The 111,150-nt window shown below is 34.6% G+C and overlaps 5 protein-coding genes and 1 long non-coding RNA gene across 58 annotated transcripts; 5 read left to right on the top strand and 1 right to left on the bottom strand.

The window, feature by feature from the left end:
• The first annotated feature begins 3,597 nt into the window (after positions 1–3,597).
• Positions 3,598–23,662, top strand: LOC145803797 (uncharacterized). Its single transcript, XM_082897147.1, has 4 exons — positions 3,598–4,260; positions 4,343–4,717; positions 20,170–20,250; positions 23,282–23,662. The coding sequence occupies exons 1-4, from the start codon at positions 3,781–3,783 to the stop codon at positions 23,660–23,662; spliced, it is 1,317 nt and encodes a 438-aa protein (XP_082753273.1). The 5' UTR covers positions 3,598–3,780.
• Positions 23,663–32,500: 8,838 nt separating this feature from the next.
• LOC114304708 (protein TIFY 4B) lies at positions 32,501–40,891 on the top strand. Of its 4 annotated transcripts, none has more exons than XR_014347011.1 (9): positions 32,501–32,955; positions 33,060–33,202; positions 33,406–33,545; positions 37,340–37,430; positions 37,515–37,671; positions 38,038–38,103; positions 39,436–39,496; positions 39,600–39,820; positions 40,654–40,891. XR_014347011.1 is itself a non-coding variant. In XM_028249848.2 (9 exons), the coding sequence occupies exons 1-9, from the start codon at positions 32,838–32,840 to the stop codon at positions 40,665–40,667; spliced, it is 1,005 nt and encodes a 334-aa protein (XP_028105649.1). In that variant the 5' UTR covers positions 32,501–32,837; the 3' UTR covers positions 40,668–40,891. The 4 variants fall into 4 exon arrangements, 2 of the variants coding, with proteins under 2 accessions (XP_028105649.1, XP_028105648.1); XR_014347010.1 differs by having other exon boundaries at positions 39,433–39,496; XM_028249848.2 differs by having other exon boundaries at positions 39,606–39,820.
• A 3,878-nt stretch (positions 40,892–44,769) lies between these two features.
• LOC114304714 (ETO1-like protein 1) lies at positions 44,770–51,352 on the top strand. The gene is made up of 6 exons (XM_082899534.1): positions 44,770–45,026; positions 45,465–45,756; positions 45,859–47,571; positions 48,713–49,004; positions 49,987–50,296; positions 51,001–51,352. The coding sequence occupies exons 2-6, from the start codon at positions 45,626–45,628 to the stop codon at positions 51,207–51,209; spliced, it is 2,655 nt and encodes an 884-aa protein (XP_082755660.1). The 5' UTR covers positions 44,770–45,026; positions 45,465–45,625; the 3' UTR covers positions 51,210–51,352.
• A 2,662-nt stretch (positions 51,353–54,014) lies between these two features.
• On the bottom strand, positions 54,015–89,623 carry LOC114304710 (putative protein phosphatase 2C 51). 50 transcript variants are annotated; one of them, XR_014346996.1, is made up of 23 exons: positions 89,090–89,623; positions 87,724–87,982; positions 86,618–86,723; positions 86,368–86,509; positions 85,891–86,155; positions 85,326–85,690; positions 83,489–83,535; positions 80,684–80,834; positions 80,237–80,423; positions 76,247–76,481; positions 73,775–74,030; positions 73,524–73,696; positions 72,774–72,831; positions 71,962–72,230; positions 67,916–67,990; positions 63,315–63,398; positions 62,889–63,077; positions 60,692–60,773; positions 59,861–59,943; positions 59,712–59,766; positions 54,597–54,725; positions 54,490–54,519; positions 54,015–54,367 (listed from the first exon to the last, which is right to left on the bottom strand). XR_014346996.1 is itself a non-coding variant. In XM_082899530.1 (23 exons), the coding sequence occupies exons 1-21, from the start codon at positions 89,361–89,363 to the stop codon at positions 54,660–54,662; spliced, it is 3,195 nt and encodes a 1,064-aa protein (XP_082755656.1). In that variant the 5' UTR covers positions 89,364–89,623; the 3' UTR covers positions 54,015–54,367; positions 54,490–54,519; positions 54,648–54,659. The 50 variants fall into 50 exon arrangements, 10 of the variants coding, with proteins under 10 accessions (XP_082755656.1, XP_028105656.2, XP_082755655.1 ...); XR_014346977.1 differs by having other exon boundaries at positions 62,934–63,077; positions 72,143–72,230; XM_082899530.1 differs by having other exon boundaries at positions 54,648–54,725; positions 62,934–63,077; positions 72,143–72,230.
• A 12,418-nt stretch (positions 89,624–102,041) lies between these two features.
• LOC145804238 (uncharacterized) lies at positions 102,042–103,276 on the top strand. The gene is made up of 3 exons (XR_014345868.1): positions 102,042–102,213; positions 102,303–102,392; positions 103,219–103,276. It is a non-coding gene; the product is annotated as an uncharacterized LOC145804238 (long non-coding RNA).
• A 1,251-nt stretch (positions 103,277–104,527) lies between these two features.
• LOC145803796 (uncharacterized) lies at positions 104,528–110,875 on the top strand. The gene is made up of 10 exons (XM_082897146.1): positions 104,528–104,595; positions 104,684–105,151; positions 105,221–105,564; positions 105,682–105,865; positions 106,871–107,019; positions 107,389–108,000; positions 108,749–108,981; positions 109,115–109,186; positions 109,273–109,332; positions 110,765–110,875. Exons 1-10 carry the CDS (start codon positions 104,528–104,530, stop codon positions 110,873–110,875), a joined length of 2,301 nt encoding a protein of 766 aa, XP_082753272.1.
• Positions 110,876–111,150: the final 275 nt, after the last annotated feature.

The following is a 111,150-nucleotide window of genomic DNA, read 5'->3' as shown; positions in this document are numbered from 1 at the left end:
GTAAAAAAAAATAAAATTTATACTCTTTTTGCTTTCAAATATTAATTTGCCTTAAAATATTAATTTTTTATTACCTTTAGAATATTAGTTTCTGTTCAAAAATTAAGTATAAAAATAATATAAATTAATTATTTTATCATTTTTTAAAATTTATAAAAAATATAAAAAGTACAATTATGACATTGATATTCTTCAAAAAAAAATATTATCAAAGGATAATTTTAGAAAATTAATTTTTTTAAAGTACAATAATTATACTATAAAAAAAAAGTTAGATTTCACAAAAGAAATTATTATTTTGGGACAGAGAGAGTAAATTTATTTTAAATTATTAAAAATATGATGAATTGTAATTGATGAAAAATATGATTATATGATACCTTGGATCAATTAATAATTTATTAAGAATCCAACATACTTCATCACTATTTACCACCAAAAATATATATATATATATATATATATTATAAAGCCTACATAATTTAAAGGATAAATTACAAATATATTTTCTAATATTTACTTAAAATATAAATTACTTCATATAATTTTAAAAATTACAAATCTCTTTATCAAAAAAATTTATTTAGTGAAATTAACTAAAAAAATTATATTCATAATTGTTCTCCTATACAATAATAAAATTACATAAATTATTAATTGAAACATACTTCTAACATCATTAAAAATTATTAAGACTTAATGATTTATTAATAAAAATAACGATTTATTATGAAATTAGAAATCTCAAGGAGTGAAATGTAATTTCCAAAACTATAGACAAACGATTCATATTTTAATCAAACCTCAAGGGATGTATTTATAATTTACTCTAATTTAAACAATAAGACTATAAATATAAAAATAAACATGAAATAAATTACATAACATAATTCTGATCACACATATATTCATCGTAAATGATTGTTCCATTGATATTATTCTATCCCGACTTATTAAAATTTAAGGGATAAATTACATTTAACCCTTTTTTTTATTTTTTTATGTTTGATTATTTTCTCACTTTAACTCTTAAAAAAAAATTCACTTTAGTCTGTTATGTTTCAAGTTTTTTTTTTAATTTTTTTTAAGTTAACTTATATTTAAAATTAGACAAAAAAAAAACACATTAACAATCATATAACATAAAAATATTTTATTATATATAACTCATTCAAACCTACATCTTAATATAATAATATATTTATTATGTCATAATGTAATATTTTTGTCTAATTTTGAACGTAAATTAATTTTAGAATTAAATTTTAAAAAAAATTAAAGTATAAAAGGCTAAAGTGAAAAGAAACAAAAAAGTGAGAAAATGACCAAATATAAAAATAAAAATAAAAATTTATCCAAATTTAAGATATATTACTTGTGTGGGTGAAAATATGACCACACTGCCCGTTTAGTGATCAACTGGAGAGCACAAGCAGAATAGATGGCTTAAGCAACCTGAAACAGAAAGAAAAAAGCTCCGGCGGTGGTTCTTCCACCCGGGGGCACTCCGACGATCAAGTCAGTATATCTCTCAAAGATAATCAAGTACTAAATTGAATACTCAAAGTATGAATTGCATACCTTAGACCCATGGGGGTGCCTCTCTTTTATAATATACTCAATCCAAGTCCCACTAGAAGTATGACTTCTATGAATTCTAATTCACTATTTACTCTGGACTCTTTTAAGTGATAAAGATAACTCCTTGAGAGTTTTTATCCTTATCTTGATTCAGTCCCCTTTGTGCCTTAGGACTCTTGCCCCTTATCTCGGATTCCGATATCTTCGGAGATGACCTCGGCTTCTCCGAGATTACCTCGGCTTAACTACCAGGGCACGTGGCACCTCGGCTGACACGTCGGCGTCACCATGCCACGTGTTGGTATTCAGAAAATATATCCCCACAACTGCCCCCTAGGTTCTATTACCTCGGCATTCTGAGGTGATGGAACCTATTCCGAAATTTTGTCACTTCTTTTCTGAGTAATGGCTCAAAAACTATTTAGCCAAGATTATCTACTTTCAGCCGACGTGCTCTCTTCGGAGAACAAGGCTTCGGTTGTACTCCCCCATGCGCATAAGCTGTCACGCATATCTAACTGTTTCTTTTACGTGTTTCGTCTTTATTGGAGCGTGTCAGTGACGCGCCTGAAGCTGTCTGTTCATTTCGTCTGCGCCGTCTGACGCGTGCGTTACCCTAGGCATAATGATTGCCCTAATTTTGCCGCCGTTTCACATTTTTGACAAAACTTTTCTTTTGCCTCTATCTTTTCTTCACTTTTTCATTCCGTCTTCTTGCTCTTTCTCCCTCTGAAAGCTCATTCTTCTTCGAATCTGCCATTGCTCCATTCTTTCTTCTGCAACTGCTTTTAATCCCTCATTCTTGCAAAAGCCCTCTTTGCTGTTGCAATCAATTTCTGGGTTCGGCGAGTACTGCCTCGGCTTCATTTGTCCTGGTAAGACCCTTTCCTTTAATTCTTTCATTCGTTTTATGTGCTTTTGTCTGTCTGTTGCCATTACTAATCTTGTTCGAGGTCTTGGTTTTATTTGTATCTTGAATTTGTGGCTATGCCTCGAACTTCTATGTTTTTTCATCATTCTCTTTGCCGCTGTTCTTGATTTATTTCTGTATCTCTATTGTTTCTGAGAACTATACCTCTGTTCTTGAATCTGAAACTTCGTCTTTGTTTTCTCTTTTTTGTGTCTGCCCCAGATTTGTGCCCTCGATTTTTATCTTCACACTTCATAGATTTGGGATTTGTCTGTAGAACCCTTAATCTTTAGGGAAACCTGAAAAACGCCCATTTCCTGAAACATATTCCTCTTAGTTTAAACCGATATAATGGGTATGTGGAGGCATAGGGTAAATACCCCAACAAAACTTGAATACTTTAGGCAAGAATTCTCTATCCCAGCCGACGTTCACCTTAAGCTGGCTGGGGATAATGATACCATCGTGCCTACAGACCATACAATGCCTTTTCCAATAGTTGCTTTTACCGAGTGTGGACTTCGGCTTCCACTTGATCCCCTTTTCGTCAAGTTCTCCATTTCTATAAACTGAACCCCATGCAACTTACTATCAATTCCTATAGGGTAATTAACGGTATTATTGCCTTAGCTAGGCAAGAAAACCTTAGAATCACCCTAGCCGACCTTCAATATTGTTATACCATGTGCCCTCTTGATCTGAAGGATAGGGGTTTTGTCTATTACCTTAAGCCGAGATCCACTCAGTACAAAATTATAGCCGACCTCCCAGACTCCAACAAGGGGGCTGGAGATGATTTTCTCATTGCTTCTGGAAATTGGGAATTTGGCCCAGATGAAGATGTCCACCTCTACCCTCTTCCTCGAACAATTACAGAGGGCAAGAGTAAGAGCCCTGAGTCAATACTTTAGTTGTTTTTATTTAAGACTTTAATACTTTGTGTTTCTGACGTCTGTTTCTTTGCAGATCTTCATCAGCCACCGAAAAACTTTCGTCAATCCTTCTTCCCAGGAACAGATCTGAAAACACTTATTGGCCTCCCAATCCATAAACGAAAAGCCCCAGTATTACTAAACTTCATCCCTACATACAAATCCACGTTACCCGACGTCCCAAGAAAAAGGAAGAAGAGTCTTTCTCCACCCACAGCCACAACCTTAACTGCTTCTACATCCCGAACAGATCAAGAGTCCACATCTGACCCAGCCGATCTTCCATCAACTTCAGCCCCCTACTTAATACCAATTCCTGAACGTAAACGCCGACGAAAGCTGGTAAAGACTGCCGAAATGGTTCGTCCAAGGCCTGTCGTCCAAGACCTTCTTGTCGATCTCCCAACTGACGCCGAAGCCGCACCAACGCAATCAATGCTCCCACCCAAACCAAAGAGAGTTAAAAAGGTTCAGCCTAAGGCCAAGGCTACAGATGCCGAGGCTAAGGATGCTTTGCCGATTTCGAAGCTAGCTGAAAGCAAAAAATCAGCCTCTACTTCAACAAAGAGATCTGCTGAGGGCCAACCCTCAGGGTCTACACAATCAAAGCGGCCAAGGTCATCGTCTGCGACGACCTCAGCTTCGAAGAAGCCCGACGTCCCCTGGGCCCCTGATCTATCCCTGGAGGATAGGCCTATTATGGCTAGTGAAAGTGCTGACGATATCAACGTTGCTGTCGCCCTTAGCACTGCTCTTCTTCTACCAAATGACTTGGAGCGAAATGCCAAGCTTAGTGAGTATGAAAATTACGCTCTTATGCTCCAACACTCTGCTCAAGTAAGTATTTCTGTTTGTACTTGTGATTTTTTCTTCCGTTCTTTACTGAGAGTACTGTCTCACATTTCTGTTCTTTTTGCAGGCCATTCAGCATGCCCACTCATTTTCCATGCAATCCTTTGAAAATCGTCAAAGGTTGGTTGATATGAAAAGGGAAGCATCTTCAATGAAGAGAGAGATACGGGCCCTTGAAGCAAAAATGAAAAAATTGGAGGATCAGGCCGAGGCTGCAACGAAGGTTCAAACTTTAGCTCTTGAGAAGGCCGAAGCTGCTGAGGCCGTTAGAAAGGTTGCTGAGGCCGAGAAGAGAGAGGCCGAGGTTCAGAAGGCCCAAGCGGAGAAAGAACTCCAGCAAGCTCTGGCCACTAAAGAGGCCGAAATCAAAGAGACCGACGTAAAGGCCTATGCTCAAGGTATGGCCGACGTCGCAGAAGACTACAAGCTTCAAGTCAGGCAGGCATGCAACAGGGGATTTTCCCTTGGTTGGATGTCCTTGATAAAAAAGCTTGATCTTCCTGCTGACTCGCCATTGCGCCAGGCCGACGCTATTCCTTTACCATTTCCTCCACCTCCTCCTGAAGGTGGATCAGAGTCTGAGGCCGAGGCCGTGGATGATGATGAAGAAAAAGATGATGGTGAGGCCTTGGTGAGAAAACCCAAGAATGCTGCCGAAGCCAAGTCCCCTCCTCCTGCTGAGCAGGTTATGGACTTAACTCAAGATGAGGGGGGTGATGATGCTGAGGAAGTGCCCAGGGAGTCTGTTCAAGGGTATCTATCATCTGACCTTCTTCTGACTGAAAGAAGTCTTGACACAACATTGGCAGAGATAGATGCCGAAATACAAGCGGAGAAAGTGGCCGAGGAGATTCCACCTGAATCGTCCGAGGTCCCCGTTCCTGCAGTGGCTGATACTAAAGAATCTTGAAAATGTTTTTTTTTTTTTTCCTTGTACTTTGTACTTCTTTACTTTCTGGGTAATGCAAAAACTCTTTCTTTTGGCCGACGTGGTTTCTTCAATATGTAACTGCAACAGTTCTTTCTCTGGATGTTTTGATCTTGTGATATTCTGTTGACTGCTTCTGCATAGTCTTGTACTTAGAAAAAAAAATCCTTTGCATGTTGCTTCCTTTGTGCAATCTTCTCGGGGTTATATACCTCGGGTTTAACCATAAAACTTTTACTTCGGCAAGATACTGTCCTGCAATCTTTTCATAAATTTCAACAAGTATAGAACATATATTTCGGAATGTAAACTTTTGCAAGCTCCTTCTTAAGTTTCAACAAGTTTTAGACGGTTATCTTAATCTTACCTACTTGTAAATTGCTACAAATTTCAACAAGTAATGAACAATATACTTAGCCTTTATTTTAACCTGTAACTTTCTGTGTACCTCAGCGGGTGATCGTATGTCGGCTTAACATAAACTTGTAAATTGCTACAAATTTCAACAAGTGTTAAGCATCTTCCCTTGGGTTTAAACAACCCACATATTGCTATGAGAACTTAAGCAATAACCTCGGCCTATCTTCAACTTGTAAATTGCTACAAATTTCAACAAGTGAAGATAAGGAATCAGCTTAATTCCAACTTGTAAATTGCTACAAATTTCAACAAGTGGATTAAGGAATAACATCGGCTTAACTTCAACTTGTAAATTGCTACAAATTTCAACAAGTGAAGATAAGGAATCAGCTTAATTCCAACTTGTAAATTGCTACAAATTTCAACAAGTGGATTAAGGAATAACATCGGCTTAACTTCAACTTGTAAATTGCTACAAATTTCAACAAGTGAAGATAAGGAATCAGCTTAATTCCAACTTGTAAATTGCTACAAATTTCAACAAGTGGATTAAGGAATAACATCGGCTTAGCTTTGCCTGAGTTTGATATGTCTTCAAAAACATCCATGCATAACTTTATCAATCGATCATGTTGAAAGGATTCTGAAAAGACTTTATTGATAATATCGGCCAAACAATGATGTTTATCTAATGATAGAAAAATTTCAAATTACAAGTATTCCAAGGTCTGGGCAATGCTTTGCCCTCATTGTCCTCAAGCCGATATGCTCCATTGCCTAATACTGAAGTGACTCTGTAGGGTCCTTCCCAGTTTGGGCCAAGCTTGCCTTCCTTGGGATCCTTCTTGTTCCCGACGACTTTTCTTAGGACTAGGTCGCCAACTTGAAAATCTCTTGGATTAACCTTCTTGTTGTAAGCTCTGGCAAGCTGTTGCTGGTATACTGCGAGCTGAATTGCAGCTTTCTCTCTTCGTTCTTCCAATAAATCCAGGTCTCGGGCTAAGAGTATGTCGTTGGTGCCATTCTCTACTCCCTGGGTTCTGATCCCTGGGATGCCGATCTCTAATGGGATGACTGCTTCTGTGCCATAGGCCATGGCAAATGGGGATTCTCCTGTTGATCTTCTCGGCGTAGTCCGATACGCCCAAAGTATGTTGGGCAATTCGTCCACCCACTTTCCTTTTGCTGCCTGCAGCCTCTTCTTTATTCCATCCAGGATTACTTTGTTGGATGCTTCTGCTTGCCCATTGCTTTGAGGAAAACTTGGTGTTGAGAAATAATTCTTGATCTTGAATTTTGCACAAAAGCTTTTGATGAGTTTGCTGTCGAACTGTGTCCCGTTGTCGGCAACAATTGCTCTTGGAATCCCAAATCTGGTGATTATGTTTCTCCAAATAAAATTCTTAACATCCACATCTCGGATTTTGGCAAGAGGTTCTGCCTCTATCCATTTTGTGAAGTAGTCTGTTGCTACCAGCAAGTATTTTCTTTGCCCAGTTGCTTGGGGAAGTTGTCCAACCAGATCCATGCCCCATTGGGCAAACGGCCAAGGGCTGGATACTGGGTTTAGGTCGGCAGCTGGTTGATGTATCAAAGGTGCAAACCTTTGACATTGTTCACACTTCTTTACATAGGCTTCGGCGTCCTTCTGCATGTAGGGCCACCAATACCCCTGGGTAATGGCCCTGTGGGCTAACGATCTGCCCCCTGCATGGCTTCCACAAATTCCTTCATGAATCTCGTAAAGGAAATCTTCAACCTGCAAAGGATGTACGCACCTTAAAAGTGGTCTAGTGAAGGACCTCCTGTAGAGATGGCCTTCCGCTGTTAGACTGAATCTGGCCGATTTCAGCCTAATTTTATGTGCTTCTTTATGGTCTTCTGGCAGCTTCCCCTCTTTTAGGAATGCAATGATTGCATCCATCCAACTTGGTCCAAGGCCCACACACATTGCTTCTTGTTCAATGCTCTGTTTATCTATGCTCGGGGCCGACATGTAGTCGATCATAATTGTCCTTGTTTTTCCAGTTTGAATTGAGCTGGCCAAGTTGGCTAACGCGTCGGCGTGGGTGTTGTCATCTCGGCTTACTTGGAGTAATCTGCAGTTCTGGAATAGGGCTGCCAGTCGGATGACTTCCTTTGCATATGCCGACATTCTTTCGTCTCTGGCTGCAAATTCTCCTGTTGACTGGTTAACAATCAATTGTGAATCACAAAAAACAATTACCTCGTCTGCCTCTGCTACTGCTGCTAGCTTTAGCCCTGCAATTAATGCTTCATATTCTGCTTCATTATTGGAGGCTTTGAACCCCAGACGGATGGACTGTTCTACAATTTCTCCATCTGGAGATATCAGCAGTACTCCTGCTCCTGCTCCCTGGCGGTTTGAACTTCCATCGACGAATAGTCTGAATGAATCGCCGATGTAGATGCTGCATGGTCTGAGCTTTTCTTTTTCTTGCTTTTTTGTCTTTGACTGGGATTCTTTTTGCTTGTCGGGGCAGTGTTCCTCTTGGCTCGACGGAGCCCGAGGTGTGATGGCTTCAGGTGTGAGTTCTGCGACGAAGTCGGCCAAAACTTGGCCCTTTATTGCTGTTCTTGGCCTAAATTCTAGGTCAAACTGGCCTAGTGTTACTGCCCATTTTGCTATTCTTCCTGTTAGGTCTCCTTGATGTAATAAGGACTTCAGTGGGTGCTCTGTTAGAACCACAATCTTGTGTGCCTGAAAGTAATGGCTCAATTTCTTTGAGGCCATTACCAAGGCTAGCATTAATTTTTCCAGTGGTAGGTACCTTGTTTCCGCGTTAGCCAGAGTCTTGCTTACATAATAGACAGCCTTCTGCTCCCCTTTTTCCTCTCGGATTAGCACTGCACTGACTGCGTGTTCAGAGACTGCTAAGTACAAAAACAATTCCTCCCCTGGGATTGGGTTAGAAAGGACCGGGGTTGTGGTCAAGTACTTTTTTAGGTCGGCTAAGGCAGCTTCACATTCTTCCGTCCACAGGAAGTCTGTGGCTTTTTTCACCAGGTTAAAAAAGGGTCTGCACTTGTCTGAGCTTCTGCTGATGAATCGGTTTAGGGCTGCGGCCCTTCCAGTGAGCACTTGAACTTGTTTTGCCGATGTTGGACTCTGTAGTTCCAGGATGGCCTTGATTTGGTCTGGGCTGGCTTCAATGCCCTTTCTTGTTACCAGATATCCTAGAAATTTACCTGACCCAACTCCGAAGGCGCACTTTGAGGCGTTAAGTCGGAGCCGATATCTTTTGAGTATGTCAAAGACCTCTTTTAGGTCGGCAAGATGACCTTTTGATTTTTTGGTCTTTACGACCATATCATCGATGTAAACTTCTACCATTTTGCCAATCAGGTGTTTAAACATCTTTGTCACTAACCTCTGATAGGTTGCTCCTGCGTTTTTCAGCCCAAAAGGCATTACCCTGTAACAGTACAGGCCTTTCGGGGTGATGAACGCGGTCTTCTCCTCGTCTGGTGGGTACATAGCAATCTGGTGGTACCCTCTATATGCATCTAGAAAGCTCATCCTTTCATGTCCCGAAGTGCCGTCTACCAGTTGGTCGATTTTGGGCAGGGGAAAGCTGTCTTTGGGGCAAGCTTTGTTGAGGCTGGTAAAGTCTACACAAACCCTCCACTTGCCATTCTTCTTTTTTATTACTACTGTGTTGGACAGCCACGTTGGGTACTGGACTTCTCGGATGGCCCTGGCTTCAAGGAGTCTGTCTACCTCTTCCTCGACTGCTTCGACGTGCATTAACGTCGGCCTTCTGGCTCGTTGAATCACTGGTTTTGCCGATCTGTCGACATTCAGACTGTGGCAAGTGACCTCGGGGTCAATGCCAGGCATTTCATAGGGTGTCCAGGCGAACGCCTCTATGTTTGCCCTTAAAAAATCTTCTAGTTCTTTTTCTTCTTCTCTAGCTAAGCCTGAGCCGAGAAGAAAAAATCGTTCTTCGTCGCCCTCCTGGACGAGGATTTTCTTTAGCACTTCTTCGCTCTTCTCGGCTGGTTCTTTCCCGACGTCTTCTAGGACTTCCATGTTTTCATCTTCAACTTCTGCTGTCTTTGGCTCCCGTATACTACAGGTGGACTTTATTGCTGCCATGGAGCAATTTTTGGCTTGTAGTTGATCCCCTCTGACTTCTTCAATCCCATGCTCTGTTGGGAACCGGAGTAGTTGATGCAACGTCGAGGGAACTGCCCCCATTGCATGCAACCACGGCCTTCCCAAGATGATGTTGTATGGTGAGCGTGTGTCAATTACCAGGAATTCCGTCCTGATCTTCTTAGTGCTGGCTTGTACTTCTAAGCTTGTTGCACCTAGTGGCCATGTCGGTGTTCCATTAAAGCCGACCATCGGGCCGCTTGATTGTTCTAGGTCATCGGGGTGAAGGCCTAGCTCTTTATAACATCTGACATACATGATGTCACAGGAGCTGCCTTGATCTATTAGGATGCGTTTTACTTGGCACTCCCCAACCTGGAGGGATACTACCAAGGCATCATTATGCGGATGTTGGACCAGTTCTAGGTCGGCTTCAGTAAAGGCTATCATCGGCCCTTGGTATTCTTCTGGCCGATGTCTCTTTTCCCCGACTTGATAGATATGCTGTAAATGCCTTACCCTCTGGGTTTCTCCTATGACTTCGTTTTCGTTGACCCTTGAGTGGATCACATTAACCACCCTCGGTTCTCCTGCTTGTGGTAGCTGTGCTGGGGGAGGGGGTGCCGCTGGTGCTTGAGGCAACCTTGCCTGTTCTTCCCTTGTTCTGGCCTCATCGACCAGGTCCCTCAGAAGGCCTTGTCTTACTAGGTCTTCCAAGTGTGCTTTTAAGGCTTTGCAACCTTGAGTTGGATGCCCTTCTTCATTGTGTTAGGCACAACGTCTACCAACGTTCCTTCCCATGAATTCCCCCGGTGCTCTTGCTGGAGCCCTGAAATAAGGTTGATTTCGAATCCGATCTAAGATTTTATGGATTGGGATCCGGAATACCGTTGTTACCGCCTGTTTATTTCTCAATTCTATTTCTTGTTTGGTCGGTCCATTGTTGACTCGGCCTCGCTTTGGCGAGATGCTTCCCTTTTCTTGTTTCACCTCCTTGTTTCCCGATGTATCTTCCTCGGCCCTGGCGTATTTCTCAATTCTTGCCATGAGTTCTTCCATGCTTTTTGGCAATGTTTTTGCCAAAGATTTCCGTAGTGGGCAGTCATCTTTCAGGCCGTTCTTGAAGGATACGACTGCTACTTCCTGGTTGCATTCAGGTATTCGGTTGAACACCTCGTAGTACCTCTTCGCATAGGCCCTGAGGCCTTCTTCTTTGGTGATTCGTAGAGCCATCAAAGCATCAACCCTCAGGGGTTGCAGCTTGTTGGTCACGAATCTGGCCACAAACATCTCGGCCAAGCCTTCCCATGTCTTTACGCTTCCCTTTGGTAACTTATGGAACCAATCAGATGCAATTTCCCCAAAGGATGAGGGGAATACTTTGCAGAGCAACGGCTCGTTCCCGCTATACAACGCCATTGAATTTAGGTATAGCCCAACATGAAAGTTTGGATCTGACTTACCATCATAGATTTGAAACCTCGGCATACTGAATCTTTTGGGCGGTTCGAATTTGTCCAGTTCCACCGAGAAGGCTGTCCTCGGTTTCACTGGGGAATTTACCTCGGCTTCTGCATTCTGCTGCCTCCTCTTGAGGTAGTCCCTTAAGTCTTCTTTGCTCCTCCTTGGAGCTCGGCTGTCTTTGTATTTTAGTCTTTTTGGTACACTGCTTTCGGCCTCGTGGTGGGGTCGTTTGGATCTTTCTTCATGGGTTGTGTCAAAATGGAGTACTTGCCCCTGAACATGTCGATGTTCTTTGGGGTCTGGATTCTTCATGTGGTGTGTCCTTCGGGACTCTTCTTGCCTCGGGTTTTCCCGTCCGACTTCCCTGGAAGGCCGGTGAGAATGCCTTCCGCTTCTGGTATGCTGAGGGACCTCGGGGATTGTTTTCTTCCCTCCTTCTGAGTGTTGTTCGCCGGCATCGGCGTATCTTGCAGCGGGTATGGTGGCTGCATAACATTATTCTGCATCATGAAGTTGACGACTGACTGGAGGTCCGCCAACTTGTTTGCTAGTTCTTTTACTTCCTCATCCCTCCGTAGGCACCTGTTCCTCCATACTTGGAGGTTATCTTCATTGTAGTATTTTCCTTGGTTTGCTCTTTTTGACGTGTCGTCTTCTGAGATGACGTCGTTCTCTCTGTGGCCCTGGTCACGGGCTTCTGCATTGTGGTTATCTCCTTCGATGTCCAGGTCAATTGGTCTGCCACTCCCAGTGGGAGCGTCATCCCCGATATTTTCCTGCTGTCCGTTACTGGCCATCTATTCTTCCTTCGTTCCCACAGACGGCGCCAAATTGTGTGGGTGAAAATATGACCACACTGCCCGTTTAGTGATCAGCTGGAGAGCACAAGCAGAATAGATGGCTTAAGCAACCTGAAACAGAAAGAAAAAAGCTCCGGCGGTGGTTCTTCCACCCGGGGGCACTCCGACGATCAAGTCAGTATATCTCTCAAAGATAATCAAGTACTAAATTGAATACTCAAAGTATGAATTGCATACCTTAGACCCATCTCTTTTATAATATACTCAATCCAAGTCCCACTAGAAGTATGACTTCTATGAATTCTAATTCACTGTTTACTCTGGACTCTTTTAAGTGATAAAGATAACTCCTTGAGAGTTTTTATCCTTATCTTGATTCAGTCCCCTTTGTGCCTTAGGACTCTTGCCCCTTATCTCGGATTCCGATATCTTCGGAGATGACCTCGGCTTCTCCGAGATTACCTCGGCTTAACTACCAGGGCACGTGGCACCTCGGCTGACACGTCGGCGTCACCATGCCACGTGTTGGTATTCAGAAAATATATCCCCACATTACTCAAATTTATTTTATGTTTGCATAATACTAAATTTAAATTTTGCCAAAAAATCTTTAGTAGATAATATTGATACTTTTTTATTAAATATTTCATATATTTTATTATTGTTTCATTTATTAAAAATATCACATAATAATTCATTTATTAATTTTGGAACCGAGAATCACCACCTCGTAATGTTCGAGAGATGTCTCAAGCGTCATCTCTTTCTGTCAACTTTATTTATTATATATATTTTTATTTTTTTTTATGGGGGTTATTAGCTCATATTTACGTGGACAGACAATACTTTGTACAACAATGATTCATCCCACTAAAAATATCACCACTAATAGCACTAATACATTAAAAAAGTAAAAAAAAATAAAATAAAATACAACTCCAAGACTAAAACATCACATCAGTAATGACGGGACCCACTACCACCTAATTAGTGGGAGCACTAATTAGTGCTCCCAAGCATTTTTCTACTTCGTATGAGACAATTACAGAGTGTGATAAAAAAAATCCAGCTCCTGCATCGGGGAAGCTTGACGGTCTCTCGTTACCAATGTGAGGTCAAACTCATCTTGCACTAACCTAAATTATAAATATATTTTTTTGATATTTATTTAAAATATAAATTATTTTTATAATTTAAAAAATTATAAATATTTTTTTATTAAAAAAATTTATTTAATAAAATTAATTAAAAAATAAAATTCATAATTGTTCTCTTATACAATAATAAAATTACTTAAATTATTAATTAAAATATATTTTTAGTATCATTAAAAATTGTTAATTGATTTGATAATTTATTAATAAAATGAACGATTTGTTATGAAATTATAAACTTTAAGGGGTGGAATGTAATTTTCAAAACCATAAAGATAATTCGTATTTTAATCAAATCTCAAAGGGTGTATTTGTAATTTATCCTTTGCATTATGTAAAAGGTGTTTGAAAGCTATTCAACATTTAAAATTAAATTTATTAAATAATAATTAATTAAGTTTGTTGAATAATTAATATTATTAAAAGAATAAATATCTTTTAAAATGTAAGTTAAAATTTGGAAAAAAAATTAGTGGTTTTGAATGATTTAAATAAGTGCACTTTTTAACTTTTTATGAAATATGGGTTAGGTATATGAGTTAAGTTTGAAATGATATGGTAGATAGATGATATGACTTAAATAAGATGATATGATTTAAATAGGATAGTGACTTTTTGATTTTTTGATTTTTTTAAGTTATGACAAATAAGGCCTTATGAAATTTACTTAATTATAATTGAATTTATAAATATTAAACATAATTATCAATATATACTATTATAAACTCACCATCATTCCCACCGCCGCTACCACTACCGCCGTCATGCTACCGCCGCCGCTACTATCACCACATTTATCACCATGGTTATTGTCATCATCATTTACTAACATACCATCGCTATTGTCACAACCACTACCACCACCACAACCACTACCATTAATGCTACCGTTACCAACATGCCACCGCCACCGTCGCCACCACCGTATCATCACCACCACCACTACCACCACCATTATAAATATAAAAATTAAAGGAAAAATTAGTCTGAGTGTCCCTCTTCTATTTTTAGTAATGGAAGAGATCCACAATATTATTTTATAATGTCTAAGGTAGGTGTGCAACTAGGGCGGGCTCAACCCGAGCAACCCGAACCTAGCTCGATTTTTTTTAGGGCTTAGACAAGATATTTTGAAATTCGGTACGGGCTTGGACAAATATTCAGAAGTTTGAATTAAATTTGAACGGGCTTGGGCAAAGATATCAAACAACCCGAGCAACCCGAATCCCGAATTATACATATACTAGTGTATGTCCGTGCCTGAAGGCACGGTGTAAATAATGTTGGGATTAAGATGCAGTTATCATTTCTACGTATAATGTCAATTAATTAATTAATTTAATGCATCCTCAACATTTAATTAATCCTGGGAAATATGAATATATTAGAAACATTGTATTCTGCCACCACACATAAGTCAATCTTGTTTGAATAAAAATTTAGGTATCATTAAATTTTAGAAAAAATTACCACCACAAATTTTAGGTATCATTAAAATTTAGAAAAAATTACCAAAAATAAAAAATAAAACTTAGAATTTAATACTTATAAAAAATAAACTATTGAGTTTTTAATTTTAGAAATTTAAATATTAAATTTATGATTTATTTTTAATCTAAACTATTTGCATGTTTTCAATCTGAACAATCTGAGATCTTTTACGTATTTTACTAAATAATAAATAAACACCATTAACAATCCAAGTAATTTGTCGGTAGAAAAAAGTAGCCATCAGTCTTTTGCAAGGTCTGTCTTTCACATATTTTTTTGCATTCTTATTGAAAAAAAAATATATATATCAACACATTTTGCATTCCTATTGAAAAAAATATATATATCAACACAATTTGAATAGCACATAAAATAAATAAAAATATGATAGTGGCCAAGCATTTGAATGCACAGCACAATTAAGAAAACCGACTACTATCTCTTTCCTTACTCTGTTTCTTTTCAATTTCTTCACCATGTCTTTAACAAATGAAGAAATAGTCCATGAATTATGAATGAAAATTTAAATTGGGTTATAGAAATAAAAAAATAAAAAATAAAACAAAAATAATGACCGTGAGAGACATACGGGTTGAAGAAAAAATAAATAAAAAAGAAAATGTTGAGACCCAAACCAATGTCAACAGCCCCACAAACCAATGTCAAGACCCTCGCCTGACAACACAAATACAAACCCAAATCTTAGAAACACAAACCCAAATTGATGTCTTTTTTGCTTTGATTGAAAAGAAATAGAATGATTTTCAATGCTCTGTTCCAATGCTTTGTGTCTCTTAAGCTTTCTTTCCAACTTTTTTAGTGGTTCCATTGATTGCAAACCTAATCACACAAACCCAAACAGAAATCTTAGAAACACAAACACAAACCGAAACCGAAATCGTAAAAAAACAACCTAATCAACAAAAAAATAAAAAATAAATAAATAACACAAATCCAACACAATGAAACATTGAAAATCATTTGAAAAATCACTTAAGAATGTGTTAAAAACCATTTGAAAACCATTTCATGAGAATCAATTATTATTTCAGACCTAAGGATCAGATTGTATACCATACCACAAAATGAGTCCCAAAAAAAAAAAAAAAAAAAAACTACTCTTTCAACCCACCTAAATATTTCAATAAAGTTGCTCTACTAATTTTTTAGCAACTTCACATCTCCTTTCATTCTTACCTTCGTAACACAAATACAAAGTTGCTCACCAATTTGGAAACACAAACACCAATCCAAATCATACCCAAGCACGTACCTAATCCTATATGTTCATCAACAACATAATCACCAAATCCTATCTGTTCATCATCATAGAAAAAACATCAAAAAATTAAAAACGAAATAGATTTGTATGTGCCTCTTCCAAGTACTTCTTCAACCTCTTTGCTACACTCTTCAACATCTTCATCATGATCATCAATTTGGACAAATCAGAGCCTTTTATATGTACAAATTTTAGCTACAAATATTTACTTTGCATAGATCAAGTCTTATACATATATCTTATCTATTTCATCATCATTCTACATCATCATCATTCACCATCAACAACAACAACAATACGCGTTCACAACACCAACAACAATTAAAAGTTAATCAGCAAGAAGAACACAGATCCAATCCTAAAATCAACAACAACAACAATATGCACTCACAACACCCCAGATCATCACAACACCAACAACAATTAAAAATTAATCTGCAAGAACACAGATCCAATCCTAAAATCACTGCACATACTTCAACCGTTAGATATTGATTAGGAATCATCTCAGCCATTCAAATGAAATGTAAAATTAAAAATAAATTTAAAAAAAAAACCGTTCTCCCGTATTCAAAAGGATAAAATAAAAAATAAAAAAATCTCAGTCATTCAAACGAAATGTAAAATTAAAAATAAAAAACGAATCGTTCTCCCTTATTCAAAAAATATAAAATTAAACAAATAAATAAATAAAATCATAGATGGGTTTAGATGATTTACTGTCTTTGGGTCGATGAAAATCCACATAGAACTTCTCCACCTTATAGTCACTCATCATCCTATTTCACAACAATCAAAACACAACAATTAAAATAATAATAGTAATAATAAATTAAATGGAAGAAAAAAAATGGGCAACCATTCAAATGACATGTAAAATTTAAAAATTAAAAATAAAACAGATTTGTATGTGCCTTTTCCAAGTACTTATTCGACCTCTTTGCCACACTCTTCGACCTCTTCATCATGATCATCAATTTGGACAGATCAGAGCCTTTTATATGTACAAATTTTAGCTACAAAAATTTACTTTGCACAGATCAAGTCTTATACATGTATCTTATCTATTTCATCATCATTCATCATCAACAACAACAATATGCACTCACAACACCCAGATCATCACAACACCAACAATAATTAAAAATTAATCAGCAAGAAGAACACAAATCCAATCCTAAAATCAACAACAACAATATGCACTCACAATACCCAAATCATCACAACACCAACAACAATTAAAAATTAATCTGCAAGAAGAACACAGATCCAATCCTAAAATCATTGCACATACTTCAACCGTTAGATATTGATTAGGAATCATCTCAGCCATTCAAATGAAATGTAAAATTAAAAAAAAGTTCTCCGGTATTCAAAAAATATAAAATAAAAAAAAAAATCTCAGTCATTCAAACGAAATGTAAAATTAAAAATAAAAAAAGAATCGTTCTCCCTTATTCAAAAAATATATAATTAAATAAATAAATAAAATCAGAGATGGGTATTGATGATTTACTGTCTTTGGGTCGATGAAAATCCACATAGAACTTCTCCGCCTTATAGTCACTCATCATCCTATTTCACAACAATCAAAACACAACAATTAAAATAATAATAATAATAAATTAAACGGAAGAAAAAAAAGGGCAACCATTCAAATGAAATGTAAAATTTAAAAATTAAAAATAAAACAGATTGGTATGTGCCTCTGCCAAGTACTTCTTCGACCTCTTTGCCACACTCTTCGACCTCTTCATCATGATCATCAATTTGGACAAATCAAAGCTTTTATATGTACAAATTTTACCTACAAAAATTTACTTTGCCCAAATCAAGTCTTATACATGTATCTTATTTATTTCATCATCAACAACAACAATATGCACTCACAATACCGAGATCGTCACAACACCAACAACAATTAAAAATTAAAGAAGAACACAGATCCAATCCTAAAATCACTGCACATACTTCAACCGTTAGATATTAATTAGGAATCATCTCAGCAATTCAAATGAAATGTAAAATTAAAAATAAATAAAAAAATCGTTCTCCTGTATTCAAAAAATATAAAATAAAAAATAAAAAAATCTCAGCCATTCAAACGAAATGTAAAATTAAAAATAAAAAAAGAATCATTCTCCCTTATTTAAAAAATATAAAATTAAATAAGTAAATAAATAAAATCAGAGATGGGTATAGATAATTTACTGTTTGGGTCAATGAAAATCCACATAGAACTTCTCCATCTTATAGTCACTCATCATCCTATTTTACAACAATCAAAACCTAACAATTAAAATAATAATAATAATAATAATAATAAATTAAATGGAAGAAAAAATGGGTAGCCATTCAAACAAAATGTAAAATTTAAAAATAAATAAATAAAAACTGTTCTCCCTTATTCAAAAAATATATAATAAAAAATAAAAATCAGAGATGGGTATACATGATTTACTGTTTGGGTCAATGAAAATTCACATAGAACTTCTCCACCTTATAGTCACTCATCCTATTTCACAACAATCAAAACCCAACAACAACAACAACAACAACAACAATAATAATAATAATAATAATAATAATAATAATAATAATAATAATAAAAAAATTAAATGGAAGAAAAAATGGGCAGCCATTCAAATGAAATGTAAAATTTAAAATAAATAAATAAATAAAAATTGTTCTCCCTTATTCAAAAAATATATAATAAAAAATAAAAAATAAACATTAGAGATGGGTATAGATAATTTACTGTCTTTGGGTCCATGAAAATCCACATAAAACTCTTGCATACCATCATTGATCGTCTCCACTTTATAGTCACTCACCATCCTATTTCACAACAATCAAAACTCAACAATTCAAAAAAAACATAATAATAAATTAAATGGAAGAAAAAAAAATTAGAGATTTACAATTTCTCTGAGTTTGCTTTGGGAAGGCATGGTGCTGATCGGGTCAGTTCTTCAAGTAATCCGGATTTATACATTCCCCCTAAAATTATGACGCTTGTAAAACAATATTTAAAAACTATGCTTAGCCAAAACAATAATTAATAAAATGAACAGGTATGCATTTCAAGTTGTAGGCATTTTTTACTCAAACCTCAAAAACAGGTTCTAATTAGAAACACAAAGACTTCTCAAGGAGGCTCTTGGAACATTAGATGGACATTAGCATCTGTGAATAATATATGCATATGTTGATGACTGCAACTCCCAAATTCACATAGATGTTACTACTCATGCTGTAAGTTTATTATTGGTTGAAAGCTCTGGATTTAGGATACATTGGAGTTGTAGTTTGGCAAATGACACGCAAAATTAGTGGTGACAATTTCATTTGTAATTCTCAATATTTGCAGAGCTTGTTATGAGCAACTTTAGCCAGACCTCTAATCCTCTACATGGTAAGTGGGATATATACTGCTTAATTCATCTACATTAGTTCTATTGTTTATGTTATCTATCATACACCAAAAGTGTGAGAGGTTTTCTGTAAAGAGCTGAAAGACTCAAGTAGCAAACTATTATCAATCCAATGGAAAAAGGGTTTTTCTAGTTTCTACATTATAAAAAATAAAAAAATAAAAAATAAAAAAAATAAAAAAACACCATTTATATCAAATTAGATCTAATTTGTCTCAGAACCTTGAAGCCACTTAAAAAAAAAAAAAAAAAAAGTGATGCCCATTAACAGAATTTAGAGAAAATGCAAAGAAACTGAAATTGAATCAAATAATTCAAAGAAAATGCAAAGAACTCGTTAAATATCCACAATCAACACAATTCAAAGTAGTGGGAAAAGGGAATGAATACCTTGGAAGAAGGCACAAAGACAGACCCAAAAATTTCAGAAGATGATGAAGATTAACTTGCAAGCCGAGTTCGAGATGCAAAAATCGAGGACTGGAGAACTGGAGAGCAGCATCGGACAAAAACAGATCGATTATCATAACCTTGAAGCCACTAAAACAAAAATCGGATGGCCATTAACAGAATTCAGAGCTTGTTATGTATACAACTAACCAATGATGAACTTGGAATGTGTCCTATGCATTCATAAACACTAGAATGTAGCCCATGCATTAATAGAGAGAGAAGACCAGCTGACCTAATACTAAATAAACTATTAAGTGGCTTGTATAAGGACATGGAAATGAACTCAAAAAAAATAGCAAAAAATGTTGAAAAAGACTTCTTGACCTCCACCTTCTCTTGAATATTCTCTTTTAATTTATTAAGCAAATTTCTTTGTTCACTGATACATTGATGTTAAATTGTTTATAGAAGCTCTGTAAATGGCTTGTTCAATTGCTTATGGCTCTTGACAACTTACATGTGAATCATATTCTTCATCGAGATGTTAAGGTAAGTTGCATTTATCTGCATACCTAAGGATTTATGAATTATTTATAAATCAAAACAAAACACAATTCCAGAGGTCTCTCTCTCTCTCCAACATTTTCTCTCTATTTTGAAACTGTCATTTCCTAATGTATACCCTTCAAAATCAATCAAACAGTAAGTCATTGAAAAAGAAAAGTCTCCTTTAAAAAAAATCATCTCTTCTATCATTACAATCTGTTTCTCCTTAAATTTTCATTGCAAAATCAATAAAACATTGTGATCCATTGACAAACTCTCTCTCACCTTTTTTCTCTATCTATAATTACATTTTGATATTAACAAAACAGAACACATATTTTGAAACTGTCATTTCCTAATGTATACCCTTCAAAATCAATCAAATAGTAAGTCATTGAAAAAGACAACTGTCCTTTAAAAAAATCATCTCTTCTATCATTTCATTGCAAAATCAATAAAACATTGTGATCCATTGACAAAACAGAACACATGAAGCATTTGACCCCCTTGGGGTCATTCAGTATACCCTCATTACCAAAAAGAAATGACAATCTTTGACTTAAAAAACCCTCCTTTCTATTTACATTACATTAACAAAACAATTCACACCTTAATCAAATGTACAAAACAGGAAAAACAGAGAGTAAGCCACTGAAGCATTCAAAATAAATAAAAGAAGGCACGGTATAGTAGATTAAATAAAATGAACCTGAGAGGTTAAATTGGGAAAAGGTAGAGTAGCGTAACACAATGCCAAATGGCAGAGTCGCACTTCTAAGATTTGTGACGACCATCGATTCTCCCCAAAGTGTAACTGATGATCTCTTGGTTGAGTCAAATTTAAACAACCATAAAAGATGCTTGTTACATCCCAAGTAATACATGACAAACAAACCCAACCAAAAACAAATAAAGCCATCAGCCATACAACAGCCAAGTTTGAAGGAGGAGAGGAGAGAATACTGAAATTACCTTGCGAGTGCAAGTTCGACTGAATACAACAGCAACCTAAGGAAATTGAAAAACAGAAACCAAACAGAAATACTTGCAAGTTCCAAGATCTACTGGTCAGTTATCACATCAATTTCAATCTACAGTATGTTTTTGCAACTTTTAAAACCCTAGGCACAAAAGCTTAATTTAAAATTTCATGGATAGCATTGAAAAATTCTCTCTCTCTCTCTCTCTCTCTCTCTCTCTCTCTCTGTCTTTAAGGAATGGGATTGTATACGTGAAATTGAGGAATTAAGAAGAGTTTACAATTCATGGCATAACTAATAAAATTAAAAGAAGGTACAAAATTTGATATGAGCAAAGAGTAAAACAGCTAATTGAGGGATTAAACAGTCTGAGAGTAATAAAAAATGTTCGATTTTTATTTTTTAATACCTTTGTTAGTTGGATCGCTTGATTTCTTTTCAGCAACAAGACCTGAATCCTCTGTTGCAAACCCAAAACAGTTAATTGATTGCAGAGATAGTTTTATAAAATATGATAGAGAGAGAGAGAGAGAGAGAGAGAGAGAGAGGTGTTTTAATTTCTGGTATGGCAAGGGTTTTGGAGAGAGAGAGCTTCTCTCGTCTGGGATTGGGACCAGACTTTTCTCAGATGGTGTGGCCATCGAATTAGCTTCCGATTCACCTTTCATCGGCCACTTGGGACTCTGCTGCTGCTGCTCTCTCTTTCGCCTTTCGTTGAGGAAGAAGAGAGTGGGTGGGATCGTTCTGTTAAAGTAGAAGAACAGAGAGTGGGAGAGAGGTAAAGAGGGAAGGTAGGACAGTCGCGGAGTTGGATCAATGGCGACGATGATGATGAGCAGCGGTGGTGGTGGTGAGCGGGAACAGCGGATCGATGGTGGTGTTTGGTGAAGGATGGAGAAGGGTAAATGTAACAACAAGAGATCAAGCAGAGTAGGGGGAAGAGAGAAGAGAGCGTGAGAGAGAAACGTATAGAGAGGGAGTTGAAGAGATGTGTTTAAACAGACGTGGGGGAGAGAGAGAAGAGAGTGTTTGGGTGGGAATCAAACACATCTCAACCACTGATATTTATTAGAATGGATCTAAACCCTTGATTCAAAATGTATCTCTCATACATTTTAACACATTTTTAAAAAGCCTCTTGCCTTATTATATAGATATAGATATAGATATATAGAAATATTAAATATATATATATATATATAAATTATCAGCCATTATATGATATTAAAGTAATTTAGATTATTAAATCATATTGAATATATATTATATATACAAATAGCATATAATCTTTTTTTTTTTCACTCATAAATTGTAAAGATTACTATAGAGGCATCTCTCTTACATTATATAAATTATTTGTTTTGATGGTATTAATGATTTTCTATTAAAAAAAATTGTAAATAGAGTTAAAGTTTAATAATTTAATAATGTAGCTTTAAAAAAAAAAATTGAAATTGATTTACAATTCGGGCAACTCGTGCAATTTGGGTTTAACTCGAGTCGGGCTTGGATAGGCAACCTCGGGTTATAATTCGGGCTTGGACAGGCCTGGGCAGATCTCAGTACAACTTGGGCTGGGCTTGGACAATCTCCTAACCCGATCGAACCCGCTCGAGTTGCACCCCTAGTCTAAGGTCCCTCAACTCCCACACTCATATATCACAGAGAAATTTATTTTTTTGTTCTAGGGTTTTGATCAATCACAACCATGGGAGGGAACGGAGCCATGAGAGCGGCAGGGAAGATGGCCAGAATCATTGTCGTGAACGGCAATCTTCGCGGCGTCCCGTCGGTATCTTCAGCGGAACATTAGGTCACCTCAGCCACTCACAGAGCCATTCATCCTATCTCATCTATCGTTGCTTCTTCCAAAGAGGTGAATCGGAACATCTTGACAGCTTCGCAGAGGCCATGTTGGGAGCTCGATGACTGGGAGTTAAAAGTTCTGTTGAATCTAAAAATATGTTAACGAAGCATATATTCTAATCTAAATAAATTATTGAGGCCTCCCTTGCTTACTGTTGAGCTTTATTTGATTCAGTTACATTATTTAGGTCGTGTGTACTGAAGGACCTAATAGAATTCAAGAATTGATTGCTATGGGTGCATCATTTGATCATGGGAAAGATGGAAACTTGCATCTTGCAAGAGAAGGGGGTCACTCACATCACATAATAGTTCATGCTGCTAATATGACTGGGAGAAAAATTGAGAAGGCACTTTTGGAAGCAGTTGTCAATGATCCTAATATATTTATGTTTCAACACCATTTTGCAATCAATTTGCTGACTTCTCAGGCTTGCTTTGTAATGTGCTTCCTCTTGTTTGAATATGCTATATTGTTGATATTGATTTCATTGTTTGAATATGCTATATTGTTGACATTGATTCAAAATTTCTACAATTGTTTGGAAAATTTCTATCATTTTCTCTGAATGAATTCAATAAATTTCTGTTGTACTCATCTGCATATTTTCTAGGATATATCTGTCCTTATCTAATTCTAATGGAGAGTGGAAAGTATAAGGAAGGCTAGTGAAAAAAATTTCTCTGGAGAGAAGGGAAATTCTCTGGAAAGAAGGAAATACAAGAAAAATTTACAGTGGGAAGTTTAGGGAAGGTTATAGAAATTTAATTTGGACCAATTTTCTTTGTGGAGTCGAATTTCTATCAATTGTTTGGGAAATTTCTATCATTTTCGCTGAATGAATTCAATAAATTTTTGTTGTACTCATTTGCATATTTTCCAGGGTATATCTGTCTCCAAAATTTCTCTGAAAAGTGGGAAGTATAAGGAAGGCTAGAGAAAAAAAAATTTCTCTAGGGATAAGGGAAATTTCTATGGAGATAAGGGAATGCCAAAGAAATTTACAATGGGAAGTCTAGGGAATCTTAGAAAGTCCAGAGAAATTCTTCCCTAGACCAATTTTCTCTGTGAAGTCGAATTTTCTCTGGATCAATTTGAAAGACCTTAGACATTATTAAAATATTCAATGTCCTGTATGCTATAAAATAATAAATTTCAAATTTGAACTTATACATATTAAGTAATTTATTTTAGTTCAAAACATCAATTTTTATCAAACAATTTTTCAGTTTAAAAAATTCAACATTCAATTTTTAATACTAAATTTTCAATTTTAAGTTTTCAACTTTATCAAACACTACCAAGTCTTACATTGAAAGATGAAAAAAATAAAACAAATAAAGAGAAATTATAAATAAAAATAAATTAAAAGTTTGACCGTTATAATAAAAGAAAAGAAAATTTTAATTTTATTAATTTAAATATTAATATTTTAATTTATTTTTAGTAAAATTATTAGTTCATTTTCATTAAATAAAATCAATGAAAAAATGATATTTTAATCATTAAACTCAATTTAGGTACACATAAAATATCTAAAATACTTTATTTAATGGAAATAGATGAATGGTTTAGATTGAAAATAAATTAAAATTTTAAGATTTAAATTAACAAAATAAAAAATTCATGGTTTATTTTGTTACAATGATCAAATTTTATGGTTTTTTTTTTTTTTGTGTGTAACTTTTTCAAAAAATAATTTTCACCTTGTTTGGTTTTAATTGATTTTCTAAAATTGAGTTTTCTATTTTTTGAGTTTTTTTCTTTTTAGTATTTTTTAAAAAATATTTTAGGTAAATTATTTACTTTCTAGATGCACATTACTTAAATACACTTAAAAAGTAAAATATTTGTAAAAATATATTTTAAAATTTTAATAAATACACAACAATATGAAAATGTATTGAATTTTTATTTATTTTTTTGTATTTAATGAATTTTTAAAATATTTTTTGTAATTATTATATTTTTAAAGTGTATCTAAAAAATAATTTTTTTTAAATATTACAAATTTTGACTAAAAATAAAAAAACACGCAAAAGAAAAAACACAATTTTTTAAAAAGTTAACTCAATTTTCTGAAACCAAATAACGTGTATGGCTTTCAACTTATTGCTTGGATGGATAATAATTAAAAAATTATACATGTGTCTTTTTATTTTATTTGTTTTGCATTTAAAAGGGTAGTTTATATGCTATAATTTTTTTTATAGAGAATAATTATGATTTGTCACCAATTCTTATGACTTTTAGTGAGAAATAAAACTTAAATTTTGAATGATTTGTCCTTCTCATCAATTTTTTTCCCCCTCACAATAACTCATCACATTAATCATTCAGAAATTTTATTTTCTTTAATTTTTTTCCCCAACCATATCGTCATTAAGGTTAAGATTTATTTATTTATTTTTAAGTCAGGGAAGCTTGAAGTTGTGAGTTTTGTGTTTACAAGAGTTGCTTATAGTTTTTATTTTAACTTTAAGAATATATGCTATAACTTAAATAAGTTTAAAAATAAAAGTAAAAATTAAAAATATGAGGAAAAAATGTTTCTAACTCCAGCTTTTTAATTATCAACATTATACTTATAGAAAGTTATATCGGGTAGGTCCATAGTTCGTGAAGTATCATCGAAGAAGAAAACAATTTTATTGTGAGAAACGCGAGAAAATATGAAAAGAGTAATATTATAAAAAAATTATACATAGTTTTTAGGGAATTTTTTTTTTTAAGATCCTTAATATTAAGATTTTATAGCATAAAGAACACCCAATATTTTCATAACATCTAAGGTCCCTCAATATCAATCCAAAAAAAATTCGATCCAGAGAAATTCTCTCCAGACATTTAGAGAAAATTCAGATAGTTCTGAGAAAATTCACACAATCCAAGAAACTCTGCATCATCGTGCATTTTATATGTTCTCTTACAAATATCTTTTCATGGAGGGTTGCCATCAAAATTCTGTTTACTAATCCCAGTGCTCCTTGCAGGTTAAGTCCAACAAGATGAGGTGGTTAAGAGAATAATAAGTCATTGGTCGAGCTTGAATAAGAATTTCTTCAAACACTACAAGTAATAAAACAGATTATTTTTAATTTGTTTTGTTTTTTTAAATACACAAATTTATTGTGTCTTAGAATTCTGCTTAGACTACGGTTCTATAGTGATTAAAATACTTCTGATTGTCCTACTGACTGTAGAATCAAAAGTATTATGCATCGTTCTAGATTTTGGAAAAAAAAAGAGTAATGATTCAGAGAAAATTCACACATCTAGAGAAAATTTACATAGTCCAGAGAAAAATCACATAGTCCAGAGAAAATTCAATCTCATTTCCTTACATACTCGACATGATTTGAATAACATAATTGATATTACTTTCATGTGTGTTCACCTTTCAGTTAAAAAATCTGTAGTATAAATTTGGGATCTTGGATGTCTCATTTTTTTGTCGATAATATGACATTCATCAAAGTAAATAAAGAAATAGAAAGCTATTGGCATGAGAAAGCTTTGTACCTACATGCTATGTATATATTGAGAAAGTTGCTTTTTGTTTTTGCATGATTTGCAGTCCTAGAACCCTAGCTGGACACATATTTCATCTTTAGATTTTGGGAAAAAAAAGAGTAATGATCCAGAGAAAATTCACAGTCTAGAGAAAATTCACACATCTAGAGAAAATTTACACAGTCCAGAGAAAAATCACACAGTCCAGAGAAAATTCAATCTGATTTCCTCACATACTCAACATAATTTGAACTACATAATTGATATTGCCTTCATGTCTGTTCACTTTTCAATTGAAAAATCTGTAATATAAATTTGGGATCTTGGATGCCTTATTTTTTTGTTGATGATATGACATTCATCAAAGTAAATAAAGATACAGAAAGCTATTGGCATGAGAAAGCTTTGTACCTGCATGCTATGTATATATTGAGAAAGTTGCTTTTTGTTTTTGCATGATTTGCAGTCCTAGAACCCCAGCTGGACACATATGTCATATTTAGAGCAAAGAGATCCATAAGCTTCAGAATCAAAAAACTTGTTAGGCCAAGTTCTCGGTGACATTTGAAATTTCAATATTCGAATTCGAAGAAGACACATCCTTGACTTCAATCTTCAGATCTTTGGAAATGTTTGCAAATTCTCCATTGCTCGCGGCTCAGATCGTGGTGGTCCGGCTCAGATCGCGGCATTCCGGCGACGGCGTGGTAAAAACAGAGGCAAAGGTGAAGCTGGCGGCGTCAGAGATAAAGAGCGAGAGAGGAGAAATGAGCAAAGAGAGAGAGGAATGTGCACAAAGAAAAAGGGTTTGGTTTGGATAGAATGAAGATCAGAGAGAGAGAGAGAGAGAGAGAGAGAGAGAGTCATATTTCTTTGATCTGATATACTGGTGTAAGTTTAGGGACCTTAGACATCAAAATATAATATTGTGAATCTCTTCTATTACTAAAAATGGAAAAGAGACCTTAGACTAATTTTTACTAATTTTTATACATAATGATGTGTTTTATTAAGGATCATTCATTTCAAAATAAAACACCATTAAATATAAATTTATTCATAATAATGAAATTGTCACATTATTATTGTAAAATTTTTTGTATAAATTTTATATATGGATAAAATTTCCCATATGAAGAAAATATGGGATGTGAATTATATCATCCGCTATGGAGTTTTTTTAATGTCTAAAATGTTATCCTCCTCTATCTCAATCAATTTTTCATCATTAAATTATACAAGAATTTCAAAATGCATTAATTTTAGAAAAATATATTTTAAAAAAATTCTAGGGCTTGATCTTTGTAATAAAATAAATTATGAAATTTTAATTTTTGGCAATTTAAACTCTATTCTTTTTATTTATTTCAAACTAAACTATCCGCCTATCTTCGTTAGGTAAAAACAGGGCCGGCCCTAGCCTAAGGCCAATAAGGCTTGTGCCTTAGGCCCACAATTTTGGCCTAAAAAAAGGGTCCCAAAATGTTTTATTGGGCCCATGTTTGGTTTAGTCCATATTTAGGTGGTTTTGGCCCACATTTATTAAAATGAAAATATATATAAAAAAAAAAAAACAACAACAAATAAAGTGTTTGGGCCCAACCCAACCCAACCCAACCCATGCATATAATATACAACATTGTTCATTTAATATATGAAAGTAAATTTTAGTTTATAATTTTAATGATTATATGTGCAAGTATACTTAAATAAAAAATTTGTGAATACTTATCATTTTAATCATAAATTTTTTATTAAAAAAAAAATATATTAGAAGGGCCCTATTTTCATAGTTCACCTTAGGCCCTACAAATCTCAGGACCGGCCTTGGGTAAAAATTTTAAAAAATGAATATTTTAGTCATTAAACTCAATAATTTAAATTCTGAACTCTATACTCTAAAATACTAGTAATTGTTTTGTCAGTTTTACTTAACAAAAATAAGAGGATAGTTTAGATTGAAAATAAATAAATTAAAATTAAAATTAAATTGACAAAATTAAAAGTCAAATGTTTATTTTATTATAAAGATCAAACCCCATATATATATATATATATATATATATATTGTTATAATTTTTAGGAAAATTTACCCATAAGTCCTAGTTTTTGAAACGTTGAACCATTTAGTCCTAAAAGTTTTTTTATGCTCCATTTAGTCCCATTTTTACATCAACATTAGGGCTGAGCAAGGAATCCGTGAAATCCGTAATCCGATCCAGTCCAGTCCAATCCGATAGGTTTGGATTGGTTTTTTGAATCCGTGGTTCGGTTCCGGATTGAATAATTAAAAATCCGTAGTTCACGGATTGGTTCCGGATTGAATCCCACGGTTCCGGATTGGAACCGATCCGGACCGTATACAAATAGTCTATATTTTTATTATACATCCTCCCCCATAGTATCTTTTCTTAGTCTATGTAAAATCTAAACTCAAACCTAAAATCGTATAATATCTTCTTTTATTACTTTTGTTTGTTAGTTTTAAGTTTTAATTTGCAATGGTCTAAATACTTATGGTGAAACCAGTTTTCTTATGGTTGTTTAAATTCTAGAACAGTATGTCGTTATTATAGAAAAACATGTTGCTATTATGGAACTAATATAGCGCTATGTTTATATTTTTATGAAATTCAAGTGTTATATATATATTTTTGTTATTTAATTATGTGAATCCGTGGTCCTAAACCGATTCAATCCGTATTTAAATGGATTGGTTCAGATTGGTTCCATGATTTAAACGGATTGGATTGGTTCCAATTTTTTAGGAACCGTAAATAACGGATTGGTCCTGGTTTTATCCCAATCCGGTCCAATCCGGACCATGCTCACACCTAATCAACATGATGTGAATGATGTAAATGATCTGATGTTTCATTCTATAATTTCAAAATTTATTGAAATCTGATGAACATTAGATGTTTTTCATCCTATATTTTCAAACATTATTGAAATTTGATGAACATTAGATGTTTGAAATCCAATGTTTGTAACATGACTCTGATGTTATTAACATTGTATCTGATGTTATTAACATTGTAATGGGACCTTTCAGTCTATAAGAAAACTTTTAGGACTAAACAGTGCATAAGTTATTAATTTGGGATTTATTGGTGCATCTCCCTAATTTTTATTCGAAATTATTAACGAGTGAATAAAAAATTGATTCGAAAAATCACTTATTGAACAGTTGTTGAAGAATAGTAACATGCTTTGTAAATTTGTCTCGCATATTTTGTTTTCTTTTAAGGGTTGGATTTTTCTAAAGTTCACATTTGAATTTAAGAAAACTTAAGGATCTTCCGTTTAAATTATGTGTATCATACATTTTGTAGGCCCTCTATTTTGTATGTATCGTTCAAAAAAAAAAAAAGAGTTAATTTTATAATAGTAACTTTTTCCTTTTATCACGTCTATCTCAAAAAAAAAAAAATAAAATAAAATAGACGATAAGTGTATTTTTTAAAATAGATCATCTATTTTTATTTTATTTTATTTATTTATTTTTTTTTTGTAGACAGACACAATAAAATGAAAGATTACGATTATCATGTCAACTTGTATTTTTTCATAGATAGTATACACAAAAGACCCAACAAATTGAATGATTAAGATTATCAAAATAAGACCCATGGTGAACTCTATAAACCTCTTAAGTTTTTAGAATTTGATAAAAGTTTAACCCTTTGTGAAACTAGTTATCGTCTGGGATGATCTAATTTAGCTTGACTTTTTAATTTTTTAGCTAATTTATACTGGCTAACTTAGTTCTGTTTATGAACTTTTAGTTTTTTTTTTTTTTTATGTGATGGTTATAAGATAAAAAGTGAAATGATTATAATTTAAAAATAACATTTCGTCTTATTGACTTATTTAATTTAATTTATTTTTTTGTATTTATTTAGTCAATTCAACTTTTGTTAAACGAGGCCAATGTGGTGGTGGTTCTTTTAATTGTTGTCTATTATCATTCTTATAGTCTATTAAGTTCCAATTATCATTCTTATTTTCAAAATTGTCAATTTAAGTTAATTTGGTCATAACTCTAGCGTGTATCTACATTGGATTAATGCTTGAGACCCCTAAAACGGGTGACTCTCATGACCCGTAGTTGATTGGTGATTACTCATTATGTATTTTTTTCTTTGCATTTTCTCCCCTCTCTCTCACAGGTGTGGGGAGGTCGTGGGGGTCTGTAGCACTTCTAGTCTACATTGATAGCAGGAACAATACATATAAAACAATTTTAGTCTATAAAATATGTGTTTCTTGTTATTTTAGTTTTTTCAATTTCAATTTTTATCATTTTAATCATTAAAATTGTCAATTTGAATCAATTTAAAGTTTTGTTTTGTTTTTATGCTTTTGTTTTGTTTTGTTTTGTTTTTGTCTAGAAACATGGACTTGTTTGGGAAGAGAGTTTGGTTCAAATAGTCCATTAAAAGATAAAATATGTTAAAATAGTTAATAAGATAAATACCTATTTTAGGAAGTGTTTTTTTTGTTTGCCTTATTGAATTTTTTGAAAAAATGTGCAAAAAAATAGAGAAATGATATGATCTAAATAAGCTAATCTTTCGTTTGGGATGTAGGTTGGCTTTTTGGCTATTTTAATTTGAGGTTAAAAAGTTTCGTTTGGGATGAGTTTTTTGGTTTTTTAACTTTTGTATGAGAAAAAATGAAATGATTATGGTTTGGATGTAAGATTTTGTCTTATTGACTTTTTAGCTTAGTTTGTCATTTTGTGACTAAAATTGCCTCAAAACCACATGCCAAACATAGCCTTAGTCAATAAGTTGACTTTTTTCTAATTGCCAAAATATGTCAAAATGTTACATCTAAACTATAATTTTTTTTTTTTCTCTTACAATTATCAAATTAACTAAACAAAAAAGGACAACAAACTTTTCAAACACAATTATGTTAATCAGAGAGTTTGTTTGGGGTGTGCTATATAAGCACACTTTTTATCTTTTTTGAATCATATCACATTTCTATTTTTTTACACATATTTTCTTAAAAAGTGTAGATCATCTCAAACAATCACAAATAACCAAAAAGTCAATTAAAATAACCAACTAAACAATCATAAAATGTTACATTTAACCCATACTGATTTATTTTTTCCTCTCACGACATCAAATCAACTATAAAAAAAAAACTAATTTTTCTAACATAATTTTTTTAACCAAACTAAGACCCCGTTTGGGATGAATGTTTGTGCTAAAATAGCCATATTGGACAAAATACGATATTTTAACAAAATAGGACAAAATGTTATATCAACCCATAATTATTTCATTTTTTTCTTTCACAAAAGTAAAAACAGCCAAAAAATATATCCCAAATAAAATTTTTAACCCTAGATTAAAATAACCAAAAATTAAAAAATCAACCTACACTATAAACGAATCCTAAATAGTCAAAAAAAAGCAAACTGTGGTTGTTTGGCATGTGCTAAAATAATATATTATCTTATTTAGGCCACAATTATCTTATTTAAATTATATCACGTATCTATCACATCACTTCAAAACCCAACCTATATTTCACGTTTTTTTTTAAAAGTTAAAAAATATATTAATCTAACACTTTTTAAACAACCCATTAGGTTAATCTAAAAAAATAGATACTTTTTTATATACATACACTTATTAAAAGTACATTTATCAACATGTTCGCACCACTTTTCTAACTACTCTCACTGAAATATATTGCGGGATGGTTTGAGATAATCTAAATAAACGTACTTTTTGATTTTTATAAAATGTAAGTTAAGTTTAAAATAATGTGATAAAAAAATAATATGATTTAAATAAGATAATGTCTTTTTGATTTTTTTTTTTTTTTTTTATTATTATTATTATAAAGGAGGACAATCAAGTCCTTATTTACAACATACAGGGCATCGAAATAATCAACTTCTAAACGAGGCCATAATTGGGGGGCAGAATTGTAATAAAGCACTGGCTAATTACGTGGCGTACTGGGGTTGCAGCCCCAATAGATGAAAAAAAAGGGCCAAGAAAACAAAGCGGCGACGCCGCGGCCATAACTCTCTCAGAAACCCATAGAGCCACTCACTCACTCACTCTTCCCTCACTCCAAACTTGTTCAGACATATATTTATTCACCAAAACACAAAATAGATCGAAGCCACCCACCGATCTCTGAAACTCCGTCCAAAACCACTCAGATCTCCGGTCGATTTTGACCGGAATCTGACAACCATGTCACTGGAAGAAACACTTTCCCGGTCACCCCTTGACAAACCTCTCCACCAACTCACTGAAGATGACATTTCTCAACTCACTCGCGAAGATTGCCGACGCTACCTCAAAGACAAAGGTCTCTCTCTCCTCTCTCTCTCACTCCCCCCCTCTCTCTCTCTCTCTACATATATATGGATGTATATATGAATTCAATTTATGCTAATCGGACGGTCCATACAGGGATGAGAAGACCGTCGTGGAACAAATCGCAGGCGATCCAACAGGTGATATCGCTGAAGAAGCTCCTCGAAACGACGTCGGATTCCGACGCCGGAGCTCTGAAGAAGCTCTACATTCCTCGTCCCCCTCAAAATCCACATCGTGTACGTGTTTCAACCATCAACTCTCTCTCTCTCTCTCACTCACTCCCACACACATTCACACACACAAAGGTCAAAGCATGTTGATTTTTTTATTATTATTTTAATTCATTGGTCCACCAGAAAGTCTAATTGTATATTACTAGTCTAACCTATTATTAATTATTATTAAAAAAAAGGTAACTATAACTATATGTTATGTGTAGGTCCCCAAATCATCGAGTGTCGATACGCCAATTTGTGTAGAATCGGTTCCTCACCGGCGAAAAGATCCCGAGGAATCCGATATTTCCGGCGATTTGTCCGGCCGCGCTGTTGTCGCCGGCAATGACTCCATTCCTCCCAGGTTTTAATTTTTAATTTTTTTTTTTAATGCTAGTTATTTCAAAACAGCTGTAATTGTAGTAGTATCCTAGTGTCTTAATTCATGGAGACATGAACATTTGGCAAATAAAATTATTCATGGGGGTGGGTTTGTTAAATTAACAACACAACATGCATGAAATTGAAACACAAAAAAAATGCATAGGAAATGCGTTGTGTGATTTAGATTTATTTTAAGTATGATCTGTGTTGCCATCTTCATGATGAGAATGGTTTTTGAAGACCTTTCACAGGGATCATATGCAAGCATGTATCAACTTATGCCTAGCTTTTAATGGACATGGGATATGCAGTCTTACAAATGTGCAGATTTAAAAAAAAAAAAAAATGTGATCTTGGCGTATGATTGTCTACTTACCAAGCTGTTAACGGATGGGGTGGCATTGGGTTTGTCTTCAGGCTTGTTCGCTTAAGAAATGTGATGAGAACACGTGCTCTTTGACCAAGCTCATAAGACAACAAACAAGTCGAGCTTCAAAATAGTTGAGCTCAACTCATTAAGCTCACAATTTTTATTTATTTATTACAACAGCCAACTTGTTGAATCTCGTGTTCCTTCAACATCATTGAGGCTATGATACTTGCAACTTATCACAGGGTTATTATTCTATGAAACTATGACCTGTGAACCTAGGCACCTAAGCTTGCTATGATTGTTGACATAGTATGTGTAATTGTAGTATTTGTTTCCCCTTATATGTCGGGCCTAGGTCCCCTAATCTGTCACCCTAGGGTGGCTGATCACGTTCCAAAATGAGAATCAACGAATTGAATGTCAATTCTTCCTCAATCCAGTGGATTTACATTTGTAAATTTGCGAATTCACTTCAAAAGCAACGAATCTGGACTTATTTCAGTTAAAATTGCCACAGGTCTCAGCTGTTAAGCCTTTGACTTTAATAAAAGCAATTAAAGTCTATGTTAATGTGTCACAATATTGACCACGTAACAGACAAACTCACCGAGGCAGCGAGCACAGCTGCCAGTGGCTGGAGCTTTTATAAACAAAAGGCTTCAACACTGTTACAACTCACTCAATAGTCTAAATATGCAACAGTTGAGTTTGGGTTTAAAAGGCCGCTGGACGCCTCAAAAGTTTTTTGCTTCCCACCGATGTGGGACTGCACAAATTGAAAATTTTGTGTATGGCTTGTATCAATGTGTATGGCTCATGTCAAGAGCTATCAAGTGATACAAGTCTTTGGTTCATAAATTGAAATTTATCTGAATACCTTACCTTTCTTATCAATGATGAGGGTGTTACAAATTGCACCTGATATCAGTGATCCGCTTATACTGTCTATTGGGTTCCAGTGCATACGTCAACTTTTATTGAATGTTGTCAGACTTATCATATTGAGATGTTATAGTTTTGTACATTTTGTTCGACAACTTTAACGGTGTATAACTTCATACTTCCCATCTTGTTTATTGTTTGCAATAAAGGATTTATTTGCATTTTGTTATTGTGCATTCTTGTCAAGATATGGCAAATGTGATTTGCACTCCCTAATTGCTTACCCCTGATAACAAAAGTGTTTCAACTATTTCAAGGATTAGGAGGATTGATCAATTTCTATACTTTTGTCTACTTGCTTTCAAGAATCAAGAGGCTTGTGGAGGTGTGCATCACCCCGATCTTAAATGAATGAATTCACTCATGGATTTTTTGAGGGAGATAGGGGCCATGATTTCCCTTAAGTTCAAAATCCCCTTCAATCATTTAAGGATTAATCTAATTTGTTTTCAAAATCTCCCCTTCCCCCTCCACGCATGGACCATTAATATACATGTATCAAGTGCAAAAGAATATAGAAAGATAAATCCTCTCAAAATCTTAGCATTAAGTCGCCTCTTAATTAAATCCACAATGACCACAACTAAAAAAGAAGAAAAACAGTTGTTCCACAAAGCTCCTGCTAACCTTACCCTAATTTTTTTTTGGGAATTTTCATATTTTGTTAAATTTACATATCTGAATCTCTAGTTTCTCCTAATATTAGTGAGTCTCAAAGCTAGGATCACTATCTTAACTTGTTTTTCACTCATTAAGACAACTGAAAATACCTTTTATTGGCACTTCTTTTTACTTACAACAAAATATATATGTGACTATCATTAGAACTTCTTTTGAATTCCTTTTCTGCCCAAAAACTGTTCTCATGGAACCTTTCCTATAGTCGTTGATCTTGCTCTAGATTACTTCCTAAAGCTTTAATTTCATGATGTGGACGTATTTAAGAATATTGATATATTAAACAAGCATTATTATGGTACTACTATATATATAAATGTGTTTTTCTTGTATTTTCCTTTTAGGAGTGAGGTGTTGTTAGTATGGAAATTTTGTCTGATACTTTTGGTGCTAAAGATCTTTAATGTCAATTGTCCACAATCTTAATCATTTACTCTGAATTTCTTTTAATATAGTTTCTAATACAACATTCCACTTTTGCTCAAAATTTTTGTTTGAGTCAAGGTGCACTCCTTGAGTTATGCACGATATATGTATACATACTGATTATTTCTATATATGCACTACATTAGATTGATAAACTTTTGAAGTCTTTGGTCCCCACAAGAGAACTTTTAAGGCCTCGCCCCTGAACTATTCAATCTTGAGTCTTGTTTTTGTGCTTGATCTATTATCATTGTTCATCCAGGGCTCCTGACTCGGTGAATTTGATAATCCTTCCTTCCTTGAAATTTTATGTATAATGGCAAAGTGTAGTAGCTTCTTGCTTCTTTAACTCGAGTTTCAGTAGAACATCATTCCTTTTTCCATGGGAACAAATTGATTGCCCAAAGATATTTTAAATTCTGTAAAGCAATTGCCAGGTTTATGATGCTATTGATTTTCAACAAAAGCTAGCCTTCTTTTTGCCACCTGCACTGTAGAATCCAGTTGGTCGATCTTAGTCAATAGAGTTCTTAGGAGACATTATTTGATAGCATGTCTAGTATGTGATTCTGTTTTGCCTACAGTTTATCCATTCATGCGTGCATATGATAGAATGGGCGTGGATGAAAAAGAGAAAAAAATACGTAATATCTTTTGTTAGCTAGGATTTTCTTTGATGGATTTGATAAGTAGGTATCTGTGGAGGACTCAGGAAAAAATTATCCTTGTTAAATGTTACCTTGTACAGATATATTCCTACCACTCAGAAGGTTTGCTGATTTAAAAATATTAGTGAAATGTTAAAGATGGCTATTCGCTATTGGATATACACATAAGCTTATTAAGATAGGTCATTACAAGAGGTAATCTTAATGATATTTGTTGTTTTGTAAGAAGTTAGTAGGTTAATCATCTTCTTGATTGAATGTTTGCTCCACTAATGGGTGAAAAATCTATAGCTTCTGTCAAAGATTTTGGCATTCATAGTTTTTATTTTCTGTATTTTTGGGATTTTGTTGTGATGCTTTCTAAACTGATGATAATTTATTTGCAATTGGACTTCAACTCTTATTATCTATGGTCTTTAGGTCTACTAAAGGTTTTTTCTATCTACATCATGGCATAGCTCCCCCAACCCCAAATTTGGGTACATCTTGTAAATTTTTACTTCTGTGGAAACTACTTACATTTATCTCAGACCACATGGCGGAGTTCCTTAACTTGCAACTGTGCAAGTATATGTATGCCTGTATGGGTGGATAATGCATTGCTTGACAGTTCTTCCAAGGAAGAAATGATAGATATCTTGGTTCTAATTGGTATCAAATACTGAATTTTTTCCCAAATGAACCCAGAATCGCAAGTGAAACAAATGGGCCAGTAGGACAAATGACAATATTCTATTGTGGCAAAGTGAATGTCTATGATGATGTGCCAGCTGAAAAGGTTTTGAAGCTTCACCTTCTGCATATATTCCCGAGATTATTCTGATGGTATTCTCGGCATCTAATGTGACCAGTATGTGTTTAGGCACGAACATTAATGCAACTTGCTGCAAGCCCAGTCCAATTTCCTCTGGAAACCCCATGTGACGAAACTACGACAAGACAATCTTTGCCATGCCATTTACTGGCTGCAAAAGTTGGCCCAGATTCTCCTGGTGTGATCTTGCCAAACTTGCAAACAGGTAAGTTTGTATAATTTATTACGAATCTTCTCCTTTTGTTTTCTTCATAGATTATAGAAATTTCCTGCTTGGAATTTATTTAAAATTTGAATCAATTCCCCATGAGTAACTTGTCTAACGTGCATTCTTGGTACCTGGTGGATGGCAGAGAACTTGGTTGACACAAGAAGTGTCTTGTTTGTTTGCTTTCAGTAAATGACCTGACCTGTAGGTGTATTGTTTGTTTGCTTTCAATAAGTGGCCTGATTTGACTTGTAGGTGATGTTGGCATGGACGCATTTACAAAATATTGAAGTTGTTAAATACCGTGGTTAATAGTTGTGCTTGTACTCTGTATTAACATGTGATCTTGTTTCGGTTTTACAGTGAATATAGCTGACAACTGGCGGCTGCACAGGGAGGAAAGCAGCATATTTCGTGAAGACAACCCTGGTAAATGCTGCTTCTAGTTTACAGTTGCTTCATTGGATTTTACGTAAGTAGGAATAATATATGACTATTTTTGGACTCCTCATAGCAATGATGAGTATGGGAGTTTTTAGTTTTGGTTGTGGTCCAGTAGCCCTCCCCATGCACATAGATCACCCACCAAAGTTAAAGGCACTATTTGATCATAGGCCTCAGGTATCCTGCAAAGAAAAGCAACTAATTAAACCAACTGTCATCAGCTGTTGCGGAGTTTAAGTTTATATTGTAAATTTGTAATGATAACAACTTCAATAGTAATGTGATAGCAGAATTATGCACTGTTTAGATTCAATAAGATGAAGTCCTTTCTCATTTGCATTGTTTAGTTTTTAAGTTAAAGTTCTTGCCATTCAGGATTCTGGGTGCTCTACAATAGCAGGGTAACACCAATCTCATTAATATTTTCCAGTGTGATTTGTGATTTGGTCTTACCCATATTCTAAACCTATATTCTGTTACACAAAACTAGACTTGGGATTCGCCTGTGTTTAGACTTTGGAGACAATTTATTGCAATTATACATGATAAGTCTAGGGTTGGTTGGAGAATCCTTTTTCACAATTTTAGCTCTATCCTGGGTTTGTTTTGTTCCTTGTAGTTTCATAGGCCATCATGCTTCCCTTCGCAGTGTGACTATTTTTATCTGATCTTCATCTTGTCTTTGTAATACCTTTAAATGGACCCACTGCAGCTAAGTGGCCCCTTCCCCGCACTCAGGTTTAGGTAAGAAAAATGTTTAAGAAAGTTTCACAATGTGGATTTGATTAATTGTTCACCTTGCCCTCGGTGCTAGGACTAGCATTAGTGGTATCTAAATGTGAGCATTCTTTGAAATATGACTCTTTAAATAGTAGGTGACATTAATTGATTTGTTCCTCTTTCTGGTTTATGATATATCTGAAGTACAGTATGATATTTTTTTCAATTATAATACAAGGAAAACATGATGTATTGCATTTCCATTCATGGGGTAAAAAAGGAGATATGAAAAGATGGGTTAAGCTGGCAACCTAAATGTTTGAATTGCTTCTCATGTTTCTTGAATTATACTCGTGTACAAACTTCCAATAAAATAAGCATCCATTATACAAAATTGAAAACATTAAAGTGTAATAGGAACGGTAAAAGTATTTTCACTCAATCAGTTGGGTAGATTAATATATGATGAGAAAAATGCTTTAAGCTTTTTATATATAATGACATGTGGGAATCCCTTGATTTTCTTCACCCCATCCCCATCCCCATACCCATCCCCATCCCCCTCTTTATTTTTATTTATTTTTTAAATTTTAGCAGTTGAAGGTTCGGGAAGCAGAAAAGCATCAGTGCAAAGATATCGTCAGAAGCGAAAAGACAGGTATCTCAAATGTCTAAGCTGTTCTTTCTGGCAATCAGATTGAACTACAAAGAGTCCATTTTGCTTCTTTCTTTTCTTTTTTTGTTACTCACATCCCTGTTAGCTGAAGATTCAAGAGCAAGAAAAAGGTGGCAAACCCTTCGTCTGCTAGTTTGGACATTTACTTAAACCATCAGATGGGGAATCAGACCCAGAATGAGCGCTCAAACAGGAGTGATGCATGCTCTCCACCCCAAATCAGACCACCCAACACTCCTACCCGGTGCAGCTCAGTGGATAATATAGTGAAGAATGCCTATCTTTCTGTTGCTCTCAATGACAAAGGTAATGTTTTTTGTTGCTTTTGTTTATTATTATTATTGGGTGATTGTTAAACCCACAACCTTTTGGGCTATCCACAGCCCCTTTATCACTACGTGGGACCCACCCATTTGAAAGAGAAGGCTGTGCATTCCTGTGATCTGGAAGTGTCATTGTTCAAAATGTTCAGATAAATTCATGCATCTGCACTTTGCACATGCTCAAACTGACACGAATTTTTTTTTTTTTCTTTGATAAATCAAACTGACACCAAAATTTCAAATTACAAATTACAAATTACAAATTCATACAGCTCCAGATATTAAATCTACATTTGAACTGACTTGTAAGAAGTATGTCAGTTAAATATTGTTGGAATTATTGATAGAAACAACTCATTCAATTATAATAGCAGAATTGCCCAGAAGCTGAATTTTAGTGACCAGTGGACTGATAATTATACCAAAAGCATACTCAATCACTTGATGCTCCAGTCTCTTTTTTGGGGATGAGTGGTAGAACGGTCTAATGGAAACTAGGACAAATTACAAATAGGCGGAACAATCATAAAATAATTGCACACATATGAGAACATAAGAAAGACTTGCACAAAGCACAGGAATCGACTTGCACCATGCATGCAACACACCTGCACAACCATGAAAATACAATTATTTCTTCACTGCTCAGCTGAAATGCAATTTCCCTTAAAATTACTACTTAAATACGTGCCGACTATTAGGGTGGAGTTGCATATCCGGCTTTTCTTCGAATGTTTGTGTTTTTTTGCTGCTGGGTAGGGTACCAACTTTGAAAAAGTGATAAAGAATCTGTAATGGTCTGTTTCATCATTTCAGATATGCAAGAATGAATTTGGGGAAGATGGTTTTGGTGGGCCATGTCAGTGGTTCATCTTCAAGCCATGTAAGCACTTGTAGGCATAATATCATTCAAGATGGCTAGTGAACATGACAAAAGGATGCCTAAAAATGTAAGCTTCCTTGTAATATCTTCTTTTTGGGATGTAAGATCTACTTTTATGGTTGCTGCCATTTGAGTTAAATGAAGAGAGGAGTCCCATCTCTACTTTGTTTCTTTGTCTTGTATCTCCTTTACAAACCACTTTTAGATATTTCTGGTAAGTGGTTACTCTTGGAACTTTTAGGGCCATACTTTTTTATAAAAAAACAAACAAAACCAATCCAAGTCTCAACTCCCATCAAATGAAGTTAGTTACATAAATTGATTTTGTCCACTCGACTCTATCAACGGCCGTTTGGTTATTCAAATTAAGGAGATTCATATTTCTATTTACTTTTTTATAATAAAAATAAAAATAAAAAATAACTTTTATTCCTTAAATTATGGTCATTTAAAAAAAAAAAATTATATTTCTTTCTTAAACTATTAATTTCAACAATTTAGTCCTTGAAGTTTCTAATTTTAGTTAGTGTGATCCAATTGGAGTTAGTTGTCCTGATCAACAATAGTTAGGGCCAAATTTGATGGATAAAAATGCAATTTTAAAAAACAAACAACTTAAACCATATAACTAAAAACTCACTTTTTTATTTACTATTTTTTAAATCTGGGATGGAGAAGAAGATGAGTGTCGGATTATAGGGTATAAGTCATCTAATACGATGTCAATAAGAAAATTAGTGTTTACTACTACTAGTAGAAACTAATAACTGTAATAAAAGGATTTTATAGTGATTGATCAACAAAATTCATAGAAAGGCTAAGCTATTCTACTATTTCTGTTTATCTATGCAATTTATATTAAGTTGTGGAGCTACCACAACAATCTTGCTGATTAGGGTTTTATAATTCTTTTTGAAAGCCCATTTTGGCAGTGTCTTTTGTAGGGTGAAAATCAAGGAATAGAGTTTTGACATTTGTAAAATGCGAATGTGTATTTGGTAAACAGCAGTGATTTAGACTCCCTCAAATTTCAACTCCCACCACCCCATACACGTGGCGGGTGGTGATTGGAGGAGAAGAAAAAAAAGAAAAAAGAAAAGAAAAGTCACCAATCAAAAAAGAAAGGGGGTCAAAGGGGGTGGGGGGAGAGGGGGTCCCAATCTTTATTCTTTGGCAAACCAATATATAACACAACATACATTAACCTTCTCAATTTGTCTAAATTTTTGACAGACCACCAAATGGCCAAGAATAAAGATGTGCTTACTCTCTCAAGTCTCAACCCAACCCACTAACTAAACAACTTCCCCACTTTTTATTTGAGGTTATATTTAGATTTTAAATTTATGAAGAGAAAAAAAGAAAAAAAGAAAAGAAAAGAAAAGAAAGAAGAATATTACATTTTATTTTACTTACAAATTATTACTATTTTTCTTTCTGTACTTGTATTTTTAAGGCATATGATGTGTATGAATTTGCCCATGCTATGTTCTTCAAATTTGGACAGGAGTTCTATTAAATTATGAGTATTTATGAATACAGAATTGGCCACAAAAAAAAAAAATATAACAATGTATAACTAACTACATGTATTTTTTATGGCTGAAATGGTCTCTATGCAATTACAAAGATAGCTCTCTTGACAATTTTTAACTGAAGTTTTCAGAAGTGCTAGAGCTGGCTCTAAAGTTTTTAGTAAGATTCATTTTCTAAATAGAATAATCTTTTTATTAATTTTTGAAATTAAATTGTTTAGAAATAGCATAATCCTTTTACGCCATATTTGATTGGGGAATTTAGGAAAAGATTTTTAAATAAAAGAAAAAAGATAGGTGAAATATAAATAAAATATGCTTATATTTTACTTAATTTCACACATTTTTTCCTTTTCTCTTTTCAAATCTTTATTCAAATCTTTCAACCAAACACAACGTTAATCAGTATGTTTGGTTTGAGTTTTTTGGATTAAATTTTTTGAAAACTTAGTTTTTTGGTTTTCGTGTTTTTTTTTTTTGTTTTTAGTGAATATTTTTAAAATTTTAAACATTTTTTTTACCTTTTTAGATGCACTTTATTTAGATGTATCTAAAAAGTAAAAAATTTGTAAAAAAATATTTTAAAAATTTAATAAATACATAAAAATATAAAAAATGTACTGAATTTTCATATTTTTTTTTGTATTTTTGATATTTAGTGAATTTTTAAAAAGTTTTTTTCACAAATTTTTTACTTTTTAGGTATATTTATGTTAGGTATATCTAAAAAGAAAAAAAAAATTACTTAAAATATTAAAAAAATTCAATAAAAACAAAAAAAATAGGAAAACACAAGAAAGTAGAGAATTTTTTAAAAAGTATTTTTGGAAAAACACAACTAAGCAAATAATTTTTTAAATTAAAAAGTGTATCCATTTTTACAGATTGCTAAATTTTGATTGATGTTTTGAAGCACGAGTAATGATTCATCCCCCTTTTCCCCCCACCCCCTTTGACCCCCTCTCTCTCTCATTGGTTACCTTTTTTTTTTTTTTTTTTTTTTTCCTGCTCCACCAATCACCTCCTGCCACGTGGCAAAGGGAGGGTGAGGGGGTGACCCCCAAAAGGGGGTCCCAAGTATTATTCTTTGAAGCACAACAGTGATCAGGATTTGAATGTGTGTGTTATAAAAGTATAATTATTAATTTTTTTATAAAAAAAAAAGTATAAAAATATAAAAAAAATAATTTAATAATTTTTCAACTTTTAAATTAAAAATCTGTAATCAAGCCAAGACATCATGTAAATGGTATGGTTTATAAATTATTATTATTTTTATTTATTATGAAAAGATATGTAAAAAAAATAGCGAGATAATACAAGTTAAATAAAATAATAAGTTAATAAATTAGTTTTTAAAATGTTTCCAAAAGTGATTAATTGCTTGTTTTTCACCAAAAAAAAAAAAAAAAAAAAGAAACAGAAAATTCTGGAGAAATGATTAATTTGTTGATATTTCAATTACGTTGTTTGAAATGATCTAAATAAGTGTATTTTTTGTCTTTTTATAAAAAGATGTGTATAAAAGTAGAGAGGTGATGTGATGAAAAAAAGATAAAAAGATAAATTATTTAGGGGATGCCAAACAATAAGCTACGTCAACGATTAATCCATTATCAAAATTATGGTATTTTTTATTTTTAATTAAAATATATATTTATTTTTGTTTATTTCAATTATTTTAGTTTTAATTGATTTAAGGGTGAATTACACTATTAGTCCCTATAGTTTGAGACTTGTGTCACTTTGGTCATTGATTTTTCAATTGTGACACATTTGATCCTAAATTTTGAATCTTGTTCGAAATAAGGACAATTGAAAATATTTTTAGATTTTTTAAGGGTCAAATCGTCAATTTGATAAAATATAAAATAATTTGACAAAAATAAATGTCAAACAAATATTTTTAAATTTTTAAAAATTATTTTTACCCACTAAAAATAAAATTATGTAAAATTGCTAAATCTTTTAGATATTTATTTATTTATTTTACCAAATTAATTTTTATTATGTGTTTGGATGATGATCATGTATAATTAATTTTTAAAAATTAATTATGTAATTTTTATTAATTTTTATCAATTTTACATAACTTTATCATTGGTGGATAAAAATAATTTTAAAAAAATTAAAAATATTTTTTTGATATTTATTTTTATCAAATTAATTTATATTTTATTAAATTGACGATTTTGCTCTAAAAATTATACAATGATATCTTTAATTATTTTTATTTAAAATAAAATTTAAAATTAAATATGTCACAATTAAAAAATTAAAGACTAAAATGACACGAATTCCAACCGACAAGGCTATTAGTGTATTTTGTCCTTGATTTAATCATATTAAAAAAGTGTACTGGTGTAGAATTAATTGTATCTTTTTTAAAAAGGCGAGTGTAATTTATTCAGAACAAAAGGTTAAAACGGCACCGTCCTAGCCAAAATTCCCCTATACGGTGTCGCTTTTCTGCAACATCAAACCCAAATTATTACTTGTAAACTATTTTTCAGTAGATTTTGTACTCCCAACAAACAAAACAATAGTAGCTCCAATCTCCAATCTTTCTGGCCTCCAAAGGAGATGAAAGTGGAAGAAAAGAACAGAGAAAAAGGGCAAAACTTTCCCTTTTACCAAACAAAAGACAGAAAGTGAAAGTCTGAATTTTTTCCCCCATTTGGATTCCTTCACTTTGATCTCTCACGCTCTCTGCAGCTCTGCTCCCCCATTTTTGTTTTTTTCGATTTGGGTTTGTAAAGCCGAGCCAAGAGGTTAGTGGGTTTGTTTGATTTTGGTTACTTTTCTACCAAAAAAAAAAAGAAGGGTTAGTGGGTTTCTCTATCCTCCATATAGTTTTTGGTTTTTTTTGTTATTAGTAGATTCGGTAGAATTGAATGTGGTTCAGGTTGTGTTTCTGGTAGAGATCATACCTAATCATTGGTGGGTCTTTGGCCTCTTCTGGTTTGTTATTGCCTTTTATTTTGAAAACACTATTATATATCTGTTAATTTTTTTGGCAAAAGTTAAAGGATACTAAAGTTTTGTTCCATCATTTCTGTATAATGGAAAGAACAATAGATTTAGATGACTTTGATTGCATATACCCAGAATTTTCTTTTATTTCTTGTACTCTTTTCTGGAAATTTGAGTTGTACTGTTAATATGAGTAAACCTATATTGTGATTTTGAGTTTTTATTTTTTTTTATAGAAGTTCTGTTGCTTTGGTCGGTTGGGAGAGTTTTTGAGTTGAGGGAAGTGTTTGTGAACAAAATGAGGTGTTTTTGTTTCCAATTCTGCTGATTTTTGAGTTTTGAGTGAAACACTTTTGGGTATTGTGGAGATCTGGGACTTGTTTCAACTCTTTGTCCCATGAGGACTTTCTTACCCTCTGAATCTTGTAAAGAAACACAGCTCAATGCTGTCAGTCCACAGTCATGGCTCCAAGTTGAAAGAGGGAAATTTTCCAAATTCTCATCTCAGTCTCAGTCACAGTCTTCCATGTAAGCTCTCCTTCTCAATTCTCTTTCAAAATATCGTAAACTTTCTTCTATTTTCATTCAATTAAGATATGCACTTTTTTTTTTTCCTCCTGTTGTTTGTAGAGAATCTTTTATCAAGGTCCCAGAACCACCGGTTCTTCCATTCTTTAAACCAGTTGATTATGTAGAAATTTTAGCTCAAATTCATGAAGAAATAGAGTCATGCCCTCCACATGGGAGGTCAAATCTCTATTTGTTGCAATATCAGGTCTTTAAGGGTCTCGGGGAATCCAAGCTGATGCGAAGAAGCCTTCGATCAGCTTGGACAAAGGCAAGAACAGTCCATGAGAAAATTGTCTTTGGAGCATGGTTGAAGTATGAGAAGCAAGGTGAAGAGCTCATCACTGACCTAGTTTCCTCTTGTGGTAAATATGTTAAGGAGTTTAGGCAGATAGATATAGCCTCTGAGCTCCCTACTGATACAAAATTGAGCTCCATTGGAGCTATCGCGATGAATGGAAATCGGGTTTCAAGAACTGTCTCTTTCTGGGTTGGAGATGAGAAAATAGAATGCGATAGGCAGAAGATTGCGGGCCTGTCGGATCCATTTAATGCTATGCTTAATGGGGGTTTCACGGAATCACTGTGTGAGGACATAGATTTTTCTAAAAATAATATTTCCCCATCGGGTATGAGGGTGATCAGTGAGTTTAGCATGATGGGAAGTATAAATGAAGTTGCCTCAAAGCTATTATTAGAAATCTTGGTGTTTGCCAACAGATTTTGCTGTGAAAGGCTCAAAGATGCTTGTGATCGGAAGCTTGCTTCTTTGGTTTCCTCCAAACAAGATGCAGTGGAACTAATGGAATGCGCTCTTGACGAGAATTGTCCTGTCCTTGCTGCATCATGTTTGCAAGTGTTTTTGCACGAACTTCCCGTTTCTCTCAATGATAATCAGGTAGTTCAACTACTAGGCAATGCTAACAGGCAACATAGATTAATCATGGTTGGTCTGGCATCATTTTCACTCTACTGTTTGTTAAGTGAAGTTGCCATGAACCTGAATCCTCAGTCAGATAATACAGTTCTGTTCTTGGAAAGACTGATAGAGTGTGCTGAAACTAATCGGCACAGATCGGTGGCATATCATCAATTGGGATGTGTCAGACTCCTGAGGAAAGAATATGATGTCGCTGAAGAGCTCTTTGAGGCAGCTTTAAATGCAGGCCACGTTTATTCTGTTGTTGGTTTGGCCAGACTTGGTTACATTAAGGGCCACAAGATTTGGTCTTGCGAGAAGCTTAGTTCTGTTATTTCCTCCGGTACTCCACTTGGATGGATGTACCAAGAGAGGTCACTATATTGTGAAGGCAATAAGAGGTGGGAAGACCTTGAAAAAGCAACTGAATTGGATCCAACACTTACTTATCCCTATATGTATCGAGCTGCATCGTTGATGAAGAAGCAAAATGATCAAGCTGCCCTAGCGGAAGTCAATCGGGTACTTGGGTTCAAACTAGCATTAGAATGCTTGGAACTCCGATTTTGTTTCTATCTGGCTCTTGAGGACTATGGAGCAGCACTTCGTGACGCTCAGGCTATTCTTACGCTTTCCCCAAATTATAGGATGTTTGAGGGAAGAGTTTCAGCTTCCCAACTCTGTGTTCTTGTGCGTGAACATGTCGAGCATTGGACAACAGCAGATTGTTGGTTACAATTGTATGATAGGTGGTCTTCGGTTGATGATATTGGATCACTATCCATAATTTATCAAATGCTTGAATCTGATGCAGCGAAGGGAGTTCTATACTTCAGACAGTATTTACTTCTCCTCAGGTATGTTCTGGGTATTTAATTTTTTGAACCTCAAAGTTTGCAATTTTTTTTACACTAGTTTGTCAAACCTTTTATTTCCATATCTTCAATAATATGTTGGACTTGTCTGCTGATTAATAGTTCACACTTGGTTAGATGCAGAACCTATTAAATAGTTACTACATTCTCGTTTGATTTGTATTTGTGATTTATTGATTCTCATGGACATGTTATTTTTATCTACCGACCAACATAATTTGGCTTATTAATTTTACTGTCTCAAACACCCCACCCCTTTCTCCTCTTTCCTTCCTACATGCACACATTGAAAGTGCATGAAAGTTCATATTGTCCATTAGTGGAAACCAGTCGTCTATGTACACTCTGTTTTTCATGTCAAAACCCCTTACGCATGCATTTCCTAGTTTGTGAAGATGGCGAAAATATATATAATTCCACTTTCTGGTCAAAACATCCATGGCAAAACCCTATATACATGCAGTTGCTGCAAGTAATGGATATTTTCCACCAAACATCTCATCCACATCTCTGTCACTAAACCTTATTTTAAATTGGAGACATAGACTCTTTCGGTATGATAGACAACTTTTTTATTTCAATCCATGAATACAAGAGAAAGAAATGCCCTCATTTAAAGTTGCTTTTATTAATCCTGACTTACAATTTTCTCAAGCGAACGATGAATCCTGGGTTATTTTTAGCAGCCAATAATCCTTCTATTTTGATTTTTGTTTCTAGGCTCATGTCCCCACAAAGTAAATTTAGATATCATGTAAAAGGTTTTGAAACTAATAAAGAACACTAATATAGTTTCCTATAAATAAAAAAAATTATCCTGATCTGATCCTAAGTTCCTGTTTATTTGATATTAATTTCTCCTTTGATTTTTCAATTGAGAACATTGACTATTTTTTTGTGATTTGTCCAATAAACAGAAGAAAAATACTACTACTCTAGTACATATATTGTTTGTTTATTTTTTTCCTTCATTGGTAACAAATGAAATTTTATTAAAGAAAATAAAGAGAAACCGAAGCCTAAAAAGAGGACATATATCCCATAAAGAATCAATTTCCTCGAACTTATACACTCTAGTACATATATTGTTAAAGGAACTAATCTAATGATTACTCTTGATCAGATTAAATTGTCCAGAAGCAGCCATGCAAAGTTTACAGTTGGCTCGCCAACACGCATCAAGTGAACATGAACGTTTAGTTTATGAGGGATGGATCTTATATGATATGGGTCATTGTGAGGAAGGGCTACGGAAAGCAGAGGACTCTATAAGTCTTATGAGATCTTTCGAGGCCTTCTTTTTGAAAGCCTATGCATTGGCAGATTCTAGCCACGATTCATCTTGTTCTTCTACTGTAATATCAATTCTTCAAGATGCCTTGAAGTGCCCCTCAGATCGGCTTCGAAAGGGTCAGGTATGGTTTTCTCTTACCCTATATTTCATCGAGGCTGCAACTTGCAATACAATTAATCATTATGGAATAGTCATCTAGAATAGTAGTTACGCTCCGTTTGTTTGGGTGGAAAGTATTTTTTGGAAAACTTTTTCCATATTTTCTGGCATTTGTATGATGGAAAATGAAAGCCAACAGAAAACAAACTTTTGAGTGGAAAAATGTTTTCCACTGTTGAAAGGTGGGAAATGTTTTCTAAACTAAAGTCTTACCAATGTCACCACACTACCGCTGCTACCACCTCCACCACAACTGCAACCCCAGCCTCACCACCACCACTATCAACCAGACATTGGAAAATGTTTTCTACAGATTTGAAAAAAAAATTCCACTGAGCTTTAATTGGAAGCATCACAGCAGGAATGAAACTAGAACTCGGTTATGTCGGGGAGAAAGGCAAAACATATATGAAGACACTACAAAATAGATTTTAATCTGTTATTAGATGGAATGGAATAACAGAGTAAGAGTTGAGTGACAGGACTAGGATTTGAGGAAGTCATATGGTAACTGGTAATCAGAATTTAGCCGACGATCAAAAACTAAAGGATTCATCCACTAAAATAGCATAACCAAGGCAACAAGGTAACATTCTTTCAAGAAAAGTTCTGTGAAAAAGGTAATCATTTGTTAGAAAGAGGGGATTATGAGAGATTTTCAACTTTGAGCATGTTCAAAGCAAATTTGAGAAAAAAAATAATTCTAGTCTCATCAAACTTAGATTCAAACTACATAGATTTTGACTATTGACAAATATCTGGATTGATGAAACTTGAGTAAGACTAAAATCCAAGCTGCACAATTATCAACTAACAAGTACATTGCTGATTTAGAGATTTTTTCTTCACTTCAATCTGTCCTGTAGCATAGCATAAAATAAATAAATAAATAAACCAAAATTTCTAATATTGGCTAATCCTTGTCTGATTGTTGAAATTTTCAGGCTCTGAACAATCTTGGAAGTGTTTTTGTTGACTGTGGGAAACTAGACTTGGCAGCTGATTGCTACATCGATGCCCTTAAAATCCAGCACACCCGAGCCCACCAGGGTCTTGCTCGGGTCCACTTTCTCAGAAACAATAAGACCGCTGCATATGAGGAAATGACTAAACTGATTGAGAAGGCTCGGAACAATGTGTCTGCCTATGAGAAGAGGTCAGAATACAGTGAACGTGAACTCACAAAGGCTGATCTAGAGATGGTCACTCATTTAGATCCCCTCCGCGTCTATCCTTACAGATATCGAGCTGCAGGTTAGACATTTTCCTACAGTTTCTTTAGTAAATTTTAATGCTTTCTATATGATGTCGCCATGAAGCAAGCTCAAAAGTACCTGTTAGTTCCTCAACACCGTAGGTTTTAATGTATGTGTGTGTGTGTCTTCTCTCTGCAAGGAAAATGATTTTGGTTGGAATCTGAAGTCATGAATTTTATTCGTTGTATTTCAAATAATTTTGGACCCTTTGATTTGCAGATCACATCCCTCACTTTTTGAGAGCGATCTGATATTTAAAAAAAAAAATGATTCTTCTTTTTCTTTGCCGAAGCTTGGTAGTCCGAATTTTCATAGCCCGAATTGCTCGAATATCTCAAAACGACGTCGTTTTAAAACAACATCGTTTTAGGGATAAAACGATGTCGTTTTGATACATTCGAGTCATTTGGACGACACAAATTCAAGTTACCAAACATTTTTCTTAACATTATTGTCGAGCAAGGATCCTCTACAGATTTTTTTTCTTAAAGTTTCTTAGAGTGGTGCATTGTGTGGTTGAGATTTAATGACAAGTCACATCAATTTTTCAACATTAAATCTCAACTACGCAATACACCACTTTAAGAAACTTTAAGAAAAAAACACTTTAGAGGATCCTTAGTGATTATTGTCATGTAAAGTTGTTTTCATGTTATTTGGTATTGAACCGGATTGTGTTTTTTTGTTTTTGGGTTTGGTTAGTGTTGATGGACAACCACAAGGAAAAAGAAGCGATAGCGGAATTGTCGAGAGCGATTGCATTCAATGCAGACCTCAACCTGCTACACTTGAGGGCAGCATTTCACGAGCATATCGGTGATGTTATGGGTGCCTTGCGAGACTATCGAGTTGCTGTCTCTGTTGACCCAAACCATGAGATGCTGGAACTTCACAGCAGTCGAGAGCCATGAACCCCCAAAACACAAAATAGAAAAAAAAAAAAAAAAAAAATGTGTTTTTTTTTAATGTTTTTTTTAAAATTTTAAATATTGTATCACCATTGTATATTTTGTGAGCATGTGCAATGTAATGTCCAGGTTTATCTTCTTTATAATTTTTTGGTAATCAACATCATGGACTGTCCGCGCCACTGTTTCCTTCATACTTTTCCAAATGGCATGGATTCATCAAGAATCAACACACTTAAACCTACGGTAGAGTGAGTGTTAATTTATTTAGGAATGGATCAACTAAGATCCAAATTCTGTCATGTTATGTCATGTTTGTTTGGGTGGATATGAGATTGGGATTGGACTAATAGTCCAATAAAATTATTAATCCGATATTTGGTTAAATAATTGAAGTACGGATTAATTATTTTAAACTTGACTATTAGTTAAGATAGGATACATAATCCAACAAATTCATAGTCCTAGGACTATTAGTCATGGGAATGTTAATTCAGTCCACTCAAACAAACATGTCCTTAGTGTAGATAATTTAGTTGTAACATTTTAGGAATTAAGGGTATGTTTGATTGACAAGATTAGAGCATGTGATTGGGATTATGTGGATTCAACAATTTTGTGTTTGTTTTAAAATTTTATTTCAGAATTATTAATTTAATGAATAATTAATTTAACAAATTTGTAAGATTATTAGTAATGGGATAAGGGTGAGATTATATATTTTAAGTTGGGAAATAAAATAAAAATATTTTTTTACCCTTGATCAAAAATTAAAATACTTATTATTTTTTATATTTTAGTAGGCTAAAAATAATTTTTAAAAATTTAAAAATAATTTTTGATTATATTTATCAAATTAGTTTATATTTAAAAAAAAATAAAAGTAAAAAATAAACAAAACATGGCCTTTGTATTTTGCTTTTATTTATTTATATTTTTTTTTCAAAACCACGTTTATGAAGAAATTTTGATAAGTAAAGATTGTGAAGAAGCATTGATAGAGAGTAAGATTAGAAAAGAAGATAAATATAGTTGTAATGTTGCATTCATATATTTTCTTGTTCAATACAAATCAAACAATGGATAAGGAGATAATTTATCCTACTATTCTAATTAGATAATGAATAACATACTAATTTAATGAAATTATTAATTCATTCATTATTAATTTTGTAAATCAAACATGACCCAAGAGTACTACTACTAACAAAATAAAGACACGTGCGAGCAAGGTTTATAGTTGCAAAAGATTGAGAGTGAGAATGACCAAGAAGGGACCGTTGGAATTAGGGGTGCAACTCGGGTGGGTTCGGTCGGGTTGAGAGGTTGTCCAAGCCCAGCCCAAGTTGTGCTGAGACCTGTCCAAGCCCGCCCAAGCCCGAATTGTAATCCGAGGATATCTGCACAAGCCCGACCCGAGTTAACCCCGAATTACCCGATTTGCCCGAATTGTAAATGAATTTTAGTTTTAGTTTTTTTTTTTTTTTTTTGTGTGTGTGTGTGTGTGCAGCTACATTATTAAATTATTAAAATTTGACTCTATTTACATTTTATTTTTTATTTTTTTATAGAAAATCATTAATACCATCAAAACAAATAATTTATATAATATGAGAGATATGCTATTATAATGCCTGTTTGGTGCAGCTTAAAAGCTGCTTATTTCAGCTTTTCGCTTAATTTAAGCTATTTTGATGTGTTTGGTTTAGCTTATAGCTTACAGCTTATAGTTTTTTGGAAGTCAGAAATCAGTTTATTCTTTGAGTAGGGCAGGAGATGCTTAATTTATAAGTCAGAAATCAACTTATGTTCATAGTTATAAGCTATAAGCTGTTTAGGCATAAGCGATAAGAACTTTCTCACAGTTCTACCAAACAGGGCCATAGTAGTCCTTACAACTTATGAGTGAAAATAAAAAGAAAAAAAAGTAAGATTTTATGTTATTTGTATATATAATATACATTCAATATGATTTAATAATTAAATTACTTTAATATCATGTAATGGCTAACAATTTATATGTATATTTATATTTTTATATATTTATATATCTATAATTCGGGCTTCGGGTTGTTTGGGTTATTTAACGTCTTTGCCCAAGCCCGCCCAAATTTAATTCCGGCTTTTGAATTTTTGCCCAAGCCCGCACCGAATTTAAAAATATTTTGTCTAAGCCCTAAAAAAACTCGGGCTGAACTCAAATTGCTCGGGTTGAACCCGCGCACATTACACCCCTAGCTGAAGTAGAGAATGTTTAGAAGGGGTTGCTGGGGTAAGGCAAATGAGAAAATGAAAATTTGTTTTAAAAATGCGTCTCTTTCCGTTTCAAAACAATAATTTATTTTAGAAAATTTAACTTTTTTTAAATAATACAATTATTATAATTTTAAAAAATTAATTATTCAAAATTATCCTTTAATAGTATATTTTTTAAAAAATATCAATTGCCATAATTATACTTTTTATGTTATTAATGAATTTTAAAAAAGGCAAAATAAAAAATTTATATTATTTTTGTCCATGGTTTTTGAAAAATAACTAATATTTTGAGACAATGAAAAATAGAATAAGAAACTAATATTTTAGAACGGAAGGAATATATATATATATATATATATCATGCTTTCATTTTTTTTCCAAAATTTTAAAACTAGTGCATTTTTTGGCAACAAAAATCATTACCAAATGAGTTTTGGTCTTCAATTTTCAAAATTTTTAAAGACGAAAGCATTACTAAATAGGCATTGGATTCAAACACTAGTTGCTAACAAAAGCATATTGCAACAATAACTGAGTTCGAAAAGAAAATTATACAAAGATAACCTATATCAAGAAAAAAAGAATATGATTTACAAGTTATGTAATCATGTTACTGCAATTTCAATTGACATTACTGTACATGTCCGGAACAATATCACAAATAAATATATATATATATATACATATATATATATTTACAAGTAGTTTATGCAAAGTGACAACACATATGTACAAATTCTGAACTCAATGCCATCTTTGTTGCAAAATTCCAACTGATTCTGTTTGCCATATCCCGAAAGAACTCTCATCACCAGATACTGGATAAAGCAACGCCCATTTTCAATTAAGCACCCGAATGTGGTGCCACATCGCAGCAGTCCGTCCAGAGAGGCACCTAGCACCTGAAAATTTAGGACAAATCCTAGGTTTCAACACATTCAACATTCCAATTGTAGCAAACATTTTTTTATAAAGCTTCATAATTCTGGTGTGTGAACATCTTTCCAATGAAGTAACTATGTACCCAAAGTCACAGAGAAGTGAGTTGAAGAACCTACAGCAAATTAAAAAACATGGTTTATTAACATAGTACAGTCTTCTATGCTTAGTTCGTACAACAAAATAAAGTACCTTTTAAGCACATACAACTCAAATTTGTGAAAAGGGGTGCATAAACTAGACCTTCCCATGAGTTCACCCTTTGGGTTGGGGTTGGAAATAAGGATGCTGCAAAGCCTCATCAACACTCAATCGCTCATCCTACAATTCCAAAGCAAACAAACCACCATTATGTTCAAATATGTTATTAATACACAACTGACATTCTTTTGAACTGTAGGTTCGTGAATAAAAACAATCAAATGTAAGTTTACATGAGTTACAGCCAAGTATTGAAACACCACAGCAACATAGCAAGAAAGATGGCATTTCTGAATCCAATTAATCTTTTGACAACAGACAGTCATTGACAAAAACCTCCAATCTTAAACATGAAACCTCAAATAGATAATTTATGGGCAAATTACATATACACCCCTCGAGGTTTGGCTAAATTACAAATACCCCCCTGAGGTTTGAGAAATTACAAATTCCCCCCTGAATGCTATATTTGCATAAGAAATTAGGGGGTAATTTGTTATGAAATATAAACCTCAGGGGGTAAATTGTTATGAAAATACAAACCTCAGGGGGCGGGATGTAATTTCCGAAACCTCAGGGGGGTATCTGTAATTTAACCAAACCTCGAGGGGTGTATATGTAATTTGCCCATAATTTATCCATGTGTAGGTGGAAAAATTCTTGGTATAATAACTTATTGTACTCGTGGATATATAGTTCTACCAAACTTTGCTACTTTTAAAATAAAGCATACAGAGACAAAGGGGTAGCCCAAGTGGTATGACCCACCATTACCAGACAAAACGTCTGGGTTTCAAGCCTCCCCCCTCCCCCCTAGGTTAGAAAAATTAATTATGTTGTATGAATCTCCTCAAAAAATAAAGCATACAGTTCATATATAGGTTTTATTCTCTGTGCAATGACTGAGGGCTATACTGTCTGTTGATATCAATAGACTAGCAGTCATTATTTCCTTCAGTGGCTGACCAATTTAGTATTAAAAAGTGTTAAAACCTATCACCTACTTCACCCAGTAAACCTAACCCACTACACCACTACCACCTCACCTACTCCACTAAACCTAACCCACTACACCACTACCACCTCACCTACTCCACTAAACCCACTACACCACTACCACCTCCACTTCACCTACTCCACCTACCACCTCCACTTCACCTACTCCACCTACCACCTACTACCACCTACTCTTCTATATATAGGAATCATTGTAGCATTCAATAATTCAACAATTACAAATATCAATATAAATCAATCAATAATACAATTCTCTATTTCTCTTTATACATTAAATTTCTACATGGTATCAGAGCAAGGTTAAGACCTTAGTATTTCTCGCTTCACCGGCGGGCGGCAATCTCGCCTTGGCCGCCCGCCGGACCTCAACCTAGTCCGCTAAAATTCTCTACACAACCCTCACTTCTTCTCTCTCCTCCAAACCCAAGACCCAAAATTGGATCTGACCAAGACCTCTTTCTTGGACCAGTCTCTCTTGGGGTCAAATGACTTCTTCTCAATCCCCTTCCCATGACTTGCACCTTGCAAGAAAAGGAGACCTCCCAGAAGATCATTATCCAAAATTTACTGAAATGATACACAGCAACACCACATCATCATCAAGCATAGAAGATTTGCACTTACAACAACAGGCGACAAGCTACGCGACAAATGAGCAGAGAGATTTGAATGATCTCAGTGAGAAGCTCTTGCTCAGAAACTCTTCAGGTTGTCAGATCAATGGGATTCAACTTCCAGCCGGAGAATTCTACTCCGGTGGTGGCGGTGGGGCGACTGTAGCACCACCTTGTAGAGGGAACTTCAGCCAGATTTTTCCCACCATAAATATTTCAACTTGAATCGACCGTCTTCGGCGATTTCAAGCTCCATGGACATGCAAATGCAGGCTTTGGATCTCTTCACTTCTGGTAGATTTTTCAGGTGCAGAAGAAGTGCCCCGGAAAAGGCTTTCTCCCTTGGTTCAAGTTCATTTATAGTCAGGAGGAAATCCGTCAGTTAAATATGAAACCATTCATAGAGGAAGCCGTGCTACAGGTTTGCCATTGGAGTTTCAAACTGTTTACATCAGGTTTCTCATGATAATCTTGGACTTTACAAAGACAGCCCACACTCACACACACACCCACAGGATTTGACAGACACACATGCACCCACTCCACTTTCTCTTATTTTAATATATCTCTATATATATATATCTATGTTTATTTTATATATATATACATCTCCCTTTCTTTATTTTTTTCATTCTTTCCACACACTCATGTTCCCCACTCAATTTTTTTACTCCATCATTCCACCGCCCACTTCATACCTATTTATTATTATTATTATTATTATTATTATTATTATTATTGTTTATTCTACTTTTTGACAGGTTATTATTGACACTACCAACCCATCATTCCACCGCCCACTCCATACCTATTTATTATTATTATTATTATTATTATTATTATTCTTCTTATTAAAAAAAAAAAAAAAAAAAACCAAACACCATTGCAAACAATTTACAAATCTGCACCACCACTCATATTTTATTCATCTCAGGGCACAACCCCGATCACACTTTTACACACAAAAAAAAAAAAAAAAAAAAAAAAAAAAAAAAACCACATCCACCGGCGGGATTTTTTCTTCTCTACTCTGCCGCAGGTCTCTTCTTCTTTCCTCCATCCTGGGCGGCCCTTGACGGTGCTGCCTCCGTGTTGCTTCCTAGACCACCAAGCAAGTTGCCTCCTCCCTGCTCCTCCACTCCAGCATATGGTGGACCTCCAAATCGGAACATCACGGTGGCCTTCCGCTTCAGCTCCTTGTTTTTTACCTTTAGCACACTCATCTCTGCTCGCGCATCCTTATACATGCGTTGGAGCAGAGCCAGTTGGGCGTTTAACTGCTGCACCTCATTTGTCCTACTCTGCAGCCGGTGCGACAGGTTTGTGACCGCCGTCATGGTCTCCACACATGACTTCAAAGTATACTGATTGGCCTCAATATCAGTTTGCACCGCCATTTTTTGCTCCACCGACCGCATCGGAAAGTTCAACGGAGCAAAACCAGAGGCGCTTGGTTGAGGTTCACTGGCCACCGCACCAGTTATCTCTCTTGTTGACTCGTTGAGGTCGGGAAAGAGGGTAAGCAGCCCGCGGGAAGACGAAGCCATTTTTCTGGGCTACAAAGTGTTCCACAGTTTCTCTCTCCGCAGAGGCAGAGTTTTTTTCAGAGAAGGGTTGGTTTCAGAGGTTTCAGAATGGTATGCCTCAGCCTCAGCCTTCGTCTTGGTTAAATAACCAAGGCAGCCACGCGTATCGCGCGCCACTTGACGCCAGACGACAAACGGGCGCGCCAACCAAGACACTCACGTGCCTCGCCATCATGTCCGGCACACCTTTTGATGAATTGGGCACGCCTTTTGAAAAATTGGGCACACCTTTTGAGGGTGCAACTTCTACATGGGTCCGACAAGACTATGTAAACTGTCCCGACATTGATTCCGGTTAGCTCCTTCATGGGTCCGACAAGACTCTGTAAACTGTCCCTACATTGATTCCGGTTAGCTCCTTTATGGGTCCGACCAGACTCTGTAAACTGTCCCGACATTGATTCCGGTTAGTTTCTACAAGGGTCCAGCAAGACTCCGTAAACTGTCTTCTACAACGGTCCGACATGACCCCATAAACTGTCTTCTACATCGGTCCGACACGAGCCAGTGTCTTCTACATCGGTCTTCTACAACGGTCTGACACGACCATACAGTGTCTCCTATCCTCTTTTATTTTTTATGTATTTTCTTGTTTTGTTACTCTCTCCAAACTCAAGTTGGTTAGTTCCTATCCCCCTTGAGTTTGCGGGGGGCTGTTAAAACCTATCACCTACTTCACCCACTAAACCTAACCCACTACACCACTACCACCTCACCTACTCCACTAAACCTAACCCACTACACCACTACCACCTCACCTACTCCACTAAACCCACTACACCACTACCACCTCCACTTCACCTACTCCACCTACCACCTCCACTTTACCTACTCCATCTACCACCTACTACCACCTACTCTTCTATATATAGGAATCATTGTAGCATTCAATAATTCAACAATTACAAATATCAATATAAATCAATCAATAATACAATTCTCTATTTCTCTTTATACATTAAATTTCTACAAAAAGTTAGAATAATATAGAGAATTTATTCATTATTGTTATGTTCCTTTATTTCTGAATGTTCTAATTAGAATTAGAATTTAAATCCTCATAACTTGCAATTTTGCACAGCACTAGAGTTAGAACGTTTCAATGTGTCTTTTACAGGTGTCATAGAGGCAAAAACACGTGATAGTTGTACAGCATCTGGACAATTGGAAATCATTTACTATGAAGTTGAGGTTCAAGCTGGAAATTCTTGAACTTGAAAATTATTTTATGTGCACCATATAGGAAGAGGTGTGATTGCCACCTAGAGTCTCCTCTGAGCTAAAAGAAAGAAAATTGCCTATAGAAGAGTGTAAGGATGTCTGACTGATACTTAGGGCCAGGGACAGCAAGAATTGTAGTATCCTTCATAATATTTGTAAGAATACAATAGAGAACAAAATTGAAGCATATTATAGACCCATGGGGTGTAAATCAATGCATTTCAAATCATTTTGATATATCATTGCCGTTCTAAGACCACAACTACAATAATGCCTCGTATGGACAAAGGGGTTAGGTACACACGCTAGGAGCAATACTGAGTTGTTATATTTGTAATTTAAAAGCATTATTTAATCTAAGTATAATAATGAATTGAAGTGGCATAAACTAATTTCTTCAATGAACAATATTTATTGTGGAATATCAATAATTAGTCTAATCTTCAACTTCGGATTAACAGCAAATAGATGTCGCAAAAAAAACAGAGAAGCAAATTATTCAATGGTTTCTTATTGGGCATTAACTAACTGTTACCAACAATAATAGTCCTTAAGAAAATCTACCATTGTGTCATGAATTTGCAGTCAATCCTCCAGCCAACATGAAAACTGATGACATTCACCATTCATTTATTAAGTTAATAAAAAACACAGATGTCACGACTTACTGGATCCCAAACTAATAACTGGCGTACTAATCGCAAAGCCCAAACATTAGGAAACCTGCACAAATTGAGAAACAAGCTTATGACAAACCAAAATTACCAGTGAATATAAAATATAGTTGTTATATAAAAATTTATTATTAGAAACTGACCCTATTTTGAGAGGATCTCTACTCTTTATTTGCTGGGAAAAATACTCTTCAGAGCATTTCCAGGAAGCTGGTGAAAATGCAGCCTGGTTTCAAAGCAATGTACTTGCATGAGTATTACATGTGAAAAACTAATGAACATCTTACCCTTTTAAAGCATAATTACATGGAAATGAATTTCTAGATGAATTAGTTGATCAGAATGATAAATTATATTTGTCTGTAATTTGTCTCCACGTTACCAAGAAATCTTTTGATTCAAGCAGATGTACCCATTCATGTCTGAAATATTCATAAATCTGTTATTTTTTGCTTAACCAGCCAATTAAAATTACATAAGTTTGTGAATAATTAACAGGGACTCCAACACTGCAAGTCTGAGCCTCACAGTTGAGTACTGGATTGGCAAATATGTTAATTTAATTACAAGATTTACGAGGGGAAGGACAATAAGCACGAAAGACATGAATCAGGATTAGATCCTATTCATCTTAAAAGATTATAAGCAAATCCTAGAAAAGATTTAACAATCATATTTCTCAACATCCTCAATCCTGTGATATGCCTTCTTTTTATATTAATTTCAGTTTCCAACTCCAATTTTTCAGCATGGATATAAGACAATAAATTGACCATAAAATCTACATATTAGCAACTATACAAGTTTGTCATATCATGCAAATAATAAAACCCATAATATATTGCCTAAAGAAAGCAAAAAATATGTCTGCACATTGTTTATGTGAGAGATAGAGCAAGAGTTTAGCTTCATCAAACTAAATTGTCTTTGAAACCCAAGTAGCAACAAAATTTTATAAAAGATGGTGTACTCACCCCACCCTTTGTACCCGAAATGCGATGATTTTTTGAGGAACTCCCAGGAATTAAGATGCACAGTTCCATGAATGATCGGAGTCTGGCACCATCAAATGCACCATTAATAATCATTCTCAAAAACCAAGCTAAAGGAAGGTAATCCATTCTATTTATATCATATGAATGATATCCTATCCTCAACATGGATTCAGAATAAATTTCCAACAGCCGAAAACTTGCACTACAATATTTGTCAAGATCTAGTTTGTAACGATCCAAGTTTCCACTACAAAATCAACAAGCTCTTCCTCCATCATTTTTCAAACATAATGCCTTACAATGGCAAACCAAAACAGTAAAATCATAGATTCCTTAGCAATGCATACAAAAGTAGTCGCCAACTATTTCACTTTGTGAGAGACAATATTGACACTTGAATGTTCCAGGGCTTGTGTACTATTTTAGAGATCCTATACAACATACAAGTTCTAAGTTCACGCACGACAATGTCTGCTGATTACTATAAAGCACTGGTAGCAAGGAAATCCTAAATGAACAAAGCAACAAATATACATAAACCTCAGTGCAATAAAACCTTAAATCAATGAGCAGATGATTAATCAAGGATGAATTCCTACTATCAAGGCATTATTATAAGTAGCATATGCATGACCAAACAGTCCTTTTTGTCTTGATGCTCGGGGAACCAACATAGATTCAAAAAAGGGTAGAAAAGACAGACGAACAACCTTGCATGTCCCCAATGCAGAAGAATAGGTGGACTAGAAAATACTGTCCATATTATGAAAACTAAGGATACTGAAAGCCCTATTTATATTCCAATTTCAAATGTCAATGCTGCCAGTCAAATAAATGTTTCAGTGAATTTTTTTTTTTTTATATGCACATGATCAATTCTCACATGCAATTCTATCTAATCCCCCTCTTCTAATGTCAATAAGCCAGGTTAAATTCCACTTAAATTAGAAAGGCAAATGCACAATATTTAAGAAAGTGAGCAGATTAAAAGGGAGAATGTACTTCAATAATATTGTATGGCCATCAGACGGTTAACTGCATGATCTATTACATCTAAACTAGAAGAAATCTAACTAATCTCACAAAAAACCAAAATAAGTCAGTGATCTCCACCACAAGCGCCCCAATCTTGCCTCACTTGTTACAAACATCAAGTCCCATTGCCTTCGTTTGACTCTTCAGCTGAATGTAGAAGAGTAGCAAAACCGAAGCACCAAATTTTTCCACAAAGTTTCATTTGCACAACAGAGAGCATTCCACTTAAAGGTATTAAATCCATAAGACAAGAGGAAGGCCAAAAAGAACTTGGGTCAGAGCATTTAGGAAAAATATGATGGACTCTTGTCTAACAGAGGATATTGCCCTACATACAACCAAGTGGCAAAGCAAAATTTTTGTAGCCAACCAAGTAGCTGATATACAAAGCCTTGTTTTATTATAAAACCCCGTGGCAAGAATGTAGGACATAATGCCAGTTGGTGTCCAAATTTATACTTTCTATGCTAAACATCTCACAAGCATAACTGACAGTGACATCTATGTTCCCAGATTTTCTAATTAACCAACAAAATGTATGAAAATGAACTTTACACTGTTCTGAAGTTAACAAATTGTTGCATCAAAACTACTATGCCTTGGAGCTATTTTACAATTTATTGGCTGGACGTATTTACATGATTAATTGGTGCACGTTTAGTGATCCAATTCAACAAAATATATATATTTTTTTTTAAAAAGAAAAAGAAAAAAAAAAGACACACATTGTACATGTCACAGACTCATATGTAATGTATCACAAATAACCTTTCATTCAAGTGAATGGATAGTTGTCACCTACGAAGTACGGACACTTCTAAAAAGAAGGTGTATCCATGTCGTGTCGTGTATGTGTTGGACACTTCCCGACACTTGTCCAACATTCATCTAAATGTGTCTTATTTATAATAATAATAAAAATTTAGACTCGAACACTCCTTGGAAGCTCAAAATTATGTATTTTGTGTGTGTCCCTCACGTGTCGTGTCTTACATTTTTTGAAAATTTCTGTGTCCCTGTGTCCGTGTCCATGCTTCTTAGGTTGTCACAGAGAACCTTTCATGCGTAATTGAGTGCATTATTAAAAAGATTCATAATTGTTCATTGCCAAATTCCAAGGAGAAGAATTAGAGTACTAAACTATTAGCCAGTAAAAGCTTTCATGCTACTCATTGGCAGGACTCACTTATGTGCAAGCTCCTTTAAGCCATCATTCCAACCTTCAAGATGTTGGTCTAAAAGAACACGTGTTAAGGCGCTTATCTGAAACACATCTGGTGATCCTAAAATCAATTCCAAGAACACAACACCTGCGCTCCACATGTCATACCTATCACAAAAAACAATGGTTGCAGAAAATCAGCCAATCAAATATAAACAGAAGTACACAACTTGAAAAAATGGAGCAGCAGCCTTATTTTTTGCAATATTCCATCTTTAGGCTTAATTTGAAAGTGCGCCTTACTATTTACAGGTTTAGAAATAAAAAAAAAAAGAGCAGAAGATATTCTTATATAAGAACCAATATAGCTAAATCTTGAAATTAATCAATTGGAAAGTAACATACTTCAAAGTTGTCTGCATTTGTCCCTTGTACCAGCTAGCATTTAGAAGAGCTTCTGGAGGAGTATACTCATATGTTTGTTCCGCTCTGGCAAAACACAAAAATAGATGGAAATTAGTGCATTAAGACAAGACAAGTAGATATCTTTGTTTCATAAATTATCACATATCCTTCACAACTTATGGTGTACGACCACAAATATGGAAGGATCTACAAGTCCAACAACTACATGATGGCAGACAATGGTCAATCACAAACTCACATTTGATGTGAGATCAATAAAAACTTTAAAGGAGACGTAATGTATTACAATCAAGCTGATGTAAGGAGTTGTGTGTAGCTAGTTGTTATGTTAGTTGCCAATAATAGGGGTGTAGAGACCTCCCAACCAACTTTTGGTCATTTGAAATTGTATTACAAAGCTTGAGCTCTTGTATCCCCATAAGACATTTCTCACTCTAGATTTCTTCTCTCTTTGGCTCTTCATCACAAGCATGACCCAGCCCCACACTTCCTCACAGCTGGTGGGAACATGATTACAGCTTTCCAATATAAAATTGGTCTTATAACTCAACTTGATGGAGCTACAACAAAAGGATGAGGATCTAAAACAAGCAATCCACACATATACACTTATAAGAAGTGTTAAAATCCACCTATTCTCCACCTACTTCACCCACTTAAACCTACTCTACTAAACCTAACCCACTACACCACTACCACCTCACCTACTCCACTAAACCTAACCCACTACACCACTACCACCTCCACTTTACCTACTCCTTACCTACTACACACTCACCCTCTTCTATATATAGGAATCATGAATCATTGTAATAAAAACAACAAACATTCAACAATCAATAATACAATCATTTCTCTTTATACATTAAATTTCTACATGGTATCAGAGCTGGTTTAGAACTTAGTATTTTCGCTTCCCCGGCGGGCGGCAACCTCACCTTAGCCGCCCGCCGGGCCTCAACCTAGTCCGCTAAAATTGTTTACACATACCTTTACTCTTCTTCACCACCACATGTCCAAACCAGCCGCTGACTGTCCTCATCTCCCTCAGGCAGGTCCTCAGCATCACTTTCCTCATCATTTTCTTCCTGATCCTTCCTGCCAGAAACATCATCAGCAGCTCCTTCCTGAGGCTTTGAACTCCCTTCTAGTTCAACATTTTGTGATTTGATCAGAGATGTCGAAATGTTTGGTTCTGGTCTGCTGTTTTCTCTCTCTATTGACTTGCGTGGCTCTTGGCAACGTTGTCTTGATTGGAAACAACGTTACCTTGTCTTTCGAGGACATCGAAGCTAGCTTCGCTCCAGCTGTAAAAGGGTCTGGGGAATGCGGCACATTGTATTTGGCTGAGCCTTTGGATGCATGCTCACCCTTGAGAAAGGTTGATTCAACTGTAAAGGGCACTTGTTCCCCATTTGTATTGATTGTCAGAGGAGCATGTAGCTTTGAGGATAAAGTTAGAAAAGCACTTTCCTTTCTTGCCCGAAGAAACAGTAAAAATCCCCAAATCACACTGGGAGAGAGAGCATCAAAGAATCTGAGACATGGAAGCTGCTGTTTCGATCCGGAAAACCCTAATGTTGATGGTGCTTGGGCTCAAGAGGCAACTAGCAAGAATGCTTTGGTTATTGATTCTGTGAAGCTCGCTACTGAGTTCTTGGCTGCAACAGGAACATTTGTTACCAAAGTTTTCAGATCTCAGGATTACAGTGATGTCCTCTGCTGCCTTAGACAGCTTTTTTGAAAAGGTTGAAGTGGATAAACCAGCTTTTCCATTCTCAAATATTCTCCATCCAACACCATCATCACCTACCACCGCCCAAACATTCTTTATCTTATATATATATATATATATTTATTATAATATATTTCCCCTATCCCTACCATTGTTAGTGATCATCACCCGTTTTCTATTATTTTATTATTATTATTATTTTTTTTATATTTCACCAAAAAAAAAAAAAAAAATCACACCGATGTTTTTTCATATCACCCATCCACAAATATTTTTATCTATTTTCTTTATCCATTGTTTTATTTTTTATTTTATTTTTATTATTACACAAAACAACCACACAACATAACACCAACAACATTCCACAACCTTGTCATTTTATTCATATCAGGGGATCAACCCCGATCACAATTTTACACCAAAAAAAAAAAAAAAAAAAAAAAAAACAAACAATAACCACATCCACAGGCAAGATTTTTCTTCTCTACTCTGCCGCCGGTCTTTTCTTTTTGCCTCCGTCCTGGACAGTCCTTGACGGTGCTGCCTCCGTGTTTCCCACGCCGCCGAGCACGTTCACAACTCCACTCTGCTCCTCCACTACAGCATATGGCGGCCCTCCAAATCGGAACATAACGGAGGCCTTCCGCTTCAGCTCCTTGTTTTCTGTCTTTAGCACACTTATCTCTGCTCGCGCATCTTTATACATGCGTTGGAGCAGAGCCAGCTGGGAGTTTAACTGCTGCACCTCATTTGCCCTACTCTGCAGCCGGTTCGACAAATTTGTAACCGCAATCATGGTTTCCACACATGACTTTAATGTATACTGATTGGCTTCCACATCCGACTGCACTGCCATTCTTTGCTCCACAGACCGCATCGGAAAGTTCAGCGGAGTAAACTCCGGGGCACTCGGTTGAGGTTCCAGTGCCACCGCTCCAGTTCTCTCTCTTGTTGACTCGTTGAGGTCGGGAAAGAGGGTGAGCAGTCCACGGGAAGACGAGGCCATTTTCTGGGCAACAAAGTGTTACAGACTATCTCTCTCAGCACAAGGAACTCTCTTTCTCAGCAACACGAAGGATTTTTCAGAGGTTTCTCTCAGTTTTTCTCTGCCTCAGCCTCTGCCTTCGTCTTGGTTATATAGCCAAGGCAGCCACGCGTATCGCGCGCCACTTGACGCCAGACGACAAACGGGCGCACCAGCCAAGGCACTCACGTGCCTCGCCATCATGTCCAGCACATCTTTTTATGACTTGGGCTCGCCTTTTGATGGCACGCCTTTTTATGGATTGGGCACGCCTTTTGATGGCACGCCTTTTGAAAGATTGGGCACACCTTTTGAGGGTGCGACTTTTTAAGGGTCCGACAAGACTCTGTAAACTGTCCCGACATTGATTCCGGTTAGTTTCTACAAGGGTCCGACAAGACTCTATAAACTGTCCCGACATTGATTCCGGTTAGCTCCTTTATGGGTCCGACAAGACTCTGTAAACTGTCCCGACATTGATTCCGGTTAGTTTCTACAAGGGTCCAGCAAGACTCCGTAAACTGTCACCACAACTGTCACAACATTGTCTGCTGCAACGGTCCGACATGACCCCATAAACTGTCTTCTACATCGGTCTGACACCGCCATCCAGTGTCCTCTACACCGTTATGACACCACCATACAGTGTCCTCTACATGGTTATGACACCCCCATACAGTGTCCTCTACAACGTTATGACACCACCATCCAGTGTCTTCACCAATGGTCTGACACGACCATACAGTGTCTCTTATCCTCTTTTATTTTTATATATTTTCTTGTTTTGTTACTCTCTCCAAACTCAAGGACTCAAGTTGGTTAGTTCCTATCCCCCTTGAGTTTGCGGGGGGCTGTTAAAATCCACCTATTCTCCACCTACTTCACCCACTTAAACCTACTCTACTAAACCTAACCCACTACACCACTACCACCTCACCTACTCCACTAAACCTAACCCACTACACCACTACCACCTCCACTTCACCTACTCCTTACCTACTACACACTCACCCTCTTCTATATATAGGAATCATGAATCATTGTAATAAAAACAACAAACATTCAACAATCAATAATACAATCATTTCTCTTTATACATTAAATTTCTACAAGAAGATATTGCACTATACTCCAAGTCCAGAAGACTCTTCAGATTCAGCTAGCTACACTTTGTAGAGAAGCGTGTCCTCAACCAATTGAAGAGCCGGTGGTCATTTGCAAAAAGACAACCTGACTTGCATTTAACAAGAAAAATCTACAAAGCAGTAAGTCCCCACCTGAAGTGAGATTGTGGTGATGAATTAATTGGTAGAATTACGATTTTCTGATGGCACAAGTTTGAGAAAATGGGTCTTCTTAATTAAAGAAAGTAGGCAAAAGCTTACTTATGTTCATGATCTAATAGAAAAACCAATCAGCGGAATGAATCGGCTAAATCAATACTAAGGCCTCGTTTGGGAGCCCTCCTTTTTAGTCAAAAAGTCAAAAAGTTATTAAATTAGCCAAAAAGCTAACAACCCATACCAAAAAGTCAAAGATTCTCTTTTCTCTCTACTTTTTGCACATCTTTTCGTAAAAAGCCAAAAAGTCATTCCAAACATACTAGTTTTTTTTAACTCATATTTTAGCCAAATAGCCAAAAAGTTACTATATTAGCCTGTTCCCAAACGAGGCCTAACGAGGCCTAAGACCATCGTTTTTCATGATAGCCATTGCTGAGCAGTTATGTTCTCCGGAGCAGCTTGAACATTTTAGATATCATGTGACAGGCAAAATTTGTCCACAGATGTACATAGAATGGCAGTAGAGAAGGCCTCATACCTAGAAGGTCCCACTGAACCATATAAATGCTTCATGGTGAACACATCCATCGCACTACCGAAGTCAATTATGCGCCTAAAATATTAAGAGGGGAAAAACATAAATAACAATAATGTAGAAAAGCAAAAACAAAAATGCCTCATTTTCCAATAAAAATGAAATTCGCCAGAAAATATGATGGGAAAATCAATTTCTGGCGGTTGATAGAATATTTAACAACATAAAGAACTAAAATAAAAGGCATGCACATCAACTTCACTGGAGTTGCTATAAATTCAACATAGGGTATTCAATATTGAAGTGATACATGGAATAGAATCTAGCACAGCTACATCATATGGAATCAGTCAATCACCGAAATATTAAAATGTTGAGAAGGTTCAGCCCAAAATATTGTTATGCATCAACAAGATAAGTATATCATTATGGGATCATGAGTTGTAGCATAGACCCAAAAACAAGAAAGTATCTACTACAGAGTTGCATTATTAGATGGGGGCCAACCTTTGAACATGGAAATGTCATGACAGTAACATTAGCTACCACAACCGTTACGTAACGGTTGCAGCCGCTTTTTAAAACCTTGGTTATGAACCAAATTGGTTATGAATCCTTGTGATTGAAATTTTAAGCGCATGCCATATGCACCATTTTTCCTTTTCGAAAAACAATAAAAATGAGATTCAAGTCGTAGTAGAAGAAAATAAATAAATGCTTCAAAAAGTAGCAAAAAAAAAAATGACGAAAATTTTAATAGATGTAAGTGGGCTAACACGGAGATAATGAGAGTTAAAGGTGCTAGATGATGCTCTTTATACAAGATTAGACATAATCAATTTCTATATTATCGATTTTTATTAGATAAAAGAAATGCACTAAATTGAGAGAAGCGATGAAGGTTTCAGCAATTAGAGTCACTCTTTAGCTACGTTACATGGACTCAGGAACGAGTGTCGGGTGTAGATATGTATCTAGGCATCGGACTCAGCAAACCTCTAAATGAGGGACATGCGGGTACGTCTAAAAAGTACCCAAAAATTAGACACGGATATGTGCATACGGCCAAACAAGGATGTGTTAAAAAAATATTAGGTACTTTTCTGATAAAGTTGCAATAATTTATGGCTCAGAATAAAAACATATTTTTATGATGATGCTACACATTTGTAGTTAAAAAATATTGAACAAAAAATATAAATAACATTATTAAAAAAAAATGAATAATTGAATGTCCATGGATATAAGTTAAATTCCAACTTGATTAGTATTAGGCCCAAACATGAGAAGCTCATGTAAAAGCCAACCAGCCCAATAACCTTATAATTTTTATTATAAGGCCCATTTTATTAACAGACCAAAGTGTATCCTAAATATGCCCAAAAGCCCAAATGCACCAAACCCTTTAATATAACCCTAGCAACCATCAACGAAGATGAATACAGAAGACGGAGATGACAAACAACGACGACGACGATGAGGTTGCGAGCCATGTGTTCTCTCCTCCTCCTCCATTGTTGTTGTTGTGAAAAATAGAAAAGAAAATCAACCATATCTTTTGTATTTAGTCGTATTTCCCACCCGTAGGCAAAACTTGAATCACCAGGTCAAACTAAAGCATGAGAAGTTAGATTGGTTGTATGAAGTCCTCAACCAACTGATGGGTAGCGAAGGTGAGAAGGATTTTACAGCAGGATTTTGTGAGAAGGTAGTCATATGGATGTTAGTTCCTTCATACTGGCCCTGTTTGGTAGAGCTGTGGGAAAGTGCTTATAGCTTATACCTAAACAGCTTATAGCTTATAACTATGAACATAAGCTGATTTCTGACTTATAAATTAAGCATCTCCTGCCCCACTCAAAGAATAAGCTGATTTCTGACTTCCAAAAAGCTATAAGCTATAAGCTATAAGCTAAACCAAACACATCAAAATAGCTTAAATTAAGCTGAAAGCTGAAATAAGCTGCTTTTAAGTTCTGCCAAACAGGCACACTAAAGAGGGAGGTTCCTTTGCATTTTGGTTGGTGAAGGTAGGAAATGGTGGTCTTCTTGCCAAAGAATAAAGGGCATCCTCTTTGAGGGATGTGGCTAAGGAGTTGTCGAAACTCAAGGTGCAGAAGAAACCAGCCAAGGTGAAAGTGGTTGATCCTTTACGCAAGTGCCTGAAATGGTGTATTGGCCACCAAATCAAAGCCCTTCTAGACTATGGTTACAAGGGGAAAAGAGAGTAATAAATTCTATTGATGCCAAGAGAACTATACATTTCTTGGAAAGAGATTTGATGGGGAGGGTAGTGGACTAGTGTTAGCATCTTCTACTTGAAGGATGCATGGTTGGCATTTGTGGCACCTTGCGCCTATGTCCAACCAAGACCATAGCATGATGGTGGCATGCCAAGACAACAAGGTGGGAGCATGATAAGTGTTGTGCGGCAGCAACACTCAACCCTTGGCCAAAGTGTGGGTAGCATGGCACAGATGCAAGGCATTAATATGACCTGAATGTGGGCTACAACATACTTTGGGGGTTGAACACAATCAGTGGGCAAGACTTAGTCTAGTGGCCAAGGCAACCAATTTCGTGGCTAGCTTGATGGGGCAGACTGCAAGGCAGTTATTGACAGTTATGCATGTATGTTAGAGGCAATTACCTTTGTTGGGGCAAAGACAATGCAAGGTTGAAAATCAAGAGGCAAAGCTAGAAGTTAGGAGCAATTACTGGCAGTTATCCACGGATTGTTTCTAAGTCCCTAGGCAATTAGGGGTGTCAACTGCCATGCCACTTGGCATGCTTTCCTTGTATTGTTGGTTGTCATTTTGTAACTGATTGTAAGCCTATATTAAGCACGGCCATGGAACTCAAAAATTCACTCTAGTGTTTTGAGAGTCTCCATTGGCATTCCTTTGTATTGTTGGTACAATAATAAAGGTTAGGAATTTCCTGTAAATTGTGTTACCTTCTCTCTTACTTATTCAAACTCGTAGTGTGGATGTGTGTTGGAAAATGGTTGAGATAAGTGTTGGAACTTAGTGCCATCACAAGACTAGAAATTTATACTCTGAAAATAGTGTTGTGATAATAAGTCTAATACTGACCAAGGGAAAAAGAGTATGAAGGCTTAGCACAAGAATGACCCAGAGAAAGTAAGCCACCCAGGTTCATTGATCAACACATGCCTAAATAAATTGGGGGGGGGGGGGGGGAAGATGTATAAGGATCTTAAAGATGCATAGTTCGACCCTTTTTGGACAGAGAGCCAGTAAACAATTAACACCCAAATTCAACTCAACAAACCCTTGTTCCAACTCTTTAACGTCAGCTATGGATCTTATTTCACCATTCCGCTCAACCCCATTCTAGATTAAATTAACACTGTCGACACCAAAAGAATTGTAATTAATGTAGAATAAACAAATCTAGTGCCATTGAAGAACTTCACCTGATAAGACACATCTGCCCAAGAGTAAATCACTACTCTCTAGCCAAAAATAGGGAAGGAAAAAAAAAAAGTAACCTACAAAAACATGACTTGTTCTCTTTATTTTCAAGTTGAAATATCATCACAATAGAAGTAAGAACTCAGTTGTCCACCAGCTGCATCGTGAAGGTAATAAATATACCAAGGATTTTTATGAAACATCTCAAAAAATAATACATAATTGCAGCCACCATTAGGTTCAAATAAGAAGCTACTGGTCTGCCAAGTTGAATAAAGGAGAGAGGAAAATAAGAATGCTTTTTTCAGGGAAATGAAGCCTGCACAAAGCAAATCTGAGAAATGAAAATGGAAGGGAGGGGAAAAAACTAATTGATGTGTTTAGCATATTATTGAAATTAAATGACTGATAAACCTATAGCTTGTATGGACAGTGAGTTGCAGTTGAAGGTGCTGCAGTTACAATTGTGTCCTGAAGTTCAACTCAAAATGGGTCAGTACAATCGTTGGTTTGGATTCCTGAAATGCCAACTCCACTCTTGATTCATAAATAGTAAGTACATATTTTAACCATGTTGATTCTGGATTAGGGGTTCAGTTAAACAGACTTAACAGAAGAACAGCACTTGAGATAAGGCGGCTTTAGCCCAATCACAAGTTAACCTCATGCTTAAATACTTCAAATATTTCATTCAGGAGTCAACAAGTAGAAGCTCACAACCTGTAGCAAAAGTGTCCTACAAAGAAGAAAAAAGAAAGTCAAATACTATAACAGGAAGACACAATCTGAGTACATTTTTGTTGTGTATTTCTTATCTCCACTTGGAATTCCCTTCAAGCATCTCCCAGAGTCCTGATCTTCAAAGCAAATGACCATGTTCTCTTCAAGAACAAACACAGATATGTTCTTAGTTAGCAAATTACAAAAAGAATACAATTTCCATTGGGTAATCTGAAGGCCTGATTGAAAAACAAAGGAAAAGTTTCAAGAAGTAGAGAAATTATGGGGGGAAAAGTCCAACGATAAGGCAAACATCCCCAAAAAGCAAAAAGGGATGGAGCAGTTTATCAATGTACTTTATCAAAGAATGTCTCTAACAGAAATGAAAAGACACAGCATTGAAAATCGCTTCCGCAAAAACTTGAGAATACAAATAATGAAAAACTACCGTTTTATAGGCTTTTAATACTGTAGTGTATAATCATCGAAAATGCAATGATTGGAATCTGAAAACATTACTGGCATAATTATTCCAGTATGACTTTCAGAAGCCAACTGTTACTCCCGCATCGTCATCTTTAACTTTCTAATTTCAGCTTTGACTAATCAAGGGCAGTTGATCAATATCTTACAACTAAAAAATCATTTTGTTTTAATTTTACATCAAGATCATCTGCACCGTATAAAGGTTGTAATGTCCTCACCAGGTTTAATATCCCTGTGGGTGATATTGCGATCATGACAGGATTTAAGTGCCATCAACTGAGAAAAGAAAAAGAAAGTACATCAGCTAGTCATATTGAAGAACGAATTAAGAACATAACTCTAGGAAATGAATCAATTTTCAGCTGCATAAAGCAGAAAGAAAACAACAGAAATTTTGAAAATAAAGCCATAGTGACACACTTCCACAAACTAAAAGATTGTGATCAGTTAGCATAAAAATTACATTTATAAGCATATTCACTATTTCAGAGCTTTAAGCTGACAATAGAACCAAATAATGAGTTTATGCATGATTGTAGTCATAGATTTTTAAAGTGTTTCAGATACACTGGTACTAGTGTTATAAAGTTTTTGTTTTAAAAAGGGATCTTTTCCTTAAATATGCCAACTAACTTTTAACATTGATACCACAGCCCCGTCCTGTGGCCATCATGCAGCGGAGTAATTATTCATATTCCAGGTATGAAGTTTAACTTCTTAAAAGTTCGGTCATCTAGTTTCTTGCAAAGAATCATGTGCACAGATGATGAGGCATCAATCCCAGCAAGCCAAGGCAACAATTCACACAAGACAAAGGTATGAAAACTAGAAGGCCATCATCCTAATAAAGGATCATCATAATAGAAAACACATCTAGGCTTGTATAAACCATTAAAGTTTTCAAGATAAATGGATGCCCAAGTTACAAATGATGGTACAAGAATCATCTGTGAACCATATAGACATACCAATTGCCATATAAGGTTCCGCATTTCCTCCTGTCCTGCCTCGGTCATCTTCAACCCATGCCACCATTTTGATGGATGCAGTACCTGGACATGTTTTGTGTGTTCATCCCTTGCATCATCAGCATTATTTTCAATTTCTTCCGCTGTGTACAAAATCTTTGACAAGGACACACCTTCGTGACGAAATACAAGCCATATGTCATTAGATCGAGACTCAAAAAACTCTACATATCTTGCAATATGGTTCACACCTTCTTCAAAGGCAACTCTCTGCAGTCTATTTCTGTTTCGGGATATACTATCAAAATTCCATGCATCCCCAATCTCCTGAGCAACTGAGTCATTTGTTTTTGAAAGATCATACAAAACTGATTGAGATTCTTTTGAGACTGACTCTGATTTTCCAGTTGACAGAAAACCTCCTAGAAATGAAGAGGCATTTAAGAAGACTTCACCAAAATGCTTCTCCCGTAGGCCACTTAAGTAAACACTGGTCCCTCTCTCCACCTATTTGCAGAATTGCAGTAACTAATCATTTCATGCTATACAAATTAGTGAATTATAAAAAGTGAACAAAAACTATTCTCAATCAAATCTCCGTAAGAAAAATAACACAAAGATTAATATACATTACAATCTGAAGGCAGCATGAAACTACTTATGTTGTGTCCCTCAAGGTGATGAGCACAAAAGCGTAGAAACAGATCATCTTTTAGGATTTGGGTTTCAAAACCTAAAATAGGGTTTGTAACCATTTCTTGTGGAGTTGTGGGTACCTGTATAACTAGGGCTGTTTAAAATAACCATTTCCAAAATAACTTTGGGCTGCCATATACAAACTAGTTGTTATTATTAACTATTTAAAAGAACAATAGAGAAGAGATCATGCCCTCCCTAACTAAAATTTCAGACGTCGAATAACAATTACAAAACATTTAACATCAGCAACATGAGTAAAATCTCAGTATTGGAAAGAGGAAGGGAGGTGGCGGTGGTCGATGGTGGGGAAGGGAAGTAGAGAAATATGGGTGGAGAGAGAAGAAGAAGAAGAAGAAGAAGAAGAAGAAGAAGAAGAAGAAGAAGAAGAAGAAGAATAGGAGATCAAATGCGGAGGCTGCATGTAAATGGCCGAAAGTTTTTAGTGAGATTCATAATCTGACCGATGTGGCATTTTATGATTGGCTTCCATAAACTCATGAGTTCACGGGAAAGCCATGAGAAAGTTAATCTCATATTATATATGTGTGAGTATATATATATGTAAGCAAATACTAAGAAGTGCCCCAGGGGAATTGTTTAGCATCAGGATTAGTGTGAAATGTGTCTTGGAAATATGTGAAAAAGTCAAAAAGTGTTTTGAATTCACTGATAAATGTTTTGATTTCAATAAAAAGTTGTGTTCTTCACTTTTTCTTCTTTTTTCCATTTTATTTTATTTTATTTTTGTGTTATTTCTTTGTACCCTAGGGACACTTGTTAACAAGACCCATATATGTATACGTTTAGGAAAATTATATTTGCACACCACAAGAAATCTCAGTACACACTATTTGTGGTGTTCGGATATAAACTTCCAAACAAAAATCAAATGTTCAGACATAAAGATATGAACAAAAATAAATTGTTCAAATATACATTCCGTTCAGTTGTTTAGTTTTTGTTCACTTTTTATACAAAAATAAAGAGAGGAATAGCCAATTTTTTTTCAACAAAAATCACATGAGGCTTTTTTGGCTATTTTTGAACGACTAGGGAGTAAAGTGGATTTTGCCCTATTCTTTTTACCTTCCTCTTATTCATTCTAGTTCTTCCCTTTATATGGGCACATTAGAACATACCTTATTTTAACAATAACCAAGCATCCCTAATCTATTTCATAAAAAACACAAGGCCTGACTCTTCATTAGACTAATGAAATTTAAAAGGTTTCCATTAACAAGAGACAACCAATCAACAATTTTGGGTGGAATCGGTTGCCATCAATAGAATTATCTTTTCCTTCTCAAGGGGCAAAAACGGGATACCATAACTGGAAATATGGGATGGTATTAGGTACCACATCATTGGATTGGATACAGGGGTGCACAATGGCTTCCCTTATTCACAAGTGGACCCCTTCTTAACCTAAGAGCCAAATGGGAGTGTGCATAAAGTTCGAAACAAAAGTTAAATCCTTAAGAGATGATATGGATAAACTATGAAGATTCAACCTGTGATGCAAATCAAATATGAATTTGCCCAGAAATTGAGAAAGAAGTCCTAATTTTCTTGAAATTAGGTAGTGTTCAGTTCTCTGGAATGAAGGTGGAATGGAATGATCATTCAATTGAATGTCTATTCTCATGTTTGGTTCACCAAAAAATGATGAAAAATGTTTTGCAAATGGAATTATTATTGACCAGTACAAGGAAATGATCATTCCATGTGAAGACTAGAGAATAATCATTCCATTCTATTCTAGTAAACCAAACGCAGCATTATGGTTTAGTGAGAAAATAGAGCTTAGCTCTGCAAATCACTTCATTAATTGTCCAAAAACCGAGTACCAATGGCAGTTAGCCCCTTATTTCTAGCTATAGGCTAACCACTAACACAACTAACACTTGGATAGTTGTAGAATAGTTATACAAGAGCTAGAACTGAAGCAATACAGAGAAACAAACAGTTATTCATAGTAAAATCCAACTGCATAAACTTCAACATGATCTAATTGAATTACTTACCATTATACGCTTTAGAATGAACAAGTCATCATCAGGAGCACCATAGTAAAAATCACGAGCAGATGAGTTTGCTTGGGAATTTCTATCATAATTGTCAAGGTGAATAGTATTAAATGAACATTTTCCGTTTTTTAGGCCACCATTGGAAGCATTGCTGCCTTCAGTACAATTCCAATTAAATGCCAGCCATACTTCTCCAAATGCTCCACGACCAAACCGTTTCTTTAGAATGTACCTTATAACAATAAAAGCTCAATTACATTAATGGCCCTTCCTAAAAGAAGAGAAAGGGGGCAAAAAAAAAAAAGTACTAAATTCACATATACAATGAGCAGAAAATTGGATAAGTATGGTTGAATAATCATAATTGTGGATTACATCACAAAAAAAAAAAAAAATGAACACCAACTTATTCTATGTTTGGGATTGGAGAAGTCTCCAAACTCTTCATAATCCTTCATTGACTCTACTGATATTAATCTTTTCGAGGGAATTTAGTGTTATAAGCCCCCACATACTTATGGTATACAAAGGTGTAAAATATATTGATGTATATTATTGATTGATGTATTACAAGATTGTTGTGTCTATTACAATTACAAAGGGTTCCTTATATAGATGTAGGTGTAGTGGAGTAGGTGGTGGTAGGTGAGTGTAGTAGGTGAGTGTGTGGTAGGTGATGGGAAGTGTGTGGTAGGTGATGGTAAATTCTAACAGCCCCCCGCAAACTCAAGGAGGATAGAAACTAACCAACTTGAGTTTGGAGAGAGGAACAAAACAAGAAAATACATAAAAATAAAATAAAAAAAAGATAGGAGACACTGTATGGTCGTGTCAGACCGTTGGTGAAGACACTGAAAGGTGGTGCCATAACGTGATAGAGGACACTGGATGGGTGTGCCATAACGGTGTAGAGGACACTGGATGGTGGTGTCATAACGGTGTAGAGGACACTGTAGGGTGGTGTCATAACGGTGTAGAGGACACTGTATGGTGGTGTCATAACGTTGTAGAGGACACTGAATGGTGGTGTCATAACGTTGTAGAGGACACTGGAGGCTAACCGGAATCAATGTCGGGACAGTTTATGGGGTCATGTCGGACCGTTGTAAAAGGGGCACCCTCAAAAGGCGTGTCATCAAAAGGCGTGTCATCAAAAGGCGTGCCATGAAAAGGCGTGCCAGGTTGTCGGCGTCAAAAGGCGCGCGATGCGCGTGGCTGCCTCTGTGTCATGGTCTTTATAAACCGAAGCGGAGGAGGCAGAAACTGAGACAGAAAAACTGAGAGAAATCTCTGAAAAATTCTTCGTTCTGCTTAGAAAGAGAGGTTTTGCTGAGAAGAAACTCTGTAACACTCTCTATAACACTCTGTTGCCCAGAAAAAATGGCTTCGTCTTCCCGCGGGCTGCTCACCCTCTTTCCCGACCTCAACGAGTCCACAGGAGAGAGAACTGGTGCGGTGGCCAGTGAACCTCAACCAAACACCGCTGGGTATACTCCGTTGAACTTTCCGATGCGGTCTGTGGAGCAAAGAATGGCAGGGCTGTCGGATGTGGAGGCCAATCAGTATACTTTGAAGGCATGTGTGGAAAGCATGACGGCGGTCACAAATTTGTCGAACCGGCTGCAGAGTAGAACAAATGAGGTGCAGCATTTAAACTCCCAGCTGGCTCTGCTCCAACGCATGTATAAGGATGCGCGAGCAGAGATCAGTGTGCTAAAGGCAGAAAACAAGGAGTTGAAGCGGAAGGCCACCGTGATGTTCCGATTTGGAGGGCCGCCATATGCTGCAGTGGAGGAGCAGGGAGTAGTGATCGTGCCTAGTGGAGCGGGAAACACGGAAGCAACACCGTCAAGGGCCGCCCAGGACGGAGGCAAGAAGAAGAGACCTGCAGCAGAGTAGAGAAGAAAAATCCTGCCTGTGGATGTGTTTTTTTTTTTTTTTTTTTTTTTTTTTTTTTTTTTTTATGTAAAATGGTGATCGGGGTCGATCCCGGAGATGAATAAAATAGGGTGTGTTGTGCAAATGTGTAATTTTTTTTATTTATTTATTTATTTATTTTTTGTTTGTTTGTTTTTTTTTTTTTGTTTGTTTGTTTAAATAAAATAAAAGAAAGGAAAAGAAGGGGGACAAAGCAAGTTGTGTGCCGTGTTGTTTTTGTTTCAAAAGAGGAAGTAAAATAATAATAAAAAAAAAAAGTTGAGTGGAAAGAATGAAAAAGAAAAAAGATGGTGGAATGGCTCAGATATGTCTTGGCCAAAAGTCTTTTGAAGGAAAATAATAAAAAAAGAAAAAGAAAGTTGAGTGGAAAGAATAAAAAAGAAAAAAAAAAGATGGTGGAGATTTACAGGTGGGATTTACAGGTTGGCTTGGTCGTGAGTGGGGAACAGCAAAGGAATGAAAAAGAAAAAGAAAGAGAGAGAGAGAGTGGGGGGAAGCCATCTCAGGGTACATCTGGGTATCACCACATGTACAAGGAGTACCGTGATACCACACTGAATAGTGCTGCTTGGCGTCACCTTCTTAAGCTCCCTCAGAAAATACCAGAACTTGGACTCTCTATTCCGTGAGCGACCCATCCCTTCCGCTTTGTGGTCTTAAGACGATGGCACAATGTGAGGAAATCAATGGCCGAAGAAGACGACGAAGCTTCTGTTCCATCCAAATGCGAGGCCATCTTGGGCCCCGACCCAGATTCGGAACTGTGGTTCTGGGCACGAACCGAAACGAGCCTCGGACTCGGAGGGTCGTTGTTGAAGAAAGCAAGGTTCAACGAGGTTCGATGAAAACAGGGAGAGATAGAGCGGTTGAGTGGGAGAGAACAGTGAGGGGACGATGAGAGAGAAGAGGGATTAGCTGCCATTGTTGAGAGGAGAGAGATTGAAAACAGTTTTGCTTTTGAAAAAACAGAGAGTAGCGGTGCTGGTTTGCTTCTTTTTTTTTTTTTTTTTTTTTTTTTTTTTTTTTTTGTGTTTCTGTTTTCTAATGATTTGTGGGGAGAGGGGTGGAAGTGTTGGCACTAACAGAGGCGCCGGAGATGGAGCGGAAAGTGGTGGTGGTGTCTTCGGAGTGGACGTTGGAGGAAGAGATACGGGTTGGGTCGGGTCTGACGTAGCAGAAGGAGTGACCCAGATCGGCGATGGGGTCGGAGATGACGAGGGACATGTCTTTTCTCCGACGAACTCCATCGTCGCGGGTGACGCACATGCTGAGTTTCCTTAAAACGTTACCCATCGGAAACGAAGCGAAATTGCAGAGCGAGAATCTCAGTGGTTTGAACGGTGTGCCTGAAATTTCATGGCAGAGAGAGACATGGGCTTCGGTGATGTAGCTTCTGGGTTAAGGGTTTTCGTGGCAGCGGATGGAAGGTATGTATAGAGGTCCGGCGGGCGGCCAAGGCGAGGCTGCCGCCCGCCGGTGAAGCGGAATTACTAAGTTGTTAACCTTGCTCTGATACCATGTAAAATATATTGATGTATATTATTGATTGATGTATTACAAGATTGTTGTGTCTATTACAATTACAAAGGGTTCCTTATATAGATGTAGGTGTAGTGGAGTAGGTGGTGGTAGGTGAGTGTAGTAGGTGAGTGTGTGGTAGGTGATGGGAAGTGTGTGGTAGGTGATGGTAAATTCTAACAAAAGGTTGCGACCCCCCTTTTTGGCACATTTGTGAATAATGGTTGTCAAAGAAAACGAAAAAATGACCAAAGATATGAGGTAGCTTAGTTGGTCAAATATCTTGATAGTTGTAAAGCAGATCCGGGACAGCCCATTGCCATAGGAATTTCCCCACTTCCTCCAAACCCCTGAAAGCTTCAAATTTCAAATGAATACATGTGTAAGGAAGTGGATGCCATTTAAAATTATTCAAAAGAGCAACCAGATTGGTGCCTTGAAACGGCATTAAAAACCTTCCACTATGTAACAACTTTGGGATGCTCAGGAGAGCAACGAATTAACTAAAAGAAAAAAAGGAAAGAAATTAACCTCGAGTCAGGCATAGCGTGCTCAGCTGATCCATAATCTGAACCATTATCATGGATAGGAATTGATTCAAGAAAACCAAGGAAACCAGCAAAGCCTTCAGGATTTATACATTTATCATTATCCCCGTTAACAGTCATCCCAAATTGCAAGCACATATTCTGGTCATTATACAAATTTAAAGGTCCACCTACAACAAAGCACAATTAATAGTGGCTCTACATACAAGCTGACGACAAAAATGTAAAATTGAAAGTTGCTACTGCCACAACATTTGATCTTGTGCATCTTTCTTTTATTTTATTTTGGTGAGAGAGAGAGAGAGAGCAGGGAAGATATAACTATTGCCAATAGTATTTCTCAACAAGCATTATAATTTACACATGCAAACGTGTACATAGTGTGAAATTAATTGTAGCAAAAGCAAATTACAGGAGCAACTCTACTTACCATAATGGTGATCAAGTGCATCAGGTAACGCCTGTGGTAAGTCATACATATCTTGGTGGTCGACCTTTTGAGCCCAGAATGTATAATCCACATTTTCATTAAGGTTCTCGGATAGATAAAAACAACCAACTGTTCCGTGCTTTCCTTCAACCTAAATCAAGATTGAAATCCAACAACATCCCTCTTATTGATGCCAAACCTTTAAATAAGAAAAATAGTCCATTCATCCAAAGAGACAATAGCAAGAAGAAAATAATCGAACTAAATTACTTCAACCACTTTTTACTTCTTAACAGTACAAAATAGATGAAACCATGGTTATCAGAATCCCGATCTGGATTGTAAGATCTCAAGATCCTACAATTCTAATTGGGCTAAATGATCTGGATCGCACTAGGATCTTAAATTTAGTAGGATCTCAAACTGATTATGATCCAAGCCATAAAATCGTGTAGAATTGCATCATGATCCCGATTCTACTACGATCCCAATCTTACCAAAAAAATATCTTATTATTTATTTCTTATATATGTATATCTATATAAGAAATTTGACTATAAATTCTTTCTAAAAACATCTCTTCTAATTTATGATAACATAAAAAATGCATTATATCAAATTAATCATTTTTCTTTAGTGATTTTACAATTATTTAACACACATTATCAATTTATCATTATAGATATTTATCATTTTATTTTACATTAAAAGTAGAATCTTACGATTCTCGATCCAATCCACAAATCCCTCCCAACGATTCTACCTAAGATCCCGATTTTAACAACATTCTAACTAAAACTAAAGCATTTTTTAAGAGAGTTAATATATCAGCCCCAGAAATTGCAGAAATCGTACAGTATACAGTACTTAAATCAGTCATTTTGCGACAAAGATATCTGTGGACAGCAAGGTAGGACCTAAGAAAAGTGAATGTCCAGTGCCAACAGGATTGCTACCAAAATCACAAGCAGGAATCATGGTATCTAGAAAAAAAGTTAGCTACAAAAGATCCTCTAATAATTAACACTCATGGGAAAATTAAAAATAATTAATTAGTAGAATTGTTGATATTTTCTCTGTGATTTTCAATGACAAAAAAATAGTTTTTAGTTATATAATTTTCAATATAATAACAGAATATGCATGCATATTTTGGAGGCAATGGACCTCATTCACAAAAGATATGTATTATATCAGATCTTGCGTATACAAAAACTCCTAACCCCCTTCTTTGTTACTCGTAAATTAACATTACTAATAATTCCTAAATAAAACGTATTATGTTCATGTTCATATTTCCACTTCAATAATTAATATCACAAGAAGAATTTTTCAAAATAAAATAAATATTAGTCATTAAGTAAAAATATTATTAATTATATAACATCAAACAAAGTTGGCTTCTCCAAAAATTACAAAGTGAAGACTGGTACCATATTAACTGTGGAAAACTTTTATTTTACCCATCTTTCATAGAGAATGAAAACTATATCAAGGGGGAAACAAAAAGGTTCAAAAGCAGAGGAGTAAAACGCCAGAAAGGGAGAAGACAAGAAAAAGGTTGGTAGAAAACAGGGCAAAGATACAAAGAGGGCAAAAGGCAATCAAAGGCCAACCAGAGTGGCTTGGAAAAATCTTGGGTGGAACATGCTATCAAAGAAGGCAATAGATCTTGTGTTTGAAACTTTTTAGATGAGTTGGTGATGAGCAGACAGTAGATCCTGTGTTTAAACCTCACAGCCTACCTGACAATTGTAATATTTGCACATGTTTGGCTAATTTATGGTTGGCCATACATGATGGGGCATGTTGATGAAACAAATAATAACCCTTTCTATAAGCTTTTAGATGAAATAGCGGTTAACAATTTAACAGTTACATACAATCAACTTGACTCAGGTCATTTTCTTTTTTAGCAACAAAATTCACCGACAAGAAAGAAAGAAGTTTATTCACATTTTCCATATCCAAATATAAATATGGAAGCGTTTTGAAATTGAAGGATAAATTTCTCTCTTTCTCTCTCTCATAACGAGGAAACATAGCCATACTACGCATGACTGGGTAAACCCCAGGTGCACACCTAAGTCACCTAATCCATTAAAATAGGCTGGTGAACCACGCTTCTGAACGTGGGTTCGTGAATTCTGTAACAAACCAGGCCAAATCCACAAATTCATTTAATCAAATGCATGAGTTTTCCGTGAATTTAATTTTTAAACTGCCAACACAGTGTCACATGTGGCAAATACAAGCAGGCCATTAGCCTTGTACAAGCCATAGGCGATGGAAGTGGCTTTTATAGAATTGAATGGCCTCAAACCATTCATCTTTAGTCAATGTGGGACAATGAAGTTTGATTCTTAGAGTGAACTTTTACAAAGCTGTGGAGGTGTCATCTGCTCTGCATATGCTATCAATGTGGGATGTGTTAAACAACAGTTAACTTCCAAGAACTTTAGCCCCAACCTTCACTAGACATATATTAATTTACATATATATAGGCACTCTATTGGTGCTCCCGCTCTCAAGATATTTTAATCAAAGGCATTTTGCACTCCCGCTCTCACTCCCACATGCCAAATCCGTGACTATCTTGAGACATGTGCACTAGGCTAGCCAAGCAAAAGCCTGTGTAGGTGGCCTTCAAATATTGCATGTGTGACAAATTGAACCCAAGCTTCAAGTAAGGAGAACAAGCACACTTACCACTAGTTAACATCCATTTTCCTAACTAACTTGAAAAGCACGAGATTGCCAAAAGACAAAACAAGAGAATTGCAAATGCTTGCCTTTAAGCCTTACCAATAACCTGTCAAACTTGGCCACAATTGGGTGAGCATGCTCCAAGTCTACGAGGACAAAATAAACAAGCACAAAATCTTCAGATTGAACACAGATTACGTTGCAGACATGAATAACAAGAAGAAAATATAAGAAAGTGGATCACGAGACAGTTAGTGTAAATACTTCATACTAGAATTATTTGCTAGAATATTTTACATAGCATGTACAATTAGCACCAAAATTTTCAAAGCATTTCCAATTATGAATTTTTATATTTAGTAAATAAATCAAATATTTTAAAATAGCAAAAAATATTTAAAATTAAATATAAAGGTGTAAATATTTTTCTCCTCATGGCGTTGAACATTTCACTACAAAGAATGAAACTTGCCCTCATTGAAAGGAAAATTGATATACTTTGCTTTAGTGATTGAGCTTTTCACTTGAGACTTAACTTTGCATTTTTTGTCGTTCATATACTTAATTTTTCCTATGGAAAATAGTTGCAAAAGAGGTTCTTTTTTATTTTTTATGTTTAAACCATCTACTAGACTAAGTTTGCAAGAGTCAAATACAAACTTTTTATATGCGTTCTCCTCATATGTTTATGCGCAAAAGGTGTACAAGAAGCTCCTAAAGGGTATGTCTTAAGACTGTGATGCTTAAGCCTTTTAGGAGTATAGCTTAAAAATCGAAACTTTGATGCGTTTTGCCTTAACCTTGCCTCAAGACGAGCATCAAGGTGAGCCTCAATAAAGTCTTTTAAAACTTTGATTAGCACCAGCACCACTCAGGACTAACAAGTTTCCCCATAAAAAAATGTTTTTTTGAAAAGTAAGTTTCTCCATATAAATGACTAGTGAAAAATATTACTAAGGACACACCTATAAATTAAACCTGCGCTTTCAAGTAGATGAGTGACAAAAACGAGAACTTAAAAGGTCTAGATGATTTCAGACACAATTTGAGTATATTTTAAAATTTAGACATTAAATGTCAAAATTGAAGTCACAAATTAAGATGAGAACCATAAAGAATGGCATAATTCATACGTAAACGAAGACCAATTCTTCATATGAGGATCTAGGTAGGCAAAATGAAATAAGAAAGTTTCATGGCATTGGTTCAGCATATACCCAATGTAGAAAAGAACAGGACAAAGGCATAACGTAAACATTTTACCACAACCAAAAAATTTATGTATTTCAAAAAAAAAAAAAAAAAAATCGATAGGAGGGGAATAGGGGAAGAGAAAATTGCATCACGCAGTGGTGAAACTTAAACCCTAGTAGTAGTAAGGGAATGCCTCATCCACCATGCCATTTTCTAAATAGGGCAGTGATTAGCTTGTTTTTCATCACAACCAAGATATATTATGACCTATGTTATTAACTCAGATACGTGTGTCAGGTGCGGGTATGTGTCAGAGTATCATTCATAAACACCAGGACACATCTAGATTTCATATCTTCTAAATAGTATTTATTAGGGTAAAATAACATTCACAAACTAATATAAAGCATGTTATACATTAAATGAAAGTCTTATCCATAATTATATAGTAAAATCAACTATTTATACATACTTATTGGGTGCATGTCCAACTAGACACATCGGACACGTATCTCATATCCATACCCAAGTGTTTGTATCAACTATTTATACATATTATTGGGTGCACATATGCATTGGACACAAGTTTTCCACTGTCTTCACAAATTTCAAAGAGTTCAAAACATAGATTATGACTAAACTTTTTTTGTTTCGATATTTTAAGACATGCCAAGGTGGATTCCAATATCCATACCCATAAAACATTTAACTAATTGGAAAGTTTAAGAATAGTGAAAGTTACCCGGCTCTTTCTCAATGAACTTCTGCACTCCAAAAGCCAACCAATCACTGTCTCCTCTATCCAACCTTTCCTTCAGCAAGGTTTGAGAAAAACCAGTTGATCTAAGTGGAACTACAACAGCTGCCATGTTATCTATACTACCTTTTTCTAATGCAGAATTCACTATGCAATCAGCTAACGAGTATGAGCACGACGCAGAAAGATCTGATCTCACAGTGCCATTATTATGAAACTCCCACAATAGATCACAAACACCCTGTGGGCTCAGCTTCTCAAAAATGCCATCAGATGCAACCACCAGGTAGCTGTCATTGGAAGTCAGAGGTTGCCAATCTGTCAGCTCTGGTGCAGATATAACGCCATAGCTGATATCATCCCAGAAAGAGACAAGATGAGCAACTTTCATTTTTTATATAGATATAAAATATTAAGTATCAGTGTAAAGTGAAAATAAAGCTCTTCAATGGTGAAGAGGCAAAACAACTCTTTTACCAACTCTTTTGTAAGTCAAGAAGAAATCAATCAGGAGGAAGAACCAAACCTCAAAATGAGAGTCTCACCTCACCTTTTAAAGGAAATATCACCAATAGCTCGTGAAACAGCCAACTGGCCATTAACTCGCGACACACCACCCCATTCAAGTACATGACCCCCAGCAGATTCCACCCGGGACCTTTCATCATCTCTGTCTGGATGATGATCTGTTGTCAGTTCCTTAGCAGAAAAATGAGCCAACCCATTGGAAACTGCCAATTTAGATCCATCATTGTATTTAATGGGTGGAATAGCACCATTATGTCTTCTTTGCCTGTATAACCTCAACAAAGTGGCTGCAATTTGCAAGAACTATAAAATAATCAACCTTTACCCTATAACAAACGAAATGAAGTCAAAAACTTGCTTTGCTAACCACGATATATTTTCAATCAAGCAAAGACATGATACCATGAACACACAGAACGAGCCAATGCATTTATGCCATGCCATAAACATGTGAACGAAAGCACTATACAATTTAGTTCGTAGCGAAAATCTTTCAGACCTTTAGCCTCTGATAGAGATTGAAATTCTTCAGAGCACAAAAGAGCCTTCGAGTCTCCAACATTAGCAACTAAGATTTGATCATCTGCTATTAGTATAACTGTGGCTGTAGAGCCTGAATCAAGATTATCTCTAGATGCTTCCTTCAAGAATCAATTAATTTAATGTCAAAATAAAATTGAAGACAATGGCATGGTGTGCAACCAAATTTCCAAACGACAAAGAAATAACTGTGAAAAGTTAAAACCCACCTTAGAGAATGTTGCATCAATATCGCGAATTGCCCTCAGCAATGATTCCTTCAAAATTTCCAAGTGAAATGATCCACCAAAGATTGCTGATGGTGAAAGCTCAAACCTATGAAAGCATCCACAACTTCATCTCCACATGTACATATCAACTATAAATTTATAATAGCTTGAAAGACATAAATATAAACTGCATGCCCTTTCCAGTAACAAAATGCTTAGAAGCCAACCAAACAGAAATTCATTTGCTACATGGACTCTTCTATTTCCCCCAAAGGACCCGTGTCCACCTCTAATATGACAAAGGTAAGGGGTCAAACATGTGCCTGATACCCGTACCCAGTTTAGACACTTGGATTCTCCAACTTCTTACGATGTTTGAAAAATAAGAAACTCACATTTGCTAGAAAAGAAGCATTTATAACCTTTAACATAAATAAGAGAGAAAAAATCCCCATTCTTTCAAAATCTTATTTAATGTTAAGTACATATTTACATAATTCACAACATCTTATCCAAGAATATTAGATAATAATAATATGCAACATATATGTGTCAATAACGAGTCCCCATTCCCATATCATAATTTGGATACGTATTCCAATATCCTAATATTTAAGTTTATGGTCAAACACTTGGACACACACTCGTACCCAAGTCCATGTAAGATACACACAACCCCACAAACCCAAAAAAACAAGATCAATGTAAATACAAGTGAAATGTTCAACCCAAAGGAAAAAGTACACACATAATGTACTTATCCATCCATGTATTAGAAAGCTAATTACTGAAATAAGATATCTAGTATTTGTATCACCAACAACAACAATGCAAGCAAGTTCCTGACACATTTCTAGGACAATACTGTCTGCTGCTTTTGAACAATTGAACAATGGTATATTCATTGTGATTTTGCAAGTTGTCTAAGAAATATTCAACACTAATAGGACTGAACATGCCATAAGATTCACAAAGTAAATGAATTATGACCATATAACAACATTTTTTTAAACATCAAAAGCTCGAGAAAACTAATTTCTCTCACTACCATGTACAAAAAAGTGCTCATACACACAAATAGAAGGTGGGTGGGAAAGAGAAGGCACCTTCCATGATCTGACACACGCCAATCCAGTATATAATCCCAATTAAATGCTTGGAAAATAATATCATGTTCTCCGTTATGTGGCAACCTTCGCATGGATTTCTTTGATAAAAACAAAAATGTTGTGTCGAGAAGAAAAAATGTATGCAACATGAAATACTCCAGCAATAGCTTTGAAGCCATCTCACTAGCTTCAGCACCATTATGACCATCAAAAACTGCCATTATACCAACTGTAACCTCTGTAACTCCTGCAGGACCTGCTCCAGTATAAAATTCCACATATTAGAACTAACTTTCACATAAGGGTTTTGCTAATGATAACCCTAAAGGCTGTCAATAAGAAACACATAATCCTAAAACATTTATAATCCTAATACACATTTTACATATCCCAAAACACTTTTATATATTTTTATTCATTGTTTACATAATTCAATACACTTTTTTTTATACACACTTTCCAAAACTAACAACGGCCCTTAGGGCTGTTTTTAGAATTTCCCTTCATATAATAACCCATAAAATGCAAATTACTCTAATCTAATATACTACATTATTCATTTAAAAAAAAAAAAACTCCAAGTTCTTCCATTTTGTTTACAATTGCATCCTTGCTATCATTTTAGCAGGAAACGAAATAATGAATTTAATCCAACCTGCACTAAATCCACCACTAGACTATAAACCAATAAATGAGATAAAACTTGTAGTATGAAAATATATATATAAAGTAGTGTTATAAATTGTTACCCTTCGGTAACGTGAACTTTGACATGACACGACCATTATCTCAGCAACAAAGTAAAGCCTAGCAAACACGAGAAGACTTTATTTTACTATTCACCCGATCCACTTCCATAGGTCCCAAGATTGTAGGGTTTTTAGTAACTATTTTAATCTTCTTCTGTTTCCTTCCATCGTCAAGTTAACAGAAACATAATCTCAAGCTCCTCTTTTCCTTTTTTTTTCTAAAAATCATATAGGAGCTGAGACAAATCTAAAAATCACGTGTATACCTCGAACAAAACAACTAATTTTAGGAAATTTCATTTTTGTCCCCACCCGGTTCAAGCGAATTGATCACAATACACGCTGACTTCGCACACTGATGCCCCATTGATCCCCAAAAAAATTAAACAAGAAAATTCTATGTATTGACAAAGCCAATTCGATCGAGTTTCCTATATCCTACTAACTATTTGTCTTTCATTCTTTCTCCAATTCTTGATGATGATGATTTCAAAATTTTCCTGATAATAAAATTCAAAATAGAAAGTTAAGTAAACTTCATCATCAAGAAACCTCCATTTAATCTAATTTCGCAACAATCCATGAAAAGACTATGTGTTTATTTATATGATTACCGGGAAAGGGAATTCGAAGATCGAGAACACAGAGAGTGCGATCCTCCTGAGAGTTTCGACGTCCCTGATGCGTAGCGGACTGACACCTCGCAGTCCGTGGATGGGAGGCGTAATTGGAGAGCTTCCAGAGGGGGCATTTAGGGGACTGAAACACGGCCGGAGCTCCACCTTCTTTGTATACCATCAAGCAAGTCGACGATTCCCCATAACTACGAATTGTTACGCAAACAATAAACCCTAGCAGAACCAGGTAACTTTTGCATAGCTTATTCATCTGTCAGGCAGAGAAAATTTTGCATAGCATTGGAGATAGAGAGAGAGAGAGAGAGAGAGAGAGTATATATCGCAGAGAGATTCGTTGATTTGAAGTGGGAGTGGTTTCTCCGTAGTTTTGATCGGGGGCAGATTACTTGTAGTTTGTTTGAAGTTTGTTTGACCGGATTGAATAAGATAATTAATTCATTAGAGTATTAAGAGCATCTCCAACTATTCAATTCTTTTTTTTATTAAATTTGACTAAATAATAGGTTCTTTCTTCAATTTGATAACTTTTCTTTCAATGGTGAGCAACAAAGCAGAGTTGAGGAAGTAGTCGATCGGCCGACCGATCGGTAAGGATAATTTGTTTTATTTTTTTATTATCTATTTGAATCTTTTTTGACAGGTTTGAACTTACCTATTTGAAGGAAATCGGTCGACCAGTGGGTCAATCGGCCGGTCAACTGGTTGGTTGACTGATTGGTCCACCCCAACGGTCAGGCACAATAATTTAGTGAAATCTGGATTCTGTTCTCAGTTTGATGTTTTTTTGTTCAATTCTCATTTTGATATTAATTTGGTGAAACCGTTGGAGCTCCAAAAAGTGTATTTTTCACAAATTTTAAATCTGATGCCAGATTTGCTGAATCATTGAAGATGGTCTAATACCTTGGATAGTAGATATATTGGTTGCGTTCGGTAGAGTTTTGTAAATGTGATTTGAGAATATGAGTTGTATTTTAAATTTATGAGTTGTAGAATTATGATTTAAGTGTAGAAAATTTGTTTGGTTATGGTTTTTAAATAGAGTGTTGAATTGTGTTTTGAAGATGTATGTTGAATTAAGTTTTAAAAGTTTGATGTGACATGTGAAATAAGAAAATTTGTTTGGTGATGTGTTTTGAAAATAGTTTTCAAAACTTAATTCAATCAATAATTTATAATCAAACACACAACTCATATATCGATATCCGTATTTTTTATCAACAGTAATAACCAAACTATTTTTAAAATACTGAAATTAAAAATTGATTTTTTTTTCAATAAATTTTTTTTTCAATATTTTTTTTGAATAATTTTTTTTCCAAATAATTTTTTCATTTTAAAATAAATCTATATCAGTTATTTTGTGTCAATTAATTTTTGTATCAATTCATTTTTTAGGTCTGTACAAACATCTTGTACAATACGTTTTTTATTTTTTTCTAAATTTTTTTTAAAGTCAACAACTTTTGAGAATACATATTAATAAAAATTAACATAAATAAGTATGTTTAATATATCTATATAATAAGGCAAGAAGGATTTTGAATTTATGTCAAAAATGTGTGTGAGATACATTTGATCCAATGGTCTAGATCAATTGTAATATCTATCCAATGGCTGAGGTTATACAGAAAACAGAAATTCCCGCCCAACATGGATGTTTCTCCACTCCTCTCTCAGTATCTGACCTCTGTATCTGATTTGCCTCCCCATCTACCCTCTGTCTACCCACCTTCCCTCTCTATTTCTCTGCCTACCCTCTCTATCTCTCTATTCCTCTCCGTTCTTCTTCTTGATTTTTTTTGAAAATCTCAGCTTTTGCCTTCATCACAGCCTTCATCAGAGCTTACACCGTTGTTCAAATCAGAGCTTACACAGAGCTTACACACAGCCTTCATTAGAGTCTTCATCAGAGCTTACACAGAGCCTTATTGGCTGCTGGGTTAGTTCATCACTTTGGCACTGGGTTAGTTTATCGGCTGCTGGGTTAGTTCATCACTGCTCGACATCACTTTGCCAACTGGGTTAGATCATCACTTTGCTTATTGGCTGCTGGGTTAGTTCACTCTCACTGTTTCCTGTTTTAAGAAAGTGCCCTGTTTTAAGAAAGTGCTATGGTTTAAGAAAGTGCTAAGAAATGCAGAGTTAGCCGTTGGAGAGTTTACCTTCTCAATTTCATACAGAACTAAATAGAGCACCAGACTTAAACCATAGCATTCATTCACCATTACTGAGTTTACCTGATTTATCTGAAAATCTGTAGTTATAATTTTAAACTCTGATTTATAGATTGTTTATAGATTTTAAAATCTGAAAATCTGATTCAATATAGATTTATAGACTCTAATTAATAACTACAATAGATATGGATCCTGCGCATGTACATGACTTTGATTGTGATGAATAGTGAAAAAAATATATAATTGTGGAGCGTTGCTTTTAAATTGAAACAAAGTAGTGAAAAAAATATACAATAGTTAAGAAGTGAAACAAAGTAGTGAAAAAAATAGTGATGAATAGAATTTCTCTAAACTTTATATTTGAATATTGCTTTTAAATTGAATTATTTAGTTTGTATTAGCGAAATATATAATTGTTAAATTATTGAAATTTTTATATATTTACTTTTAAATTTTGCATTATGATTGTGGAGCGTTGCTTGCGTTGAATATATATAATATTCAAAGTGATTTAATAATTATTAGGGGACTTACATGTAGGTTCTAATAGGTGGATTCGTTGCCTAATAGGTCATGTGATAATTAATAACATTTTTCATCAAATACTATTAAAAAATGTCACTAATTATTAATCAGAGTTTAAAATTATAATTACAGATTTTCAGATTTTCAATATAAATCAGATAAATGTTATTAATTAGAGTTTATAGATTTGAAAATCTGATTCAATATAGATTTTCAGATTTAAACTCTGACTAAGCAGTAAATATCGAATGAAAATAACGGAACAGATACACTAACTAAGACTAAGAGAAGTTGAAGAGAGCAAAGTTGAAAGTCGTTAGCAACAAATCATGATATGATTTTGATCAATTTTGCATTGATCAAGGCATGCGTTTTGCTCCTTAGACGACTTTCTTCAACCACCCATGTTCCAACCACTACCTGATTTATCTTAACTATTTGCCAATTATATTTACTGCTTAGTTAGTGTATATGAAAACTAACCAATTATTTTCAATATAAACCGATTTTCAGAGTTTACCTGATTTATCTTAACTATTTGCCAATTCCCCAAGCACTTCCTGATTTGTCTTAGAATGAAAATAACGGAACATACCACAGTACAACTAACGGAAAGCAAAGCACTCATCCACAAAGCAATCCTAATCTTAATCAACTCACAAAGCTCACTCAGATTTGGATTTGCAGCTCATTCATTTCGATGCTTCCAGACAGACCACAGTACAACTAAGGGAACATCACTCCAGATCTTCCACTCCATCTTCTTCATCATCCCTCCAACCCACCAAACCAATAGTTGATCCACCAAACTTGGTATAGCACCCTGAACATCCCACCAATTCATCATATTAGCCCAAATCTGCCAAACAAAAGGGCAGTAAATTAGCAAATTCTCAGAGTTTATTTAATAACAATTTGAGTGGAAAATTTGTGTTTATATACTAAAATGCAGAGTTTATTTGTGTGGAAAATTTGTATGGAAATGCAGAGTTTATTTTTGAAAATCTGTGTTTCAGAATTTTATATATAACAATTTTGTGTGTAATTATTGTGTGTAATTTTATATAGATTATATTTATGTTCTGTCTATTTTATATATAATTTGAAAATCTGGAAAGCGTTGATCATCACTTTGCTCTGTCATATTTATGTTCTGTCATATTTATGTTAGATCATCACTTTGCTCTGGAAAGTGTTGATCATCACTTTGCTTATTCTTTTCCATAGATAGATTAATTAGTCATTATTGTTTAGCATGCCATGAAAAAAAAACAAGAAAGTGTTGACCACTGGTATTATATCTATCTATCTATGGTATTATATTTATGTTCTATCAAGAAAGTGTTGTCCACTTTGCAAGTGCAATTTGACTTCCTGTAGTCAAATTCTCAAAGATTATTTAATAACAATTTGAGTGGAAAATTTGTGTTTATACAATAAAATGCAGAGTTTATTTGTGTGGAAAATTTGTATGGAAATGCAGAGTTTATTTTTGAAAATCTGTGTTTATATACCAAATTTGTGTTTATATACTAAAATGCAGAGTTTATTTGTGTGGAAAATTTGTATGGAAATGCAGAGTTTATTTGTGTGGAAATGCAGAGTTTATTTACTAAAATGCAGAGTTTATTTTTGAAAATCTGTGTTTCAGAATTTTATATATAATAATTTTGTGTGTAATTATTGTGTGTAATTATTGTGTGTAATTTTATATAGATTATATTTATGTTCTGTCAATTTTATATATAATTTGAAAATCTGGAAAGTGTTGATCATCACTTTGCTCTGTCATATTTATGTTAGATCATCACTTTGCTCTGGAAAGTGTTGATCATCACTTTGCTTATTCTTTTCCATTCTTTTCCGTAGATAGATTAATTAGTCATTATTGTTTAGCATGCCATGAAAAAAAAACAGGAAAGTGTTGACCACTGGTATTATATCTATCTATCTATGGTATTATATTTATGTTCTGTCAAGAAAGTGTTGTCCACTTTGTAAGTGTAATGGTGATTTTGATGACTCATCTATGTTTCTTTACTGATTGATTGTGTGTTATCTGAGTCTATCACCACTGGTATTAGGTTAGATGGTTTCCCATATATATAAAATATTAAAAGAATTCATAGGTTTGTTTGAATTTGACAATTACAGTTATAGAAGGACAGTTTAGAAATGAGAAAAATTGTGACAAAAGTGTTCATACCATAGATAGATAGATAGGATAGAAGTATAGATATAAAAGTATAGTGTATGAGCCACTTTGGTGGGCTGGCATATAACAAGTGAGTTTCTTTTTTTTAAGTGTCACTTATTGTATAGTCTGCCTTAAAGTGTTCTTTTTTTTTTTCCACTTTGAAGTTGGATGAACATACGTTTATTATATTTGCTAAATTGTTCAATTATTTTTACAAGTGAGTTTATTTTGTGCTTTCCTTTCACAATGCAAGTGCAAAAAAGCACCAATAATAAAATTAGTAATTAAACAATGAATAAAACAATACACGTTGACTTGGTAAGTAATTGTTTTGTAACAAACTAACCATCACCTGTAGATTTTTCTCTTCAAGATGGTGTGTAATATTTTTTTTATTCAATTTAGTGTTAAGGGTATAAATACAATTGTTGCTCGATACATGGTGTGTAAGGTGTTGATTTCCTGTTAAATCACTCATGTTAATAACTCATGCTAAAATAAAGGAAATTGAATTTCAATAACTCATGGACAATTAATAAATCATGTTAATAACTCATGTTAATTTTAGAATTTCAATAACTCGTGTGTTATCTCATGTTAATTTCAGAATTTCAATAACATGATATTATTTGAAAACATGATATTTGAAAACATGATATTTGAAAACATGACTTTAATAGAGTTTTGAAAACATGATATTATTTAGTGTTGAAAACATGCTATTTGAAAACATGATATTGCTGGGTTCAATAGAGTTATTGAAAACATGACTTTAGTATTCTTCTTGAATTTTTCTTCTTCGGGTAATTGTTCTTCTTCTTGAATTTTTTTTGCCTTCATCAGAGCTTTTGCCTTCATCACTTTGGCTGCTCGGCTATTCACTTCGGCTGCTCGGTTAGTTTATTACTTTGGTTCTTTTTGTTTTTCTTTTGTTATTGCTTTGGTAACGTTTGGCTTTTGCTTTGATATTGAGCCAACTGATATATATTGCTTTGCTATTGAATAAAACTGAAGAAGAATTCTGCATATGAATTCTGCATATGATTTCTGCAGAATTTTGGCTAATCAATCCACCATAAATACCAATGACATGGTTTCAGTTTTAATTTTGATTTTGAAATGGGTTTGAATGATTTTGGTTTTGATTTTGAAATGGGTTTGTATGATTTCGGTTTTGATATTTATGTATTTTGAAATAAGTTTGAGGGATTAGTGAAATGAGTATGTTAGATTTATCCAGCATTACACCTGCTTATTTTTGTTACTGCAAATAGTGGTAAGTTTTTGCTTTGCTTTTCCTTTTTTTGGTTACTCAAATGCTTTCCTTTCACTTTGATATTCACCATCCAAAAGATTCAGAAGTTGGAGGACAACTCTTTTAGTGAGCTTGAAAAACCCAAAGGCCCTTATTCAGTGGTTTCAAAATGACATTTGACAATATTTATGGAAAGTTCTTAATCAAGTAATAAAGAGTTCTTTTGAGAAGATGATTAAAAGTTAGATTTTCATTTTTCATTTTTTATTTTTATGTTGTTTTTGAAAAAATATGACATTTTTTATGACATTTGACAATATTTTTTATTTTTATGTTGTGAGAGATTATATGATTCAAAATGCATTAAAAGTTAAAAGATGACTTTTAATTATCTTTTTAAAATAGTCTAGGGTCTCACCATTGTTAAGTAAATTGAGAGAGAGAGAGAAAAAATAATCATTAATGTGTGTTATTTTTTATTAATTTCCTAAGATTTGTTAATTTACCGAGAGAATCATGTAGGTAATAAACATGATGAGTCACCCAGCCCCTTAGCTACAATGCACCATGTGATTTGATCTTTATTACAATATGGGTGTATTTGATCTTTATTCACTAATAATAATAATAATAATTTGAATCATCAACTAAGAAAATATTAGGTGTATTATATAAAAAGATTCTGTATACAAATTGTGCATAAATTCAGTTTTAAAAAAATTGATTTGTTTGTTTACTTAATTTGATTTGTTTGTTTACTCCATAATGTTTTCCGTTTCTATGATCACACTCCACCTCCATATGGTATTTTTATATTTTGGACCCAAAACTACCAGTTCTTTAATATAAATTTAGCTCATGATAGTATCCACTCAAAACCATCCTAGGTCTCATAGCTAGCTATATTTAAGGAGATGCTTGAAATACAAGTAGCCAAAATTGGAAAGAATAAGCCTTCTTGATCAGCTTTATATGTTCAGTGCACGTAGAATTGGAACAGCAAAGGACTTCAAATAAGAAATTAGAACCTGTTGTGTGCTCATTGTAATAATGTTGACTGAAATCTTTCTCTCACATATAGTAATTTTGGGGAGTAAAATTGATTATACAAATAAGAAAATTGCAAAGATCTTTAGTGCTCCTCTCTCTATTTGATTTTACACATAGATCTTAAAAAAAATTTCGCAAACCCCCACTCATAGAAAATTGGTGGTGTGGAGCAATTGGCTCCACACTTCTTTGCTCCACACTTCTTTCACACTTTTTTGCTCCACACTTCTGCCTCTTTTCCGCAAACCCCCACTCATAGAAAATTGGCTTCCATTGGGAATTAAATTATTCAATTTGCTTTTAGTTTACGATTTATTTTAAAAAAATTTAATATTATCATTTCTAAATGTTTTACAATAATAGATAGATTAATCTGCAATAATAGATTTATCCAGTTTAATGTAATTTATAATCTAGATTAAAATGTAATTTATCCAATTTAATCTTAACATTATGTTTCTTAAATGGATTTAATTTTTTAAAAGGTTTTGAATTTGAATTAATACTTGATGGGTTTTATTTTTTAAATGGGTTGTGGGCTTTTGGATGATTTTCATTTCAAATAACTTCGGGGAGTTGGTCTAACCAATTTGTTATGTTTACACTTGAAATTGGAATTACTCTACAAATTTTTCTGCATTTCAGGCCCTTAATACACTTGACAGTATCAAATGGAGAGTAAATAAAAGGGTTCTTGGTATCATAGACATAATATGTGCTAGCATTTTGATAGCAATTTGGTAGAATATCACATATTTCTGCTTCTTTTCTTTTTTTCATTACCAAGATGAGTTGAATGCCTACATTATACTGATGTGCTAAATATAGATTTAGTATACAATAACTTTAGTTTCTGTCAGTGTTTATAATTTTTTTTTACTTGCTCTTATATTTTGATTTGCAATATTGGTGAACATTATAAATCTTATATGTTTATTTCTTAATTTGCATTAATATTAGGGAGAGTTGTTATTTTATTTGAGTTTTGTACAGCATGTAATACAAGCAAAAATGTTACAAGTTTTTTAAGAATAAATAAATAAATATATTTTATATAACTGCATTTTAATTTTAAAATTATTTACATCGTGCCTTCTGTCAATTTTGATTAAACATTGAGCAGAATTATTGTGAACCAAATTTCTCTCAGACCTATGAAACATTGAGGAAATGTCTCTCATCTCCAAATTTCTGTCAATTTTTAATCAGAATTATTGCCAATTTTTTTAATAAAAAAAAAACATTAAGCAGAAATTATTTTTTCATCAAAGAATTACTGTCAATTATTTGAACTATTAAGCAGAAATTTGTACCATTCAAATGTAGTATATTTGTTGTGTGATTATAAAAAGAAACAGACTGTTTTTTGCATATATATTTTTTTTAATATCTAGAGTTCCTAATTAAAAGAAAAATTTGAAAGACTTGGCATTTTAATATGGCATTTTAACATTTTAATATCTATGTTGTATTTCAAAAAATTTTGGCGAATGTATATATGTGTATATTACTTTAGTTGTGTTCATGAAAAAAAAATGTATTAAACTTACAAGTATTTAACTTAACACAAGCATTTAATATTTTGTTATAAAAAAAAAATTGTACCATTCAAATGTAAAAAAAAATAAAAAATTGTACCATTCTAAAAAGACTTGGCATTTTAACACTTATGTGTAATATGGCAAGAGAGTAGATGTTCCTCTTTTTTTTTTCCACCTTTTTAAGGGAGTATAATTGAATATGTTGCATTTCAAAAATTCTGGTCAATGCATATGTGTGTATTACTTTATTGCTTATAAAATGGCTTTCTTATGTGGTGATTTTTTTTTTTTTTGACATAAATTTATGTTTGGAGTTTCCAAGTCATAAATGGTGAACTTCAAAATATTTATGATTATAATGGGTTTTAATTTTGGTTTTAATTTCATCTCTATAAAATTGAAGTCAGTTAAGAAAGATAAAAGTTCAAATTCGGACAATTATTGTGCTCGAGTTTTAATTTATCATTTTAATGTGATTGTTAAAAAACATCTATTCTAAATGCTAGGTTGACTCAGAAAATGTGAGTTTGATTATGGGTTTCTCAAAGAATGTAGGGAGAGAGAGAGAGAGAGAGAGGGAGAGAGATAGACATAGAGATAGGTTATTACGGCAAGGAACTATTTGTTTGGAGCTGTTTAAAAAAAAATTAAGAGTGATTTATTTAGTTGATTTTCCTGCAACAAAAAAATTAAACTCACACTCAAAAAAAATTATTTAACATTTTATTTGCTGTGTAATATATTTATTTGGTTGTACCATTCAAATGTAATATATTTGTTGTGTGATTTTGGTTTTAATTTCATCTCTATAAAATTGAAGTCGGTTAACAAAGAGAAAAGTTCAAATTTAGACCATTTTATTGTGCTCCATTTTTAATTTATCATTTTAATGTGACTGTTAAAAAACATATATTCTAAATGCTGGTTTGACTCAGAAAATGTGAGTTTGATTATGGGTTTCGCAAAGAATGTAGAGAGAGAGAGGGGGAGGGGGAAGGGACTGTTTGTTTGGAGCTATTTAAAAAGAAAGTAAGGGTGATTTATTTAATTGATCTTCCTGCAACAAAAAATTAAACTGACACTCAGAAAATTTTATTTAACATTTTATTTGCTGTGTAATATATTTATTTAGTTGTACCATTCAAATGTAATATTTATTTGCTGTGTAATTCTAATGTATAGATGATAAATATTTTTCATTTAATTTTTTTGTGAATATCTAGAGTTCCTAATTAAAAGAAAAATTTGAAAGACTTGGCATTTTAACATTTATGTGTAATATGGCGAGAGAGTTTATTTTATTTTATTTTTTTGGCACCGTTTTATGGGAGTATAGTATTCTATGTTGGTATAAACTCAACATAATATTCTTCATGAACACAACATAGAATATTCTATGTGTAATATTCTATTTTTCATTTAACATTCTATGTTTTTTTTTTTTTTTTGCACCTTTTTAAGGGAATATAATTTTGGTCAATCCTTATGTGTGTGCGTATTACTTTAGTTGTCTTCATAAAAAAAAAAAATGTATTAAACTTACAAGTATTTAACTTAACGCAAGTATTTATCATAAGGATTTTTGTTTTGAATCAAATTCACCGAGTATTTAACTTAACCCAAACAAATGTATTAACATTTTGTTATAAAAAAAATTTAAAAAAAAATTGTACCCTTCTAAATAGAGAAGGCACGTGCCTCTGGTATCTGTTGACCTTTTTCTTTTTCTTAGAAGTTTATTTTTATTTTTGCTCTTATTGTACCCTTCTAAATTCACCGAGTATTTTTATTTTTCTAAATAGAGAAGGCACGTACCTTTTTCTAAATTGTACCCTTCTAATTTTGCTCTTATTTTTATTTTTTTTTCCTCTTGATTGTAACCCGTTAAGTATTTTCTATTCATGGCAGTTATTTATTTAAATAAAATTTTGAATTTTATTAATCGATTTGGTAGCAACATATTTGGAAATAACATTTCATTGCCAATGAAATCCATGTTAACTTTTATTATTGCTAATTTTTTTGTTTCTTTGTGTCTAAAATTTTTAGGTTGAAGTACAACAGTTATGAATAATATCACTATTTTTGGTCAAGTAAGTTTTTTTTCTTCTTTTTTCTCTTAATATAAATTTAAGTACCTCTCTAATAAATTTAAGTACAACAGTTATGGACAACATCACTATTCTAATTATTTTTTTTCCTCATGCTTTATAGGTGGATTGTAACGCCCTCAAAATAACAACATTAAACCCATCAGATAAGATATGCATTTACATATAAACTAACCACATACTTTTATTTATTAGAGTTCCATTACATAGGTATTACATGTTAACATCAAAACAAAATGCCCTACGGGCTTACAGCTTTCCAAGTTAACACTTGGTTACAACAAAAGAGTACTAACTCATACACATTAAGCCCTTGGCTTGTATTTACATGTAATACATCAAAAAGTAAAACGACTACATTATGTCCGCCTCTAGCCTTCCAAGCTATGTCCTTGGAGGTGGCATGCTTCCTGTACCTGAAAATGATGTTCCCATATAGGGTGAGCCACAGCCCAGGAGAAATACACTAAACCAACCATGAACAATGACTAAAAGATTAGCAATTGATAGATGGCTAACACAGATACATTCACATAAATTATACATTTATGTCATACAACTTATGAGTCTAAGTTACCTTTCATTTTCCCTTTTTCAACAGATAAGCATGCTAGCTCTATCATCATTTCCACAGATATGTATAAAAACTATATCCCACATTCACAGATAAGCATATAAGCTGTATCCACACTTTACCAAGATAAGCATATAAGCTCTATCTTCACTTCTCTAGACAAGCATATGAGCTGTATTTACGGAGTTCATCCCCTATCTTCTCCCAACACTATCCGGTTTAGAGGTACATCCCCTATCTTCCCCTAAACCGCGGAGTACATCCCCTATCTCCTCCTCTACACATAACGTATATAAACACATTGGTTCTATATACAATCACCCAATACATACAGTTAATGTATTCTATCAACCGTCAAGTTCCATGACACATTTCATTGATTAGTTTCAGTTTGCCTAATCATCATGCATTGTCTACAACAATCACGACTATCCTCCACCGATAGCCCAAAGCAGTTATTTCTAAACAGAAAATAAATGCACAATGGATATTCAATCAACATTTCATTTCCTCATTTCTCACAATTAATTATCCCAATTAATTAAACAATGTAATTAGGTCGTTATCCATAATTACCATTTCAACCCTTAGGTCCCATTTTCATCAATGATTCAACATTTATTCCATTTCTCTATGCCAAACATGCATCTAGGTTTATTATGAATAAAACCCCAACTTTTGTAAAATTGCACAAAAGCCCCAAACTTTCACAAAATTACCAAGCCAAGCCCAACATCTCAAAATACCAAAATTTAAAGACAAAATCCATAGAGAGGAGTAGGGTATCCCTACCTCGAAGTTTAAGCCAAAAAGGAGATGAAGACTCGAAGATCAACTTGCTCCAAATCCAAACTTTTCAAATTAAATCAAAGCTCTCAACGCCCTCTATCTTTTTAACAAAGGCTCTAGGCTAGATTCACACTCTAGGGAGATCAAATCTTAGAGAGGGTGTAAGTTTAGAGAGAGAGGGTCTCGGATTTAGGGTTTGATCAAAAAAAGAAATGAAAAACTGAAGTTCAAAATCGCTACTGTCCGCTGATATAAAACACGCTCGCTTGAGCGAAGACTTGGTCGCTCGAGCGACCAGACACAGAAAACTCTCGCTCGAGCCAAGAAGTTCTCGATCGAGCGAAGAAAAACCCAGACCGCTCGAGCGAAGGAAGCTCGCTCGAGCCAAGAAAGGCAACTCTCAGGTCCAGAACCAGACGCAACACTCGCTCGAGCGAAGCCACCCTGGCTCGACCCACCAGACACGAACCTCACTCTCGCTCGAGCGACCAACTCCTCGCTCGAGCGAAGGTCCAAAAATCTGGGCAGCAACACTAGGCTCCCAAACACAACCAACCTGTAACAAACCTGCCCAACACATCTTATAACTCAATATACAAAGTAAAGAGGATGCAAACTAAATAATAAACAAATACCAACATCCACGGACACATGTCCGGATCACTGTACAACAAGGGTAAACCCGGGATCGCTATATGGATGGGGACTTACACCGAACCGTAATATCTCCTCCCTTTACTAATTTTCTTATTTATGTGTATGAAGTTTTATTTATTACTCTAAAGTTTTTGTATGTATAGGTTCGATTTCTTCAAGAAAGAAATGTTAATGTTGTTATTCGCGATGAGCGTGACCTTAATACTATTCGCATTCATGAGGTAAGCATAAAAGTCACTTGAACATTGGATATGTATTTTTTTATGATTTTAAAAATAATTTATAAATATATTCTACTTATTTTTTACAGGCAAAGGCAAAGGAAAAAGACAAAGCAATATTAAAGGAAACAAAAAAAGCTATTCCTTATGGCAAAGGAAAGGAAAATGCACATCCCATGGTATGGTTTCTCAACAATTTTTAAAAGTTTCTTTTTCGAATATTATATAGATTTTTTTAGGAATTGCGTAGTGTCATATACTATTTTTTATGTACATTTTTAAAAGTTTCTTTTTCAAAATTTATTCAATTCTTTTTATTGAATGTGAAATGTTTTTCTGAAGCATGTTAAAGTAAGCATTTGTACAACATGCTAATGCATTTGTATGAACATTAATTTGAATTTTTAATATGTTTGCCTATTTGTATGATAAAAATATGTTGCATTTGTACAATATGTTGCATCTACAACATAACATAATAAAAATATAATAGAAGAAAACAAAAAAGGAAAATAAGAAGAAAGAACAAATATGTGATGAAAAGGAAACTACATAATATAATTTTTTTTTAATTTTTATTTTTCTTATAAGAAGTTCTTAAGGAAAGAAGAAAAAGACAAAAATGTATTTTAATATAACAGAAACAACAAGAAGAGAGAAAAGGAAAGTACAAGACATTACACGCTAATATTCACATTTTATATACCCAATGATCTAATATTTACCTTTTTAACGTACATTTTGTAAAGAGATGGGTAGTGTCTTAAAACCAATAAGTGCGTGCATAGTGAGTTTGTAGTTTTGTGTGCTTAATGTGTTTTCAAATTATTTTTCCCTTCCTTTTTAAATTTCATAAATACATGCATTGGTTCTTATATGACTAACAACTTAACCGAGTGAAGAGAAAAAGTTAGTTAAAAGGAAGAAAAAATACATGATGAAAGGGAAGCAAGTTAGTTAATATTCACATTTTATGCACCTTCTTATATAATATTCTTATTTTAGGCACACAATGATAATGTGTTATCAAAAGCTGCATTGGCCCAACGTGCACGGCGAGAACGTGAAAAAAATCAAAAGTCATGTTCTGCATACCAATTGGGACAACGCCTGCGACGAGAACGAGAAAGAGAAAGATCGAAGGAATGTATTAACCCAAGACAACCTTCTTTAACACCAAATTGGTAAAAATAAAAAGAATTTTTTACCCAAGACAATCTTGAATTTTTTACTCTTACTATTACCACTTTATTATATAGATTTTAATTTTTTCACAATCTATTTCTGTAGGCCTCCTCCTACAACTCCACGTAGAAATGTTGGTGTGGTCATCCGTGATGAGCACGACCTTAATGTTATCCGTGTTCGTGTGGTAAGTACAAAATCAAGTCAAACATTATATGTATTTTATTTATATAAGATTTTTTTAATCTTTTCAATATTTTATTTATATTTGTTAGGCAAAAGATAAAGAAAATGTCAACCCAATGTCTAAAGGAAAAGAAAAGATGGCTCATTCCGGCAAGAGAATGACAAATGCATGTCATGTGGTATATATTCTTTTTTAAAAATATGATGCAAAACTAATCAAAATTTTGAATAGTTAAAATATATGAGTGTATAAAATGAATTTATTGTATTATGTTGTTTTTGTAGAATGATTGTAATATGTTTTCCTGTAACTTGCTATTATTTGTATGTGTCTTTCTAATTTATTTATTCTTATTTTGCATGGATACATGTGCATTTATAATGTACCGTCCATAAGTTGCTACTTATATAAAGAAAATAGGAAAAAAGAAACGAAGAAATAAAAAAATATATATATAAAGAAAGGAGAAACTAAATAAGATAGGTTTTTAATTCTTATTTAATATATAAAATAGAAAACAAAGAAAGGGAAAGGGAAAGGGGAGAAATAAGAAGATAAAAAGGGAAGAAATAAGAAAAAAATAAATAAAGATAACACTATTAAAGGTATAAAACAAATAAAATAGAAAATAAAATTAAGAGAAAGGGAAGAAATAAGAAGATAGTTTCATTTTAAGCACAAAATATTCACATCTTTTGCTTCAATGATAAAATATTTTCTTTTTAGGCACAAAATGATAATGTAATATCAAAAGCTGCATTGGCCCAACGGGCACGGCGAGAGCGTGAAAAAATTGAATTTCAATGCTTGCAACGAGAGCAAGAGGGATTAGAAGAATGTGTTAAACTAAGACAACATTCTTTAACACCAATTCGTCGCGATCGCACTCACTTGGAGTGGGAAACAATAACTGAAGATTCTCAGTTGGCACAAAAACGATCAATGGTTACCCATCATTCTACATGTTCGTTTTCTATGCCAAGCACATCTTCAAATTCACAAAGGAATCGGTAAACTACTATGTCTAATCTTGAAATACATACTTTTACTCATACCGTTTTGTTTTACAAAATCTTATTTATACACAAATATTCGTAGGTCTACTCCTATAAATCGATTTTTTCAACAAGATCTATGTACTGATGATGAATTAGAAGATTTGCCTATGAGTATATCAATTGAGGCCCGGGCACACAAAGATTCTTGCCGCCATTATCTTGGCAAGATGGATGTATTATGTCCTTATTGTTCAGCCTTACATTGGATGGATGAAAAATTGACCAAATCATCTATAAAGCATCCCTTATTCGGAACTTGCTGTTTGGAAGGAAAGATTAGGCTACCTTTACTTATTACACCCCCTCCACCACTTCAGGCATTGTATGATGGGAATAATGATCAATCAAAATCCTTTCGAAGTTATACTCGAGTGTACAATGCAGCCAATGCTTTTACGAGTCTTGGTGCTACATTGGATCCTAGAGTACTCCGTGGAAGGGGCCCTACATCATTCACAATTCATGGGGAATTGCGACATCGAACAGGATCACTACAACCACAACTAGGGTAGGATGCGAGTTATGCTCAGCTGTATATCTATGACCCTTATTCAGCTTTAGAAATTCGTAATCGTAGAAATCCTAACTTGAGAAGGGATGTTCTCAAAACTATTCAGGATAGTTTGTTGCAAGTCAATGCATTTGTAGATAAATATCGCCAGGCTTATGCCATTTTACATCAATTAGACTCGGCAGGACACAATCTACCTGCTCATCTTCATTACAGTTCAACAACTGATCGACGTCGGTATAACCTACCAACTACAGATGAGATTGCAATTGTAATACCAGGTGATGGAACAGAGGTAAATGGAATGAGAGATATTATTTTACATTTTCGAGGAAATAATGAGTTGATGCAAATTAATGAATGTCACCCAGCATACTTGCCATTACATTATGTTCTATTATTTCCATATGGTGAGCTTGGATGGGAACCTGAGTTGAAATTGTGGAATGTTCAGTATGATCGACCTTCAACTGATCGACTTACTCAAATGAATTTTTATAGTTATCGTTTGTTTGAACGACCCACAGAGTATTCAACAATTTTGCGAGGTGGGAAACTATTTCAAGAGTTTTTGGTAGATGCTTGGGCTGCAACTGAGCAAAATCGATTGACATACTACAAGCTTAATCAAGGGAAACTTCGAGCTGAGCTTTACCAAGAGTTGTCAGATATGGATCCAGATTATGTGCGACCTGGACAAATTGGTCAAAGGTTTGTTTTGCCATCTTCATTTACTGGTAATCCTAGACATATGTTTGAAATCTTTCAAGATTCAATGGCTATCACAAGATACAACCAACACCCAGATATTTTTCTTACCATGACTGCAAATCCCAATTGGCCAGAAATTACTTCAGCATTATTACCATATCAAAAACCTATTGATCGTCCTGATTTAATTGCCCGTGTTTTTGAGTTGAAGAGAAAATGTTTGATGAAGGAGATAGAAACAAATAAAGTGTTTGGAAATAAAGTTGCACATGTTTTTACAATTGAATTTCAAAAACGAGGCCTCCCTCATATGCATGCACTTTTATTTCTCAAGAGTCCAGACAAAATTCGGACATGTGCTCAAGTAGACAAATTGGTCTGTGCAGAATTTCCAGACCCAAAAGATGATCCTATGCTTTTTGAAACTATCAAATGTTGTATGGTACATGGACCATGTGGTGCTCGAAATCCGCAAGCACCATGTATGGAAAATGGTAGATGCACTAAGAGATACCCTCGAGCTTTCACAGAAACAACAACTATGGATCAAGATGGATACTCTATCTATCGTCGTCGCAATAATGGTCAAGTACATATTGTGAGAGGGCAAGAAATTGATAACAGGGATGTCGTACCATACAATGCATATCTTTCAAAACTTTTCAAATGTCATATAAATGTGGAAGTTTGTGCCGGAATGAGATGTGTCAAGTACATACATAAGTACATTTATAAGGGTTATGATCGTACAACGATGGTGTTAGGAATGATAAATGAGATTCAACAATATCTCGATGCAAGGTATATTGGACCTCCAGAAGCTGCTTGGCGAATATTTGGTCATCATTTGCATGCAGAGATGCCAACAGTTGTACGATTGGCACTTCATTTACCTGGAATGCATCGTGTTGTTTTTAACCCATAAGAGTCATTACAAACGATTCAATCTAGAGCTAGTCAACAAATGTCAACTCTTACTGGCTTCTTTGCATATTGTGCTGCCAGTGAAGATGAATGTCCATTCACTTATCAAGAATTTCCACAACATTTTGTTTGGCTCAAGTCAGAAAAGAGATGGAAATTAAGAGAAAGGGGATATGCAATTGGTAGAATGTACTTTGCAAGCCCTAATTGTGGCGAAAGATTTTATCTACGTTTGTTACTAACCGTTGTCAAAGGACCAAAGTCGTTTCAGTCTTTACGCACGGTCGATAATGTTGTGCATGATACATTTAAATTAGCATGTGTTGCAAGGGGGCTTTTAGAAGATGATGAAGAATGGATACAATGCTTGAAAGAGGCTGTAGTCATAAAAACTGGATATCAATTGAGGAGATTGTTTAGCATTATTCTCACCCAGTGTTCTCCACTAAATCCATGTGCATTATGGAATCAATTTTCAACGCATATATGTGATGATCTTGCACATAAGATTTGTACATTGTTTGTCATTTCTAAACCAACTGAGGCTCAAATTGAGGATTATGGTTTCCATCTTTTGAATCAAATGCTTCATGATTCAGGCAAAAGTTTAATTGACTTCCCACCCATGCCACAACCTACCGCAAATTGGAGTGCAGTAGTTGGTAATCGATTGATAGTTGAACATCAACAACTGCAGAGTAAGGCACAACATGAAGATCCACAAATTACTATTGATTGTCTTAATAATGGACAGCGGAATGCTTATAATACAATCACTTCTTCAGTTTTCCAAAATAAAGGAACTGTTTTCTTTCTGAATGGGGGTGCAGGAACAGGGAAAACATTTCTATACAATACGATTGCATTAAAATGTCGTAGCCTTGGGCATATCGTTGTTACTGTGGCTTCGTCTGGAATTGCATCACTGTTACTGGTAGGAGGTCGCACTGCACATTCAACATTTTCCATTCCGTTAGATGTATTGGAAAATTCACTTTGTGGGTTTAGCAAACAATCATTACAAGCTGAGTTATTTAGAGAAACAAAACTCATAATTTGGGATGAAGTTCCTATGCAACATAGACATTGTGTTGAGGCGGTTGATCGTACATTGAGGGATATTTGTGATAGTGAAAAGCCATTTGGGGGTATTACTGTTGTTCTTGGAGGAGACTTTCGACAAATCTTACCAGTTATACCCAAAGGAGTTCGTGAGCAAATTGTGAATGCATCATTAAGACACTCTGTTCTATGGAAGCATATATATATCTTGACTTTGGATTTGAATATGCGCTTGAATCATGAAGGCCATGAAAATGCTAATTTTGCAAATTTCTTGATGGAGGTAACACTACTTTAACCTGTATTATATAGATTATTTTAAATTAATAAATTGTATTTACACTTACTTTTTTATTGATTTCATTTTTTTTTAGATTGGGACCAATCCTCAAGAAATCGTTAACCTTCCATCAACAATACACAAATGTCAAGATTTGAATGAATTACTCTTTACAGTTTATCCACAATTGAATATGATAGAGACGTCAACCCCAACATTTTTAACTGAACGCACAATTCTGTCTGCGCGTAACGATGATGTTAGTGACATTAATACTACTGCGTTGAATATCTTTCCAGGGAGATTATATACTTATCTTGCAGCAGATAAAATGTCCGAAGATAATGAAATTGATCCTACCATTACAAATAGATATCCTAATGAATATTTAAATTCATTGGATCCTCCTGGGTTGCCAACTTTTAAGTTAGAGTTGAAAGTGGGTTGTCCTATAATATTGTTGAGAAACATTGCACCGAAAGATGGACTATGTAATGGTACAAGATTGATGGTTACTAGGTGCGGCACTCGCATAATTGAAGCTCAAATTTTAACTGGAGAAAAGTTTGACAATTTGGCATTTATACTAAGGATATCTTTGACACCATCTTCTTCAGAAATGCCTTTCCAAATGACAAGACGTCAATTTCCAGTCCGATTGGCATATGCCTTGACCATTAATAAATCTCAAGGACAATCTGTGAAATTTGTTGGGGTTGATTTGCGTATACCAGTGTTTAGCCATGGGCAATTATATGTGGCATTGTCTAGATGTACATCCTTTGATCGTATAAGTATTCTCCTCCTTAAAGATAATTTGGATTCTACTACAAATATTGTTTATCCTGAAGTATTGCTGTAGTATTCTATGCAGATTAAATGACGTTTTTTTAGAAGGTAACCACGTATATTTATTTCTGTTGATTATATAACTTTTTAAAAAATTTCAATTTAATAATAATTTGAAATTTGGACTTTTGTAGGATTGGACCGAAAAATCCATGGAGCTTAAAAGGAGAAATACGACTACCTTGCTTCGATGGAGATGTAATAAGGTAATTTCAATCTGAAAGTATTTTTACATGTATATTTCCAACAAATGTACTAATTTATATTTTTTTTTGTTTCCACAAATTACCAGATTGTTGTGCATATTCCTCATTGGGGATACATAAAAGTTGATACAAATACTTTTTGGAAAGTAATGTGGAGGAAGTTTGGGCAAACGCATATTTGAAGACATGTTATTAACACATCTTTTGTAAAGCATACATATTTTTGGTGTATGAGAATATAATTTTTGGTGTATGACATGTTAGTGACATATCTTTTGTAAAGCATACATCTTTTGTAAAGCTTTAACTCACTTTTTGTAAAGTTTTAACCTACCTTTTTGGTGTATGACAGTATAACTTTATTTCTGTTTTTTATTCAGTGTTTACACTTTTTTTTACTGCCTTTTATAGTTTGATATGCAATAAGATTAGGGAGAGTTTCTTTAAATCTTATATGCGAGTTTCTTAATTTGCATTAAGATTAGGGAGAGTTATTATTTTATTTGAGTTCTTTAAGAAGAAAAATATTTCAATATATTTTTTCAGTATCTTTAACAAAAAATGACACAAACTTTATAAATTATAACTACATTTTAATCTTAAAATTATTTACGCCGTGCCTTTAGGCACGGGCATACGCTAGTTAAAATACAAATCACAACGTAAACCTTACAAAACATTATCAATTTTTTTTTTCCATTCATTACATTTTATTAATTTAGTAAAAGAATCGTAACAGGAATGACATGTATTATTGTACTTCGCAAATCAACACCTGTGAATGTGTATATAATTGGGGTGATATTGGTTTGCAAAATGACTATTTTGCCCCTGTTGATTTAAATGAGAAGTTGTTACATAAGAACAAAATGGAAAGAGTAATATAGTAATTTCACTTATCCAATACCTACCACCTATTCTATTGTAGCTGTGTGTTCAACACTATGGGCTAAAGAAAAAGGGAAACGATGCAGATGATGCCAGAAACCTGCAAATTTATCAGTATACGGATGTAATTAAATTAAAAAATTAAATTGGAAAAAAAAATAATAGATCAGAAATGAAAAGTAAATAAAAAAAATAAAAAACAACCTTGTGAACCTTCTAAATCTCAGCCTTTCTATAAAATCTGAATCTGCATTCCTTTAACCACACCATCTTCACCATCTCCTTGCAACACCTTTAGGAGCTCCATTAGAGAACAACATTAATTAAATTCAGTGTATCCGTGTGAAGGAAGAATTCAATTACAAGTTAGTTTTCATCCCAGTTCATATTAGCTTCACATTTCATATTAGCTTCAGAGTGTAAGAAGGGGAAATGCAGTCGAAGAGCAGCACCAGGAGAACATCATGAGGGTCAACCGGCCGATCATCCCATCCCAAGCACAAATTCGCACTCAGTTTCCCTATCTGTTGCCGATCTGTTCCCCTATCTGTTGCCGATCTATTCATTGAATTCATATCTGTTCCATTTTTTCACACCAACATCATACTATTTGATATATTTTTCATACATTTTTCTTAACTCATATGTTTTAATATACATTTTTTATACATTATTCTTTCATTTTTGCAGTCATCATGCCAAGAACAAAACGAACCAGACCCGAATGTGGTGAATCCTCAAACCCTGTACAACATCAACCACAGCAACAACATCATGACTATCCAAATAATGATTTTTTAACGTATCATCATGAACAAGCCTATTCACATAAATCGACCAATTGTTACAGGGAGAAATATAAAACTACCTTCTCAATATGATCCACTCTTGCTTGGTAAATTAGATTTAATAGGATGATTACCTTTAACTAATTTACCAAATAAGGTATATCCCGGTCTTGTACAATTATTTTATGTTCACTTGACACCTTGTGACCAACAAATGAACCGTTCAGTCTGACCTCTTATATGAAAGGGAAAAAAATCACACTCAGTCTCCGCGCTTTCACACAAATT

Source organism: Camellia sinensis, chromosome 12, assembly GCF_055761805.1.
Source record: "Camellia sinensis isolate YWXY chromosome 12, ASM5576180v1, whole genome shotgun sequence".
In the NCBI taxonomy this organism is placed as follows: domain Eukaryota; kingdom Viridiplantae; phylum Streptophyta; class Magnoliopsida; order Ericales; family Theaceae; genus Camellia; species Camellia sinensis.
This window is presented reverse-complemented; position numbering and strand designations above follow the sequence as displayed.

Bases quoted from the DNA above. Each gene is read 5' to 3' on its own strand.
- LOC145803797 (XM_082897147.1), top strand. From the start codon at position 3,781: ATGGTTCGTCCAAGGCCTGTCGTCCAAGACCTTCTTGTCGATCTCCCA. The intron at 4,718-20,169 runs GCATGCAACAGG...AATTGTTTATAG, and splicing joins ACAAGCTTCAAGTCAGGCAG to AAGCTCTGTAAATGGCTTGT. The intron at 20,251-23,281 runs GTAAGTTGCATT...TACATTATTTAG, and splicing joins TTCTTCATCGAGATGTTAAG to GTCGTGTGTACTGAAGGACC.
- LOC145803796 (XM_082897146.1), top strand. From the start codon at position 104,528: ATGGTTACCCATCATTCTACATGTTCGTTTTCTATGCCAAGCACATCT. The intron at 104,596-104,683 runs GTAAACTACTAT...AAATATTCGTAG, and splicing joins TCAAATTCACAAAGGAATCG to GTCTACTCCTATAAATCGAT. The intron at 107,020-107,388 runs GTTTGTTACTAA...TTCATGATTCAG, and splicing joins TGGCGAAAGATTTTATCTAC to GCAAAAGTTTAATTGACTTC.
- LOC114304708 (XM_028249847.2), top strand. From the start codon at position 32,838: ATGTCACTGGAAGAAACACTTTCCCGGTCACCCCTTGACAAACCTCTC. The intron at 33,546-37,339 runs GTTTTAATTTTT...AAATGAACCCAG, and splicing joins AATGACTCCATTCCTCCCAG to AATCGCAAGTGAAACAAATG. The intron at 37,672-38,037 runs GTAAGTTTGTAT...TCGGTTTTACAG, and splicing joins CTTGCCAAACTTGCAAACAG to TGAATATAGCTGACAACTGG.
- LOC114304714 (XM_082899534.1), top strand. From the start codon at position 45,626: ATGAGGACTTTCTTACCCTCTGAATCTTGTAAAGAAACACAGCTCAAT. The intron at 45,757-45,858 runs GTAAGCTCTCCT...TGTTGTTTGTAG, and splicing joins TCTCAGTCACAGTCTTCCAT to AGAATCTTTTATCAAGGTCC. The intron at 50,297-51,000 runs GTTAGACATTTT...GGGTTTGGTTAG, and splicing joins TTACAGATATCGAGCTGCAG to TGTTGATGGACAACCACAAG.
- LOC114304710 (XM_082899526.1), bottom strand. From the start codon at position 89,363: ATGAATAAGCTATGCAAAAGTTACCTGGTTCTGCTAGGGTTTATTGTT. The intron at 83,536-85,325 runs GTAACTTTCACT...TTGTCCTCGTAG, and splicing joins GTTCATTGAGAAAGAGCCGG to ACTTGGAGCATGCTCACCCA. The intron at 74,031-76,246 runs GTAAGTAATTCA...TTCTGCAAATAG, and splicing joins TCATTCTAAAGCGTATAATG to GTGGAGAGAGGGACCAGTGT.